This window comes from Aristolochia californica, unplaced genomic scaffold (assembly GCF_029961685.1).
Source record: "Aristolochia californica isolate CCGP_79_NKW_82.1479 unplaced genomic scaffold, dmAriCali1.0.hap1 SCAF_11, whole genome shotgun sequence".
NCBI classification, from domain to species: Eukaryota; Viridiplantae; Streptophyta; class Magnoliopsida; order Piperales; family Aristolochiaceae; genus Aristolochia; species Aristolochia californica.
The window spans coordinates 27,439,351-27,583,529 of NW_027181782.1; the positions used below are offsets into that span (position 1 = coordinate 27,439,351).

The following is a 144,179-nucleotide window of genomic DNA, read 5'->3' on the forward strand; positions in this document are numbered from 1 at the left end:
GTCCAGTCTTGTCTAATCCGGTCCGGTTCGGTTCAGTCTGGTCTAGTTCAGTTCGATCTAGTCCGGTTTGCCAGTGCTGGTCCGGTTTGGTTCAGTTATAGTCCGATGCTGGTCCGGTCCAGTTCAGGTTTAATCCGGTTCGGTTGACCCGCCAGTCGGGGTCAGTTCAGTCGACAGAAAAATAAAGGAACAGTAGTTCCTAAGTTTCAAAAAACAAATTACATGTCTTCTTCGGCAGCGGCAACGGAGCTTCGGCTTTGGCTTCGGCAATGACGGTGGTTGGCAGCGATAACGGGGTGGTGGTGCCATCGTTGGCGCTCATCAGCGATCGTCGGCACACGTCGGCGACATGATTTTGGCTACAGGACCGTCGTCGCAGAACTCTGTTCTCTTTCGGCAATTCGGCATCCCTTGGCGACAGTGGTGATCGTGTTAAGCACCTAGCCAATACTACCCAAAAGACCGACCTATTAGGAGCGGAAGACATAGGTACTTAACCCAGGACCCTAACAGATCGGTGGCAATAACGGGCAGGTGGAACGGTCGTCAGCAGTCGTCTTCGGTCTTCAGTGATCGTCGTCGGTCGTCGGCGACGTTCTTTTTGCTTCTGGACTACCGGAATACGGAGTAGCAGAAAAAAACAGAGTTCTGCAACTCTAACGATTTTTTCTTTGTTTCGGCTTCCTCCTTCGGCGATTACGGGAGCACTTAGCTCCGAATTTCGGCGATGGAAAAGAGAGGATAATTCTCCTGCTTTGATACCATGTAAAATAGAGAGAACCGAAAAATAATAACAGAGATTCAAAGAATGATTTTTTGATGATGTATTCTTCTCCGTATAGGAGGCAATTTATATACATACTGATTTTAGGATCAATTTAGATCCTAAAATCAAGGAATAAATTACAAGATCAAGGAAACAATCCGTTTCCTACAATCACGTTAATCAATTTACAACCAACTCATTACAGTCTTGCAAAAAAATCTGACCTTCGCTCATTCAAATATTGGTATCTCTCTGTAGCTAACTCCGATTGGAATAAATAGGATTTATTTGGAAATTAGACTCAAATATATTTCCATCAATATATAATTCAAACTATAAAAACCTATGTATTTAGTTAAAATACTCAAAGAAACCTACGAACCTATACTTAAGTTTTAGGGTTTAGAGAAAAGGATCACATTACCTCAATGAGTTGACCAAGTCAACTCATAGAACCTGCTCTGATACCATGTTGAATTCATGGAAGAGTAAAATACATCATTGACATCAATAACTTGTTGTAATCAGAGTACATGAACTTTTATATATAATAGAGGAAGGTAGTAGAGTCCAATTACAATAAAACTACCCTTGTCCCAATTACACCCAAACTCTAACACTTAAGGTAAGTCCTAACATAATTAGGTAACTCAATATTGATAAAAGACAAATATAACTTAAACTAAAACTTTTCTTGGTTGTGACCGTAAGATAAAGATACTTTTGTGAGTCCTTCTTGATCTTCCAACTGATGTGATAAGGATGTCCGCTCTTGGTAATCATTGTGGTGCAAACTTGGGGCTGATGTGATATTTAGGCAACATTTCTTGAAAATACTTTTGGCCTTCTGACATTAATCTTGGACGAACACAAGCACTTAACATACCCATAAAGTTAACTTCAGCGGTCAACCTTTTATCTTTTGATGTTGTCTTGGCACCCGTTTTGGTGCTGGAACCTTGTCCCACCATTTTTGCAACTAAAGTGAAACCATTTGCAGGACATCCATGAATACATTGTCCCAAAATCATTGCATTCCAAGACACGACATTTTTCTTTGGAAATTCTTCGAACAACTGCAATGCCTCATCCATTTTCCCTATCTTCCCAAAATATTGCAAGCAAAATATAGGACGTGTTCTAATTCCACAGCCTAATGAAGCAACCTGGTCCAAATAATATGCAAAAGGAAGAAAGACTACGCATACCACAAACAAAATAGTTAAAACTTCTTTGATCCGAATATCAATGTCATTCAGATCTCTCCAACGCATTCCAAAAATTCCAATAGAATTTCCAGTAAAGTCATACGGTGCAAACTTATATACACCTTGGTATAGAGAAAAACCAGGAAAGATCTCCATCACTAAAACCCAGTCTCTTGAGAAGCTTGTATCTTCAAAAACAAAAATGAAATAGAGAGCCTCCCAAGAGTCCTGATCCAAAGACCCACACATAGCCAATAACTGAAGCAGAATTTACATTTGAGAAAACATTCGCAGCCAAAAACCCAAGTGCAATTTGCAAATTTTTATGAATTAAGAAAAACACAAACTAGATGTTGTAGTCGTTCAAAGGGAAAATATTCAACCTGATTACGTTTTCATAAGCAACAACGTATCTGAAACACTCCGAAGGACTATAGAGAAAGTTTCTCATTATATGAACCTTAATTCGTTCACCACTATAAGCCCATTCAGGGGATACTTCTCGCATATGGAACCTTTGAACTTCTGCTTCTAAATTCATGAGTGTCTCATTAACAAAATAGACTTGTGAAGCCCATTCAACACAACTTTTAGAAGCATGCACAACATTAACTTCCAATGCGTGATTTGCCACAATTGCTTCACTAGTAAAACTACAAATGATGGAACCCAAAAAATTAAGCCCCACCATTTCAATTTGACAACTAACATACCCATAGGTAATGTGTATGTCAACAGAAAAAGAAAGCCCCCCATAATTTTTTTTAGAAGTCCCCATAAAAAAATTTCAATGAATCCCGGCATCCCTAGAAATATTTCATCCCAAAATTCAGACACCCCAGCCAGAATTCCAGCAATTGGGCACTGGTTCTCTGCTTCATGGAATAGAGAAGCTCCATCCCCAATTTCCAAGCAACATTGATGCTGCTCAGGCCCTTGGAACCACATCAACACCATGAAAGACTCATTTGACCTAAAACTCAACAGCAGTTTGGAAACTTACCCCAAAAGGCATTAAAATTTGTTTTCCGCTGGGCAGCAGAGGGATAGATTGTGGGGAAATTTTTTTGACGGAGCCAACGGAGTCTCCTCCTTCTCAGGTGGCGAACAACAACTCTTTGGGGTTTCACTGCTTGAAGATTTTTTGAGATAGAGGGCTCTCAGAAACATTTCCTGGTTGGACAAGTCACCAAAAAATTTCCCTTCTCCTATTTGGGATTGAGTGTTGCTTGTCGTGAGCCTCGTTGGTGTGATTTCTGAATTTCTGGGTCGCCTTGTCCTACTCGGCATTTTTGTGCATGACGTTCCTACTCGGAGATTTCCACTGTCCCCAATTTCGGATTTGAGGTCGCACCCAAATCGTCTAGTGCCAATAAGTTATTGGCAGAATACCACTCCGATTCGGATTTCCAAGGTCCCCACCGTCTGATTTCCATGATCGGGAAATTAAATTGGTATGGCCCGTCGTTAGACTTCCCTGCTCGAAAATGTTGAAATTTTTTTGCCCTTGGCCTTTCTGCCCGTCCAAGACAGCGTCTACTGCCTCTAGTCTTGTATGACTGTTCCGGTCCCGGGTCATGGATCGAGTAACACGGCATGGGATTTATGAATCCAGCACTCAGAATTTACTCACTTCACGTCAAGGGTCTGTGTATGAGTATTTCTCCTTAACCAATGCTTGGCCAGGAGGAAAGATCCTCTTTTGAGGGTCCTACCAAGTTGTTGTGCTAGGTAGAAGACCCCACAGCAATGCTAACCTTGCCAGAGCAAGGTGCTCTCTTTTCTTGGTCACGGCAAAGAGGGTTTGGCCCTCTTTGTTGCTGCTCTAGCTAAGAATGCAATCCTTCTTTCTTAAATAACTTGAAACACGAGTTTGGGATAGATTAATACCTCTTCTTTGATGCTATGATCAGCTCCCACGTTGCACCAGGAATTGCTCAAGATTTGAGGATAAAAATCCTCACTTTGCTGCTTGGTAAGGGAGGAATTGGGCCTCTCTTGCTGCTGCTGCCGAGGAGGAGGATAGACCTCCTCTTTGGGCTCGGAAAAGGGGCAAGAAGCTCCTTTTCTTAGTAGGGATGATGGTGGATGAATTTGGGTGAAGATGGATGGCAATGGAGGGTGAATGATAGGTTGGATTTTTTGAGTAAACCCTAAACTCGGGATCAAGAGGTGATCCCAACCTATTTAGACTAGGTTATTCTAAAATCTCAAAGCTTACCTATTTAATTCATACCTATCCCTTAAATAGGGAGTTTTAGGGTTAGGGTTACAATAATTCCCCATAATGCCCTTACATAAAAAGTAATTAGAAATAACTCCTACTTAAAACAATACAAGAAATAAATCCTACTTAAAACAATATTAGAAATAAATCCTACTCAAAGAAATATAAGAATTAAATTCTATTGAGTGAGTTGTTGTTGTCTTCTTCGTTGTGTGACTCGGTGTGCTATTGAGTCCACAACAGCTGCCTCCCCATGGAGAAAGAGCTTGTCCTCAAGCTCAAAAGCTGGGTAGACTTGTTTGAAGATGTCCACACATTCCCATGTTGCAGCGTCGGGGTCAGTGTCCGTCCACTGAACGAGAATCTCCCAATGATCATTGGTCAGTCGTGCACGTAACACCGCATTTGGGTTAAGAATAACCTCGCCATGATCAACTGGTGGTAGGAATGGAGTGGATGTAGGCTGTGCTCCGGAATGCGGCTTCAAAAGAGAGACATGAAACACATCGTGAATTTTGGCTATGTCCGGTAATTTGAGTTGATAGGCGACTGGTCCCACGCATCGAAGAATGGGAAACGGCCCAAAAAATCTGGGTGAGAGCTTATGACGTGGAGGTCCCGCGAGAGACTGCTGACGGTAGGGCTGGAGCCATAGCCACACATACTTTCCAACCTCAAAAGAGACCTCACGGTGGCCTCTGTCGTATACATCCTTCATCCGAGCTTGGGCACGTCGTAGCCGTTCTGTGATATTCTGTAGCAGTAGATCCCTGTCTATGAGTGCCTGATCAATCGTGTCCACGCGGGTGGACCCTGGGTTGTACGAGAGGAGGCGAGGTGGATCCCAACCATATATAACCCGAAAAGGAGTGAATTGCAATGCAGAGTGGAACGAAGTGTTGTAACAATATTCAGCCCACGGAAGCCATTGAACCCATTGCCGTGAACGATCCCCCACCAAGCACCGTAGATACATCTCGATGGTGCGGTTCACCACCTCAGTCTACCAGTCTGTTTGTGGATGATAGGCGGAGGAGAACTTGAATTTCGTCCCACTCAAGCGAAACAGTTCCCGCCAAAAGGTGCTCATGAAAACTGCATCTCTGTCACTCACAATGGATTCTGGAATGCCATGTAAGCGGACTATCTGCTCCAGGAAAGTCTGAGCAACCCATGTTGCTGTATACGGATGAGCCATTGGTATAAAATGCCCGTACTTGGAGAATCGATCAACCACTACGAAAAGTACGGATTTGCTGGCTGACAGGGGTAGGCCTTCCACAAAATCCATTGAAATGTCGGCCCAAACCTGCGTTGGAAAGGCCAGAGGCTGGAGAAGACCGGTTGGACTCAAGTGCTCGGCTTTGTTGCGCTGGCATACCTGACAGTCGCCATCATAAGTCGCAATAGAGGCTTTCATGGCTTGCCAATAAAAATCAGCTCGAATTCTGTGCAAGGTCTTCTGGATCCCCTCGTGTGTACTGTCGTGGTAGGCCGAGAGAATAGCTGGAATCAACTCGGACTCAGGTGGAAGGAAAATCCGATGCTTATAATAAATAAGTGAATCCTGGATGGACCACTTCACATTCATTGTCCCTTCTGAGATCTGCTGATGCAGTTCCTGCAGTGCAGGGTTAGTAGCATGTGCTTCTCGCACCAAGTCCATAATGAGAAATCTCGGCTGGCTGATAGAATAGACCAACTACTGATCTTCAAAACACCGTGACAAGGCATCTGCCGCCTTATTTAATCTCCCTGCACGATACTCCATCGAGAAGTCAAACCCCAGCAACTTACTGATCCAGTGTTGTTGTGGCGACGTCGTCAAACGCTGTTCTAGTAAGAATTTAAGGCTGTAGTGATCCGTGCGTATGAGAAAAGTCCGGCCCCAGAGATAAGGCCTCCAATGTTGGACCGCTTTGGCCAACCCAATCAATTCGCGCTCATAGGCTGCCAGTTTGTGATGGCGGACTGCCAACTGTCTGCTAAAATAAGCAATAGGATGGCCCAGCTGCTGTAAAACGGCCCCCATGCCCACGCCCGAAGCGTCGCACTCTACCACGAACAATTCGTCGAAGTTGGGAAGTTGTAATACTGACGCGGATGCGAGGGCAGCTTTGAGTGCCAAAAACGACGTGGTGGCCCCTTCATTCCAAATAAAGGAATTTTTCTTGAGTAAACTCGTCAATGGTGCTGCCACTGGCCCATAGTTGTGAATAAATTTACGGTAGTAGCCCGCAAGACCCAAAAAACCCCGTAATGCAAAACACGACTGTGGTTGCGGCCACTCGTGAATAGCTTGGATCTTCTCGGAATCCACCGTAACCCCTCATGTGAGATAATGTGTCCCAGATATCCCACGTGTGAAGCCGCAAAAGAACACTTGGAGTGTTTCAAATAGAGCTGATGTGCTCTTAACAAGTCGAAAACAATCCTCAAGTGTGCCAAGTGCTCCTCAATCGACTTGCTATATATCAAAATATCATCGAAAAATACAAGAACAAATTTTCGAAGATAGGGGCTAAATACCTCGTTCATCAAAGCTTGAAAAGTGGAGGGTGGATTGGATAACCCGAACGGCATGACGACGAACTCAAAGTGACCATGGTGCGTGCGGAACACCGTCTTCTCGATATCAGAGAGGTGCATCCGGACCTGATGGTATCCCGAACGGAGGTCGAGTTTAGTGAATAACCACGACCCATGTAACTCATCCAGAAGCTCATCCACTACTGGAATCGGGAACTTGTCTTTTACTGTCTGCATGTTCAACACCCGATAATCCACGCAGAACCTCCATGTCCCATCATGTTTCTTCACAAGTAAGAAGGGTGAAGAGAACGGGGAGCAGCTGGGACGAATAAGACCTTGTTTCAACATCTCATGGCACTGACGCTCTATCTCGTCCTTCTGAAGGTGTGGGTAATGGTATGGTCGCACGACCACTACCTCAGAACCTGGTTTCAAATAGATCCTGTGGTCACAGTGCCTCATGGGAGGCAACCCCGAAGGCTCCTGGAAGAGGTCATAGAACTCCTCAACCAGACCATCACTAGTACTGTCAGGCTGATCCTGTGTCTGTAAAGTGTGCATGTGGTGGGCCCTGTCCACCTGACAGCCCTGTAAGAGCACCCGACTTCCAGCCAAATCAAAGCTCATGGTTAAAGCCAAAAAGTCCCACAGAATGGGCCCCAATGTTTGTAACCATTTAATGCCTAAAACCATATCAAATCCCACTAGGGGAATAACAAAAAATTTCGCATTAAATGAAGTAAATCCAATGGAAAAAGTTACCGCCTTACTAATCCCATAGCAAGGGACCTTCTCGCCATTGGCCACTGAGACGGTGGGTGTCGGATGAGTGTGTATCTGGAGCTGGAGATGTTGTGCGGCTGTCAAACTCAAAAAATTGTGTGTACTCCCCGAGTCGACTAGTCCCACCAGTTATCGGTCGATGACATGAGCTCAGACTTGCATTGTAGTAGGCGATTTCTGCCCAGTAATAGCATGCAAGGATATCTCTGGTGGTTCCTCCTCGATAATATCCTCTGGTTCCTCTGGATCCTCTGAATCCTCCATCTCGAGCCAAAATAATCGTTTACATTGGTGTCCGACCCGATACTGCTCATCGCAATTATAACAGAGATTTTTGGACCGCCTTTCTACCATCTCCGCACTCGACAATTTTTTTATAAAGCTCGGTAGGGAATTACCAGGGCGAGGATCGGCTACCCGAGTCGTAGTCGGAGTGTGTCTGGATGGTGCTGCTGTAGATGCTCCCTGAGATGAATTATAGCGGCGCCCTTGCCACGTGGAGGAAGTGTTCCTCTCACTCGACCAACCCGGCTTACGTTGCTGCAACTGTTGTCGTTGTTCCATTGCTCGGGCCATATTCATGGCATGAGCTAGATCTGTGGGCATAAGGAGTTCTACCTCTAGCCATAAATACTCATTGAGACCTGTTGTGAATAAGGAGACTTGTTGGTCAACCAATACCCTCTCTCCAACACGAGCCAACTTTTCCTGGAAGAGTTTTTGATAGTGTTCCACCGAACCCGTTTGTCTCAATAGGACTAACTCTCCCAAGGGGTTGCTGTTGGCGGGAGGCCCAAATCTAACTGTGCATAGATTTTTAAATTCTCCCCAAGTCATTCCCGGTCTCTCTTTCTCTACTTGAGTCACCCATAACATGGCTTCATCTGTCATATGGAAAGAGGCTAGTTGCACATTATCCCATTCAGTAGTCCCTTGGTTCAAAAAAAAATTTCACATCTATGCAACCAAATTACGGGATCCACAGAACCATTGAAAGAGGGAAACTCTAACTTGGTGTACCTTGGGATTGTGCCTCCATGCTGAGGTGCTTGGACAGCAGTGCGCCTAGGCCACTGCTCCCCTCTTTTGTGATATGGTTGAGCAACCTCTCTCACCTCTGGACTCTGATGTCTCTCTGTCCTCAACTCCTGTAGCATGCTAATGATTCGGCTCATCTCTTCTTCCAAACCACAAACCTTTCCCAACACTGGTTGTGTTGTTTCAAGGCTATCTTCTATCTTTTGTATCCTGATTTGGATTTCTTCATTGCTGATATTATCCCCCATGTTACCCTGCTCTGATACCAAGTTGTTACGGTCCCGGGTCATGGATCGAGTAACACGGCGTGGGATTTGTGAATCCAGCACTCAGAATTTACTCACTTCACGTCAAGGGTCTGTGTACGAGTATTTCTCCTTAACCAATGCTTGGCCAGGAGGAAAGATCCTCTTTTGAGGGTCCTACCGAGTTGTTGTGCTAGGTAGAAGACCCCACAGCAATGCTGACCTTGCCAGAGCAAGGTGCTCTCTTTTCTTGGTCACGGCAAATAGGGTTTGGCCCTCTTTGTTGCTGCTCTAGCTAAGAATGCAATCCTTCTTTCTTAAATAACTTGAAACACGAGTTTGAGATAGATTAATACCTCTTCTTTGATGCTATGATCAGCTCCCACGTTGCACCAGGAATTGCTCAAGATTTGAGGATAAAAATCCTCACTTTGCTGCTTGGTAAGGGAGGAATTGGGCCTCTCTTGCTGCTGCTGCTGAGAAGGAGGATAGACCGCCTCTTTGGGCTTGGAAAAGGGGCAGGAAGCTCCTTTTCTTAGTAGGGATGATGGTGGATGAATTTGGGTGAAGATGGATGGCAATGGAGGGTGAATGATAGGTTGGATTTTTGGAGTAAACCTAAACTCGGGATCAAGAGGTGATCCCAACCTATTTAGACTAGGTTATTCTAAAATCTCAAAGCTTACCTATTTCATTCATACCTATCCTTTAAATAGGGAGTTTTAGGGTTAGGGTTACAATAATTCCCCATAATGCCCTTACATAAAAAGTAATTAGAAATAACTCCTACTTAAAAAAATATAAGAAATAAATCCTACTTAAAACAATATTAGAAATAAATCCTACTCAAAGAAATATAAGAATTAAATCCTATTGAGTGAGTTGTTGTTGTCTTCTTCGTTGTGTGACTCGGTGTGTTATTGAGTCCACAACAATGACCTTCTTTTCTATGGCATCGAGTTTCTCCATTTCAGAAATTTAAATGGAAGTTGTTAACGATGCGCGTATTTCTTCCAATTCCTTACGTATAACAATCCATTTTTCTTGGGATATAGAATAGCCCATTGTGTTCCCGCTCTGATACCAGGTGTTATGCTCCCAGATCTGACACATGGATTCGTAGGGAGGAAGAAGCGAAAGTCGAAGATCAAGCCAAAGGGAAGCTTGAAAACCATAGGTTCGTTAAGGAGAACGCACACCCTGAGGTCGTTGAGGAGAACTGAAAACCCTTGTTTAACCTAAATCAATGCTTGTGTTTCTCATTACTCTTACCCCTTATATAGGGTTCACCCTTACAAGGCTTAAGATAAAATATTACAAAAATTCCCCTATAAATAAAATCTTCCAAAATGCCCTTGTGGCACATTAATTCTTTAACTAAAATAAAATAAAGTAAATTAAAGAAAAAATATTAAAATAATAATATTATTACATGCATAACACAGCTTGGAGATTCAAGTGCAGCCAAGGCTTGCTCGGGTAGAAGGGAGGAGAATCTGAGCTTATCAAGTCTTTTGGAAAGGAGGTAACCCTCTTAGGCCAGTCAACTTGCTGGCTAAAATTTTCTATAATTAATTCTCTAGCCTTCCTTGTAGAGAATAGAAAAAATCAATCAATAAGCATAAGATAAAGTAATGTAAAGTTGCAATTCCAAATTCCAAGATCATTCCAAAAATATATTTTACTTCAGCTTGGGATAAACCAGTCTAGATTCAGTTACTCATGAATTAGGCAAGATATGATTGATCTAAAATTATACAAAATCAGGCCTAATCAAGAAGTTATTGTGAGATCTTCAAAAACAATAATCTTTCTCCTTGGCGTCAACTAGACTTTCAAAGGACTACTTCCTTTATTATTTTGTGCTTGATTCCTTTTATTTAAAACAAAATATTCTATACTTGATTTTCCAAGAACAATCAGCCAACTCGTGGCTCTAAAAATATTCTCCAAAAAATCACAAAATTGAGTAGAGTTATTCAAACAACTTGGTTAATAGAGAAGCTTAGCATAGAAGCTAAGTAATTAGATTTATGAAATCCAATTGATAAAAAACCACTCATAATAGGCTCAAGAACATTTTTATTCATCAGTAAAATTTTGTTCCCACAAAATTATAACTTTTTTTGCAGAAAATCTAAACATAAACCGATTTTTGGCCAAGAACATGAAAATTGACAAAACCGCCTTGGTAAACTTCTTCTAATCCGAGATGCATAAATCTCAATAATTTCATCAGATAAAGACAACAATAAAATAATCTCTGAACTATCTTCTAAAGATCCAAAAACCAAGAGCATGAAGTAATACTAACAAGAATGAAAAACTTATCACACAAGCTTCTATCTTGCTTCACAAGAGCTTTCTATGAGTAGCTTTGATCATAGCTTTGTAGAGCATTCTTTTGACGTGGGGATCCTAAATTTGATGCTCTGATAACATGTTGAATTTATGATCCCATGATTGAAATCTTGAGCAAGATGAGAGAGGGAGAAAAAATTAGCAAAGAGAGAGAGAGAGAGAGAGAGAGAGAGAGAGAGAGAGAGAGAGAGAGAGAGAGAGCAGAAGAGAAGAGAAAAGAGAGAACAAGACTTTATGCTAGAGAGAGATTCTTCCACGAGTTGATTGTTATGGACTCAATAGCACATCGAGTCACTCAGAGGAGGAGACAATGACTCACCAAGTCAGCTAATTTTACTTTTATTACTTATGTTGCTTTTAATTTCGAATTTGATTGATTATGTAATAAGACTTGAAGGTAGGGGTGTAGTTTGGATTTATAAACGTAACCCTAACCTATCTTGGTGTGAATGACCCTATTTAAAGGGTAAGGAATGAGAAATAAGGTAAGTTCGGATTTAGAGTAAAATAGAGTAATTAGGTTCTTGCTAGGTTCCCTATCCTAGGGTTCTTGGCGTGAACTATCCTTGGTGGTTTGCCGCATCCATTGGGGAGTCTTTGAGGAGATCTTGGAAGGAAAAGAAAGAGGAATCAGCCTTCTCTTCCAAGCTGCAATAGTCATCCATCTCTTCCATGAACTAGCAATGAGGGAAGGAGGATTTGTGTGAGCCTTAGCATCAAGAAAGGGGTTTTCAAGTTGCTGATTGAAGCAGGTCTTCAAGAGGTATTTTTATCTATCTTTTCTGACTTTAGAAGAGCTAGAGACTGCCCTCTTTACATTCAGCATTGGTAGTTGCATGAATTCAAAAACCCTACTCATTGACGTGAGGTATAAAGTGGGGTTTCATAATTGGATCCTTAAAGTCTCTTGATTGAATTGGTGCATCTATAATTGAGAAAAGGAAACTCATTTTCAATTATAACATGTGAGGGAAGTAAAAGAGAGTTTATTTTCAAAAAAACGTGTTAAGAAACCCTCTAACAGTGCTGGATCCTTATTTGACTCGCCGAGTAACTAGATCCATGGTTAGGGACCATAACATTGATAAGTGGAGAGATTGATTGAACCCTTCAACTAAGACCCCTATTTATACTATTTCCATTACATATTTAGGGAAACTTTAGAGATAAGTTAGGATCCCTAATATTCTTAATTACATCAATCATAATTATCCAAATCTACATAAATCAATTACATTAATCAAGGAAGATTGCCATTTTTCCAACTCATGTAATAAGGATTCCAGCTCATGTGATGTCTCATCATGCCAGCTCGTGTGGTCATGGTGGGTTTGGTCCCACCTTGTAACAAAGGTATTTGGTTGTACCTACAAAAAAGTAAGTTTGATCCGAGGGCTATTAAATGTATCTTCTTTGGTTACTCTCACACCCAAAAAGGATACATGTCTTAAAATCTCTCTCTTTGCCAATTGTTTGTATCTAGGTAAGTGACATTCTTTGAAGATACACTATTTTATTCCCCCACAAATGCTCCTTTGGGTCTCTCTTCGGTCCTTATAGCCCCTAAGCCTGTTTGCCCATTGATGCAGTCATCTCTCTTCACCCCCCCTAAAGCATCGGCCAATACTACACCTATGTTGTCTATGAATTTTTTCCAGGTAAGTCTTTCATCTCCTCCTATATTTTGTCAATCATTTGATACTAGTACCATTGCACTCCATAAGGAACCTAGTACTTGTATTGGGCCTTCTACATATCATCCTATATCTAATTTTGTTTCTCACCATCGTTTGTCTTTTTCTTATTGCCATTTTCTTGCATCGATTTCTTATGTGTCTATTCCTCAATCATATTAGGAGGCCCAAAAACATCCAGGATGGAATCTGGTAATGGAAGAGGAAATGCTTGCTTTATATGAATTTCAGACTTGGACTTTGGATTCACATCCTCTTGGTAAGAAACCTGTGGGCTTTAAATGGGTCTTTGCTATGAAGCATAATCCAAATTATTTTGTGGCGTGTCTCAAAGCCCCTCAGGTGGCAAAGGGGTACACATAGTGTTATGGAGTTGCTTACGAAGAGACTTTTGTCCCAGTGGCCAAGTTAAATTCTGTGTGTATCTTGCTATCACTCTTTGCAAATTGTTCTTGGTCAAATTTTCAATTGGATGTGAAAAATGCTTTCTTAAATGGTGACATTAAGGAGGAAATCTATGTGCATCAAGAACTTGGATTTATACTTGAGGGGGTGTCAATATGCAGATTGAAAAAATGTTGTATGGTTTAAAATAGTCTCCTCATGCTTGGTTTGACAATTTTAGCCAAGCAATACTTCAATTTGGTTTTAATAGGTGTTCGTTAGATCATTTCATCTCTGTAAAGAATACCTCCAAAGAAATCATATTACTGGTAGTTTATGTGGATGGTATTGTCTTGGAGAGGAGTGATACAAATAGTATAAAGGAAGTCAAATAGAAAATATGCATTGAATTTAAAACAAAAGATCTCAGACTTTTAGATTTCAAAGTCTTCCAATCAAAGCATGATATCGTCTTATCTTAAAGAAAATACGTTCTTAATCTACTTGAGGACACATGAATGATGGGATGTCGACCAACAGATACTCCTGTGGTTGCTAACACAAAGTTATGTGAAGACTCTAGTGAAGATGTTGATATGGGTAAATATCAGAGACTTGTGGGGGAACTCATTTATCTCATTATTATTAGACCTTACATATCATATGTAGTAAGTGCAGCTAGTCAATATATGCACAAACCACAACTTACACATTGGCAAGCTTTGGAGAGGATTTTTAGGTATTAAAAATGAGCTCCAGGCAAGGGACTCTTATATAAATGTCATGGTCATTTCAACAATGAATGATTTACAAATGCAGATTGGGTCTGATCACTTGATGAGAGAAAATATACTTCAAGGTATTACACTTTAGTTCGAGGAAACTTGGTCTCATGGAACAGTAAAAAATTAAATGTTGTTGCCAGGTCTAGTGTCGAGGCAGTATACCGAGCCATGACCCATGTAGTTAGTGAGCTTCTATGGATCAAATCCCTCACCATGAAGTTAGGGTTCCATAAAGGAGCATCCATCGAAGTACATTGTGATAATCAAGCAGTAAAAATTTTAAAGATTTGGGCAGATTGATGTTTTCTCTAAATTGGCTAAAAAATATATATTAAAAGCTTTGGTATTGTAATAAATGTCCATTCAATGCAATATAAAGACAAGATTGGGTCCCTATTTATGACTTTGTTGACAAAACTAGTCATTTTAGATTATTGTATGAAAAACATACACAAGAAGGTTGATTTGTCATACATTTTTATTGATTGACCAGTCCCCCATAACAACTATGTTTTTTAGTTCCTGTGGCATTATGATTGATTATACCAATGAATAAACAATTTTAAAATACTTTTTCACAGAAAAATTGATCAATCTTGCTTTATATAATTTATCTATCATGCTTCATATAATTGCATAGAAAGATTCTTGATGATTTACCATTCTTATAAATGATGACTGATCGTGCTTTATAACATCTGCCTAGAAACATTCTGTGTGATCGATCATGTCCATAAGGTTTGATCGATAAAGCAGTATAAGCCTTCATCTCATGACATCTGTATGATTGATCATGCCAAAAGGTTGATTGATCATGCCAAAAGGTTGATTGATCATGTTTTATGCTAAAGGTCTATTGTATTCCCGATGATTAATCTTGCGGTCAAGTGAATGATGGATCATGCATTTTGCAAGTGTATACCACTACACTGTAAGCATAATAAAAGCCATAACTAAACATTTAGTGGTCCTTATGCTCCAGAACATATTTTTTACCTATGAATTAGAATTTAATTGGCTATCCTTTCAAATCTAAAGTTCTTGAGAGTTTCTATCTAACGTAGACTCTAGGCCTTCAATTCTTCATTATTCCTTATAGGTGTTTCTTCAAGATAACTCAATCCTCATTTTGACTGAAGGATTTTTGTACGAATGTGCTAGTTCTTCCTCATAGACATTGTAATGGTGGTAATTGAAGTTAATGCATCCTAAAAGCTTGAATTGCAAAATGGGTTCACTAGCGTAAATTTTATTATCATAGAAATCAGGGACTAAGTAAACCTAGAACAACACATCTACTATATAATGGATCTACACAAAATTCTTAGGACTTGTGCTAGTGTGGATGAATGGGCACATCTTAAAATGATTTAGATTTTATTCACCAAAAGGTTGCTAATACTAGCTTTAATTGATGAATTTAGATCGTCGTTGACACTTTTGTTGTGAAAAAAAGTTTTTCTTGTATTAAAGGCACATATATGGCCTTAATCTCCATAAAAAATGAAGGTACTACATCCTACACAAATGGGTATTTGCTGTTAGATTAACTTTGCCAATGTCTTTTACTTCTCCTTCAAAACCAGTTTTTTTATTTTCTTTTAGTTCATAGTCTATTTGTGTACAAAGTCTTTTTGTTCAAAGTCTATTTTGTACAAAGGCTGTTTTATTTCAGAATTTGAAACCCACAATGAGTATTTTTTTTTGTTACTATAAAGAGTGTTGAATTTATGGAAAAGAGAAATAATCCATTGACTTGTTGTAATTTGAGTACAATGAACCCTTATTGATAATAGTGGAAAGAAGTAGAATCCAATTACAAATAAACTACCCTTGTCCCAGTTACACCCAAAGTTAAACACTAAAAGATGAGTCCTAGAAGAATTGAATAATTGAACATAAAAAGAAAACTAACATAAGTAAAATACATGTAACTAAGACTCTTCTCAAACACCTCCTCCTTTGAGACTCCTATAAGACCCCGCCATATTAATTATAGCTCCATGAGACTTCTTATTGTGAGAGTCATGTAAGACTATGCTCTTCAACACTCTCCCTCAAGTTGGAGTTTATAACTTCAGCGTGCAATAAAAAGGATTCTTGGGCTACAATTTTCTTTTGCTGAAAAAAAATTCTTCATAGATCCAATTTTGTGCTCCTCCTTTATTGAATATTTTTGTCACAAAAAAAATTACCAATACATGAGGAACAAAATACCTCTTTCTTGTGCTTCTTCTACTTCTCCCCCTCAAGCTAGGGTTAAAAAGGACATAAAGACCCAACTTAGAAAAAACACAATGTGGGAGAATAAAATCACTTATGGTCGTACGACAAAACTCCATAAACCAGTCAAAATGGTCACAGTCTAAAACACACTCTACTCAATTTTATAAGTGGAAAAGACCCAACTTTAGGGCTTAACAAAGAGACTACATACTTTTATGGGTAGCTCAAATACTGTTGGAAGATAGGCCCAAGCCCACACAACCAATGGAGGCCCACATATCTAAGAGTATTATAAGATGGGTCACACGACCAAGGAAGGGCCACAAGATGGGCCCAAGCACATAAGAAGTAGGACCCACCATGATTACCACGAGCTGGCATCCTTATCACATAAGTTGGAAGATCAGGAAGGACTCACAAAGACATCTTTATCCTATGGTCACGTCCTACTAGAGTTCTAGTTTGAGTTATTTTTTTTTTTATATATATTGAGTTATTTATTTATACTAGGACTTATCTTTAAGTGTTATAGTTTGAGTGTAATTGGGACAAAGGTAGTTTTATTGTAATTGGACTTTACTACCTTCCTATATTATAAATAGAGGTTCATGTACTCTGATTATAAGATGTTAATGAAGTCAATGAAGTATTTCTCTTTTCCATAAATTCAACAAATACAAATCACCTCTTAGGTAAAAAAAAAAATGACTTGACTCCAGATGGATGTTGGAACACTCTTATACTTTAAGGTAGTGGGTCTAGGCATTGGTCTGAAGTGATTAAAATACAAGATGATAAACTAAAGAAACACTAGAGAAAAATAAATTTAACTAGAATAAGGCGACTATCTAACACTCATACTTCCAAAATTACCCTTAAAAAAACTAGGGGAGACTATAATGGTAGAACTTAATAAACTTGACCAAAGGGTGATCACAATTTTTTGGAGTCAACTATAAAGAAGATACACAACCAAGTAACAAAAATGCAAAACTTGAAAACAGTATCGAAGCAAGATATTTTATACCTTGAATGAGCACATCATGGAGTGATCAAGTCTGGGCTAATAAACTCGGAATTTAGGAGAAAATGAAATTGAATTCACATCAATGCAGGGAAAGATAATAGGAGAGATTTTCGGCAAGACTGACCATTGGTACTTATGATATTGATATTTCCAAAAATATAGCTCAAAATCACAAACAGTTTCTTTCTCATGAAACTAAACTCAAATAGATTTAAACTAATACATAATTTGGCATAAAATATTATTGTTTGAATATTTTATGATCTCTTAATTTTCTTCATTATGTAGCTTAACCCTTGCCAACTTCAATGTGAATATCTCCTAAAATATAGATCACATTGACATGGAATTTTCTCCTTTTGAATGTTAACAATATAATTTATTTCTCAGATATATGTGTATCAGAAAATTCTTACATCTAAAATTAATTTGGTATTTTTTTCAGTTATATGGTTGGGCAATATTATATCTCCTAGTCACCTAGTGATTTTTGGAAACCCCATTTTAACAAGGTCACGAACTTGCTATAATGTTTTTCTAAAAGTGACCACTTATTTCAGGTAAGGCGAAAACAAAACCATCCACTGAAGCCATGTATGGGTCCATGTCTCCCAAAAATAGAGTCATGAGAGAGCACAAACACATGACTATAAATAAAGGTTTTTTGGTTCTTTCATCTTTATCATGTATTAGGGTTTTCTACCCAAATATATAAATAAAGACCCTACAGAGCACGAGTGCATGCCTTGAACTAAACTCCTCTCTTCCCACTCCGTGCTCATCTTGCACTTCTCCTTATCACTACTCTTAAACCCAAAACATCTCAAGTATGAAACCCTAGAATCTAACAAACTTAATTCCAAAATGCATATAGACTAGACACAGACTATATATGATGTCAAATGATGAAATTATCATTAAGCTAATTATCAAAACAAATTCTCATAAAAAAATATCTGAAATGATATCAACATCAAATTTGGACCTTGGTACACACAATTCATGCTCCACATGCTATTAAGATAATTTTCTTTGGGGATATAGGTTGGATCGAAGACTACATTCCTGACTTGGAGATCAAGTGACCTTGCATACCAAAATCTGTTTGAATCCCATAGTCCTATCATGTGAAGACAAATTTAGACTTCCATATTTGCTTCACCCCATTACTATTGTATATACTAGCTTATAAATCAAATGGATAATGGCCTTGGTATCCACTTTTATAACATGCATCATACAATGCCAATGTTGTTACCTGAGTTACATCTATTCTACAAAAGCTTCTAAATTTTATTTTCCTCCATGTCTCATATTTTTTGGTTCCAAGTTTTGCTCTTCTTACATTTCTTATTCCATAATCTGATTTATGATGAATAGTTAGTGTTTCTAAGGCATAGGATAAATCAAAGACTTTTCTATCAGCTAACCATTTGGGGGATTTTAATAGTTTGTTTTCCTCTTGAAGTTCTAAAACCCTATCACAAAGGTTGTCTTTTTAATTTCTAAACTCATGAATTTTGGAAGAATTTACTTTAAGCTTTCACAATGGGATGTCTTTCATTTTCTTCCTTACCTCTTCTAGTTTAGAGGAAGTATCGCCTGTAAGGATTCAATCATTTTCTCTAATTTCAAAACTTGCCAACTTAACTTCTTATTTTCTTTATCTTTTATTTTAAGGGAGGATATGGATTTAGCTAGTAGCAACAATAATTCTTCCTTATTCATTTCCGTAAAGTTATTACTCTCAAATGACTCATCTCTATCTGAGACGATTTCTCCAACAAATCATGGGCATCTACGTTTTCACTGTCTACATTATCTAAAAATTTAGTGCACATTGAGTGAGACAATATTTAGAGTTTCTAGAAAAATATTATTTGAGTTTTTCTATAAATCCTTGACAGATTTACAAGAAGAAAAAAAATCTACCATCTCATTACTTAAGGGACTAAACAAGAGTTCCATAACCTTACCATTGTCATCAACTTTTGCAATGTCTGAGTCATTCCAATCAAATATTAGTTTAGGTATAGTTCTTCATTTTATGTTTTGGAATAGGATGTATGTTCTATTTATGATTGCTTCCCACAATTCATAAATCAAATATTAGTTTAGGTATAGTTCTTCATTTTATGTTTTGGAATAGGATGAATGTTCTATTTATGATTGCTTCCCACAATTCATACCAAATGAATTGTGAGAAAACTTCCATCCTAACTTTCCACCATTGGAATTATGAACTATCAAATATGGGTGTGGAATTGAGAACAATTGTGTTATAATTTGGAAAATCTTAATTCAATTCTTTCTAGCCTGCTCTAATCCTAATTGTTGGCGGATTCGATGCCTTGAGAGGACAGTGAATTGAATATTAAAATAAAATTTCAAGTTCTTTGAGTGACAATAAAAGTAAAGAAGCAAAATCGAAAGCACATGCACACAACTATAAAGAGAAAATATTTTTTGTCTTTGATATTTTTATGGTGGTTATCACTACAACAAGAACCCTTGCTCGATAAAAATTCCCTTTTTTTCTCTAATAACAAAATAGATCTTACATAAGAAATTTTTGCTTCGTCTAAGGCAAATGTATTATCCAATTACTTTATCCTAATCTCTCTTAAAGAGATCTTCTTTCAAATAGATTTTGGCTCCACTCGGCATTCTCCTTCTAGATTAAAGGTTCTAGAAAGCCTCTAGAAAGAAAAATAGAAACTTACACCTTTTGGAGACATAGTCACTTCTAGTGCAATGAAGTATATGAAGCTTAAAGATTTGGGCAGATTGATGTTTTCTCTAATTTGGCTAAATATATATATATATATATATATATATATATATATATATATATATATATAAATCTTTGGTATTGCAATTAATGCTCATTCAATGCAATATAAGGACAAGGACAAGATTGAGTCCCTATTTATGAGTTTCTTGACAAAACTTGTCATTTTAGATTATTGTATGAAAAATTACACAATAAAGTTGATTTATAATACATTTTATTGATTGACCAGTCGCCCACAATGACTATATTTTTTTTATTTCCTATGATGTTATGATTGATTAAACCATCGATCAACCATGTTTTAAAATATTTTGGCAAAGACAAGATGATTGATCTTGCTTTATATAATTGATCTATCATGCTTTATATACACTACCTAGAAGGATTCTTCATAATTGAATTGTGTTAGGTAAGGCAAAAACTAGACCATCCACGTATGGGTCCATGTGTGCCTAACCAGAATTATGAGAGATGTGTGCCACTGTTATGGTCCCTAGTCATGGATCAAGTAACTCGGCATGGGATTTGTGAATCCAGCACTGTAATAGAGCAGCTGCTCTCGGTAAGGAAGGAGAAAGAGCCTTTCTTTGTCTTGATTTCGGATAGGATGAAAGCAGCCTCCTTTGTGAGTCTGTGCTGCTGGTTTGGGTAAGGGCAGAGAACCTTTACTGCTACTGCTCGGACAGGGGTGAAAAGACTCCCCTTTTGCTCGCGGAAAAGAGGTTTGGAACCCTCTTGGCTACTGCTCGTGTTAGGGGCTGAAAAGCCTCTAACTTGCATAACCTTTGGATCAAGGGTTAGGGTTTCCTGACCTTCTTCTTGCTGTCCTTGAGGTTGAGATGACTATTACTAGTGCTGCTTGTGATAAGAGGATTGAGAGACCTCAACCCTGTCTCGGAAAGGAGGGTAGAGTCCCCCTCTTGCTGCTGGTGATGGAAGGAAGGCTGAAGCCTCTGTTTTAAGTCAGGAAAGGGACATCAACTCCCCTCTCTTCTTTGGTATGGATCAATGGAAAACAACAATCAAAATAGGAGAGAAAGATATTCAGATTCAAGCGGGAACCTGAACCTACAACTCATCATGGAGACTTCCAAATCCTAGAGCTCGTCAAGGAGAACTCCAAACCCTATTTAACCTAATTCAAGACTTGCCTTTTTCTCATTCCCTAGCCCTCTAAGTAGGATTGATGTTCCCCCTAGTTTTAGTGTTAAATATTACAATTCTGCCCCTATGGCAATTTAACTTAAATAATGCATAAAAAACGAATTTAAAACAATACAGAAAGAAAGCTATTAACTCTGTAACTCAGTGCACCTCCGTTGTATAACTCAGTTAACTATTGAGTGCTCAATAGCCACTTTGTCCACAACTATGTCTATTGGTAGGGTTGGTGAGAACTGGAGTGTTATGGTCCCTAGTCATGGATCTTGTAACACGGCGTTGTGGGAAAGGATCCTGTGTTGAGTCCTTTGATTTAGAACAAGAAGAGAAGGAGATAGAGTAGATTCGTTGAAGGGAACTTGGACCTTTGAGTTTGTTGAGGAGAACTCCAATCCCTGGTTTTGGTAAATCAAGACTTTCCCATTTTCCATTCCATTTCCCCCCAAATAGTGTTCACGACACCAAGAGTTAAAAAGGAAGAAATTAAAAATATGCCCCTATGGCTACCCTACAAGTAAATTGACTTACAAAATAAATTCAAGGCAAATTACTCGATACTCGATGACTCAGCCACGACACCTCTAAATGACTCTGCTTGCTATGGACTCAATAGCAGGCCGAGTCATTTAGAGGCATTGTGGTTGAGTCATCGAGTATTGAGTTATTTTCCTTCAATTTATTTTGTAAGTCAATTTACTAGTAGGGTAGCCGTAGGGGCATATTTGTAATTTCTTCCTCTTTAACTCTTGGTGTCGTGAACCCTATTTGAAGGGAAATGGAATGGGAAAAGGGAAAGTCTTAATTTACCTAAACCAAGGATTGGACTTCTCCTCAACGAACCCTAAGATTGGAGTTCTCCTCAACGAACCCAAAGGTCTAGGTTCCCTTCAATGAATATGCTCTATCTCCCTCTCTTCTTGTTCTAAATCCTAGGACTCAAAACTGGATCATTTCCCACAATGCCGTGTTACAAGATCCATGACCAGGGACCATAACAACTTGGTATCAGAGTAGGGTAATATGGGGGATTCATCCAGTAGTTACGAGTTTACAACCATTGTCAGAGAGATGCAGGCAGATAATGAGGTGCGAATCAAAGAGATGAACGCATAGAATGCTGTGCGCATGGCAACATGGGAGACCGGATTTGGACAACAGATGGAACATATCACGAGCAGGGTTTTAGAGAGAGTGGTTGGAATAAATTTGCCACTTGATCGAAGGGGAAGACAACTCGTACAATAGATGGGGAGAGCAATCTGTAAGACGCACAAGTTTCCCTGCACAGGGTGGAGGTTTCGTGTCCATGTACACAAAATTAGATTTGTCCCACCTTCATTGGGTATGACGACCCCTTAATTTGGTTACATAGATGTGAAAAAAATTCCAATCAAGGAACAACAGACTGTGATAAGGTAGGCTTGGCCGCCATCCACATGCTTGATGAAGCGCAGCTATGGTTTCATCAAGTCGAATTGGAGAAACTGGTATTAGATTGGGAAGAACTTAAGAAGCTATACACTATACGGTTTGGGCCGCCCACATATAGCAAACCGTTGGGGGATTTGGTTTTACTAAGACAGATTGGAACCATGGAAATTTATCTAAAATAATTTCAAGAAAAATTAGCTCGAGCAAGCAGGATGTTTAGAGTCGACCAACATGTAAGTTTGTTTACAACATGCCTTAATGAATCTTTGAAGTTGGAGGTGGAGCTCCACACACTTGCTGATTTGGGCCGAGCAATGAATTCAGCTCTAGCACTGGAAACAAAACAGAAAATTCAAATTCAGAGGACTGGTTGGCAAGGGAGGAGGAACAATTTGCTTGGTTGGCAGGGGACAGGAACATTTCACCTCAAGTATCATTCCCAACAGTGCCGCCGCAAAAACATACTCTGATTAATGGTTTGGCAGGAGATACAAAGCCCAGCAATACAACATCCAAATATATACAAAAATTAAACAAATTTGAGAAGACTGATCGAAGGGCAAGGAACTTATGTTACAACTGGGAATAAAATGGTTGCAAACCTTGTGTCTAATTTTGTGGGATTTTACTGCCTTAACTATGAGTTTTGTGGCTGAAGGATGCCAAGTGATGTTATAGGGCAGACAAGCAAAGATGACCCATTGGATAAACCTACTCATCAAACAGGACCCTCCGAGCAGCACTTTAAAGAACTTATTGGACAAGTTTACCGACTTATTTTAGGAACCTTTCGGGCTACCTCCCTTGAGGCACTGCAATCATAGAATTTGTTTGAAACCTGGATCAGAGGTAGTGGTTGTCCAACCATATAAGTATCCACACCTCCAAAAGGATGAAATTGAACGCCAATGCAACCAAATGATGGAACAAGGCCTCATCCGACCCAGCCGGTCACCATCCACCTCTCCAGTCTTTCTCGTGAAGAAAAATGATGGCACCTAGAGATTTTGTGTGAACTACAGGGAGCTAAATGCAAAAATAGTCAAAGACAAGTTTTCCATCCCAGTGGTGGATGAACTATTGGACGAATTGCATGGTTCCCATATTTTTACCAAGTTGGACTTACAATCAGGTTATCATCAATTAAGAATGCATCCTCCCGATATTGAGAAAACATCATTTCGTACTCACCATGTACATTTCAAATTCGTGGTTATACCATTCGGATTATCGCATGCACCTTCCACGTTTCAATCATTGATGAATGAGGTATTCTGTGACTATCTCCGAAAGTTTGTGTTAGTCTTCTTTGATGATATTTTGATTTACAGCACATCGGGGGACCAGCATTTGGAAGACTTGCGTCTTGTTTTCCAACTTCTCCGACCACATCATCTCTACTTGAAGCACTCTAAATGTTAATTTGGAAAACCCCAAGTTGCCTATTTTGGCTACATCATCTCAGTAAAGGGTATAATAGTGGAGCCAAAAAAGATTATAGCTATCATCAACTGGCCACAACCGCACAACATAACCACCTTAAGGGGATTTTGGGGGTTGGCAGGACATTATGGGAAGTTCATAAAAAATTACGAGACGCTGGCCATACCCTTGACCAGTTTTCTTAAACGCAATGCCTTCAATTGGAGCATTGCAGCTACAAACTCCTTCAATGAACTCAAACAGGCATTAGCTTCTACTCCAGTCCTACAATTACTTGAATTTGAGGCCTTATTTGTGGTAGAGAGTGACACTTTCGGGGGAGGTATTGGGGCAGTTTTGCAGCAAAATCAGCATCCCATTGTGTTGGAAGACAGGGCCCAAGCCCGCACGACCAACAAAGGCTCACATATCAAAGTGCATTAGAAGATCAGCCCAAGCCCATAAGACCAAGGAAGACCCATGGATCCAAGAGATATAGAAGATGTGCTCAAGGCCCATAGATCAAGGAGAAGGCCCATAGGGCCACATACATTGATGGCAGGTTGATAATTAAAGGGTCATCTCAAAGGGATGACATTGATGTAATTAAGTTAAAGTTCCAGGGTTAAAACCCTAAACCCTAAACCCTAAGTTCAGGGGTATTATTGTAATATACTAGTTTTATAAATCTATAAATAGAGCTTCAGGGGGAGGGTAAGGAATAATCAATTACGTAACCCTTCTTCCTCCTGTTTTCTTCCAATGGTTTCTTTCCCTTTTCCTCCATGAGCTAAATTCATGGAGTCCTGAAAATCAACACATTGCATATTTTAGCCGCCAATTAGCAGCACATCATTAGAAACTACCCACTTATGAACGAGAGCTATTTGGATTGGCCAAGGTTGTTCAACATTGGCGGTCATACTTGTGGGGACGCACCTTTCTCATCCGCACTGATCATTACAACCTTAAATTTTTACTAGAGCAACGAATCTCAACTTCTCCATAGCAGCATTGGATCAACAAATTAATGGGCTTTGACTTTATGGTGGAACATAAAACAAAGAAATTGAATCAGGCGGTTGACGCCTTATCAAGACATCTGGATGAACAACAATGTTATGGTCTCTGACCATGGACCGAGTAATGCGACGGTGGGAGAGGTTTTTTAGAATTTTCGAGCCTGAATCTGGTTTCCGACTTCTCTTTGGATGACCTATGTTGACAGTTTAGGGTGAACTGACAGAATAGAAGGTGGGAAAGGGGAAAACGATGGAGGAGAAGGGAGATTAAGACTCGTCGAAGGGAGTCTTCACCTTAGGTTCCAGGGGAACGCCGACCCTGGTTCCTTTGGGAGAATGCAGATCCCGTGAATATTTCTTCTTACCTTTCCTTTCTTCTCGATGGCGTAATAAGCAAAGGCTCGAACAACGTTAGAGATTATTACAATACTGCCCTCGTGGACCCACCTACTTACCATTCATGAAATAAGAAATACATGAAACATATAATGCCTAATGTCCTACTCTGCTCCACTGAGTCAGCAACTCGCCCGCGATGCCACTGGATGACTTGTTGTGCTATCGAGTCCACAACATCACTCTCCTCCTCGAGAACGAGCTTGTCCGTGAGCTCGAAGGAATGGTATGCCCGAAACTGATATACATTATCCCACGTAGCCGGTTCTCCCCGGGAGCCCTAGGTACGACCTGCAAGGAGTAGTTTTTTTTTTTTTTGTAAGCTGTTGAGCAAAGAGATGATGCCCTCTGAGTTGGGTTGAATCCGATTACCAGGTCCATCCTATAGACCATCAACATGAGTCCCATAAGCATCTTCATTCAAGTAAGCCTTCTACAACCATGGCAAAAATTTTGGTGAGATCCTGTGCTGCAAGGAAATCCTCTCCGTCAGTGCAGCTGCTGGATAATCTGGACACTGTCCACACTGCTCTTGGGCAGGGCAGAGAACCAGGAGGGAAGCAGAGTGGCAGCAATTAGTCCAACAATGGCCGAGAACCCTTTTTTTTTTTGTGGGCTGCATCAATAGCATCTGGTCTGTTACGAATGTTGTGATCTGCCATCATAGACGTAGGTTCCAGAAGGTGGCCTATGGTTGAGCTGGCCAGTTGGCAGACTAGAGCGAGATGATCGCTGCTGCACTTTCCACTTGGAAGGCCGCCTGTGGTATGTAGTATATGTATTGGTAAGGTTTCATCCATTCCAATGGGACTGTGTGCTGGGACCTCTGGATATGCACTGTGAAGGTTGAGGTGGGGCCTGAAAGAAGTGCATCTTTTACTTCCAACAGCCAGTCTTAATTTTGCTGCACTGCACGTATATCTTAATGGCAGTGACCTGTCCATTGCCTGCCCAGGATTCCTTCTGCTGTCATGCATGAGAAGGTTCCACTCAGATGAAGCCAAAAGCTGATAAGGTGCACTCTGTGGCAGGCTATCTAGAGCAGCAGCAACTACAACAGGGATGCTGCCCCAATTTTTGATATTGCTTGTGTTCTCTGCAGAAATGTTCTAACCTGACCCATTGTGAGATCTCCACCCATATTGGGATACAGAGCATTTGGAACAAGTCCACTCCCACTGTCAGCAATAGCGTGTGGGTGCCAACACCCTTTGAATTCAAGGAAAGATCCTCCCCGCTCATGGCAAGAAACTGCAGAATTTGAACCATGTGAGAAAAGAACAGATCGACTTTGGGACCCCAGTGAAGAATTGGCAGTAACTGCAATTGACCTAAGCACATCAATACAACAATTCACATAGAGGATTTTAGAGGCTTGAGGAACTTTTCCATCGGACTCTTTCACCACATAGTCCTTGTGTGTGGTAAAATCACGATCCCCTACTACTTGCAGTTGAATAAGAACGTTAGCAAGGCCAGTGGCACCAGGAATCAAAGGAAGTCTTCCCCATTTTGTGGAGTGCAACACTTCATTAGGACTTATAATTTGAAGGGGCACGATAGGTACCCTAAACCCCACAGTGGTCTGAATCTTGCTGAGCAGTGCCCCATATGTCGTGGAGGTTACAGCAAAGCCAACTTGGAGTGGCGCTCTGCAGAACCCCGATGCTGCAAACCCAGCAGGTCTTTCGCTGGCTCCACTCTCGTTGTGGTCCAATGTGTCAAAAGGTGCATACCATGGTGTTCATTTGCCACTGTATTCAGAGGCATCAGTGCTGTTATGAATGCAAGATAATAAATTGGTGGAAGCGTAATTTCAGATGCTGAACGGGTATCACATCTCGTTGTGCACACTGCATTGAAGGCATAAAAAAATACAATGGACTGATGAAGAGCACCAGCCACCCTGAGAGCCGTTCTAGCCCATTTTGGGGCATCATCGAGATGTTTTTGAAGCAACTCAATACCAACCTCACTCAGTCCAGTGGCAGATGTGAAATTGGTCAATGCCTTTGGAAGTAAAGGTTGGCTAGTACCAGGCTATCCATAGATGATCACCTGCTGTGGAGGAGTAATTCGAAGGGCTGCTGTTTTCTGTTCAATGGAAGCCTTCGCAGTGGTAACTTCAGCCTTCCGCCCTTGGAACGTTAAGTGGTGGTTGGCTAGCTCAAAACTCATGGTTAAAGCGGCGAAATCCTACAAAATTGAGCCCAACGTGTGGAGCCATTTAATTCTAAGAACCATATCGAATTCCGCCAGAGAGGTAATAAGAAATTCGGCCTCAAACTGATGACCTTCAATGGAAAATATCGCATTCTTGCTGATTCCATAACTTGGAAGTTTTTCTCCATTAGCCACTGACACTAAATCGATTGGACGAGGCCGCACTTGAAGTTGTAACTGTTGGGCCGCCTTGAAGCTTATAAAATTATGGTTACTTCTTGAGTCAACCAAACTTAGGAGAGGTTGCTCATTGATGAGAGCACCAAGTTGCATGGTGTTAGTGGATTGGAGGTTAGTAATGGCATGGAGAGAGATTTCAGGTTCGTTTTCTGCCTCCACTGTCTCTGCGTTCTCTAGGGCTTCCTCTTCCTCATCATCGACTTCTAACCAAAACAACTTCTGACATTGATAGCCAAAGTTGTACTTTTCGTCACAATTATAACATAAGCCTCGGGACCTTCTGTCTTCCATCTCTGCCTTGGTCAATTTTTTTATGAGTGCCGGTTGAGACAAACTGAGTGCCATGTGGATGTGGTGCCAGCAGCGGGCCTGCTACTTTGCCAAGTCGGCCTACGGTTCTGAAAGTTTTGTTTGGCCTCTAGTATTCTGGCCAAGTTCATTGCTCTGGCTAAATTAGAGAGAACAAGTAGTTCCACCTCTAACAGGAGAGACTCTGTTAAGCCAGCAGTAAATAACCCCACTTGTTGATCTACGCGAACCACCTTGCTGGCTTTGACTAATTTCTCTTGAAAATTCTTCTGATATTGCTCAATCGTGTCGGTTTGGTGCAGTTAGACTAAATCCCCTAACGGATAGCTCTGAGCCGGCGGTCCAAACCGAATTGTGCACAAATCTTTAAATTCCTCCCAGTCTAGGTTCAGGTTCTCCATTTCTAACTGGTGTCCCCAAAGTTACGCTTCATCGAGCATGTGGAAGGCGGTCAACCCCACTTTGTCAATTTCAGCCATTCTTTGATGGGGAAAAAATTTCTCACACCTGTAGAGCCAAATCAAGGGGTCCTCAGATCCTTAAAAATTGGGAAGTCCAATTTGGTGAACCTCGGGATGGTCCCAGCACCTGAACCCGAGCTCATGCCATTCGTTGGCTGGGTTGTGCGTCCAACGAAATGGTCTCCCTGCGTAGTCGTAGGGCTCCTCCCTCCTTCACGGGGAGTGGGGTTCCTTACCCCCATTAATTCATCAATTTTAGAGGATAATTCTTGAATTTGAATATGCAGTTGAGAAGCTCTACTGTCGACCAACATACCCAGATGCCCCTCGGTTTCTTCCTATTCTGTCTGTATCATTCCTCTGACGATGGTTCTCCAATCTTCATTTTCTGTTGGCTCTCCCATATTGCCCTACTCTGATACCAAGATGTTATGGTCTTTGACCATGGACCAAGTAATGTGATGATGGGAGAGGTTTTCTGGAATTTTTGAGCCTGAATCTAGTTTCCGACTTCTCTCTGGACTACCTATGTTGACGGTTTAGGGTGAATCGGCAGAATAGAAGGTGGGAAAGGGGAAAACGATGGAGGAGAAGGGAGATTAAGACTCGTCAAAGGGATTCTTCACCTTGGGTTCCAGGGGATCGCCAACCTTGGTTCCTTTGGGAGAACGCAGATCCCATGAATATTTCTTCTTACCTTTCATTTTTTCTCGATGGCCTAATAAGCAAAGGCTCAAGCAACATTAGAGATTATTACAATACTGCCCTCGTGGGCCCACCTACTTACCATTCATGAAATAAGAAATACATGAAACATATAATGCCTAATGTCCTACTCTGCTCCACTGAGTTAGCAACTCATCCGCGACGCCACTGGATGACTTGTTGTGCTATCGAGTCCACAACAAATAACAATTATATTCGATTAGTCACCCCAAGTCTCTCTTGTTAGACTCTATTAAAGAGGAATATCCTAATACGCCAACACTCCAAGAGTTGTTTCATAAGATTACGGATGGGACAATGGACTCCAAGTAGGCTATCTGGGACACATCATACTGTATGACAATCGAATATACTTATCACACTCTTCTCCCTTGATTATACTAATTTTATCCACCTATCATGATAGCACCCATGAGGGCATTCACAAGACATTGCATTAGATTCAAGGCAATTTTTATTGGTAGGGTATGAAGTCAGCAATTGTAGGTTACGTGACCTCTTGTCATGTATGCCAATGCAATAACGGAGAACATTTATCTCCAGCTGGCATCCTTCAACCACTTGCCCTTCCCACACAAGTTTGGGCTGATCTTTCCATGGACTTTATTTATGGCCTCCCCAAAACTTCTGGAAAATCCGTTGTGGTGGTTGATAGATTGTCAATGTACTCTCACTTTATTCCATTGGCGCATCCTTATACGGCTTCCAGAGTAGCTCAAGTGTTCTTAGAAAACATTGTTCGTTTGCACGGTATTCTGAAGTCCATCGTGAGTGATCGTGATGCAGTTTTTACCACCCACATCTGAAGGGAGCTCTTCCGATTATGTGGTACCTAACTCAAATTTTCCTCATCTTATCATCCTCAATCAGATGGCCAAACTGAGTTTGTTAATCACATAGAGGAAATGTATTTACGATGCTTTGTGAGCGACCGCCCTAAATGATGGGTCGAATGGCTTCCATGGGCAAAATATTGCTACAATACATCTTTTCATACAGTTTTGTAAGCTACCCCCTTCCGGGTTCTATATGGAACGGACCCTCCACTGTTGCTTTCATATTTGCCAAGCTCCACCCGAGTTGAAGCTCTTGACCAGGCACTACTTGATCGTGATCAAGTGCTTCAAGATGCTACCCAACGTCTCAAAAAAGCTCAGGCTTGTATGAAGGAATACTATGACAGGGGGCACCAAGATGTTTCTTACAACCCATATGATTATGTGTGGCTCCACCTCCACCCCTACCATCAACAATCCCTTGCTGGCCCCCGCCACAAGCTCTCACTCAAATTTTTTGGGGCCTTCTCTATTCACCAGCTCATTGGCCAGGTGGCTTACCAGCTTCAGCTTCCACCAGACTCTCCAACTTCACAATGTCTTTCATGTATCCTTCCTCAAACCCTTCAAGGGTACAACGCCACTACCACCTCTGTTCTTACCTTCAACGGTAGAAGGGCGTGTTATACTCTCTCCAGCCACAATGTTGCAAGCTAGACAAATCAATAACAGGTGTGAGGTCCTCATCCAGTGGGCTGACACAGATGACGTGGGTGCCACATGAGAGGATGTGGAGACATTCCATCAGGCCTACCCTATCTTCGTTGAGGACAAGTTCTTTCTCTAGGGGGTGACGATATGCACTCAATAGCAGGCCGAGTCATTCAGAGGCGTCGTGGCTGAGTCATCGAGTATTGAGTTATTCACCTTCAATTTATTTTATAAGTCAATTTACTAGTAGGGAAGTCGTAGGGGCATATTTTTAATTTCTTCCTCTTTAACTCTTGGTGTCGTAAACCCTATTTTTTGGGAAATGGAATGGAAAAGGGCAAGCCTTGATTTACCTAAATCAGGGATTGGAGCTCTCCTCAATGAACCTAAAGGTTCAGTTCCCTTCAACAAATCTGCTCTATCTCCTTCTCTTCTTGTTCTAAATCGTAGGACTCAACACTAGATCCTTTCCCACAGCACCAGGTTACAAGATCCATGACCAGGGACCATAACACGGAGTGCACTGCAAATAGAAGAAGGATGTGCTCTATCATTGGCATCGACCCAACTTTTAGATAATATATGTTTCTTTTGTAGGTAAATTGCATAGTAAAATTTTTTACCAATGTTCTATATCACTTTGGATAATATTTATATAACATATTTATATATTTGTCTAGTAATTCGCACTATGTAAAAAACTTTAGACAACCATTAATATAATTTTACATAGTTTTTCTTATTAAAGGAAAAAATCACAAGTGCATACTCTTTATTGATTTATAATATGTTTGTGTTATTTATTCATTTACCAAAGTATTGACTTTGTTTGTTCTTATTGATTATATTAAGAATTTTTTTGTTGATTTTCAAGACTCCATAGCCTTTAAGGTTTTCAACTTTACATTAATGAGAGAGAAAGACGAAAGAAGGAGAAGAAGAGAGGAGAAGAGGAGTGAAGAGAGAAGGAGATGTCCAAGAGGAGGGAGAAAATAGTGGAGCACATCAATGAGAAAAGAGAAGGAAGAATTAGGATTGTAGATGTATGTCCTAACCCTCCCCCTTAAGCTTTATTTATAGATTCCATAAGTAAAAATATTATAAGTATACTCTTCACCCTAGTAGGAGTGAATAAGAGACAAGAGATCAAAGGATAATTACATCAGTTGTCCCCATGCTTGTCCATATCTTAACCACTCCTTCTCAAGCAGGGAGGTAATGGTAATGATCCCAACTCGAAATGAATAAAATAGTTGTAGTAATTATCTCCTTCATCAAAGTGTGTCCCAAGCATTAAGTACTCAACCAAATATAGACTCTCAAAAAGTAAAAAAATGGAAGAAAACATAAGTTGAAACCAACCTCAAAGGATTTCAAATGAAATAGTAATAATAATCACTAAAGAGGGAATTGCATGTAACTTTAAAAAATGACGATAAAACCCAAAGGTACCAATAAAAATGTCTAAGAGACTTAAAAACACATATATATATATAAAAAGGACCAACCAAAGCAAATGCACCAAAGGGTTTGACAAAGAGGGTTAACGAGAGTAAAAAAAGGATAGTAGGAGAAAGACAACCGAGTAAAAGGTTAATAGGGGATTAAAGTAAGAGAAGGTGAAGAGTCAAGACTATCATGTGCTTTATATTCTGAAGTAATTCTAATTCTTAATGAGGGAAGATGTCATCATATCCTTTATCTTCTAGAGTAATTCAAACTCCACTACATGAACAATCTTGTTGCCTTTGGGGTTCTTAAGAGCCATTATAGAACTGAACTCTTTGAACAAACCCAATCCTTTAAGTTAAATCAAACTGATAACAGTCAACAAATAATGAACCCAGGGTAATCAACCAAGGATTTTTTTCTTCAATAATAATGTCTCAATCAGAGAGCAACGACAGTAATAAACAAAAACTCAAATAGCACATAGCATATATTGTATTATAAATCAACATATAACATGTAAATAATAAAAGTTATCGGGTGTAATAAGGACGCATGAAATAGTCTACAACAAGTCCAACTTTGAGTAGGAAGCCGTGCACCAAGTAATAAGATGAAACTAAGTAATAAGCTACCAATAATAAGTTGAACATAGTGCCATAGGATCCCAGAACAGCTACAAGGACTTCTGAAAAAAAAAGAGAAGTGTAAAAACATAATAATGAATGTTACTTCTACACTTACTACATCAGTAATTAATTCAAACACAGCTAGCCATACCATAGAACCCAATAGTTAGCCAACCACATTAAACCAAGTGATTAGCAGCCAATGACTTACATTTCTATTTCTGAATATAGTACACCCTTAGAGATGTAATTACATAATGAAACCGATGCTAATGCAAGAGAAGCCTAGTAGATAGAGCAGAAAGAAAGGAAACTTCCCAAACGTCTTAGCAAAGGAAAGTGCATACGAATGAATTTTGTTTTAGTAAGTGCATATCTTAGAAGTAGGAAGTATCTTTAGTTTGATTAGGATATCAGTTTAGGAAACCAGTCCTAATCTAGGATATTATCTTGACAAATATAACTCATTCAATTCAATGAAGTTTTTGAAAATAAGAGTGATCTGTTCCCAAATATTGTTACTCAAAACTGGAAACTTTCCGATGATAGATCTTATGTGTAACATTCTAAGATAAACCACCACACACACTAACCCTTGGACTCAACCAGACCGTTCCTTTTATTAGCACAAACTCATGGGCAATAGTTGACTAAAATGTCCTTACATGCCTGTTGAATTTATGGAAAAGTGAAATACTTCATTGACATCAATAACTTGTTGTAATCAGAGTACATAAACCTCTATTTATAATAGAGGAAGGTAGTAGAGTCCAATTACAATAAAACTACCCTTGTCCCAATTACACCCAAACTCTAACACTTAAGGTAAGTCCTAACATAATTAGGTAACTCAATATTGATAAAAGACAAATATAACTTAAACTAAAACTCTTCTTGGTCGTGACCATAAGATAAAGATACTTTTGTGAGTCCTTCTTGATCTTCCAACTGATGTGATAAGTCAGCTCTTGGTAATCATTGTGGGTCCCACTTCTTATGGGTTTGGGCCCATCTTGTGGGCCTTCCTTGGTCATATGGTCCATCTTATAATAATCTTACATATGTGGGCCTTCCTTGGTCGTTTGGGCTTGATCTTATCTTCCAACAATGCCTACTAATTTAAAGTCTTCTAATAAAATATCAAAATAGATAGACATAATGCCAACACCATTAATTAAATGCTAACAAATATAATTGATTGATAAATATATATATATATATATATATATATATATATATATATATATATATAAGTGTAACATTCTAAGATAAACTACCACACACACAACCCTTGAGAGATCCTTGTCCTCAATGTTTTGACAATCTGGATATAGCTGATGTCATTCGTTGGACCTCTGATGTTGAATGGAATGGTGGAAGCTTCAAATGGACTCTTCCATCAGTTTGAACTCCCGTTCAATACAGTGCTTAGTGGTTTGCTATGTCCAACAAACCTGGTCCTTTGTCATCTCCTCTTACTTGGGTCCCTTAACTGAATGGAGATCAAGTCCCTCTATAAGTAACTAGAGAGCTTGTTTTGTTCCCCTTTCGATGACCTCTCAATACAACACTGTCTAGTCGTAGGGTTGGTGCGAACCGGAGTCCACTGTAAGTAGACGAAGGATATGTTCTATCAAGGGATAAGAAATCAACAATCCCATGTTTAATTCAGTAGTCAAGACGGCGGAAAAGCAAGAAAGCAGCGATAAGCAACTACGGCCCTACCTGCTCTCCTCCAGGCCCTATCGTGGTATGACCAGGACATGGAGTTGCATCCCAGCTAGCCCAGCAAGATTAAAGACCCAGCTATCCAGATTGGAGCCGATCGGTGCCTTTGGAATCCTTTTATAAATACATCACTTTCTCAAGGTTTTCATTCATCAATACACCACCCATTGGAATCCCAGATCGGTCTCTCTTTCCTCCGGAAAATCTTTCTGCAACTCTTCACTCGCGACAATGATGAGCCCCAAGAAGTTGGTGAAGAAACTAGCTGCGACCAGGACCAGATCCGTCGCCGAGAAAGGTCATTTTGTTGCATACACAACAGATTGTGAGCGCTTCGCCCTTCCTTTGACATTCCTCTGCAATCCCATTTTACAAGCTTTGTTGGCGGTCTCCGAAGAAGAATACGGACTGCCGGGAAATGGGCCAATTATGCTGCCATGTGATGGTGCCTCCATGGAATACTTAATCTCGTTGACGCAGAGATCGCTGAGTGAAGATTTACGGAAGGCTTTGCTTGTCTCAATAACCACATATCGGTGCTTAACATCTTCCTTGGTCCAACAACAACTAATCCAGCATACGTCCCTCTTTAGTTGTTAGTGAAATTTTTATCATGCGTTTTGTAGGACTTGGCTACAAATGTAAATATTAGTGCAATTTATGTTCTATACAATTTTCCCTATTTCATTTTTCATGCCTTGAAATGTCGAAAATTCAGCACCTTCCCGTCTTCCATAAAGTTAGCTTACGTTCCTGATCTGGTTTGAGGTTAGCTGAAAGCCTGAGTCATTCATGACGAGCAATTTTCTACAGCTTTATTAGTGAAGCAGGAAGAGGAACAACCCAACCTCTCCCCCCTCCCAATGTCAGCCATATACAAGTAGTGTCTCTTTGAGTCGACTCCCAGTTTGTTACTAAAGTCAGATTCTCAACAATGTAGGCCGTAGTCGACTCCTGAATTTCTCGAGTAGATATTTTGTGCTGACATGAAGCATGCCACCATGAAAAATTTTCCAGGTTTGACTTGTATCAACAGTTCACTTAGTGTAGTTCTGAAACAAAAATAGATTTGAGTTGACTCGGTATGAAGTATGATTAGTAGCAAAAGGGTGTACACAATCCTATGGCTAAACTCAAATTTGTACAAGTTCTTCTATCTATAGCTGTAAAATTTAAGTGGCCTAATTATCAACTAGATAAAAAAATTGTCTTTCTTAATGGTGATTTATCCAAAGAGGTTTAAAAGATTAAACCACCAAATTATGGGGTAGAAAGGGATAATCTATGTTAGTTAAATAAGGCAATTTATGGGCTAAAACAATCACCTCATGTAGGGTTTGATCAACTAGATGTAAAAAAATGTCCTTCTTAATGATGATTTATCCAAAGAGGTTTACATGATTAAACCACCAAGTTATGTGGTTGAGGGGCAGAAGGTATGCTGGCTAAATAAGACTTATGGGCTAAAACAATCGCCTCATGTAGGGTTTGATCAACTAGATATAAAAAACTGTCTTTCTTAATGGTGATTTATCCAAAGAGGTTTACATGATTAAATCACCAAGTTATGTGATTGAGAGAGAGGATGTATGTTGGTCAAATAAGGCAATTTATGGGCTAAAACAATCACCTCACTATGGTAGTTGTACAACTAGGTTTTAAGAGTTGTGAAAATGATCACTTAGTATTGACAAAAAACATTGTACATGTTATGATTCGTAGGGTAGTATATGTAGATGACATTATCATTGTAGGCAATAACACTATGGGGATTCAACAAGTTAAGAAGGATTTGAATAATGTGTTTTAGACAAAAGACTTTGGTCTACTTAAATAGTTTTGGGGGATAGAAATCCTTCAATACAACTATGATATAATTCTTTCTCAAATAAAGTATGCATTGATCTCCTACAGGAAACTAAAATATTTGGATGTAAACCTGAAGATACATCTAGGAATCAAATGTAAAGTTATATGCTGAATTTGGAGATAATATTCATATCAGTAGGTGCCAAAAATTGGTTGTAAGACTTATAAATCTCACATTCACAAGACCAGACATATCTTATGCTGTTAGTTTTATTAGTGAGTTTATGCATCATCCTAGATAGTCTCATTGACTTGTATCAACGATTCACTTTGTGTAGTTACGAAACAGGAGTAGACTTGACTTCTGGATTAGTTTGCTGAAAGCCTGAGTCATTCATGACCAGCAATTCTCTACAACTTTATTAGTAATAAAAATGGTTTCGGGGTTGAGAGAGTCTGTCGTGGCTTGCAGTAACATACTCCCGATTAGTGTTTCAACTTTGACCAAAAAATAATGTTAAATCTCACACTCACAAGACTAGACATATCTTACGCTATTAGTTTTTTTAGTGAGTTTATGCAGCATCCTAGATAGTCTCATTGACTTGGATCGACGGTTCACTTTGTTTAGTTCTGAAATAGGAGTAAACTTGACTTCGGGATTAGTTTGTTGAAAGCCCTAGTCATTCATGACCAGCAATTCTCTACAACTTTATTAGTAATAAAAATGGCTTAGTGGTTGAGAGAGTCTGTCATGGCTTGAAGTAGCATAGTCCCAGTCAGTGTTTCAACTTTGCCCAAAAAATAATGTCAACTCAATTACCAGAGGAACCCGCAAGGGGAATAATTTGCAATGTCGGCAGTCTAGTACCTTCTTCATTAGAAGGAAATAAAGAAAAACTATACCAGTCTATAATTGATTAGTAAAGTTTGGATGATACGATTAAGGACTTGATTACAAGTGTAAATATCCATACGATTTTGAATCTAATTCAATTTTTACATTTCATTTTTTGTGTCTTGGAATGCTACTATTACAACAACTTCCCAACTTTTACTTGTTCGTACATGTTCTACCAAAAATGAATTCACATGTGCATACTCCTTATTGATTTATAATATGCTTGTGTTATTTATTCATTTTCCAAAGTATTGACTTTGAGTGTGTTGAATTTATGGAAAAGAGAAAAATTTCATTGACTTTATTTACTTTGATTACAATGAGCCTCTATTTATAATAGAGGAAACAAGTAAAGAATCTAGCTATAATTAAACTACCCTTGTCCCAATTACACCCAAAGTTAAACAATAAAAGATAAAATCCTACAACAATTGAATTATTGAACATAAATAGAAGGCTAATATAACTAACATAACACCTTTAAATTGAGGCTCTTCTATAAGACATTCTTCTGTCAGATTCCTATAAGACTCCACCATATTAATTCTACCTCTGTGATACATATTATTGTGAGAGTCATATAAGACTCTTCCATATATGCTCTTCTACAAAGTGTTTTTATTGATTACATTACGAAATTTTTATTGCCATTAATACTTCTTCATCAATAGTCATAGGAGGTTGCTCAGGCCTAATTCTCTTCCTTTTTAGAGAATCAATTAAATCCTAAAGACTTTATGAAAATATCCATTTATTTTTTTGTAGGAACAAATTCAAATTTGATTTGGCCTGACTTGAAATAATTCTCCAGTAAAGTATTGTCCAATTTTAACGTGTTTGGATAGAGAATGAAGTGCCAGGTTTTTTCTTATGCTAATGGCACTCAAATTGTCACAATGGATAGCAATTTCATCTTTGATTCAATCCATAGCCATAGAATTGGTGTTTTATCCATAGGACCTGTACACGACAACTTTCAACCATTATGTAGTCAGCCATGGTAGTAGAAAAAGCTAACGAATGTTGTTTCTAGGAAAGCCAAGATACTGGCATATTTTCTAGCATTTGGTAACTACCACAAATAGTCTTCTATTAAATTTACTACTTACAAATTCATCTTGAGAGTACCCAATTAATTAAATGATTGAATTGTGAGCATCAAATACTTAAGTATTTGAAATAATATCTTTTCACAGCCACTAGGTGTGATTATCAAGGGTCATATTGAAATCTAAAGCATAAGCAAATTGTAAGCATATTGTACAATCTACTAGCTACCAAGTAAAACAGAGATCCTACCATATTTCTATATAATTTCTGATTATCTGGGTCTACAAGAGTTGTCCGAGTCAATTTGAAGGATGCACTCATGGGTGTGTTAATATGTTTAAAATTGTATTTCTTTAAAGAGTTATTTTATATACTCGAGCTGATTCATGAAGATTCTTCTTTCAGTTTGAACCACTTAAAGTCCAAAGAAGAATGAAAGATAACTCATCAACTTCATTCTTCATGACTTAAGCAAACTCTTTGCACAAAGAGGTGAAAATAGAGCCAAGAACAAAATCGTTCACATAGATTTGGTTAATAATCAAATCTTGTTCATGACACATAGTAAAGGTTTATCCACACTTCTTTTCTACCCATTTTGTTCCAAGAAATCACTAAGTCATGCGCTGTTAGAGCTCACTTCAATCCACACATAGCTTTATATAATTTATACACATGGTTTGGCTTCCTCGATTTATATTAAATGGGTCTCTAAGGATTAAATTTCTTATGGTGTAGGTACATCTCTGAGCCAAGGCACTAAAAAATGTTTGGATTTTGGATAACGGTTCCTCAAGGCACATGCTTGTGATAAAAGAAGTTTGTTGAACTCAACCCCAAAGATGGAGGTCTTGTAACTTTTTGAAGATAACGGTAAAGGTATCATTAAAGGAATTGGTAAAATCGGTACCTCAATCTCTTTCATATCCAATTTTTGTTTCGTTGAAGGGTCGATGCTTGATTTAATTAACATTAGTCAATTCTGTGATAAAGAAAATAAGGTTTCATTTGAAAATGACATATGCTGTTTTAGATAATGAAAATGATGAACTAGTTCTAGAAGGACATAGAAACAAAAATCTCTATGTTGCTAATATAGTCAATATACCCTCAACTAGTGCCATATGTTTGGGTGCAAAAATTGATGAATCTTGGTTATGGCATAAAAGATTACAACGGATAGGAATTGATTCCTTGAAAAAATTAGTGAAAAAAAAGGTAAGCCTGCTAACTTGTAAGAGAGAAACCTTGTGATGCTTGCCAACTTGGAAAGCTATACAAAACCTCTTTCAAGGCTAAAAAATTTAGTTTCAACCTCTCGTCCTCTTCAACTAATCCACATGGATTTAGTTGGACCTACACGAACTTTAAGCTTAAATGGAAAGCGCTTCACCCTATTGGTGATAGACGACTATTCAAGGTTGACTTGGGTAGATTTCGTATCCCATAAGGATGTTGATTTTCTAGCCTTTGTTAAATTATGTGAAAAATTTCAAAAGGAACAAGGTTATAGCATTATCAAAATTAGGAGAGACCATGGAGGAGAATTTAAAATTTCACATTTTGAAGAATATTGCACTAAGCACAGTGTTGATTTTCAGAACTCCATGAATTTAGCTCATGGAGAAAAAGGGAAAGAAACCCTTTGGGAGAAAACTAGAGGAAGAAGGGTTATGAACTTGATTCTTCCTTACCCTCCCCTTAAAACTCTATTTATAGATTTATAAAATTACTATATTACAATAATACCCCTGAACTTAGGGTTTAGGGTTTAGGGTTTTAACTCTGGAACTTTAACTTAATTACATCAATGCCATCTCTATGAGATGACTCTTTATTTACCATCCTGCCATCAATCTATATGGGCCTATGGGCCTTCTCTTTGATCTGTGGGCATTGGGCCCATCTTCTATATCTCTTGGATCCATGGGTCTTCCTTGGTCTTATGGGCTTGGGCCCATCTTCAATTACACTTTGATATGTGGGCCTTCCTTTGTCGTAGGGCTTGTGCCCTGTCTTCCAACACTCCCCCTCAAGCTGGGGGTGAGAGAACAATATGAACTCCTAGCTTGCTGCAAATAATGTGTTAATTTTTTTTGTATAATATGCCTTCATCTTCCAATACTCCCCCTTACGCTGGTGCTCTCTTTTATGAGGCCCAACTGGTATAACATCAGTGAGAGTAAATCACTCCTAGCCGCTAAGACATTGTTCTGAAGTGTCTATCTCCACCATCGTGTCCCTCCATAGGACAATGACTCTCAAGTGGTAGAGTAATATATGATATTAATGAGGGGGAGTAACATAAATATAATAATAAGTTCACTCGTCATGGAATTCAAACCAAAAATTTAATATTTTTAACAGGGATGAAGTTCCTCCGTCATGGACTCCCAACCACAAATAAATTTGATATTTTTTATGGGAATGAAGTTCCTTCGTCATGGACTCCCAACCACAAAAAATTGATATTTTTTATGGGGATGAAGTTCCTCCGTCATGGACTCCCAACCACAAATAAATTTGATATTTTTGATGGGGATGAAGTTCCTCCGTTATGGACTCCCAACTACAAATAAATTTGATATTTTTTACGGGGATGAAGTTCCTCCGTCATGGACTCCCAACCACAAATAAATTTGATATTTTTGATAGGGATGAAGTTCCACTGTCATGGACTCCCAACCACAAAAATTTGATATTTTTGACGGGGATGAAGTTCCTTTATCATGGACTCCCAACTACAAATAAATTTTATTTTTTTATGGGGATGAAATTCCTCCGTCATGGACTTCCAACCACAAAAAATTGATATTTTTGACGGGGATGAAGTTCCTCTGTCATGGACTACCAACAAAAAAAAATTGATATTTTTACGGGGACATGAATAAATAATGGTATGAGGCTACCACTTCTTCAATAATTATGTCCCATCAAAAGAGACACAATAGCAACAGCTTAAATGGGCTTGGCTTGGGCCCATTTAACACGACCCAAAATAATCCTTGTAAAATAACCCATGAAATAGTCCAATGAACATATCTAGACCAAATAATATGTTGACCAAGTAATAATCTGTCAATTCTTCAAAAATAATAATCCAGTCAGAAATTTTTTTTACTGAGTCGCGCCAAAATCTTGGGCATATTTACCGAGGTAGAAAATAAGTAGCCCGAGTCAAGTTGACACGGACCAAGTTGACTAGACCGAGTTGACTCGGTCCGAGTTGGTCTGGGTTGACTCAGTCTGGCTGGTGCACTCGGTCGGCTAGGAACTCGGCTTGTTGGTGTTATGGTCCTGGGGTTAAGTACCTATGCCTTCCGGTCCTAATAGGCCAGTCTTTTGGGTAGTATTGGCTAGGTGCTTAACATTTGGTATCAGAGCAAGCGCTACGTCCCGACTTCGAGTCCCTGAGTGCGTAGGTGGACCGCACACCCCTGGCGGGGCACCGTAAGGGAGTATCGGCTCCTGACCCGGTCCCCATTGCTGTTTTAAGTCATCCGTGGTCGTCGGCTCGGGAGGGCGGGGTGTACTGTTATGGTCCTCGGGTTAAGTACCTATGCTTTCTGGTCATAATAGGCCGGTTTTTTGGGTAGTATTGGCTAGGTGCTTAACAGCTGGTCCGGGTTGACTTGGGCGCGTTGAACAGGCTCTGACCAGCTTTAATAAATCATGTTTCCTAAGTTAGGAAACACGAAATATTTGGAACAGTGTCGTCTGCCTCCCCGACTCTTGGCGAAAACAGCACAGCGAGAGGAAACTTTCCCAAGCGAAGATAGAAAACTTGGAAACTTTCCTTCGTTGGCAGATTTTCCAAGAACCAGTTACTCGAGAGATAACTTGACTAAGCCGAGCACAACGGGGCTCACCAGAGACGTTTTTTTTTCACAAGTTGTTGTTGTCTTTGGCCAGTGCAGATTTGTCTTCTCCGGCGAGGGTGGGTCGTCTTTCCCACGCAGAGCCACTGAGCACACACTGGCCATTAGCGAGAGACTTCCAAAAATAATCAGCAGTAATATTTTGTATGTCTCGAAGTAGTGGTTGTCGCAACTCAATTCAGACTCCAAAGTTCTTACAATGGCTTCTCTTCCGTCCATCTTGCAGTAGAACATCGACGACGTCACTTTTTGCCCCACAGTGAAGCCTCCTGGATCGAACAACACCCTGTTTCTTGGGGGAGTCAAAGGCAAGCTCATCAAGTTCATGGCTATTGGTATCTATCTCGATGGGGTAGTGTTGACTCATCTCGTCCGAAGACGGAAGGGAAAGACGGCGGAAGACCTCAACTCCAATGAGGACTTCTTCTGAGACATCGTTACTGAGCCATTCAAGAAATTTATGAGAGTGACGATGATCCTCACTCACTGGTGAATAGTACTCCGAAAGAGTCACAGAGAGTTGTGTGGCGTACTGGAAAGCCGGGGGCATCTACAACAAGGTGGGAGCCATGGCTGTAGAGAAATTCAAACAAGTTTTCAAGGATGGTAAGCTGGATTGGTGGAGGCGAAGCTGGAGTCAGAGTCAAACTCTACTCGGAAATGAACCAGGCGGGTGTTGGGCCCACAGTCTTAGTTTCTTTCTTCGGCCCACAACATCATGCCATGAAAACTATTTTTTTTTCAGTTCTCCAACACTGCTCATCACCACAAAATTTCAATGCCCAAACATTGGCAAGTAGAGTGATCATGGAATCACCACTCCAGGGAAAAAAGGATGAACTTGGAAAAATAAAAAATAGAAATTTTGATGTAACATGTAATTGGAAGAGAAAAAATATGGGTGAAAACTAACAAAAAATCTAAAAACTAATATTCAGCAACTATGGGAAAAACCAGAGGAGAGAGAAACCTGAAAAACCATAGTCGGAGTCCTGAAAATCAAAAAATCTGATACCATGTTGATTTTTAGGACTCCATGAATTTAGCTCATGGAGAAAAAGGGAAAGAAACCCATTGGGAAAAAACTGGTGGAAGAAGGGTTATGGACTTGATTCTTCCTTACCCTCCCCCCTTGAAGCTCTATTTATAGATTTATGAAACTACTATATTATAATAATACCCCTGAACTCTGGTTTTAACCCTGGAACTTTAGCTTAATTACACCAATGCCATCTCTATGAGATGACTCTTTATTTACCATCCTGCCATCAATGTATATGGGCCTTCTTTTTGATATATGGGCATTGAGCCCGTCTTCTATATCTCTTGGATTCATGGGTCTTCCTTGGTCTTATGGGGTTGGGCCCATCTTGGAGTACAATTTGATATGTGGGCCTTCCTTTGTCGTATAGGTTTGGGCCCTATCTTCCAACACACGGTATAGAGCATACATTCTCTGCTCCTCGAACTCCTCAGTAAAATCATGAAGTTGAGAGAAGAAATCGAGCCTTAATTGAAATGACTAGAGCTATGCTTCATACATACAACATGCCACATAAGTTTTGGGCCAAAGTTGTGAACATTGCATGCTATATCATTATTTGAGTAAGCATAAGGCCACTTCTCAACAAAACTCCGTATGAGTTTGTTGGAAGATATAATGTAATTAGGGTGACACTACTATAATTAGCTTAAGTTTTAGTGGTATTATTGTAATATTATAAACCCATTTATCTATAAATTGAGCTTCAGGGGATGGTTAGGACACAAGTCCATAACCCTTTTCTTCCACCTGTTTTCTCCCAACATGCTGTCTCCCTTTTTCTCCATGAGCTAAATTCATGGAGTCCTAAAAATTAACATGGCATCAGAGTAGGGAAAGATCTGAGATGGAAAAGGAGAAGAAGAACAAAAAGTAGTCTCTCGTTTTCCCTTTATAGTGTCTTTCCCAATTTATGTTTTTATTGGATTTTTAACTCTCTTATCCTATTTTTCATATAGCAAATTACATAATGATAGAAAAATATTTGAGTCTAGTTTCCAACTCAAAAAGAATCGTTGAAATAAGATTTTTCTAGAAAGAGAAATCGACATCTAAAGTAGTAAAGGTCAAGCACCAAAATGTAGCAAGAGAATGCTTCAAATTTTGAGCCATTTTATGCCATAAAAAATGAGACTTTATATGGAAAATTATATATAAAATTTTTTTTGAGTATCTATATAAGGAGATTTTGATCTAGGATCATATTAAAAATGTGTGTTTCTTATTTTGTTATGAGAAATCTTTGCAGCATATTAACATGTTGTAGCAACACTCGTTGTACTTATCCCCTTATGATGTGAGTAGCCTAGCTCAACCTATCACTCGATGAAATCTTTTTAAGCTATAACTGGTCTTGCCTGAAGACTTGCCTTTGGTTTTTCACCTTGCCTTTTAGAATCGGTTTCATTCTGTAATTACATCTCTAAGTGTGGACTATATTCAGAAAGACGGCACTTATGTCATTGGCTACTAATTACTTGGTTTAATATGGCTAGCACTCATTTTGGTGTCTAAATTAATCACTGATGCAATAAGCATAAAAGCAACATCCATTTCTATTTTATTCACTCTTCTCTGTTTTTTTAGAAGACCTTGCAGATACTCTCGGAACCACCAACACCCAGTTCAGTTATTCGTTTTTAGAAGATTAGCAACACTTGGTTCAACTTATTGGTAGTTTATTACTCGATTAAAGCTTATTATTTGGTGCACATAATCCTTATTCAAGGATGGACTTGCTGCAAATTATCTCAAGTGTCTTTATTACTCTTAAAGACTTTTACTATTTATTGGTTATCTGCTGCTAGATAACAACATATTTGGTATGTGTAATTTGTACAATGGCTCATTACTACAACTACTATTGTCTCTCTTTGATTGTGATATTTTTATTGAACAAGAACTCGGTTGCTTACTTTGGGTTCATTATTTACTGACTGTTGGCGGCATTGGTTCATATGATGAAGAATTTGAATTTCTTAGGAAAATAAAGCACATGGTGGCCCCAACATATTATCTTTCAGTGATTCTCCATTATCCTATTATTATTTGACAGACTTTCTCCTACTGTCCTTTTTTGACTCTCACTTACCCTTTGGCCAACCCTTTTGGAGTGTTGCTTTGGTTGGTCCTTTTATTTATATGGGTGTTTCAAAACCTTTGAGACATTTTTATTGGTATCCTTGGGTCTTTTATCAACGTCTTGTGAAGGACAATCATTACCCATTTAGTGATTATTATCACTATATTTTGTTGAAATCCTTTGAGGTTGATTTCAACTTATATTTTATCACTCATTTCTACCCTTTGAGAGCCGATGCTCGGTGTTGGGACACTATGATGAAGAAGTTTATTACTACATTTATGATATTTGGTTCAAGCTTGGATCATTGGCATTACCTCCCATCTTGAGGGAGAATATTGGAAGATATGATGTAATTAGGGTGACATTGATGTAATTAGTTTATATTTTTTGTCTCTTATCCACTCTTACTAGGGTGAAGGTATAATTGTAATATTGGTACTTTTATCATTTATAAATGGAACTTAAGGGGGAGGGGTTGGACAAGTCCATTACCCTCTTCTGCTTCACCTTTTCTCCAAATTCGTCACTCTTTCTCTTCTCCTCCTAAAACCTTATCTCCGTAACTTTTTTTTTTCTTCCCACTCCTTAATCCTCTTTTACTGTGATTATACATCATGAAATTCTAAGTTTCAACAGATCGTTGATTTTCAGGACTCGTAACAATGGTTTTTTTTTAGAATTCTAATTTTTTTCTTAATCTTTCTTCCTCGTGCCCTTGTTTTTGCTTGTAGTAAGAAGTTTATAGTAAGAAATTGTTTTTTGCTCGTTTGTGCCTCATGCCCTAGCAGAGAAAGTACATCTCCAAAGTGAAGAATCCACTGTTATGCCTACTGCTACTGTTCGTTGATGAAGCTGCAGACAAAATATCAGTAGCTGCTCTGGCAGGATCAGAGAATACAGCCATTGCATTCCTATCATCCAGCCAATAATCGGCTGATTGGCTGATTACAGCATAATACAAGTTGAATTCTGGACGTGGCTGATAATCAGCTGGCTGCTGGGATTCTGCTGGCATATTGTCCATGGGGATTGCCTCTTGCAGCTTTGGGTGAAGGAGATGCATTCACAGCCACATCGGCGATTGGTAGGCAGCATAAAAAATCAGAGCATCGATGATTGATATTATCCAGAGTGTCTTACCTTCTGTCGGTCATTGTTTCCATAACTTGCTCTGTATAGCCTGGTATCATCGTAACTTCTGTAAGATTGCTTCGACATGTGGTGGTATTTTGTTCGCTTGCAAGGTAGGGCAGAGACCACTGCATGTAGTCAAAGGATGTGTTCTATCAATGGCACCGGCCCAATTTGTAGACAATATGTGATGGGATAAGAATTTAACCATTCCTTTTGTAGGTTCATGTGTTTGATTGAGTGGAGTTAGGCTGGTCAGGAGTCAAGATAGCGGACAAGAAAAAAGCAGCGATAACCAACTATGGCCCTACCTGCTCTCACCTCTAGGCCCTATTGTGGTATGATCAGCACATGGGATTGCATCCCATCTGACACGGCAAGAGTAGAGAGACCCAGCTGATAACGAACTACGGTTGTATATATATGTCACCTTCGCTGGCTTTTCATTCATCAATACAAAGCGCATTGGAGTCTAGATCAGTCTCTCTCTTACCTCCGGGAGCTCTTTCTGCAACTCTTCACCCGCGGCAGTGATGAGCCCTAAGAAGTTGGTGAAGAAACTGGCTGCGACAAGGACCAGATCCGTCGCTGAGAAAGGTCATTTTGTTGCATACACAACAGATTGTGAGCGCTTCGTCCTTCCTTTGACATTCCTCTGCAATCCCATTTTACAAGCTTTGTTGGCGGTCTCCGAAGAAGAATACGGACTGCCGGGAAATGGGCCAATTATGCTGCCATGTGATGGTGCATGCATGGAATACTTAATCTCGTTGACGCAGAGATCGCTGAGTGAAGATTTACAGAAGGCTTTGCTTGTCTCAATAACGACAGATGGGTGCTTAACATCTTCCTTGGTCCAACAACAACTAATCCAGCATACGTCCGTCTTTAGTTGTTAGTGAAATTTTTACCATGCGGTTTGTAGGACTTGGCTACAAATGTAAATATTTGTGCAATTTTGGTTCGATACGATTTTCCCTATACTACTTTCATGCCTTGAAATGTTGATAACTACTGAGTCATTCATGGTGATCGATTTTCTACAGCTTTTTTAATAATTGTAAGAAAGCCCCGGCACTCATTCATGGTGGTGGATAGGTTGGCTATCAATAAAAATGTCTTTGGGACAAGAAAATTCTAAAAACTGTTTTGGTTGATCAAACGTCGGGTTGTGAAAGGTACAGATCATGTGATCATTAATTAGTGATCCATGATGGAGCATAGTTCGCCTCCATCCAAGCAATGCTTGAGATAACGGAAAGTTGGAACTTCAGATTTTCGCTTAGAAAATGTGAACAGAATGACACAAATATTTGCGTTTTTTATCACGTGTTATACGTAGTAGTTGCCTAAAAATTGAGGCAAACCTTTATGTCCCTGCAACTATTGTGAAGACACAGCTCACAAGACCAGTTAGACATCCTTTTGCATGCAAAGAAGGGTGTCCAAATCCATGTAAAAATATGAGAAAAAATTGATTTTATTGAGAAGGCCGTTTAAGAGAGAGGCACCTACGTCGTATTCTTCAAATCTATGAGAAAAACTGATTTTATTGATCATCATTGAACGGTCACATTAAAAAGTTTGAAGGCACTTGTGATGCTTTAGCAGGCATCCAAAGTGCAGTTTTTGAAGAAGACAAGGCCTTTTTGTTAGTAGTTATTGTTTTTACAAGGATAAACCCTTGTCCCTTTGAGAGATAGCAGTTCCTCCTTTTCAGGGATAACCCTTACCCCTTTAAGAGATGACCCATTATCCTTTAGATGTAGATAAGATAGGCATTGTGAAACCTCTATCTTTTGATGGAAAAAGATGTATTTGAGAACAACAAATCTAGTCTAACAGAGTACTTATGACACTTCCATCGAGGAGCCTTTGAATAAATGAGACGATCTTCTGCTTTGGGAATTTGATCGACATGACTGGAGCTAAACATTCTTTCATGCATTCGTTTAATTCTATTTCATGAATTACATAATGCTTAGATTTGTTATCAGAGTGATACATCTAGCCTACCTTAAATTCTATTATGAAAGGTTGAGCAAGCTCTCAGGCTTATTGGAATGACATTGAAAGCCTGTCCACGACGCTATATGCGCCGTCGTTGAATTATCGATTGAACCACAGTCCAGACATCCGAATCAGCGGCCACCCATTTGATCTCGTTGGCCTCTCGACGCTGTTTGCAAACGAGAGGTGGCTGCGTAGGAACATAGGGAGATCGGCAATTGGTGCACCGTGTTGAGACTAGCATTGTGTGTGTCGTCGTTTCAGTGAACTGATGACCAGTGTGGGGTGCACAGTCGAGTATTACGATGTCCATTTGGTATCGGCGCGTGGAGCTATGGGTGGCACGAGATACGTTGACATCCTGCCTCAGAGGTAGATGGCACACGGGATATGCAACCACTGGAAATCTTTCCTATGGATAGTAAGAGATGTGGCCAGGAATGACCTGTTGAAGAGGCTTGAAGAGGAGAGCCCAAGCTCTGGCATCCCCATCATCACCATCCCACAATGAGGAGACCAAACAACCGACGCCAAGTTCCTAGTCGTCGTCTCGGTATGCTCTCGGTGGAGTGATGGCTGGGGTGGGGTGCGCTGGCACTCCCTCTTTGTGCGAGGCTGGAGATTGAAGATGACCTGTAAAGTGCAGAAAAAAATTGAAATTATATGGTAACTTGATTTAATTTTTGAGTCGGATCTAATGGGTTAAGTCAGCCCGACTCACCCATTCCAACACACCTCTCTTGGATGTTTGGGCCTTCTTTCGTCATGTGGACTTGATCCTATCTTCCAACACCTATACCTTGAGGTGGCTAAATCACAACTTCATCCTTCCACTGCACTTTCATCCTTTGATAATATAAGTGCCACATTGTTTCGGATCCAAGACCCCTCTACCATTACTCCGATTGAAATATCCTCAGCTTTGTACTCTAGTAACAGAGGTACAACTTCAATCAATAGAGGCCGCGGTGGGAAAGCTAAAGGAGGTAAGGGGAGAGGTGGTAGAATTGGTTCCAGCTCCTCGAGGACTGACACACAGCTTATGCACTTATTGTGGAGGATTGAATCATCTAATTGATACTTGTTAGAAACTTGATGGTAAGCCGGATTGGGCTATTGTTAATCAGACCTCAGTAAATAATACTCAAAAGAATGAACAAAAATCCGAGTCATAGAAAGGAAAGAAGAAAATCTCAAATGATGACTTTGAGCTATTGCAGAGGCTGAAAACCTTGATGGTACCTACATCCAGTTGCTCCTCCACTATTGTTGCGGCTATTACGGTCTCAGGTATGATTTTTGCCTCTTCCTCTTCTTCAGGTAATAAAAGTCTTTTACATTCTTTGTCTCCATTATTACCAGATAAATTTTTTTACCATAGCAGATGGATCTCAAACCAAGGTCCTTGGGATGGGCTCGTCCTTTGCTACTCCTACACTTTGGCTTTATGATGTTTTATTTGTTCCTACGTTTTTGTTAAATTTATTGTTTGTTGTTACAATGTGGGATCCACCATGAGAACATGAGATGACATGATGAGTCATCACATGAGCTGGCATGATTTGGAAGATGTGAAGCACGAGCTGGAATGAGGATGAAGATGTGAAGCACTAGCGGGAATGAGTTGGAAGATTTGAAGATCAAGTGAGACTCACAAAGATAACCACGAGCTTGTATCTTTTTCACATGACTTGGAAGATCAAAAGGGACCCATAATGATAACCATGAGCTGCCATTTTTATCAGATGATCACGTCCTCATGGAAGAGTTTTAGTGTGAGTTATGTTAGTCTTCTAATTATGTTGAGTTATTTTATTATGATAGACTTATCTTTAAGAGTTATAGTTTGGATGTAATTAGGAGAATGATAGTTTAATTGTACTTGGACTCTACTACTTTCCTTTACTATAAATAGAGGTGCTTGTACTTGAATTAATAATGAGAAAGTGAAGTAGTTCTCCACTTCTCTCTTGTGAAGACTTCCTTTCTAGCCTAAACTCTTTTTCTTTTCTTTTTTTTGCCTCTTTTCTCTCCTCTCTACCCAAAAGCTCTCTCTCTCTCTCTTTCTTTTTCTTTCTCCCTTTCTCACCTTGCTCAAGCAGTAAAGGGGTCCTAAATTCAACATGGTATCAAAGCATCAAATTTAGGTTTCCCACATCAAAAGGAATGCTCTAAGAAGTTACGATCAAAGCTACTCATAAAAGGCTCTTTGTGAAGCAAGATTGAAGATCATGAGATAAGTTTTGTTATTGTTCTTATTATTAATTCATGCTATTGGTTTTTGGATTTAGAAGATGGTTTAGAGATGATTTTATGGTTGTCTTCATCTTATGAGATTATTGAGATTGATGCATCTCGGATTAGAAGAAGTTACCAAGGCAGTTTTGTCGGTTTGGAATGTTTTTGATTGAAAACTAGTTTATGTTGAGATTTTATGCATAAAAAGTTATAATTTTGTGGGAGCAAGATTTAATGGTAAAGAAGATTGGTATTGAGCCTATTATGAGTTGTTATTTATTCATTGGATTTCAGAAATATGATTACTTAGCTTCTATGCTAAGCCTCTCCATTCACCAAGTTTGTTGAAGAACTCTACTTTATTTTTTTATTATTATTTTTTGGAGAATTTTTTTACATTGAATTGCCTATTATGGCTGAAGAAAACATGGAGAACAAGAGTGATATACTCAGAATTACTATTATACCCTTGAGAGGGGTATCAAATTTCATGAGCTAGTCCATATTGGTTCGTAGGTTTCTTACAACAAAGGACCTACTTGGTCACTTCACCGAACTTGTACCACCTATTGATGAAGAAAATATTTCTTATAATAAGTGGTTAAAAATGATACTTTGGTTATTAGTTGGCTCATCTATAGCATGGAAGAACATGTCTCCAACAATGTTATTCATCTTGGTATCGCTAAAAAAATTTTGGAGACATGTGCTAATTTGAACTCTAGCTCTGACAACTTACATAGGCTATATGATATTCTCCAAAGTTGTTCAACACTAAACAAGGAGAAAATATCCTTGAATATTTGGCTCGTTTTAGAGGCCTTCTTCAATAATGGAAAATAACTCAGCCTACCTCCACGGATGTCTCTATCAAAGACAAGCAGAAAGAAGCCTTAGTCATTGCCATTTGCCTTGCAAACATTAAGCCATTTCTCGAAGTTGATAAAATTCAACTTCTTAGCGCTTTGCTATTCCAACTTTTGATGATGTAGGTGCCACATTACTCTGTATTCCAGATGCTTCTTCTTCTATTACTGAAGTATCATCTGCTATGTACTCTGGGCATAACAAAATATCATCCGACTGTGGCCTAGGCCATGGAAGAAATTATAGAGGAGGACAAGGAAGAGATGGAAGGAATGGTTCTGTCAGAATAGATGGCAAGGAATGCACTTAGTGTAGAAGATATGACCACACCATAGATACGTGCTATTATAGGGAATGCACTGATTGTGAAAAATATGGCCACACTATAGAGACATGTGATAGAGTCCATGGCAAACCGGATTGAATGAAGGTAAATTTAGCCTTAGTAAGTGATACAAAGGAGGACCAGTCTACCACATCAACAAAAAAGAAAACCCTTGTCGATTATGAGTATGACTGATTCCAGAAAATGAAAACACTGATGGTTATTTCTCTTTAAAGAACTTTCTGAAATACATCCATATTTAAATCCTTTTATGCTATGATACTCACTCAATTTTATCAGAAAATAAAAGTACTTCGATATGATAATGTGTTACGGTCTCGGAGATGACACAAGGATTTTTTGGGAGGATCTAGGATCTGCCACGGGTTACTGGTCTTCCATGCATTACTGTAGGGATAGTAGGAAGACATGGGGAAGACGAAGATCAATGGAGGATGAGAGAATACGTGGGTTTTTTAGGAAAACCCTAACCTCGAGATCACGAAGGTGATCTCAAGCCTATTTACGCTAGATTTAACCTAATTCTTAATACTTCAATCCCCCTTTTTCTCATTATTCTTACCCCTTAAATAGGGTTCACCCTATTAGGGTTTAATATAAAATATAATACCCCTATAAATAAAATATTCCAAAAATTCCCATGTGGCCTAAATTGAAATAAAATAAAGTAAATTAAAGAAAAACAATAAAATATTAATGTTATTGTGTTCATAACATTACACCCCCTGGAAGAATGAACTTGTCTTCAAGGTCGAAGTTAGGTCTGCGTGCCCATGCCGATGTCTCCATCCCTTCTCAAGCGTCAACCGCAGTATCTGTGGCAGCCCTCTGGACTAGAAAACTAAAACATCCACCTAGAGAAGCATGTTTTTTTTTTTTGTTTTTTTTAGTTTTACATTTGGATCTCCCACTCGCAGTTTTATGTTTCTCTGCTAGAGCTCCTCATCCCCAATTGGTAGTAATTTTCAAAATACCTAGGGCGACCATTGACTAAGAGCACAACTGTCCTATAGTTGGAGAGTGGTCCAGCCCATATCGCAAGATCTCCCTCCATGCGAACCTTCTTAGCTTGAACACCAAGATAATCTTGGTTCACTGCTACCACTTCCTTATTCCCAATAATTTTCAAGGTTTCCTTGGTGGCATTCCGCACATCACATCCGATTAGGAGAGGTGCCTTAGAGATAGCCCATAAACTGAAGTGTGTGATGTATTCATCATTGGTCATACCTCTATTTCCTACCTCAAGCATTTCTGGATCATTCCAACCACCAGGCCGTGCAAGCTCACCATACACTTCCTTCATATCAGCACTGGAGACCATGCCTCTTCAAGTTTTCTAGCAGTCCGCAAAGCACTCAACCCCGGTTCTTTTGGCCTCTCCAAATCCTTAGCATAGCCCCCCGGATCATGAGTAGCAATACCAAGGAAGTGCCCAAGACCATGAAGCATGAAAACAACACCCAATCTCTCAGCCATCATATCATCAACATCACCATTAATTAAGCCACCAGCCACCAATGACCAGAGAATAACTTTCTCTGCTAGCTTGTACATGTCCATCCAGCTTACTCTAGGTCTCATTATAGAGACAACGTCATTATGGGCCTTAATGACTGCATTATAGATAAGATGTTGATCACTCATAAATTTACCATTCACAGGAAAAGAACAAGTTATGTCAAAACCATAAAAATGGTATTCAGCTCCCATATCTAGAAGTGCCATGTCACCATCGTGTAAAATCCTATCATTTGGAGCAGTAGCATGCCCATAATGAAGAATAGAGCTACTTTCACCAGTAGCACATATGCATGTGTATGAACAATCTCTACAACCTCCATACATGTACACAGGATGGAGAAACATGCTCTCCAACTGATACTCTTTCATGCCCATTTTTGTTTTGCGCATAACCTCAATATGAGCCTCCAAACTTATATCATTACCATACTGTATGAGTTCAAGCTCCATTCCTGACTTAAATATACGACATTCAGTCAAGATAGGATGCAATGTACTACGGTCTATTTCAAACTTCTCCATTTCCTCAAGCTCTGCAGGTTTGGAAAATTTGTTGCTATTAGTATTAAGCCCGTACAAGAGAAACAAGAATGGCTTTCCCAATCCTTGGTAGTAATGTCAAGCACCTAGCCAATACTACCCAAAAGACCGGCCTGTTAGGAGCGTAAGACTTAGGTACTTAACCCAGGACCATGGGTCAATGTGGGCCATAACACCACACCCCCCTTTGTGAGCTGACGACCACTATGGCTTAACAGATAGCGATGGGTACCGTATGGAGACCGCATCCATGACCTGTGGAATTCCTGCGTCCGCTAGGAATCGAACTCGCGACCTAGCCAAAGCTCTGATACCAAATGTCAAGCACCTAGCCAATACTACCCAAAAGACTGGCCTGTTAGGAGCGTAAGACATAGGTACTTAACCCAGGATGAGGGGTCAATGTGGGCCACAACATAATGCCAAAGAATATACTTCCAGAGACCTTGACTTTTTTTGTCAAAAGAATAGCATTATCCATCAAACATTGTATGCCTACTGATGTGAAATTTAATTACATCGGCTTTTATACCTCGCAAGCGTACGAATCATTCATGTAATCTAGCAGGAACCGAGGGTCATATCTATAGGGAGGACTGAATTTTGTGTATTCTTCAGTCAACTAGCCTCACCAAATATGATGAATTAATCTGAACTAAACACTAATTATATCCTAAATTATCAAGCAATCATCTGGTTAACTACTTGCACAACAGGAAACATCAACTCTGGATTTTAGCATGATACGTGCCTCTCTCGAGCGCCACGTAACCATGAATCCGGATTCTCAATCCTTGCGTCTAGCCCCTCTCGGGCGCCTAGAGTTAATGTCGGATTACAATAAAATGCAGAGAATCAATTTCCTATTGTGATGATGCTAAAATTATCGACTCTGGATTTTACTGTGATTTGTGCCTCTCTCGAGCGCCATGTAACCACGGATCCGATTTCTCAATCCTTGCGTCTAGCCCCTCTCGGGCGCATAGAGTAAAAGACAGAAATCGGATTAAAATACCAAAATCCAACCTAAATTATAATCCTACCCTAACTAGCTAATTTAAACAAATATCCGGAAAACAAATATTCAATAAACATTAATTATCAAATCACATTTAATAAACATTCAAAACCTAAGTTCAAACTATAGAAAAATTAAATTCCAAAATGACGGATTACTCCCCTTCTCCTTCCTCTCGCTCGGACAGCAGACTCATTCTCACGGGTGCTGCAATTTCCCGAAATTGATGGTTTCGGGTAGCAAGAGCGAGTGGCCGGAGGTAGAGACGACGTCGGCGAAGAAGGATAGAAGCCCACGGACGGAGGTGACGACCGACGAAGAATGGAACGAAGCTGAAGTCCTCTAACCGGCTCTCATCGAGTCTCAGTCGGAGTCGGAATGGCATCGGAGATGGTCGGAAATGGGTAATTGACGCCGGGAGATGGTCGGAATGCAAAATCGGCACCGGAGGAGCCCTCTTGGGTCACCTCTCGGCCTGGCGAGCAGAAACTGGCACTGTCGAACTCGTCGCGACGGAGACTCTCTCGAGCTCTCCTCGGGTCTATTCTCGGTTGTCGGACGGCGGTGGACGACAATGGCGCGGCGAATGATGGTGGCAAAATCCTCTCTGGTCTTCCCCTGTTTTGGTTGACGGTCCTCTGTTTTGGTCGACATGGCTCTGTTTCATCGACCGTCACCTTGTTTTAATATGATTTTCCCTAAAAAATCACCTCCCTTTCACTAAGGGTATTTTGGTAAATATCTCATTCTCCACCAAAATTCTCCTAAAATTCCATAATTGAATCCATAAAAAGTATTTCAGGAAGAAATAAACCCTAAAAGCAATGAAATATAATTCAGGAGAGAAAAATATGCAATATAGACAGTGATTAATGCCAAATTCAATAAATGCACGTTTCATTTGAAAATCGATAAATAACCACCTATAACACAATTATAAGGGTTATTCTATTATAATTAACCTAGTTCTCATGTCAGAATATGGCATCTATTACACCCCCAAACCTAAATCTTTGTTAGTCCCTAAAAAACAACAATCGAACCAAAATTAAGCCTACGAAAACAAAATACCACTTTCGTAGGGAGCACAAATGCATTTAGCGCATGCAACAAGCCGTTAAACCCCTACTTTGCAGTAGTGGATGAGTTATCTCTCGTGAGGGTTTGCATGGAATTTACCCACAAAATTCATCTAAATCAATAATACAAAAAGAAAAGTGAAGAAAATTTACTCCTCATTAGCATATGACCAACACTTAGTATCGTAAAATATCTGAAAATCATTTGAAACCCTGCTCAGTTTGAAAACCTGTGTAAAATATAGCACATTATCAATCCAAATACACTCATTGTTACTCCACCTAAACCAATGTGACCCAGAAGCAATTACTTCAACAGAACAAAGAGGCAACAAATAACAATAAAATCTTGGTCACATCACAATTAAGAGAAAATAGTAGAGTAAGCCTGTTGTCTGACAATCACAAAAGAAGTATACCAATTTCAATCTTGACCTGCAACTTCTTTCACTTTACCATTCATCATCAAAGTTAAGGAAGCACATTGCTTCCAGATTTAAACCCATTTTACGCTATTACCAGCGCATTTTTTCTATTACCAACGTAATTGATCTTTCATTGAATACTTTTGGTATTACCACCATTTTGTATTCGTCTTCACTGCACATGCACTTATTTTTAAGTAACCGACTATTCCGGTGCATGTGTTGTGGACTCAATAGTACACCGAGTCACACAACGAAGAAGACAACAACAACTCACTCAATAGGATTTAATTCTTATATTTCTTTGAGTAGGATTTATTTCTAATATTGTTTTAAGTAGGATTTATTTCTTATATTGTTTTAAGTAGGAGTTATTTCTAATTACTTTTTATGTAAGGGCATTATGGGGAATTATTGTAACCCTAACCCTAAAACTCCCTATTTAAGGGATAGGTATGAATGAAATAGGTAAGCTTTGAGATTTTAGAATAACCTAGTCTAAATAGGTTGGGATCACCTCTTGATCCCGAGTTTAGGGTTTACTCCAAAAATCCAACCTATCATTCACCCTCCATTGCCATCCATCTTCACCCAAATTCATCCACCATCATCCCTACTAAGAAAAGGAGCTTCCTGCCCCTTTTCCAAGCCCAAAGAGGAGGTCTATCCTCCTTCTCGGCAGCAGCAGTAAGAGAGGCCCAATTCCTCCCTTACCAAGCAGCAAAGTGAGGATTTTTATCCTCAAATCTTGACCAATTCCTGGTGCAACGTGGGAGCTGATCATAGCATCAAAGAAGATGTATTAATCTATCCCAAACTCGTGTTTCATGTTATTTAAGAAAGAAGGATTGTATTCTTAGCTAGAGCAGCAACAAAGAGGGCCAAACCTTCTTTGCCGTGACCAAGAAAAGAGAGCACCTTCCTCTAGCAAGGTCAGCATTGCTGTGGGGTCTTCTACCTAGCACAACAACTCGGTAGGACCCTCAAAAGAGGATCTTTCCTCCTGGCCAAGCATTGGTTAAGCAGAAATACTCATACACAGACCCTTGACGTGAAGTGAGTAAATTCTGAGTGCTGGATTCACAAATCCCACGCCGTGTTACTCGATCCATGACCCGGGACCGTAACAACTTGGTATCAGAGCAGGGTAACATGGGGGATAATATCAGCAATGAAGAAATCCAAATCAGTATACAAAAGATAGAACATAGCCTTGAAACAGCACAACCAGTGTTGGGAAAGGTTTGTGGTTTGGAAGAAGAGATGAGCCGAATCATTAGCATGCTACAGGAGTTGAGGACAGAGAGACATCAGAGTCCAGAGGTGAGAGAGGTTGCTCAATCATATCACAGAAGAGGGGAGCAGTGGCCTGGGCGCACTGCTATCCAAGCACCTCAGCATGGAGGCACAATCCCAAGGTACACCAAGTTAGAGTTTCCCTCTTTCAATGGTTCTGTGGATCCCGTAATTTGGTTGCATAGATGTGAAATTTTTTTTTTGAACCAAGGGACTACTGAATGGGATAAGGTGCAACTAGCCTCTTTCCATATGATAGATGAAGCCATGTTATGGGTGACTCAAGTAGAGAAAGAGAGACCGGGAATGACTTGGGGAGAATTTAAAAATCTATGCACAGTTAGATTTGGGCCTCCCGCCAACAGCAACCCCTTGGGAGAGTTAGTCCTATTGAGACAAACGGGTTCGGTGGAACACTATCAAAAACTCTTCCAGGAAAAGTTGGCTCGTGCTGGAGAGAGGGTATTGGTTGACCAACAGGTCTCCTTATTCACAACAGGTCTCAATGAGTATTTACGGCTAGAGGTAGAACTCCTTATGCCCACGGATCTAGCTCATGCCATGAATATGGCCCGAGTAATGGAACAACGACAACAGTTGCAGCAACGTAAGCCGGGTTGGTCGAGTGAGAGGAACACTTCCTCCACGTGGCAAGGGCGCCGCTATAATTCATCTCAGGGAGCATCTACAGCAGCACCATCCAGACACACTCCGACTACGACTCGGGTAGCCGATCCCCGCCCTGGTAATTCCCTACCGAGCTTTATAAAAAAATTGTCGAGTGCGGAGATGGCAGAAAGGCGGTCCAAAAATCTCTGTTATAACTGCGATGAGCAGTATCGGGTCGGACACCAATGTAAATGATTATTTTGGCTCGAGATGGAGGATTCAGAGGATCCAGAGGAACCAGAGGATATTATCGAGGAGGAACCACCAGAGATATCTTTGCATGCTATTACTGGGCAGAAATCGCCTACTACAATGCAAGTCCGAGCTCATGTCATCGACCGAGAACCGGTGGGACTAGTCGACTCGGGAAGTACACACAATTTTTTGAGTTTGACAGCCGCACAACATCTCCAACTCCAGATACACACTCATCCGACAGCCACCGTCTCAGTGGCCAATGGCGAGAAGGTCCCTAGCTATGGGATTAGTAAGGTGGTAACTTTTTCCATTGGATTTACTTCATTTAACGAGGAATTTTTTGTTATTCCCCTAGCGGGATTTGATATGGTTTTAGGCATTAAATGGTTACAAACATTGGGGCCCATTCTGTGGGACTTTTCGGCTTTAACCATGAGCTTTGATTTGGCCGAAAGTCGGGTGCTCTTACAGGGCTGTCAGGTGGACAGGGCCCACCGTATACACACTTTGCTGACACAGGATCAGCCTGACAGTACTAGTGATGGTCTGGTTGAGGAGTTCTATGACCTCTTCCAGGAGCCTTCGGGGTTGCCTCCCATGAGGCACTGTGACCACAGGATCTGTCTGAAACAAGGTCCTGAGGTAGTGGTCGTGCGACCATACCATTACCCACACCTTCAGAAGGACGAGATAGAGCGTCAGTGCCATGAGATGTTGAAACAAGGTCTTATTCATCCTAGCCACTCCCGTTCTCTTCACCCGTCTTACTTGTGAAGAAACATGATGGGACATGGAGGTTCTGCGTGGATTATCGGGAGTTGAGCGTGCAGACAGTAAAAGACAAGTTCCCGATTCCGGTAGTGGATGAGTTACATGGGTTGTGGTTATTCACTAAACTCGACCTCCGTTCGGGATACCATCAGGTCTGGATGCACCCCTCTGATATCGAGAAGACGGCGTTCCGCACGCACCATGGCCACTTTGAGTTTATCGTCATGCCGTTTGGGTTATCCAATGCACCCTCCACTTTTCAAGTTTTGATGAACGAGGTATTTAGCCCCTATCTTCAAAAATTTGTTCTTGTATTTTTCGATGATATTTTGATATATAGCAAGTCGGTTGAGGAGCACTTGGCACACTTGAGGATTGTTTTCGACTTGTTAAGAGCACATCAGCTCTATTTGAAACACTCCAAGTGTTCTTTTGCGGCTTCACACGTGGGATATCTGGGACACATTATCTCACATGAGGGGGTTACGGTGGATCCCGAGAAGATCCGAGCTATTCACGAGTGGCCGCAACCACAGTCGTGTTCTGCATTACGGGGTTTTCTGGGTCTTGCGGGCTACTACCGTAAATTTATTCAGAACTATGGGCCAGTGGCAGTACCATTGACGAGTTTACTCAAGAAAAATTCCTTTATTTGGAATGAGGGGGCCACCACGTCGTTTGTGGCACTCAAAGCTGCCCTCGTATACGCGCCAATATTACAACTTCCCAACTTTGACGAATTGTTCATGGTAGAGTGTGACGCTTCGGGTGTGGGCATGGGGGCCGTTTTACAGCAGCTGGGCCATCCTATTGCTTATTTTAGCAGACAGTTGGCAGTCCGCCATCACAAACTGGCAGCCTATGAGCGCGAATTGATTGGGTTGGCCAAAGCGGTCCAACATTGGAGGCCTTATCTCTGGGGCTGGGCTTTTCTCATACGCACGGATCACTACAGCCTTAAATTCTTACTAGAACAGCGTTTGACGACGTCGCCACAACAACACTGGATCAGTAAGTTGTTGGGGTTTGACTTCTCGGTGGAGTACCGTGCGGGGAGATTAAATAAGGCGGCAGATGCCTTGTCACGGTGTTTTGAAGATCAGCAGTCGGTCTATTCTATTAGCCAGCCGAGATTTCTCATTATGGACTTGGTGCGAGCAGCACATGCTACTAACCCTGCACTACAGGAACTGCATCAGCAGATCTCAGAAGGGACAATGAATGTGAAGTGGTCCATCTAGGATTCACTTATTTATTATAAGCATCGAATTTTCCTTCCACCTAAGTCCGAGTTGATTCCAGCTATTCTCTCGGCCTACCACGACAGTACACACGAGGGGATCCAGAAGACCTTGCACAGAATTCGAGCTGATTTTTATTGGCAAGCCATGAAAGCCTCTATTGCGACTTATGTTGGTGACTGTCAGGTATGCCAGCGCAACAAAGCCGAGCACTTGAGTCCAGCCGGTCTTCTCCAGCCTCTGGCCCTTCCAACGCAGGTTTGGGCCGACATTTCAATGGATTTTGTGGAAGGCCTACCCCTGTCAGCCGACAAATCTGTACTTTTCGTAGTGGTTGATCGATTCTCCAAGTACGGGCATTTTATACCGATGGCTCATCCGTATACAGTAACACGGGTTGCTCAGACTTTCCTGGAGCAGATAGTCCGCTTACATGGCATTCCAGAATCCATTGTGAGTGACAGAGATGCAGTTTTCATGAGCACCTTTTGGCGGGAACTGTTTCGCTTGAGTGGGACTAAATTGAAGTTCTCCTCCGCCTATCATCCACAGACAGACGGGCAGACTGAGGTGGTGAACCGCACCATCGAGATGTATCTACGGTGCTTGGTGGGGGATCGTCCGCGGCAATGGGTTCAATGGCTTCCGTGGGCCGAATATTGTTACAACACTTCGTTCCACTCTGCATTGCAATCCACTCCTTTTCAGGTTATATATGGCCGGGATCCACCTCGCCTCCTCTCGTATAACCCAGGGTCCACCCACGTGGACACGATTGATCACGCACTCATAGATAGGGATCTACTGCTACAGAATATCACAGAACGGCTACGACGTGCCCAAGCTCGGATGAAGGATGTATACGACAGAGGCCACCGTGAGGTCTCTTTTGAGGTTGAAAAGTATGTGTGGCTACGGCTCCAGCCCTACCGTCAGCAGTCTCTACCGGGACCTTCACGTCATAAGCTCTCACCCAAATTTTTTGGGCCGTTTCCCATTCTTCGACGCGTGGGACCAGTCGCCTATCAACTCAAATTACCGCAGTCGCCTATCAACTCAAATTACCGGACACAACCAAAATTCATGATGTGTTTCATGTCTCTCTTTTGAAGCCGCATTCCGAAGTACAGCCTACATCCACTCCATTCCTACCACCAGTTGATCATGGCGAGGTTATTCTTAACCCAGTTGCGGTATTACATGCACGGCTGACCAATGATCATTGGGAGATTCTCGTTCAGTGGACGGACACTGATCCCGACGCTGCAACATTGGAACGTGTGGACATCTTCAAACAAGTCTACCCAGCTTTTAAGCTTGAGGACAAGCTCTTTCTCCATGGGGAGGCAGATGTTGTGGACTCAATAGCACACCGAGTCACACAACGAAGAAGACAACAACAACTCACTCAATAGGATTTAATTCTTATATTTCTTTGAGTAGGATTTATTTCTAATATTGTTTTAAGTAGGATTTATTTCTTATATTGTTTTAAGTAGAAGTTATTTCTAATTACTTTTTATGTAAGGGAATTATGGGGAATTATTGTAACCCTAACCCTAAAACTCCCTATTTAAGGGATAGGTATGAATGAAATAGGTAAGCTTTGAGATTTTAGAATAACCTAGTCTAAATAGGTTGGGATCACCTCTTGATCCCGAGTTTAGGGTTTACTCCAAAAATCCAACCTATCATTCACCCTCCATTGCCATCCATCTTCACCCAAATTCATCCACCATCATCCCTACTAAGAAAAGGAGGTTCTTGCCCCTTTTCTGAGCCCAAAGAGGAGGTCTATCCTCCTTCTCGGCAGCAGCAGCAAGAGAGGCCCAATTCCTCCCTTACCAAGCAGCAAAGGGAGGATTTTTATCCTCAAATCTTGAGCAATTCCTGTTGCAACGTGGGAGCTGATCGTAGCATCAAAGAAGAGGTATTAATCTATCCCAAACTCGTGTTTCAAGTTATTTAAGAAAGAAGAATTGCATTTTTAGCTAGAGCAGCAACAAAGAGGGCCAAACCCTCTTTGCCGTGACCAAGAAAAGAGAGCACCTTGCTCTAGCAAGGTTAGCATTGCTGTGGGGTCTTCTACCTAGCACAACAACTCAGTAGGACCCTCAAAAGAGGATCTTTGCTCCTGGCCAAGCATTGGTTAAGGAGAAATACTCATACATAGACCCTTGACGTGAAGTGAGTAAATTCTGAGTGCTGGATTCACAAATCCCATGCCGTGTTACTCGATCCATGACCCGGGACCGTAACAACTTGGTATCAGAGTAGGGTAACATGGGGGATAATATCAGCAATGAAGAAATCCAAATTAGGATACAAAAGATAGAACATAGCCTTGAAACAGCACAACCAGTGTTGGGAAAGGTTTGTGGTTTGGAAGAAGAGATGAGCTGAATCATTAGCATGCTACAGGAGTTGAGGACAGAGAGACATCAGAGTCCAGAGGTGAGAGAGGTTGCTCAACCATATCATAGAAGAGGGGAGCAGTGGCCTGGGCGCACTGTTGTCCAAGCACCTCATCATGGAGGCACAATCCCAAGGTACACCATGTTAGAGTTTCCTTCTTTCAATGGTTCTGTGGATCCCGTAATTTGGTTGCATAGATGTGAAAATTTTTTTTTGAACCAAGGGACTACTGAATGGGATAAGGTGCAACTAGCCTCTTTCCATATGACAGATGAAACCATGTTATGGGTGACTCAAGTAGAGAAAGAGAGACCGGGAATGACTTGGGGAGAATTTAAAAATCTATGCACAGTTAGATTTGGGCCTCCCGCCAACAGCAACCCCTTGGGAGAGTTAGTCCTATTGAGACAAACGGGTTCGGTGGAACACTATCAAAAACTCTTCCAGGAAAAGTTGGCTCGTGTTGGAGAGAGGGTATTGGTTGACCAACAGGTCTCCTTATTCATAGCAAGTCTCAATGAGTATTTACGGCTAGAGGTAGAACTCCTTATGCCCACGGATCTAGCTCATGCCATGAATATGGCCCGAGCAATGGAACAACGACAACAGTTGCAGCAACGTAAGCCGGGTTGGTCGAGTGAGAGGAACACTTCCTCCACATGGCAAGGGCGCCGCTATAATTCATCTCAGGGAGCATCTACAGCAGCACCATCCAGACACACTCCGACTACGACTCGGGTAGCCGATCCTCGCCCTGGTAATTCCCTACCGAGCTTTATAAAAAAATTGTCGAGTGCGGAGATGGCAGAAAGGCGGTCCAAAAATCTCTGTTATAACTGCGATGAGCAGTATCGGGTCGGACACCAATGTAAACGATTATTTTGGCTCGAGATGGAGGATTCAGAGGATCCAGAGGAACCAGAGGATATTATCGAGGAGGAACCACCAGAGATATCCTTGCATGCTATTACTGGGCAGAAATCGCCTACTACAATGCAAGTCCGAGCTCATGTCATCGACCGATAACTGGTGGGACTAGTCGACTCGGGGAGTACACACAATTTTCTGAGTTTGACAGCCGCACAACATCTCCAGCTCCAGATACACACTCATCCAACAGCCACCGTCTCAGTGGCCAATGGCGAGAAGGTCCCTAGCTATGGGATTAGTAAGGCGGTAACTTTTTCCATTGGATTTACTTCATTTACTTCATTTAATGTCCCTGGGTTTGCCCAAGCTGTTTCTGAAGTTATTTGTCTTTTGCAAGCAAGAGCATTTCCATTTGCATTCATACATTACAACAAGGAATTTCACTGAGGTATAAAAAGGAATGAGTTCAAACAGGCATACAAGACTATTCAGACTAACATAGATCAACACTAGATTTACATGTTCTCTTTTGTAACTAAGTTCCAAGTCTAATGCAATAGTAAGTTATCCCACTGAATTCGCATGGATCACAATAAATGATATCAGATTTCTAATAGGCATATTCTACACAGTTTTATGAAAAAAATTGAATCACATTTGAGCAACTTATTTTAACTCTACTAACGTTAACCACATACTAAGAGGAGTAATTTGAAAACCACAAACAGAAATCAAAAGAAAATTATTACTAAGACATAAAAGAGTCTTCCAACCACCCCCCCCCCCCCCCCCCCCCCCCCCCTCCAAACCTAAACCTGACATTGTCCTCAATGGGGAAAAGTTAAAACACCAGAATGACTACAAAAAGAAATAACATCTAAAGAATAATAAAATTCATGGAAACCACATGCTCCATTGGCACACAAGAAGTAAAGCTAAACCAAAACAGTGCAAGGAAAAAAGATATTAGCAAACACCCCCAAACCTAAAGCATGACACATCATCAAATAAACCAACTAACAATCACTAAAATATCTGATTTACTATACGATTTATTGCTGGCCTTAACGTCTGTTCTGGTGCCAGTCTTCTCGTCTAGCAGCTACTACTCCATTTGACTCACAACCTAGCTAGTTATACTCCAACAGAGTAAGGGTTAAGCTCCCGCAGGGCTCCTAAATCCATAGGTGGGACCATATGTGTTTGGTCATCAACAATAATACCGAAGAGTCAATAAAGACCCCCAGGAATGATACATAGTCTCCCTCGAAGAAGGTTTACTCATATCAGCCGTACCCGTAGGTAATCATCCGTAGATGAAACCGCTATCCCACATCAAACTTTGAAGAAATCTCCGTGTGACTGCCCACTGAAGGCAGCATGAATCACGCACTGAACACAAGTCCTTAAGTTACTCACCATAAGGTTTTCATTCAATACTTCAAGATCGAATTGGTCAATCCTAGAACGGTTGCTTGAGTACAGACCTCTCAAACTAGGGACCAAAAGTCTGGTCATTGACTACCAGAACCATTTATGCTCTCAACCGGCAAGAGAGTACCCAGTGCCCATGATGGGGCCGGCATCGTCGGGGGACCTCCAATCAATCAAGACCAGAGTACACCAAAGGTTATCCCAAATAAGAATGAATAAACCAAAAATAAAACTGTAATGTACAAAGGGATAGAAACGTGGGGATTGCCCACAATGTGCTAAGTTTATAGTCGTAAGCAAGATTCTGAACTGCATTCAAGTCCTCAATGAGCTCCGGGTAGGATGAACTAGATGGACACATTTGTGTGGGATGAGATGAACCAGAGCATATGGCACAGACAGTAGATGGGTTAGGAGCAGGTGAACTCTTGGACACCATAAGGGCATCAATTTTTCTAGTCAACCCCTCAATCTTGGCCATGAGCATGGGTGTTTCACTAACCTCGTAGAGACCCCCTCTTTTGGCTTTGTGGGATCTCTTATCAACATTAAATGACCAACCCCATTGCTGAGATTGATCACTCAACGTTTCAAAGAAGTCCCACGCCTCACTAGCACTCTTACCCATCAAACTCCCACCACTCGTTGCATCGACCATGGATCTAACCTGGGGTGTAAGACCTTGATAAAAGTATTGCACTAAATGCCATTTATTAAACCCATGATGCGGACACCTACGAATTCTTTAAAAAATGTTTGATGTGGGAAAAAAATTTCAACCGATCTTGTTTACTCCAATAATCAGGAATCTTATGAGTTACAAGATAGTTGACTATGTCAGCAAACCAAGGCAACTGGGATACTTGGAGAAGTTGTTCATCAGGGAAGGAATCATTTAAAGGAAGGAATCCTTCCTGAGGTGCTACACAAATCCTAGATAGATGATCAGCAACAACATTCTCACAACCCTTCTTATCTCGAATCTCAAGGTCAAATTCTTGCAATTGCAAAATCCATCTAATCAAGCGAGGTTTAGTGTCCTTGATGGATAATAAGTACTTCAAAGCAGAATGATCAGTGAACACTATAACCTTTGACCCTAACAGATATGATCTGAATTTGTTCAACGCAAACACAACAGCTAGCAACTCTTTCTTAGTGGTAGTGTAATTCAATTGAGCATCATGAAGAGTGCGGCTAGCATACTGAATGACACAGGGAATTTTATCCGTCTTTTGCCCCAAAACAGCCCCCAATGCATAATCAGAGGCATCACACATCAACTCAAAAGGCAAAGACCAAGTAGGGGGTTGGACAATGGGTGCAGTGGACAAACATTTCTTCAGTGTCTCAAAAGCATGAATACAAGCATCATCAAAGGCAAAAGCAACATCTTGAGCAAGCAAATTCGTCAAAGGACGAGAAATTTTGCTAAAGTCCTTAATGAAGCGCCTATAGAACCCAACATGGGCAAGGAAAGAACGCACCCCCTTCACATAGGTAGGTGGTGGTAGATTGGCAATTAGGTCAACCTTGGCTTTGTCCACTTCTACACCCCGCTCAGACACTACATGTCCTAAAACAATTCCTTCTTTTACCATGAAGTGGCATTTCTCCCAATTCAAGACTAAATAGGACTTAATGCAACGGGACAATACGAGTGAAAGATTGTGCAGACATGTATCAAAACTAGAGCCAAACACAGAAAAGTCATCCATAAAGACCTCTAAAATGTCACCAATCATGTCAGAAAAGATACTCATCATGCACAGTTGGAAAGTGGCGGGCGCATTACATAAACCAAAAGGCATGTGTCTGTAAGCATAGGTGCCAAACGGACATGTGAATGTGGTCTTTTCCTGGTCTTCTGGAGCAATGGGAATTTGATTGTAGCCGGAGTATCCATCTAAGAAGCAATAAAAATTATGGCCGGCCAATCGCTCTAGCACCTGATCAATGAAAGGTAGTGGGAAGTGATCCTTCCTAGTGGCGGAATTAAGTTTGCTATAGTCAATGCAGACACGCCACTTGGTGGTAGTTCTTGTGGGAATCAATTCACCACTCTCATTTTTCATTATCATTATCCCCCCTTTCTTAGGGACAACTTGAATTGGACTCACCCAGGTGCTATCGAAAATAGGGTAAATGATTCCTGTCACAAGCAACCTGATGACTTCTTCTCTCACAACCTCCAGCATATTGGGATTTAACCTACGTTGCAAGAACTCTTACCCATCAAAATCCCACCACTCGTTGCATCGACCATGGATCTAACCTGGGTGTAAGACCTTGATAAAAGTATTACACTAAATGTCATTTATCAAACCCATGATGCAAACACCTATGGATCAAATCCTTCCATTTCTCCCAAGCCTCATAAAAGTGTTCACCCTCCTACTGCATAAAGTTGGAGATTTCTCTCCTGAGGGTTGTAGTTTTCTGAATGGGAAAGTACTTGGATAAAAATTTTGTGACTAATGTGTCCCATGAAGTAATGCTGCCCACCTCCAAGGAATTAAGCCAAGACTTGGCCTTATCCTTAAGTAAAAATGGAAAAAGTCTTAACCGAATAGAGTCATCTGAGAAATTATAGAATTTGAAAGTTGCACAGATATCTAAGAATTCCTTGATGTGGTAATAAGGGTCCTCCTTCTCCAACCTATAGAATGTAGGGAGGAGTTGGATCACACCCGGTTTCAACTCATAACTGGCGGTAGTAGTGGGTGGCAATATAATGCAAGAAGGTGATGTGAAGTGGGATGGGATAGAATAATCCCTCAAGGCTCTATGATCACCGGCTGTAGGTAACTGTAATGGTTCCCCTTTGGCCATGGTAGCTCCTAACTTGACTTCTGGTGTTTTCCTACAAATATGTTCTACTTCTTCAACAAAGGGAGCTAATTGTTCACCTAAGGAGCGGCACCCGTGCATAAAAACACAAAAAGAAACAAAACGAACTATCAAATTAAGCTAACAAACTCACTACTGAAAATACGAACTAACTAGAAGAAATAAAAATAATTCCATACAAAATCACCAAGATAAAATTATGAAAGCAAAAAATAAAATAAAATAAAATAAAAATAAATCTAACCTAAGACCATGGAGAACAAAGAAATACACTTAATATGTGCCATATTCTGTTGATAAAAGTATTGCACTAAATGCCATTTCTCAAACCCATGATGCGGACACCTACGGATCAAATCCTTCCATTTCTCCCAAGCCTCATAAAAGTGTTCACCCTCCTACTGCATAAAGTTGGAGATTTCTCTCCTGAGGGCTGTAGTTCTCTGAATGGGAAAATACTTGGATAAAAATTTTGTGACTAATGTGTCCCATGAAGTAATGCTGCCCACCTCCAAGGAATTAAGCCAAGACTTGGCCTTATCCTTAAGTGAAAATGGAAAAAGTCTTAACCAGATAGAATCATCTGAGAAATTCTGGAATTTGAAAGTCGCACGGATATTTAAGAATTCCTTGATGTGGTAATAAGGGTCCTCCTTCTCCAACCCATAGAATGTAGGGAGGAGTTGGATCACACCTAGTTTCAACTCATAACTGGCGGCAATAGTGGGTGGCAATATAATGCAAGAAGGTGATGTGAAGTGGGATGGGATAGAATAATCCCTCAGGGCTCTACGGTCACCGGCTGCAGGTAACTGTAATGGTTCACCCTGATTGGCCATGGTAGCTCCTAACTTGACTTCTGGTGTTTTCCTACAAATATGTTCTACTTCTTCAACAAAGGGAGCTAATGGTTCACTTAGGGAGCAGCCCCGTGCATAAAAACACAAAAAGAAACAAAACGAACTATCAAATTAAGGTAACAAACTCACTACTGAAAATACGAACTCACTAGAAGAAATAAAAATAATTCCATACAAAATCACCAAGATAAAATTATGAAACCAAAAAATAAGATAAAATAAAATAAAAATAAATCTAACCTAAGACCATTGAGAACAAAGAAATACACTTAATACGTGCCTCCCCGGCAACGACGCCAAAAAACTTGATGTGAAATTTAATTACATAGGCTTTTATACCTCGCAAGTGTATGAATCATTCATGTAATCTAGCGGGAAGCGAGGGTTATATCCACAGGGAGGACTGAATTTTGTGTATTCTTCAGTCAACTAGCCTAACCAAATATGATGAATTAATCTGAACTAAACACTAATTATATCCTAAACTATCAAGCAATCATCTGGTTAACTACTTGCACAACAGGAAACGTCAACTCTGGATTTTACTGTGCTACGTGCCTATTGCGATATTTGAAAGGAGCTCTAGGAAGAGGGCTTCTCTATAAGAACCATGGTCACTTCAACATAGAAGGATTCTCAGATGTAGACTAGGTTGGATCCTCGGATGACAAAAAATCTACTTCGGGATATTGTACAATGGTTGGAGGGCACTTGGTTACATGGAAAAGGAAGAAGTAGAATGTTTTTGCAAGGTCTAGTGCAGAAGTAGAATTCAGAGCCATGGCACACACAGTTAGTGAGCTTCTATGGACCAAATTCCTTCTCACTAAACTGGGAATCTATAAAGAAGCTCCTATGGATCTATATTGTGATAATCAGGCAACAATACATATCACATCAAATCCAATCTTCCATGAGATAAAAAAACACAATGAAGTAGACTGCCATTTCATATGAAAAAATTTCTAAACCAGCATATTATCTCTCAAACATATATCTTCACAAAACCAAGTTGCAAACATTCTCACCAAACAAGTCACTCAAAAGATCTTGTCCACCATCTGCAGCAAGCTGGGAGTTTATGATATTTTCTCACCCCCAACTTGAGGGGGAGTATTACATTGTGGAACCCACCATGGTTGCATGAGCTGGTCACCATGAGAATGTGAGATGACATCTTTATCATATGAGTCATCACATGAGCTGGCATGAGTTGGAAGATGTGAATCACGAGCTAGAATGAGTTGGAAGATTTGAAGATCAAGTGGGACCCAAAAAGATAACCACGAGCTGGTATCTTTATCACATGAGTTAGAAGATCAAGTGGGACCCATAATGATAACCACGAGCAGACATCTTTATCATATGATCTCGTCCTCATAAAAGAGTTTTAGTTTGAGTTATGTTAGTCTTCTAATTATGCTGAGCTATTTTATTATGATAGATTTATGTTTAAGAGTAATAGTTTGGATGTAATTAGGAGAATGGTAGTTTAATTGTACTTGAGCTCTACTATGTTGGGATCTTCCCAGGCCATGGATCTCGTCACCCTTCTTTCCTCTCTTCCCTCCTCCAGATTGATTGTTGACGCTGGAAGAGAACTCTTGTTCTTTGAACGTGTAATGGTGGAATCGGAATGGAATGGATTGAGCTTTTAAGGAAGCTCAAGCTAGACCTCTGAGGGAGAATCCGACCTGGATAAAATTAATTTACCCAATGCTTACCTTCATTCAGCTTTTCCGTCCCAATAAATATGTTTGGGGTCGAAAATACAACTTAGACCCATGGGTCAATTGGTTCATGCCAAATTACATCCAAACCAAACCAAACAAAATTTAACATACATGGAAAGGGAAATAATTTAATTCTTACGCTTGTTGATAACTCGGGATGCTATGGAGTCCATAACATCACCCCCCCTCTTGGAGAAAGAGCTTGTCCTCAAGCTCGAAAGAGGGGTGGAGAGCCCTGAAAGCAACTAAGGGCTCCCATGTAGTGTCACTGGGGTCAACATCAGCCCATTGCACTAGAACCTCCCAATCGCTCTGAATGCGGCGAGCCTGCAACACCTGCACTGAAGTAGAAAAGACCCGACCTTCATGTAGCGGTGGCAGAGGCGTGTGTAGCAATGGGGAGTCTCCATGGAAGGCCTTCAATTGGGAGACATGAAACACATTGTGGATATTGGCTTCTGGTGGAAGCTGCAAGTGGTAGGTGGCTGTGCCAATGTGGTCCAGCACCTGAAAGCGACCATAATATTTCGGGGAGGGTTTGTGACATTTGGGCAGTCAGTGAAAGCTGCCTGTAATGTTGGAGATGTAGCCACACATAATCTCCAGGAGAGAAGAACACTTCCCGGTGCTTCTTATCATAATATAGTTTCATTACATGTTGGGACTCCTGGAGATGAGTGCACACCTCACTGAGCATGGCGTCCCTTTCTGCTCAAGCCTGGTCCAAGGTGGCGACCATGGATATACCTGGTTCATATGACAAAAGTCGAGAAGGATCTCTGCCATATACTACCTTGAATGGAGTAGTGCGGAGGGCGCTGTGGTATGATGTATTATAACAGAACTCTACCCATACCAGCCACTTAACCCACCTTGTAGGTGAGTCACCCACAAAACAACGAAGATACATCTCAATCGTCCTGTTAACTACCTCGATCTGTCCATTAGTCTACGGATGGTAGGCGGAAGAGAACGCCAATTTTGTGCCTTGCAGCTTGAATAGTTATTTCCAGAACGTACTGGTAAATATGGCGTCCCTATCACTGGTAATGGATGCAGGCATCCCATGTAACCGGACAATGTTATCCATGAAGATCTGAGCCACGTGAGCGACTGTGTAGGGATGCACCAAAGGGAGGAAATGGCCATACTTGGAGAAGCAGTCAACCACAACAAATATCACGGATTTAGCGGAAGAGGGGGGAAGACCATCAATGAAGTCCATGGAAATATTTGACCATACCAGTGATGGTAGCTGAAGTGGTTGGAGCAACCACGCTAGACTTAATGATTTGTTTTTGTTCCGTTGACAAATCTCCTCATAATTTTTTACACTGCTTTTCATACCTTTCCAATAAAAATCTCTACTAAGGTGGAAATATGTTTTCTGTCTGGCCTCATGTGTACTGTCATGGAAAGAGGCTAAGATACTAGGAATAAGTGGCGAGGTGTGGTGCAGAAAAATCCTATTCTTGAACAAGATAAGACAATCCTGGATCGTCCAATGCATATCCGATGTCCCCTGCTGAATATCATGATATAATGCAATGAGTTTCGGATGCTGATGTGTCTCTTCCTGTATAGAATCTAGCAAAAGAACTCTGAGCTAACTGATAGCATGTAAGTGAGGCTCTGGAATGTCCCGACGAGCAAGGCATTGGCCCCCACATTCAAACTTCCAGGTTTATACTCAACTGTAAAGTCAAACCCCATTAGCTTACTCAACCAGTGTTGCTGAGGGGAGGTGGTGAGACGTTGCTCAAGAAGATACTTCAAGCTGCAATGATCGGTTCGAATAAGAAATGGGCGCCCCCAGAGATATGGTCGCCAATGCTAGATTGGTTTAGCTAAAATGATTAATTCCCTTTCATAAGCCGCTAGTTTGTGATGGTGTTGGCCAAGCTGTCGACTGAAATAAGTGATCGGGTGGCCTTGTTGCTGTAACACTGCACCTATATCGCCGCTTGAAGCATCACATTCCACTACAAATAACTCATCAAAATCTGGGAGCTGCAAAACTAGTGTTGAAGATAATGATTCCTTCAACTGCTGAAAGGAATGTTCCGTTGTCTCGGACTAGGTGAAAGCATTTTTCTTGAGTAGATTGTGGAGCGGCGCTGCAATCTGGCATTACCTGCAGATAAATTTTCTATAATACCCATCGAGGCCCAAAACTCCCCTTAATGCTGATGGAGGTGGGAGGAGGCCAGTCTGTGACGGCCTGAATCTTGCTTTGGTCAACCTTCACCCCCAACTGCTGAAATAACGTGGCCCAAGTATGCCACCTCGGAGGTACCCATAGAACATTTGGACTTGTTTAAAACCAAATGATGGGAGCAGAGAAGAGTAAATACCTAGTGAAGGTGTTGAAGGTGCTCGTCCCAGTGTTTTCTATACACCAATATATCATAAAGAAAAGAACATATTTCCACAAGAGAGAGCTAAATACCTCATTCATGTGGGCCTGGAATGTGGATGGCGCATTGGAGAGACCAAAGGGCATGATGAGGAACTCGAAATGACCATGGTGCGTGCAGAACGCGGTCTTCTCCACATCTGAAGGATGAACTCAAATCTGATGATAACCTGACTTCAAGTCTAACTTGGTAAATATAGTGGTGCCATGTAACTCATCTAACAGCTCCACCACTGGAATGGGAAATTTGTCTTTGATTGTATGAGCATTGAGCTGCCTGTAGTCCACACAAAACCTCCGCGACTTGTCATGATTTTTTACCAGTAACACCAGGGATGAGAAAGGAGACCTGTTGGGCTGAATAATTCCCTGGATAACCATATTTTGGCACTGGCGCTCAATTTCATCCTTCTGTAAGTGGGGGTAATGGTAAGGCCGAACCACCACAGGTTCAGTCCCCATGTGCAATCTGATGCGGTGATCACAGTGGCGAATAGGCGGAAGAGCAGAAGGTGCCTGAAATAAATCTTCAAAGTCTGTAAGTTATTGAGATAACTTATAGAGCTCGGTGCTCTGGACCTGAACAGCTTGAAGTGTGCTGGGCACAGTAGCATGTGTGCCATGCAAGGTTATCTGGCGCTAGGCCTCTATGAAGGTCATGGTCAAGGCCTGAAAATCCCATAAAATAGGCCCCAACATTTGCAGCCATTTAACTCCAAGTACCAAATCAAATCCTGCCAGAAGAATCACCAAGAAATCGAAAAATCAAGAGTGACCCTCAATAGAAAAGAGGGTGGCTTTAGAGATACCCACAGTGGCAATTTTGGCCCCATTGGTTACTGAAACTGAGAGGCATGTATTCTTCTGGATGACTAACCCAAGTTGTTCTGCTGCAGGCTAACTGATGAAGTTATGCGTGCTGCCCGAGTCAACTAAGGCTAGTAACTGTAGAAGGTGCAACTGTGCCCGAACTTGCATTGTGTTGGAACTGTGCAGGCCAGTCATGGCATGGAGTGAAATAGTTGGGGCCTCTTGGTCTGTCTCAACAATGTCCTCCTCGGGTAGTATGTCCTCAGAATCCGCATAGAGAATTACACTGAACAATTTTTTGCATATGTGACCCTGGACATACTGGTCATCACAATTAAAACAAAGGCCTTTGGCCCTCCTCTGTTCCTTCTCTTGTCTATTTAATTTTTTTATGTAAGGGGCTGGTGGTGTGGAGGAAGAACTCTCTGCATGCTGGGCTAAAGTAGGACCTGTACGTGGAGGCCCTGAATAGGGTGATGGCGCAGTGGTATTTGTCCTGCTTGGCCAAGCTGGTTTTTTTATTAGGATTCCTTTAGAACACGCTATTTAGTATCAATTGTTCTGGCCAGATTCATAGCGTGGTCCAAATCTCTAGGGCCATGTAATTCAACCTCTAGATGCAGAGCCTTAGTCAATCCAGTAGTAAAGATTTGAACATTCTGGGAGGGCCTGACAAAATTACTAGCTCTGGCCAAACGTTCCTGGAAGGTCGTTTGGTACACATCAAGTGGGCCTGTCTGTTTAAAATTTATCAATTTGCCTAACGGATTGCTACTGGCTGGAGGACCAAACCTTATCATGAAAGATTGTCTAAATGTCTCCCAATCCTGAACCAAATGTTCATTTCGGAATTGTTGGAACCATAGGAGCACTTCATCGAGCATATGGTATGCGGCCAACTGGACCCGGTCATCCGTCGATGTTTTTTTATGGTAAAAGAATTGGTCACATTTGTGTAACCATATCATGGGGTCCTTAGACCCATCAAATGCCGGAAAGTGTAGTTTCACATACTTGGGAACCGAATTTGGTCTCAGGGTGTGAGGTGCCATAGGTGGATGGGGGTGGCGCAACAGTGGTGGAGGAGGTGGTGGTGGCTGGTGGAGCTCGGTCGGTAGAGAATAGGCTGCTGGCGGCGGTGGTCCTCGACCCCCACCTTCATCAAGTTGCCGGAGAATGAGCTCTAGTGTCGTATTCATGGTCTCCATTGAAGTGTGAAGATCATCAATACCTGCATCTGATCTTTGACGATTTGCATCAATAAGTTGATGCAAATCCTCGGGGGAAGTGGAATCCCCAAGGGTGTACCTGTTTGATACCAAGATGTTGGGATCTTCCTAGGCCATGGATCTCGTCACCCTTCTTCCCTCTCTTCCCTCCAGATTGACTGTTGACGCTGGTAGAGAACTCCTGTTCTTTGAACGTGTAATGGTGGAATTAGAATGGAATGGATTGAGCTTTGAAGGAAGCTCAATCTAAACCGCTGAGGGAGAATCCGACTTGGACCTCCGAGGCAGAATCTGACTTGGCTAAAATTAATTTACCAATGCTTGCCTTCATTCTGCTTTTCCATCCCAATAAATATGTTTGGGGATGAAAATACAACTTAGACCCATGGGTCAATTGGTTCACGCCAAATTACATCCAAACCAAACCAAACCAAATTTAACATACATGGAAAGGGAGATAATTTAATACCTACACCTGTTGATAACTCGGGGTGCTATGGAGTCTATAACATACTACTTTCCTCTACTATAAATAGAGGTACTTGTACTCGGATTAATAATAAGAAAGTGAAGTCGTTATTCACTTCTCTCTCATGAAGACTTCCTCTCTAGCCTAAACTCTTTTTCTTTTTTTCTCTCTTATCTCCTCTCTACCCGAGAACTCTCTCTCTCTCTTTTTTTTCCTCTCTCACATTGCTCGAGACTTCAATAAAGGGGTCCTAAATTCAACATCTGTAAGCTAGTTAACCAAATATTTAATCCTTCTATCACTTTTTCTCCTTCTTCTTGTGTTTTTCAAGATCTAGGGACGAAATAGGTTATTGGTAGAGGCTTCAATTTGCTTCAAGTTACTACGGCTTCTATTTCTCAATGACACAACAGATTAGGGTATCCATCATTGTCATCACTTCAACACCTGTTTCCTTATTTAAAGTCTATTTTCTGCTTAAATTGTGAGGTGTGTGAATTAAGTAAACACCACTGAACTACTTATTCTCCTGAAGCTGAAGTTAAAGGTGTTGCTCTTTTTTCTTTGGTCCATTTTGATGTATGGGGACCTTTTGAGTATTTCAAATGTTTATCACATTAGGTACTTTTTTATTTTTATTGATGAATTTATTTTAGTAACATGGTTTTTTCTATTTAATTATAGATCTGAAATTTTTTGCCTATTTAAATCCTTCAATGTCATGGTCTCAACTCAATTTAGTCACAAATTATAAGTACTTCCCTCTAATAATGCCAAGGAATATATGTTGGGAAAATTTCATACCCTTTTGTACGGATAATGGCTGCATTCCTCAACATAAGGGAGGATATGGATGTCGGCTTAACTTCTTATTTTATTTTTATTTTATTTTAAAGGAGGATATGGATTAACCTAGTAGCAACAATAATTATTTTTTATCCATTTCCTTAAAATTATTACTCTCAAATGTCTCATCTCTATCTAAGACAATTTCTCCAACAAATCACGAGCATATACATTTTTCATTGTCTACATTATCTCAAAATTAAGTGCACAGAGAGTGAGACAATATTTTGAGTTTCTAAAAAAGTTTGATTTGAGTTTTTCTATAAATCCTTTGCATATTTACAAGAAGAAAAAGAATCTACCATCTCATTACTTGAGGAACTAAGCAATAGTTCCATGACCTTTCCATTGTCATCTATCTTTGCAATGTATGAATCATTCCAATCAAATACTAGTTTAGGTGTAGTCTTTCATTTTATGTTTTGAAATAGGATGAAGGGTCTATTTATGATTGCTTCCCACAATTCATACCCAATGGATTGTGAGAAAATTTTCATCCTAAATTTCCACCATTGGTATTATGAACTATAAAATATGGGTGTAGAATTGAGATCATGACCCTCTTGGAAGATAATGTCTTCTTGAGATGTCATGAAATCAATTGTGTTATAATTTGGAAAATCTTAACACAACTCTTTCAAGCCTGCTGTGACATTAATTGTTTGCCTAGTTGGCTGTTATGGTCCCTAGCCATGGATCTAGTAACTCGGCGAGGTAATTGTGAATCCAGCACTGTATTAGGGTTTTGAGTCACGAATTTGCAGAAAAGAACCTCCTTTGCTTGGCTGTTCTCGACAGGATTGAAAAGGAGTTTCCTTTTCTTAATATTCTAAGTAAATAAAAGACTTCTCTTGCTGTTCTTGGCCAAGAAGGGCTAAACCCTTTTTTCTGCTCACGTCCAAGAGGGTAGTGACCCTCTAGAATGGTTTCTGCTGCCCATGAAGGAGAGATTAGGACTCCCTAACCCTCCCTTACTCGGTTAGAAGCTAAAGCTGCCTCTTTTAGTGGTGCTGCTTGATTAGGGAATCAAGACTTCCCTTTTCTTGATAGGATGGAAGGTAAATTCGTACCTCTTGCTGCTGTAACCGTGGAGGAGGCTAAATCCCCTCATTGAACTCGGAAAACAGTAATCAAACCCCTCTTCCTTTGCCTTGGACACTCTCAATGCAAAGCAGAATTCAAAGAGAGAAGAAATAAAGCTCAAATCAAGAGAACCATACCTTGGAGCTCGTCAAGGAGACCTCCCAACCCTAGAGCTTGTCAAGGAGAACTCTAAACCTTTTTTAACCTAATTCAATACTTGCCTTTTTTCTATTTCTTTACCCTTTAAATAGGGTTTGACGTCATAAGTGTTTTAGGGCTAAAAATGAGAATTCTACCGCTACATCCTTACACATTACATAATTAATGAAAAATTATACTTAAAGAAATATAAACTACAAAATTTAAACTAATAAACTCAGTGAGTCATTGCCTCCTCCTTTGTGTGACTCATTGTGCTCTTGAGTCCACAACATTCCCCTAATCTCCCCTCCCCCCCCCCCCCCCCCCCCCCCCCCCCCCTCCACCATGGAGAAAGAGCTTGTCCTGAAACACATAAGAAGGGTAGACCTGTTGGAAGGTGGCTAGCTGCTCCCACGTCGCATCTTGTTTTTTGGTGTCTTTCCATTGTACAAGAATCTCCCATTGGTTATCAATCTGACGGGGGCCTAAATACCGTAGCTGGATTAAGAATAACCTGGCCATTGTCCACCGGAGGAAGAGACGGAATTGTCGACAGAGGTGGACCCTTAAAGGGTTTAAGTAAAGACACATGGATCACATCATGCAGTTTAGCTGTTGCAGGAATTTGCAATTGATAAGCTACTGGCCCGATATGTTGAATAATAGTGCAAGGCCCAAAGTATTTTGGGAAGAGTTTATGACGTTGTTGGCCAGCTAGTGATTGTTGACGGTATTGATGGAGTCGTAACTAGACATAATCACCTTCCTTGTATTTGATATCCTTGTGTCCCTTGTCATAGAAGTCCTTCATACGAACTTGTGCTTTGCGGAGGCGATCCGAAATATTCTGTAACACCTGGTCCCATTCCATGAGTGCATGATCGATAGAGTCCACGCGGGTGGATCCCCGAGTATACGATAACAGCCAAGGTAGATCTCTGCCATATAGAATGCTGAAGGGAGTAGATTGTAATGTTGTGTGGAAGGAAGTGTTGTAACAATATTCCGCCCACGATAGCCATTGCACCCAAGTTTTAGCACGTCTCCCACAAAATATCGAAGGTACATTTCCACAGTGCGGTTCACGACCTCTATTTGTCCATCTGTTTGAGGATGATATGCTGATGAGAATTTCAACTTGGTGCCGCAGAGGTGAAGCAGTTCATGCCAAAAGGTGCTGGTAAAAACCGCATCCCGATCATTGACAATCAATTCTGGAATACCATGTAAACAAACAATATGCTTTAGAAATATTTGTGCCACTCTGAATGCTGTATATGGGTGAGCCAAAGGTATGAAGTGAGCATACTTAGTGAATCGATCCACCACCACAAATAATATCGACTTGCTGGAAGATAGTGGAAGACCTTCGACGAAGTCCATAGAAATATCGGCTCTTACCTGTGTAGGAAGTGCCAAAGGCTGCAGAAGACCCGCTGGACTTAAGTGATCGGCCTTGTTATGTTGACAAACCTGACAAGATGATACATATGTTGCAATAGAGGTTTTCATACCCTGCCAATAAAAATCCGCTCGAATGTGATGCAAGGTTTTCTGGATACCTTCATGAGTACTATCATGGTATGCTGAAATGATGGCAGAAACAAAATATGAATTGTGTAGGATATATAAGAGCAAGAGATAATAAATAAGAGAGTTCTGAATGGTCCATCTCGAGTCCATGGCCCCCTCTGTGATTTTTTGAGCAAATCAAGAAGAACCGGATTGCTGCCATGTTCCTTCATTACCAAGTCTAACAAGATATAACGAGGCTGGTTGATAGCATAGAGAAGTGGCGGGGTCTCCAAACATCAGGATAAGGGATCGGCTGCCTTGTTTAGCCTACCAATGCAATATTCCACCGTGAAGTCGAATCCCAACAATTTATGAAGTCCAGCACTCTATGAAGCTCTATTATGATAAGAAGCACCGTGAGGTCTATTATTCCCCCGGAGATTATGTGTGGTTAAAGCTTCAACACTACCGCCAGCTGTCCCTAACTGCCTCCAAGCGCCATAAGCTTTCTCCAAAATATTATGGTCCATTTTAGGTGTTGGACCAAATTGGCCCGTGGCCTACCGCTTGTAGCTACCAACCGAGGCAAAGATACCTAATGTATTTCATGTATCCCAACTAAAGCCATTCCAGGGCGACTCACCCTTACTGCACACACCTCTGCCACCACTCCATGAAGGCAGAGTCCTTTCTACTCCAACTCAGGTATTGAAAGCATGCCACATTCAAGGCGATTGGGAAATTCTCGTCCAGTGGGCAGATGCAGACCCCAATGACACGACATGGGAGCCATTATCAGCATTTCGAATTTTGTACCCTTCCTTCGAGCTTGAGGACAAGCTCTTTCTCCAGGAGGAGGGTGATGTTATGGACTCAATAGCATCACGAGTTACCAGCAGGCGTAGGAATTACTTAATGTGGTTTTCAATTTTCATGTAATTGATTTTGGTTTGGTTTGATTTAGAATTTATTTGGCTTGAACCATTGACCCAAGGGTCTGAATTGTATGGCTAGGTTAATGAAAGTTAGCAATTGAGTTATAATTTAGCCTAGAGTAATTTAGTTAACAGGTCGAGAGCTCCTTCAAGCTCTCCCCGATTTTTCCCCAACTCCCCTTTCCAAAATTCTTCCTCATCACTCCATCAATCTACCTCAAAGTCAAGCAAGTAATGGAAGGAAGAGAAGAGAGGAGGGTAACAAGATCCATGGCTCGTGAGGATCCTAATAATTTACTTATCCAGTGTTGTTGAGGAGAACCCGTGAGGCGCTACTCCAACAAATATTTAAGGTTGTAATGATCGGTCGGAAAAGAAATGCACGACCCCATAAATACGGGCACCAATGCTGTACAACTTTGGCCAACCCTATTAACTAACGTTCATATGCGGGAAATTTGTGATGTCGTACTGCCAGCTAGCAGCTGAAATATGCAATTGGGTGCAATTGTTGTTGTAGAACAGCCCCAATGCCCCCACCTGAGGTGTCAAAATTGGGAAGTTGCAGAACAGGTGCAGATGCAAGAGCTGATTTGAGATTTGAAAAAGATTGAGTAGCCTGCTCATTTTCTTGAGAAGGTTGTCAATGGTGCAGTAATCGATCCATAGTTTCTGATAAATTTTCCATAATAACCTGCCAATCCCAAGAACCCACGCAAAGCCGAGGTACTCTTCAATTGCGGCCAATCTAAAATAGCCTGAATTTTCTCTGAATCCACTGTGACTCCATCATGTGAAACAATATGGCTGAGATAGACCACATGTGATGTTGCAAATGAGCATTTTGATTTCTTTATATATAATTGATGGACATGTAATAGTTCAAATACTAATCGTAAATGCTGAGGTCTAGATGGGCTGCAAATGAGTATGTCATCAAAGAAAATGAGTACAAATTTACGAAGATAGTTGCGGAATACCTCATTCATTAATGCCTGGAATGTGGATGGTGCGTTTGATAACCCAAATGGCATGACAACAAATTCAAAGTGGCCATGATGAGTGCAAAAGGATGTTTTTTCAATGTCATCTGGGTGCATGCGAACTTGATGATATACCAGTCGTTGGTCCAATTTGGTGAATATATGAGACCCGTTCAATTCATCTAACAACTCCTCCACCACCGGAATAGGGAACTTATCTTTCATCTTTTGGGTATTCAATTCCCGATAATCAACACAGAAACGCCATGTACCATCATGGTTTTTTATGAGAAGGACTGGTGATGAGAATGGGGAACGACTGTTGTGAATAAGGCCTTGTTGTTGCATTGTTTGGCACTGTCATTCAATTTCATCTTTCTGGAGATGTGGGTACCGATAAGGTCGAACAACCACCACTTTGGATCCCTGTTTTAAACATATCTGATGGTCATAATGCCTCAAGGGAGGCAGCCCCAAGGGCTCTTGGAACAAATCTGAGAACTCATCTAAAATCTTATCTATATTGTTGTCTGGATTGTCCTGTGAGTGAATCGTATGAATATGATGGGGCTTGTCCACATGACTACCCTGTAATAATACTTGTTGTCTGCCCATTGCAAAACTCATAGTTAAAGTAGTAAAATCCCATAAAATAGGGCCGAGTGTTTGCAGCCATTTAATATCCAAAACCATATTGAACCCAACTAGAGGGATGACAAAAAATTCAAAATGATAGAAAGTCGTATCGATTGAGAGCTTAACTTTTTTTTTGTCGTCGTAGCTAGGAACTTTCTCTCCCTTGGCAACTGAAAGTGTTGCTATCGAGTGTGGAAGTATCTGGAGTTGCAGGTGTTGGGCAGTGGTCCAACTGAGAAAATTATGTGTACTTCCTAAATCCACTAGGCTGACAAGGTCCTGGTCCATCACTCGAGCGCGGACTTGCATCATTTTTGTAGATTTATGTCCAATAATGGCATGTAGAGAGATTTCTTGTGGGTCCTCCTTAGTCATATCAATATGTAGTGGTTCTGTGATATCTTTTGGAAATTCATCTAATTCTAACCAGAACAACCGTTTACACTGATGGTACGCCATGTACATTTCATCACAATTGTAACATAAGTTCTTTGCTCTGTGCTCCGCCATCTCCCCAATAGTTAATTTTTGAATATAATGGTGGGTGGGTTGCTGGGCCATGTATTTGTTGTAAGGTTAATACTGGAAGAATTTCTGACTTGCTGCCCTTCCTGAGGAGTTAGTGGAGTTTTGTTATTGCACCTCCCTTGCCAGCTAGTGGAAGAGTTCTGGTCCCCTTGCCAAGCTGGCCTCTTGTTTTGAACTTTTTGTCGAAGTTCCAGTGCGCGAGCTAGATTCATTGCTCGAGCTAAGTCAGCAGGTGCATATAGCTTCACCTCTAGCCGTAATGACTCATTAAGGCCCGCTGTAAATAAATTGACCTTCTGGTCTATGCGAACCATCCGGCTAGCTCTTGCCAATTTTTCCTGGAACTGTTTTTGATAGAGTTCCACTGGATCCGTTTGCCGTAATAGCACCAAATCCCCCAAGGGGTTGTTGTGGGCTGGAGGAACGAATCGTATAGTGCATAATTCTTTTAACTCTTCCCAATCTAGCACTAATATATTTGACTCAACTTAATGAAACCAAAGTTGAGCTTCCTCAAGTAATTGGAAAGTGGGCAAGCTTACCATATCATCCGTTGTTGTTCTTTGATGGAAATTTTTTTTCGCACTTATGCAACAAAATCAAAGGGTCCTCGCTGGTTGAAGCTTCCAAGCTGGCCAAGAAAACTAGTGTGCCCATCAAACTCATCTCCCCCTCTATTATGCGAGTTGTCCTCTCCTATTTGTTCTGGAATTGAGTTCCTTCATGTCGTCATATTTCCCATCATCCCAGAAAGTCTCTCAATTTGAAGATTGATATTAGGAAATAGCTCCATGATTTGAGCTATTTTTCTGTCAGTTTTTGCTTGACCTCTGAGCACCAACTACCTTAATTCATTAACGTTGTTCTCCGTCGGGTTACCCGACTCTGATACCAAGTTTTTATCGTCCCTAGCCATGGATCTAGTAACTCGGCGAGGTAATTGTGAATCCAGCACTGTATTAGGGTTCTAAGTCACGAATTTGCAGAAAAGAACCTCCTTTCCTTGGCTATTTTCGGTAAGATTGAAAAGGAGTTTCCTTTTCTTAATCTTCTACGTAAATAAAAGATTTCCCTTGCTGTTCTTAGCCAAGAAGGGCTAAACCCTTTTTGATGCTCACGTCCAAGAGGGTAGTGACCCTCTAGAATGGTTGCTGCTGCCCACAAAGGAGAGATTAGGACTCCCTAACCCTCCCTTACTCGGTTAGAGGCTAAAGTTATCTCTTTTAGTGGTGCTGCTCAATTAGGGAATCAAGACTTCCCTTTTCTTACTAGGATGGAAGGTAAATTCGTCCCTCTTGCTGCTGTAACCATGGGGGAGGCTAAATCCCCTCCTTTAAATCGGAAAACAGTAATCAAACCCCTCTTCCTTTGCCTTGGACACTCTCAATACAAAGCAGAATTCAAAGAGAGACTAAATAAAACTCAAATCACGAGAATCATACCTTGGAGCTCGTCAAGGAGACCTCCCAACACTAAATATCATAAAGAAGAACTCCAAATCCTGTTTAACCTAATTCAATACTTGCCTTTTCTCTATTTTTTTACCATTTAAATAGGGTTTGACATCATAAGTGTTTTAGAGCTAAAAATGACAATTCTGCCCCTACGTCCTTACTCATTACATAATTAATGAAAAATTATACTTAAAGCAATATAAACTAAAAAATTTAAATTAATAAACTCAGTGAGTCATTTCCTTCTCCTTTGTGTGACTCGTTGTGCTAATTAGTCCACAACATTGGTGTCTTGTGGGGGCGGTGAATTGAACATAAAACTATAATTTCAAGAGCTTCGAGTGCAATTAAAAGTAAACAAAGAAGCAAAATTGAAAACACATGCACACAACTACAAAAAGGAAAAAGTTTTTGTCCTTGATGTTATTCTGGTGGCAATCACTACACCAACAACCATTGCTAGATAGAAATTTTATATTTTTCTCTAATAACAAAAGTTATAAAAGAGATTTCGGCTCTATTTAAGGCAAGTGTATAACCCAATTAATTTATCCCAATCTCTCCTAAAGAGTTTTTCTTTCAAATAGATTCTGGCTCCACTTGTTGTCTCCTTCTAGATTAAAGGTTTTAGAAAGCCTATAGAAAGAAACTAGACACACGAAAAAAGAGTTGAAACTTACACTTCTTTTGGAGACAGTAACTTCTAGTACAATAAAGTATGTGGATCTTAAAGGAACAAAGACTGCCAAGAAAATGCATAAGGAGTTGAAAGATTTGGGCAGATTGATGTTTTCCTTCATTTGTCTCAAAAATATATATTCAAAGCTCTGGTATTAATGTAAATGCTCATTCAATGCAATATAGGGACAAGATTGGGTCCCTATTTATGGGTTTCTTGACAGAACTAGTCATTTTACATTATTATACAAAAAACTTACACAAGAAGGTCAATTCATCGTACATTTTTATTGATTAACCAGTCCCCCACAACGACTATGCTTTTTTTAGTTCCTATGGCATTATGATTGATTATACCATCGATCAACAAATTTTAAAATATTTTTCAAAGACAAGATGATCAATCTTGCTTTATATAATTGATCTACCATGCTTTATATACTTGCCTAGAAGGATACTTGATGATTTACTTATAATGGATGAATGATCCTGTTTTATAACATCAACCTAGCAACATTCTACATGATTGATCATGCCCATAAGGTTTCACCGATAAAGCATTAGAAGCCCTTCCTCTCATGACACTATATGATTGATCATGCCAAAAAGGTTGATTGATCATGTTTTATGCTAAAGGTCTATTGCATTCCGGACGATTAATCTTGCAGCTAAATGAACAATGGATCATGCATTTTGCAAGTGTATGCCACTAAGATCTAAGCATGATATAAGCCATAACTAAATGGTTTAGTGGTCCCAAAACATTTATATAAGCTTGAAAAACATGGTTTTAGAAAACATTGCATGCCCTCATGCTCCAAAAAATATTTTTACCTAGGAATTAGAATTTAATTGGCTATCATTTCAAAGCTAAAGTTCTTGAGATTTTCTATCTAACATAGACTCTAGGTCTTCAATTCTACATTCTTCCTCATAGGCGCTTCTTCAAGATAATTCATTCCTCATTTTGGCTCAAGGAATTTTTTGTGAATGTGCCAGTTAGGCATTGTAATTGGGGTAATTGAAGGCAGTACATCCTAAAAGGCTTGAATTGCATAATAAGTTTACTAGCTTAAGTTTCGTTATCATCAAAATTATGGACTAAGTAAACCTAGTTCAACATATCTAATATATAATGTATCAACACAAAATTCTTAGGACTTGTGCTAATGTTGGTGAATGGACACATCTTAAAATGATTTAGATTTTGTTCACCAAAAGTTTGCTAATAATATCTTTAATTGATGAATTTAGGTTGTTGTTGACACTTTTGTTGTGAAAAAAAGTTTTTCTTGTATTAAAGGCACATATATGGCCTTAATCTCTTTAAAAATTGAAGGTACTACATCCAATGGTAATGGGTAATTACTTTTAGATTAATTTAACCAATGTCTTTTGCTTTTCTTTCAAAACCAGTTTTGTAATTTTCATTTTGTGCAAAGACTATTTTCTTTCAAAATTTGAAACACATAGTGAGTACTTTATTTTGTTACTATTCAAAGTGTTGCATTTCTGGAAAAGAGAAATAATTCACTTGTAGTGATTTGAGTACAATGAGCCTCTATTTATTATAGAGAAACAACTAAAATCCAATTACAATTAAACTACCTTTTTCACAGTTACAGCTAAAGTTAAACACTAAAAGATAAGTCCTAGAACAATTGAATAATTGAACATATAAAGAATACTAACATAACTAAAACACTTGTAACTGAGAGACTTCTAAGACACTTCCTCCTATGAGACTCCTATAAGACTTCACCATATGAATTTTGGCTTTGTGAGACTTGTTACTATGAGAGTAATGTAAGACTCTTTCATATATGTTCTTCAACACTTCTCCCTCAAGCAGGAGTTTATAACTTCAACTTGCAATCAAAAGGATTTTTGGTCTTCAATTTTTTTTGTTGAAATTTTTTTTCATATATGCAAAAACATCATATTTTGTGCTCCCTCTTTCTTGAATATTTTGGCCACATAAAAATTACCACAACACATGGAACAGAAAACCTCTTTCTTTCGCTTCTTATTCTACTTCTCCCCCTCAATTGGCGCATAAAAAAGACATATAGAGCCAACTTGGACAAAACACAATGTGGGAGAAGAAAATTACTTCTGGCCATATGACAAAGCTCCATAAACCAATCAAAATGTTCATAGTCAAAAACAAACTCTACTCAATTTTAAAGGCAGAAAAACGACCCAAGTTTAGGGCTTATCAAAGTGACTAATCACTTTTTAAGGGTAGTTCAAACACAAATCACCTCTTGGGTGAAGAAAAAAAGACTTGATTCAAGATAGATGTTGGACAGACTTATACTTTTTAGGTAGTGGCTTTAGGCAATGGTCTGAAGTGATAAAAATACAAGATGATAAACTAAAGAAACAGTAATGGAAAATAAATTTAACCGTAAGGTGGCAACTATGCAATACACAAAGTTCCAAAGTTACCCTTTAAAAAAACTAAGGGAAACTATGATGGTTGAATTATCTTGCTAATGGAGAACCTTTGGGGAGATCACGGGAATGAGTATCTTGCTGATGGAGAACCTTTGGGGAGATCACGGGAATGTGTATCTTGCTGATGGAGAACCTTTGGGGAGATCATGGGAATGTGTATCTTGCTGATGGAGAACCTTTGGATATTGTCAGTATTGGTAATGTCAGTTTGAGGATATCAAACGGGTCAATGTAAAAAATTCACAAGGTGAGACATGTACGAAAACTTATGCGTAGTCAGATCTCAGTAGGGCAGCTTGATGATGAAGGTCATAATGTGACTTGTAATGGTGCTGCCTAGAAAATCACTAAGGGAGCCTATGTTGTTGCACGAGGAGTTAAAACTGGAACTTTGTACATCTCAGTTATAGAGACACAACTGCAGTTGCTGATTCTGATTTGTGGCATTATAGGCTCGGTCACATGAGTGAGAAGGGAATGAAAGTGCTTTAGTCCAAAGGGAAGTTACCAGGGTTGAAAAATGTAAACAACAATTTATGTGAAGGTTGTATTTTTAGCAAGCAGAAAAGGGTTAACTTTTCTAAGGCTGGAAAGGAGCAAAAGACAACAAAATTGGAGTTGGTTCACACAGATGTGTGGGGGCCTTCAACTGTTACTTCCTGTTGATTTTCAAGACTCCATGGATTTAGCTCATGGAGAAAAAGAGAGGGATATCGATTGGGAGAAAACAGGAGGAAGAAGAGAGGTTATGGACTTGTTGTCCTAACCCTTCCCCTAAGCCCATTTAATAGATTAATGATCCTACAATATTACAATTATGCCCCTGGAACTTAACCTAATTACATCAATGCCATCTATATGAGATGACTCTTTATTTACCATCCTGCCATCATTGTATGGGCTCGTGGGCCTTCTCCTTGGTCTATGAGCCTTGAGCCCATATTCTATATCTATTGGATGTTTTGGCGTTCGTTGGTCTCATGGGCTTGGGCCCATTTTCCAACACTCCACTTCAAGCTGGGGGTGAGAGAACATCATGAACTCCCAGCTTGCTACAAATGATGTATAGGATATTCTCGTATAAAATGGCAATCCTCCATATCTTCCAACACTCCCCCTCACGCTAGTGGCCCCTTCTATAAGGCCCAATTGGCATAAGATAAGCAAAAGTAAAATCACTCCAAGCCATATGACATCGCTTCATACTCTAGTCATAACCCATGTTGGATGTAGGGCACACTCCTATCTTTTGTAGGTTGTGGGTCTATACGCAGTGCTTAGAAGTGTAATAACACTCGTCCATCACCATGTCCCTCCATAGGACACCGACTCTCAAATGGTAGGAGTAATAAATATCAATTTAGGGGGGTAAAGGGTAATTACCTAGAAGATAATATTCTGGAGCCACCTTAGTTTTCTTCATCATCAGAATAGCCAATGCTGATAAAAATAAGCAAGTGAGCCAATTTTGCTTGGAACTATTTTTGATAGCTGAACAGACGTGATTTGTCTCAACAACACCAAATCTCGCAAGGGGTTGCTGTGGTCAGGAGGGCCAAATCTAATTGTACATAAATCTTTAAATTCCTCCCTATCCAGCACTAATATTTTTAGTTCTAGTTGATGAAACCATAGTTGTGCCTCATCTAGCATGTGGAAGGCGGCTAGTCCCACCTTGTCAAAGTCACTAGTATCTTGATTTGAAAACAATTCCTCACATCTATGCAACCTAATTAAGGGGTTGACTTACCCAGTAAATGCAGGAAAATCTAATTTTGTATTCTTGAGTATTGTGCCTCCATGCTACGGTGCATGGACAGTGGTGCGCCTGACAAACTGCTTCTCCCTTCGGCTGTGCGAATTATTCTCCCCCATTTTGTCTGGGGTAGTGTGTCTCTCTGACATGATATTAGACATCATGCTAGAGAGTCATTGGAGTTGCAAGTTAATGCCAAGAAGTTGTTCCAATAGCGGGCCATAACTATCCAATCTCTCCCGTTGTTTAGCCTGTGCATCCTGCATCTCTCTGATTATGCTTATCAATTCTTGATTACTGGATGTATCCCCCATGTTACCCTGCTCCCATACCATGTTGTTATGGTCCCTTGTCATGGATTGATTAATTCGGCGTGGGATTGGTGAATCCAGCGTTGTAAGAGAGCTGCAACTCTCAGTTAGGAGGAAAAGAGTCTCCTTTTGCAGCTATGTTGCTGCTCTCGGTAAGGGGCTGGGAAGCCCTTGCTGCTCTCGGACAGGAGGAGGATGGCCCCTTTCTGCCAACGGCTGAGAGGGGTTAGGACCCTTCCACTTGCTATCTGGGTTAGGGGTTGAAAGGCCTCTAACTTGGGCAGTCAACGGATTGGAGGTTATGAGTCCCTAACCCTGCTGCTCGCTGGTTTAGAGGCTGAAGAACCTCTGGCCTTTGCTGCTCTCGGTATAGGGGCTTGAAAGCCTCTATGTTTGCTCAAAAGAGAGAGAGAGAGAGAGAGAGAGAGAGAGAGAGAGAGAGAGATCCGCTCTTGCTGTTTTGCACGGATTAGAGGCTAAAGTCCTCTTGTTGTGCTCGGAAAAGAGGAAGAAATCCCTCTTTGTTTTCGGTGAAGAGCAAGGTAAAACAAAAAATCAAAGAGAAGAAAGAAATTCAGATTCAAGAAGGAACTTGCACCTAGAGCTTGTCAGGGAGAAATCTGAATCCTCTTTAACCTAATTCAAGACTTGCCTTTTCTCATTCTCCTTCCCCTCTAAGTAGGGTTGATGCCAACATAGTTTTAGGGTTTAATGTTACAATTCTACCCCTGCGGTAATTTAACTTAAATAATGCATAAAAACGAATTTAAACAATATGGAAATAAAGCAATTAACTCAGTGACTTAGTGCGCCTCCTTTGGATGACTCGGTTAGCTATTGAGTCCTCAACACATTGAATCGGTGCTCAATTATAGTTTCCTAACTTAGGAAACATGAATTTGGCAAGTCATCGTCTTCCTCCATGCTTCCAAATAGAGCAGAAAACTAGAGACAAACATAGTAGGAGATCTCGTAGTAGAAGCTGGAGAAAGGAAACAACAGTGAAGAGACAATAACTCCTTAAACCGCAACGGAATCATTGTCGAGAAAGGCAACACATTCCTTCTTCCCTGTGGCATCGAACAACTCCATAAACCAGCCAGAGAAAAAGGAATGGACAACAATGCAGTGATGGAATGAAATCCCGTCAATTTGGCCGAGATAGTTTCGGTTTGCCAGCGGAGAAGAAATTCCAGCAAGAGACAAGGAAACCAGACTTTCTGAGAAAAAAGATAACAACAACAAATATATTCTAGGATGGCAATCATGGCAGGAACTCTCAACGACTTCCTTGCCGTGAGAAGTCTTCGTCATCGGCGCAAACAATGTCTCTGGTTTTTCTAGCGAGAATGTCTCTGGGAGATAAGGCCAGATAAGATGAAACAAAGCATGTTCTTCTCCAGTGATGCGAGAAATTTTTGAGCAAGCAGAAGGTTGGCTGGCAAAATATTCAGAGGATAACTTACAGCAGATTTCTCGGAAGAGGAGATGCAGCAACAAAAATATTTCTGGTTGCTGGCTTGATGACAGAGATATTGGGGCGAGCTGGGGATGCACTCATCAAAGATTTTTTCATCACACAAGACACTGGAGAGGTACCAGAAATATGTCTTCTGCCACTTCTTCAAATTATGCAGTTAAGACTACCCAAAGTGCTGAAGCAATTCTGTGTTTAGAGTTTTGTTCGGTTTCACTTACAAAGATAAGAACTTCTCTTTTATTTTATTTTTTCTACAACTCCGTATTGGGCCTTCGGGGATCATTGACCTAAGTAATCATTCCCTCACATTCTGCTATAGCAGAAAACCCACGTATCTAGAGCCACTTGGCGTTCCAACCCAGTTCCAACAATACACTTCTTTCACCAAGAAAGCAGAAGTGATTGGCGCTGCATATTGGATAGAAGTTATGACGTAGAGTGCTAACAAGCCGATGAGTGTGATTACCATGATGATGCAGAAGAAATAGTGAGACCCAAATACCAGCTTCCATGATTGATAAATACTGGTAGCAGAGAACCAGGGTCTAGAGATAGATATTCATAAACAATCAACTTCCAATGAAGCAGAAGGAACAACAACAATGCGCTTCGTTCAATTAAAAAGCCAACAGAGAGCTCTCCTCCATCAGCAATGACATCAGCTCATTGTCAAACAAATGGTGAAGTAGAATGCTTCATAGTTTAACGGGTGGTAGAAAAAAATGACTAACAAAATCAAACCGAATTCCAGCAACTATAAAAAAAACATTAATAATAAAAAAGAAAAACAATGGGTTTAACCATACTAAGAGTCCTAAATATCAATGCTCTGGTACCATGTTGATTTTTGGGACTCCATGGATTTAGGTCATGGAGAAAAAGAGAGGGACACCCATTGGGAGAAAACATGGAGGAAGAAGAGAGGTTATGGACTTGTTGTCCTAACCCTTCCCCTAAGCTTAATTTATAGATTAATGAACCTATAATATTATAATTATGCCCTGGAACTTAACCTAATTACATCAATGCCATCTCTATGAGATGAATCTTTATTTACTATCTTGCCATCATTGTATGGGCTTGTGGGCCTTGAACCCATCTTCTACATCTCTTGGATGTGTGGGCCTTCCAACGTCTTATGGGCTTGGACTCATCTTCCAACACACTTGAATATGTGGGCCTTCCTTGGTTGTGTGGGCTTGGGCCCATCTTCCACACCTCCCTCGGTGGTTCTAATTACTATGTGTCATTTATTGATGATGCAAGTAGAAATGTATGGGTTTATTTCCTAGAAATAAAATGTGATGTATTTGATACCTTCAAGAGATGGAGAGCAATGGTTGGGAATGAGATAAATTTGAAGGTGAAGTTCTTGTAGTCATATAATGGGGGAGAATACATATATGATGATTTCAAGCGGTACTGTGTTGATAATGGAATCAAGATGAAGAAGACCATTCTTGGAAAACCTCAACAAAATGGTGTGGCTGAGAGAATGAATAGGACTTTTAACGATCATGCTAGGAGCATGAGATTGCATGCATGATTGCCAAAGATGTTTAGTTATGAGGCTATTAGCACCGCAGCCTATTTGATCAATAGAAACCCCTCAACACCATTAGATTGTAAAATACTGGAAGAGGTCTGCAGTGGCAAAGAGGTAAACCTTTCTTTCATGAAAGTTTCTTATATTCATATTGATTCTGTTCTTAGAAATAAATTTGATGCAAAATCTAAGATATGTTTCTTTATTGGCTATGTGGTACTAAGTTTGGTTATCACTTCTGGGATGGCCAAAGTCGTGAGGCTATCAGGAGCAAGGAAGTGATCTTCAATGAAGGTGCCTTGTATAAAGACAGGTTGAGAACAGAGTCCAAGAGCACAAGTGATGACACCAAGAAGTTTGAAGTGATTCACTTGAGAGATTTTCCATTTATTGAGATGGAGAATATTGCTCAGGAAATCCAGGAAAATATACCCCCAGAAGTAAATCAGAACATTTTTGTGACTGAACTCAAAAGATTTACCAGAACTAGCACATCACCATAGAGATACTCCCCTACATTGAATTATATTTTGTTGATTGATAAAGGTGAACCAGAGAGTTATGGGGAAGTTGTGCAAGTTGATGAATCAACCAAGTGGGAGTTGGCCATGAAGGATGAAATGGATTCATTGTTATACATTCAGACAAGGTAGTTGATTGAGTTAAGAAAAGGGAAGAAGGCCTTGTAGAATAAATGGGTATACCAAATTAAAGATGAACATGATGGCAACAACCAGTACAAGGCAAGATTGGTGGTAAAGGGCTTTCAACAAAAAGAAGGCATTGACTACATTGAGATTTTCTCTCTAATAGTAAAATTGACGATTATTAGAACAAAGCTAAGACTTGTGGCAAATGAAGACTTGTACTTAGAGCATTTGGATGTAAAGATAACCTTTCACCATGGTGATTTGGAGGAAGAAATTTACATGATGCACCCACATAGTTTCAAAGCACATGAAAAGATGAAAATGGTGTGCAAAATTCAAAAGAGCTTGTATGGTCTTAAACAGGCTCCAAGACAATGTATAAGAAGTTTGACGCCTTTATGAGTAGTAATGATTTCTTGAGATGCAGATCATTGCTTTTATGTGAAGAAGTTTGATGACTCCTACATCATTCTATTGCTATCTGTTGATGACATGTTGATAGTAGGTGCATGCAAACAGGAAATACATAAGTTGAAAAGGGATTTGTCCAAGATGTTTTTAATGAAAGATTTGGGAGCTGAAAAATAAATCCTTGGGATGAGGATTACTAGGGATACTGATGTCTTGAAAATGCACAAGAAGAATATGTGAAGAAGGTGCTGAGCAAATTCAACATGAATTATACAAAACCAGTGAGTACTCCTTTGGCTAGTCACTTTAGGCTATCTAAGGAGAAGGAGCGGACCCACACGGCCGATGTACTGTATACTTCTGCTATTGGCAGTCTCATGTATGTTATGGTGTGCACTAAACCAAACATAGCAATGGGAGTTGTGACCAGAGATATACTCCGAGTAGACAACATTGGGAAGTAGAGAAGTGGATTCTCAAGTATTTGAATGTTATGCACACAATAAATTATTATTTTTATTTTTTCTTTAATTTAATTTATTTATTTCAGTTTTAGGCCACAGGGGTATTTTTGGAATATTTTATTTATAGGGGTATTTTTGTAATATTTTATATTAAACCCTAACAGGGTGAACCCTATTTAAGGGGTAAGAGTAATGAGAAAGAAAAGAATTAATTTTAGGTTAATTTTAGGTTAAACGGGCTTATAGTTCTCCTCAACGAGCTCTAGGGTTTTCGTCTTCCTCCTCCCTACGAATCATTGTGTCAGATCTGGGACCATAACAACTAGTATTAGAGCGGGAACACAATGAGAGATTCCTTAAATGAATGGATTGCCGTATGCAAAGAATTATCCCTAAAAGAATGGATGTTGATGCAGAGCACAGAAGCGGAAATATTACGTCAATGGAGTGCAGCTGCCATTAAAAACTTTTATGCAAGGAGGCAACTAGCTGCCGCAGAAAATTTCACCGTCTCTGAGCATGAATTAAGCACCGAATAAGAGGCAGGAGAAGTTGTATCGGACGGGAAAACAGGTTACCAACAGGAGCAATCTTCCATTAATAAAGTGATAGAAGTATTGTATGTTCGTGTTGCCGCCGAAAAGGTCATACGACCTCCAATCTCCGAGCACACCATACACACCGAACGATAGGCAGTCGATCGAGACGCTGTCTCGGACGGGCAGGAGTTGACAAAAATGAGAGCGCACTTTGTCACACCAGTGGCGGCGACATTCAAAATCGGGGACTCCGATATTTCGAAATCGGAAGGGTATTTAGCACACCCTTCGTCGAAAAATCCAAAATGGGGTTTGGCATCAAATCCTTTCCCAATGGACGCCATACGTCTTCCCAAACCGAAGATGCAGGGAAATCCAAAGCTGAATAGTGGGGAGGTAATACAAATCCAAACAGGGGAAATTTCGAAATCATCGGCACTGGACGATTTGGGGGCGACTTCAATTCTAAAGTTGGGGACAAGGGACATCTCCGAGCAGCACTGTCCTGCGCAAAAATCCCGAGCAGGGCAAGGGGTACCAGAAATTTTGAACTCAAACCACTTCTGCTCACGACTAGCAAATCTTCTGGCGGCTGTTCCGACCAGGTCACAAGCGGCGAAGCCCCAAAGGGCTGCCCTATGCCACCGAACACGGAGGAGGCTCCGTCGGCAACAAGTCCGGTGGGATTGGTCTTCTGGCCACCACCTCTCCTTCACAATCTCTCTCTCGGCAATCCAACAGGGAACCATCTTCATCACAATTGGGGGTAAGCTTTGGAAACTCCCTCGATTTTTAGATCAAAACGAGTCTTTCAGGGCGTTGATGTGGCTCAAAGGGGCTGAGCAGCTGCAACGTTGCTAAAAAATTAGAGACGAAGGTTCTCCGGATCGTAAAGCATAGCATCGATGGCCAATTGATGGAATTTCAGATTGGGGGTATGCATTTCGAGATGATATTTTTCTGGGGATGTCGGGATTCATAGAAGAAATTTTATGGGGACTGCTGAAATTTTTTTTTGGGGGCTATATTTTCCTGTTGATGATATTTTTTTGCTTCTTGTCATGCAATGCCTTGCCGACACTGAACTATGGGAGTAGTCGGCCCGGCTGGACACGGGAGGACTCAGTGAAACGAGTTTTCCTAAAGGTCTCATCTTCGGGACGGCTGCATCGGCCTACCAGGTTGAAGGAATGGCGAAGATGAACTTTGATGCCTATAGTTTCTTGATATCGTGGTCCAGAATTTTCCCAAATGGAGTTGGAATAGTGAATTGGAAGGGAGTGGCTTACTACAACAGGTTGATCAATCACCTACTTGAAAGAGGAATCACTTCTTATGCAAATTTGTATCACTATGATCTTCCTGAAGTCTTGGAGAAGACATACCAAGGCCTGTTGAGCCAAAACGTTGTACAAGATTTTGCAGATTTCTGTTTCAAGACAAATGGTGACAGAGTGAAGAACCTGATGACCTTCAATGAACCAAGAGTTGTGGCAGCACTTGGATATGATAATGAATTCTTCACTCCTGGAAGATGTTCGGAAGCTTTTGGAAATTATACAGAAGGGAATTCTACTACTTAGCCTTATATTGTTGCTCACCACTTGATTTTAGCTCATGCAGCAGCAGTTCCGAGATACCGCGAGAAATATCAAACAGAACAGAAAGGACGGATAGGGATTCTCCTGGATTTTGTTTGGTATGAACCTCTTACCAGATCAAAGGCAGACCAACTTCCAGCACAAAGAGCGAGGGACTTCCATGTTGGATGGTTTCACCATCCGATCATGTAACCAGTACACATCCTACTATATGTATGCTCCTAACAGGCCAAAGCAGGCAGTTATTGGCTTTCAGATGGACTGGCATGTTGGATTCGCTTATGTGCGCAACGGTGTACCCGTTGGACCAAGGGCTTACTCCTACTGGCTTTACATGGTTCCATGGGGCATGTACAAAGCTGTGACCTACGTGAAAGAACATCCCTCTCATGGCAGCCACGATGACCACTTTCTCTATGGAGAAAAAACGGGTTCTTCATGTCCAAAAAGAACAAGTCTGGCGAGAGCAGAATCAGCACCTTCTTCAATTCAGATTCGAAATGGAAACAAGCTTTCTCGATTCTCTGTTAGGAGAAGGTTGTTCGAAGATTTGACTAGGGAATTGGGTGAGGCAGAGGCCGTTTCTGGAATTGTTGGTGGCCCAGTTATGTTGAGCCATGGGAACAGCATCATAGACTTGTCTTCCAACAACTGGTCTTACAAGTTTGGTCTGGCTGGTGAAGACAAGGCGCTCTACTCAGACATTGCTCCCCTTGATAAATCATGGCACTCAGAGGATCTTCCCACTTATAGGTTGATGGTTTGGTATAAAGCTGCCTTCACAGCTCCCTTGGGCACAGCGACAGTCGTTGTAGATTTGGGTAGCATGGGCAAGGGTGCCGCATGGATCAACGGCTACAACATCGGACGATATTGGGCCCACTTCTCTGCCCAAATCGATGGCTGCCCTGCCTGTGATTACAAGGGCAACTATGCAGCATGGAAATGCTCAACTGGTTGTGGTGCTTCTTCTCAGCAATGGTACCACGTCCCTCATTCCTTCTTCAAAATAATTCCAACGTCATTTCATTGTTTGCAGAATTGGGAGGCAATCCTGCAGAAGTGTCCTTCCATGCCGTCACTGGTGGCACTGCTTGTGCCTCTGTCCCTGAAGGGGAGACATCAGAGCTGTCATGCACAGGAGGCCGCACCTTCTCTGAGATTGAGCTAGCCAGGTACAGGGATGCTGCTGGTTCATGTGGGTCATTCAGTGAAGTCACTTGCGGGTCGGAGACTGCTTGCTCATATTGCTGCTGCTATTGCAGTGAAGTTAAGGGCACCCCATCAGTAGCTACAAACTGCAAAATATTCTGCCGCACTATATTATGCAAAACAGGTCCATGGAGTAGACAGGGCATTGGATATGAAATTGATAGTTTCATGCACACCTGCCATGAAAAGAGGCTTGCAAGTATACATAGATCTGCCTTTTCGTACTACCTTCGAGTTTAAGGATAAACTTGTTCTTCCAGGGGGTGTAATATTATGCACACAATAATATTTTTATTTTTATTTTTTGTTTTCATTTACTTTATTTATTTCAGTTTTAGGCCACAGGAGAATTTTTAGAATATTTTATTTATAGGGGTATTTTTTTAATATTTTATATTAAACTCTAACAAGGTGTACCCTATTTAAGGAGTAAGAGTAATGAGAAAGGAAAACATTGATTTTAGGTTAATTTTAGGTTAAACAGACTTAGAGTTCTCCTCAACGAGCTCTAGGGTTTTTGTCTTCTTCCTCCCTACGAATCCTTGTGTCAGATCTGGGACCATAGCATTGAGAGGTACTACAGACTTAGCCTTATGTTTCAGAAAGTTAGACTTGGGATTACAAGATTATTGTTACAATGTGGGACCCACCATGAGGACGTGGGACACCAAGAAGAGTCCTCTCCCAAGCAAGTACGAGTTAAGGAATCAAGAAGCACAAGCTGAATTAAGTTAGAAGTCTTGAAGATCAAGTGGGACCCACAAATATCTTACGAGTTGTCAACCTTATCAAGATGAGCTGGAAGATCATGAGGGACCCGCAAGGATAAGGCTACGAGCTATCCTTCTCCCTTATATTCACGTGAATGAAGAAAGAGTCCTAGTTCAACTCATGTTAGTCTTCTGGTAGATTGGTTTGAATAGACTTATCTTAGAGAGTTAGAGTTGGAATTTAATTAGACTTGAAAGGCTAATTGTATAAGGACTCTACCTCCTCCTCTACTCTAAATTGAGGTTTTTTAATTCGGAATTCATTAAGTTACACATCTAATTCTCGAGTTACTCTCTCTCTCTCTCTCTCTCTCTCTCTTTGCTTGGCGCAACCTCTCTATGCTCTTTTATTTTTTCTTCTCGCTACCCGAGAGCTCTTCTTCCCTTTTTTTCTTTTTCTTTCTTCTTTCTCTTGTTCGAAATTATGGAAAAAGGGATCCTAAATTCAACATGGTATCAGAACATTATATTTAGGATCTCTCATCAAAGGAATGCTCTAGAGAAGTGATGATCAACACCACTCAAAGAAGGCTCTTTTATGAAGGAAGAGAACAAGCCGAGAGATAAGTGTTCAATTTTTTTTTTCTTTTCATGTTATTGGTTTCAGAATTTAGAAGATGATTCAAGGATGAATATGTGAATGCTTTCATCTTATTATATTATGGATATGCATGCCTCTCTTTCTAGAAGAAGCAATCAAAACAGTTTTGTCTGTTTGGAAATTTTGTTTACTAAGACTAGTCCATGATCAGATTATTGGAATTTTTTTTAGTGGGATAAGAGTTCCCTGATATAGAAAATTGTTATTGAGTCTCTTATGAGTGGTATTAGAGATAAAAAATCATAATAATAATTTAGTATCAATGATAAAATTCCCCATACATCGAGTTGATCAAAGAAGTACTACTTGGGGTTATTATTAAAATTTTTTTTTTTAAGAAGGGCCTACCATGGCTGAAGAAAATATGAATATCAAAGGTGATATACAGAGAATCACCGGCATACCCTTACGTGGGGTATCAAATTTTATGAGTCGGTCCACATTGGTTCGGAGGTTCCTTATAACAAAAGACCTACTTGATCACCTCACCACCTGAGGACCACCATTGATGAAGATGATATTTTTTATATGAAATGGTTGAAAAATGATACTTTGGTAATTAGTTGGCTAATAAATAGCATAGAAGAATATGTCTCCAATAATGTTATTCATCTTGACACTTCTAAACAAATTTGGGAGACGTGCTAAACTGTACTCATGCCCGAATACTCTACATAGACCTTATGATATTCTCCAACGAATGTTGAATACTAAACAAGGAGAAAATATCCCTGAGTACTTGGCCCTCTTTAGAGGTTTTCTTTGTTGGAAGATGGGCTCAAGCTCACAAGCTCAAGGCAAGAAACTCACATATCAAAGGAGTTGCATATGTGTGAAATATGACACTTCACTTAAAGATGGCATAGAGGTGTAAATATGAGTTCTTTTTATGTCTTTTATTTCATCAAGTTGTAGCCCTAAGGGCATTGTAAAGACAATAAATAAAGGCACTGGCTAAGAGGTAGAGAATTGAAGCACTCTCCTCTCTTTTCACAAATTCATCCAGCCCTCATTTTCTCTTTGACGTAAACCTCTTCTCCCTTAATGCAAACTCTCTCCTTCCATGTCCTTCTTCTTCTCATCTCCTTCTCTCTTCTTCTTCTTCTTCTACATGGTATCAGAGCAAGGAGTTTAGGATCCCTCTTGATGAAGTTATTATGGAATCTGTTCAAGAAGTTGTAAAATGAGTCCAGTCATGAAGAGATAAGTTCATTCTCTTCTTATTTACATTTTATTTCCTTTCCTTATTTACATACACCTAATTACTATTTTTATACTTCTTGAACTTTGAATCACATCAAGTCAAGATAAATCTTTATATGTTGTGAAGATTTATTTTTATGACTAAATGGATGTTATAATCTTGATCTTCTTGTAAATCAATTACAAGCGTGATCAAGATCATTTGTTGTTTGTGTCTAATTAAGATTGATGGTTGAGATTCAATAACCTTTATGTAACTTGGATCAATCTCATTTGAAGTAGAATTCCAGCACATGTTGTTGTAACTTCTTCTACTTAATGTTGCTCATGGGTTTGTGTTATATTGTTGGATGCCCATTATATGTCCGGTGAAATTCTAGCAGTCATTTACCCTTTGTAGTTTCTTTTGAATTTTAACATTGAATTTTTTTTTACGTTGAAGTATCCCATGAGTTGAAGATAAATTTCTTCCAAGTATCTTGATTTGCCTTTAAATCTTCTCTAAATATTTTTTTCTCACTCTCGATTTGTGTTGGAGTTTGGATTAAGGCCTAATCGGTTGCATCTACCTTCTCCTATTTGTTTTTAAGAATACAAGAGGAATTGAGTGATGGCTGGAATTTATTCTCACTTGCTAAAGGCACAAATTTGTTGATAATTTGGTGCTTGCTCTCGTGAAGGAAATTGGTTTCTTGTTCAATTTTTTGGTGACTAATTTGGTCCACGGGTTCTTCAAATTATATTGAGTAATTATTATTTGAAGAAGGCCCCTTCTCTTGACCTCCACATTTGACTTGCCTCATCATGGAGAGTGGACACAATAGTACTAAGAGTGATATACTCCATATTACTACGATTCCACTAAAAGGTCTCGCCAATTACATGAGCTGGTCACAATCGGTCCGAAGGGTTCTTATTACTCGTGTCCTCTTAAGCCACGTTATTGAATTTGGGAAAAAAATTCAAATCATTAGATTTGATAATGCTCTCTTCCTTTGAAAGTGTTTGGATGTACATGTTTTGTTCATGTTACATCCCCACATGAAAATAAACTTGATCTTCGGTCTATGAAGTGCATTTTTTTTGGGTACTCTCGCACCCAGAAAGGTTATGTCGGTTACAATCCTACCATTCGGAGGATGCTTATCTCTAGGGATGTGACTTGCTTTGAGAACACCTCCTTCTACTTCTCCCATGATGCTCCTCCAGGATGAACTTTTCCTTCTACCACTCCTTGTTTGCTTGTGCCTTTCAATCTTGAAGTTAACCCAACCCTTGATGCACCGACCGTACCTTCACCAGTGGACTTGTCGGATCCACCAGAGGTAAGTCCTTATCCTCCTATGTATGGGCCTCAATTTGATACTCGGCCTATTGCTTTAAGAAAGGAGCGTTGTTCTTGTACTACTTCTCATCCTATCTCAAATTTTATGTCTCACCATCGCTTGTCTTCCGAGTGTTTTCAATTACTTGTGTCTCTTTCTTCTACTTCCATTTCACAGTAGTATCTGGAGGCTCTGAGGCATCCAAGATGGAAGGCCACTATGGATGAAGAAATGCACGCCTTATACAAAAATCAAACCTGGTCCTTAACGTCACTCCCAAAAGGTAAAAGACATGTTGGTTGTAGATGGGTTTTTTGGGTCAAACATAATCCTGATGGATCAGTTGCTCATCTTAAAGCTTGACTCATTGCTAAGGGCTATACTTAGTACTATGGGATAGATTATGAGGAGACCTTCTCTCCTATTGCAAAATTGAATTCGATACACATCATCTTATCTATTGCTGCTAACTCATCATGGCCCATCTATCAATTGGATGTAAAATGCTTTTTTAAACGGTGATATAAGTGAGGAAATTTATATGGTTCAACCACCTGATTATGTGGTTGAGGGGGGCTCAGTATGCCGATTAAAAAAATCTTTACATGGGCTTAAGCAGTCCCCTCAGTCCTAGTTTGATAAATTTAGTCAAACAATTCTACGATTTGGTTTTCATTGGTGCTCGGTTGATCATTTCATATATTATAAAGATACTAACAAAGGGAAATATTATTCACCGTATATGTTGATGATATTATCTTAACCGGTGATGATGCTCTGAGCATACAAGAGGTGAAGAAGATGATATGTCGGGAATTCAAGACTAAAGATCTTGGTATGCTTAAATATTTTCTGGGTATAGAAGTTCTTCAATCCAAACTGTTGAATTTTATGGAAAAATGAAATACTTCATTGACATCAATAACTTGTTATAATTACATGAACCTCTATTTATAATAGAGGAAGGTAGTAGAATCCAATTACAATAAAACTACCCTTGTCCCATTTACACCCAAACTCTAACACTTAAAGATGAGTCCTAACATCATTAAATAACTCAATATAGATAAAAGAAAAACAAAACTCAAACTATAACCCTTCTTTGATGTGACCATAAGATAAGATACTTTTGTGAGTCCTTCTTGATCTTTCGACTGATGTGATAAGGATGTCAGCTCATGGTAATCATTGTGGGTCCTACTTCTTATGGGCTTGGGCCCATCTTGTGGACTTTCCTTGGTCGTGTGGCCCATATTATAATAATCTTAGATATGTGGGTCTTCCTTGGTCGCGTGGGCTTGAGTTTATCTTCCAACACTCCCCCTCAAGTTGGGGGTGAGGGAACAACATGAACTCCCAGTTTGTTGCAAATGATGTATAGAATATTTTTGTATAAAATGGCACATCTTCCAATATGCCTTCATCTTCCAACACTCCCCCTCACGCTGTTGCGCCATTCTATGAGGCCCTGTTGGCATAATATATGTGAGAGTTAAAATCACTTCAAGTGAGATAACACTGCTCTTTATTCCAGTTAGTTAATTCATGTTGGATGTTCGGCACACTCCTATCTTCTATAGGTAGTGGGTCTATACGTTGTTCAAAAGTTTAATAATAAAAAAAAACTCCTCCATCACCGTGTCCCTCCACAAGACAACGACTCTCATGGTATCCCAACCGTGATTTTTTTGAGAGTTAAATTTATCATGGTGTCCCAATCCGGGCACCGACTCTCATGGTGTCCCAACCGTGATATTTTTGAAAGTCAAATAAATTATGGTATGAGAAAAGGTACTGAGGCCACCTTTTATTCAATAATAATGTCTCATCCAAAGAGACATAATAGTCGCAACTGTAATGTGACACAACCATCTTCCAATATATATAACTCGAACCAAAATAATAAACCTTGTAGAAGGACCCATGAAATAATCTGATATAAAAATTTCTTCATAGATTCACAAGTTTCATCTTTTGGCTCCGCCTTTCTTGAATATTTTGGTATCATAAACTTATCCACAACATAAGGAATAAAATACCCCTTTCTTGTACTTCTTGTACTTCTCTCCCTCAAGCTGGGAGGTAATGGTAGTGATCCCAGCTTGAACCAAATATCATATATGTAGAAATAAGCCCAAATAACAGAGATGTATAAATATGCCCTCAAACCAGGGAGCAGTGAGATATTTTCCAGATATATCAACTCAAAAAGTGACACAAAAACAATCAGCTTAAATTCGGATTTTTCAATGTAACAGGATATCAACATGACCTTTGATTCTTCCAATTCGAATATATCTTTCAATATAGATCAGATTGACATGAAATTTTTTCCTTCTAGAAGTATAATTAAATACCTTTCATAAAATTATAACTTAACTTTATAAAATATAATTATCAGAAGATAAATAATCTGATATATTTCGGTCTCTGTCATCTGGCCAAACTAAGTACTGTTTCTCCTATTTTTCCAAAATAACCATTGGCTCTTCCAAGAACATTATCACCTTATAAAAAAACTATACTGAGTATTGGTTGAATATTTAAGAAAATAGACTTACATATATTTATTTTGATATATAATTCTTCATATAAAGTCTCTTTCTTGATAGCATAAAATACCTCAGAAGTTGTGGTTTTCTGCTGCCTCTCGAACCTCTTTTTCAATCTGACCTTTGCTACTTCAAATATCGATTTTTCTTTGTAGATAACTCAGATAAAAAATTGGTTGAATAGGAAAAATAATAGACTTAAAAATATTTATTTATATATATATTTGTCATATAAATTCTAGATCTTGATATAAAAAAATACCTTGGAATCTGAAGATTGATGCTGCTACTTGTACCTTTTTGCAATCTGACCTTCGCTCATTCAAATATCGATATCTCTCTGTAGATAACTCCGATTGGAACAAATAATTTTTATTTGAAAAGTAGACTCAAATATATTTCTTTCAATATATAATTTTAAATATTTAAAACTCCTTATAAAAGTAAAAAACTCAAATACAACTACGAGTATAGGGACTGTAAAAAAAATAACTACGAACCTAGACTTAGGGTTTAGGGTTTAGAGAAAATGATCACATTACCTCAGTGAGTTGACCAAGTCAACTCACTAAACCTGTTCTGATACCATGTTAAATTTATGGAAAATTTAAATACTTCATTGACATCAATAACTTGTTGTAATCAGAGTACATGAACCTCAATTAATAATAGAGGAAGGTAGTAGAGTCCAATTACAATAAAACTACCCTTTTCTCAATTACACCAAAACTTTAACATTTAAAGATAAATCCTAGCATCATTAAACAACTCAATATAGATAAAAGACAAACATAACTCAAGCTAAAAACTCTTCTTTGACATGACCATAAGATGAGATACTTTTGTGAGTCCTTCTTGATCTTCCAACTGATGTGATAAGGATACTAGCTCATGGTAATCATTGTGGGTCATACTTCTTATGGGTTTGGGCCCATCTTGTGGGCTTTCCTTTGTCGTATGGCCCATCTTATAATAATCTTAGATATGTGGGTCTTCCTTGGTCGTGTGGGCTTGAGCTTATCTTCCGACACAAACATGGGATAATATTGTCTCAGAGGAAATGTCTTGGATCTCCTTGAAGAAACATGAATGAAGGGTTGTCGACCAGTCGACACACCTATGGATACAAATGTAAAATTATATGCCACAAATGAAGAAGATATTGATATTGGCAAATATCAAAGACTTGTGGGAAAACTGATTTATCATATGGTAACTAGGCCAGACATATCATATGTTGTAATTATGGTGAGTCAATTCATGCACAAACCACAAATTACCCATTGGCAGGTTTTAGAGAGAATATTATGATACCTAAAAGGAGCTCCAGGAAGACGATTGTTGTATAAAAAATATGGGCACTTCAACATAGAAGGCTTCCCAGATGCAGATTAGGCTGGATCACTTGATGATAGAAAATCTACATCAGGATATTGTACTCTGGTTGGAGGAAACTTAGTTACATAGAAAAGTAAGAAGCAAAATGTGGTTGCAAGATCTAGCGCCAAATCAGAATACGGAGCTATGGCCCATACCGTTAGTGAACTCTTATGGGTTAGGACTCTTCTTACCAAATTAGGTTTTTATAAAAAAGGGTCCATGGGTCTGCATTGTGATAATCAAGTAGTCATTCATATTACTTCAAATCCAGTTTTTCATGAAAGAACTAAAAATATTGAGGTGGATTGTCATTTTATACGGGAGAAGTTTCAAGTAGGAATAAGCTCTCTCAAACATGTGTCATCTCAAGAGCAAGTAGCTGATATTCTCTAAACCCATTACATCTAAAATTCTATCGTTTATATGTGGCAAGTTGGGTATTTATGATGTCTTTTCTCCTCTAGCTTGAGGGGGAGTATTGGAAGATGGGCTCAATCCCACAAGCTCAAGACAAGAAACTCACACGTCAAAGGAGTTTCATATGTGTGAAATATGATACTTCACTTAAAGATGGCATAGAAGTGTAAATGTGTTCTTTTTAAGTCTTTTATTTCATCAAGTTGTAGCCCTAAGGGCATTGTAAAGACTATAAATAAAGGCATTGGCTAAGAGGTAGAGAATTGAAGCACTCTCCTCTCTTTCCAAAAATTTGTCCAACCCTCATTTTCTCTTTGATGCAAACCTCTTCTCCCTTAATCTGAACTCTCTCCTTCCACATCCTTCTTCTTCTCCTCTCCTTCTCTCTTCTTCTTCTTCTTCTTCCTCGTTGATCTATAGTTCCTTTCATGAGATCCTAAATTCTATATTCTTCAAGAGTGGAAGTTAGCTTAGCCTTCAAAAACTGATATTTCTATCCAAGACAAATAGAAGGAAGCCTTAATTACTGCTATTTGTCTTGCAAATGTTAAACCTCATCTTGAGATTGCCAAGAGTCAACTTTTGAGTGCTTCTTCTGTCCCAAATTTTGATGATGTGTGCGCAACACTACTTTGTCTTCTAGACACTTCTTCCTCCACTACTGACGTATCATCAGCTATGTATTCCGATCATAGAGGTTCATCATCTGACTGCAGTCGATGTTGAGGTAGAGGTTATAGAGGAGGCAGAGGAAGAGGTGGAAGGATTAGTGCTGGTAGAACAAATGGGAAATAATGTACACATTGTAAAAAATTTGGCCACACTATAGATTAGTGCCGTTATAGGGCATGCACTTATTGTGGACAATATGGCCATTATAAAAAAAATATGCTATAAAGCCAATGAACAGTCAGAATTGACAAGGGCTAATCAAACATTTGTAAGTAATACAAAAGAAGAACATTTCACAAAATCAGCAGCACAGAAAAATATTACTAATGAAGTGTATGAGCTATTTCAAAAAATGAAGATAATGCTAGGTTCTTCTCCTAGTTCCTCCGCAACTTTTGCTGCCACTACCGATTCAGGTATGCTATCTGCCTCATCTTCATCTTGGATAATTGAGTCAGGAGCCTCCGAGCATCTTATAGGTAACAAAAATTTAGTACATTCTCTATCACCAAGTTTTTCACAAAAGTTGTTACCATAGCTGACGGTTTTCAAACCAAAGTCCAAGGGAAAGGTTCCATTTCTGTCACCCCATCACTTCCACTCACTGATATTCTTTTCGTTTCTACTTTCCCTTTGAATCTATTATCTGATAGTTATTGACAACATATTTTAAGTGCTTGGTTACCTTCTCACCCACTTCGTGTGTCTTTCAGGATCTTAAAACGAAGTATGTGATTGGTGGAGGCCATGAACAAAGGGGGTTTTACTACTTGGACGTGCCAAAAATAAATATGGTTTCTACTATTGAAAATAAGACACGGTTGTGGCACAATCGATTGGGACATCCATTTGCACAGTCTCTTCATTATGTGTTTCCATCTCGTAAATTAAGGTCAAAATTTCATTATGAGGTTTGTCAATTGTGTAAACATCAAAGGAGTACATACTCTCCTCGTCCAGAAGTAAAAAGTGTCACTCCATTTTCATTAATTCAAACTGATGTTTGAGTTTCTCTAATATTTCTCAAGTAATATATTTTCTTAAATTTAGTGATGATTTCACTCGTACAGCTTGGATGTTTATATTTAAGCAGCGTTGTGGGATATCATTCATTTTAAAGTCATTTCATGCTATGGTACTCACACAATTTGGTCAGAAAATAAAAATTCTTCAAGTCTGATAATGCCAAAGAATGTGTTTCCAAAGACCTTGACTCTCTTTGTCAAGAACATGACATTATCCATCAAACATCATGCGCCTACACTTTTCAACAAAACAGTGTAGCCGAATGGAAAAATCGTCATATTCTTGAGGTAGCTCAAAGTTTATTATATGCCATGAAAGTTTCATACTTTTATTGGCCTCATGCCATCCTTATGGCTTGCTTTCTTATAAATCATCTACCATCTACCATTCTTGGTAATAAATCTCCTTACTCTAGATTATTACCGAATGACGATCCATTTTCATTACCTTTGAAAGTTTTTGGATGTCAATGTTTTGTTCATAATTCATTACCTAGACACAACAAACTTGATCCTAAATCTATCAAGTGTATCTTTTTGGGATACTCTCGCACAAAAAAAGGTTATGTTTGTTATAGTCCTACTCTTTAATGTTTATTTGTGTCCAGGGATGTAACATTTTTTTAAAACTCCTCATTTTATTTTGATAGCACTCCTCCTGGTTTGTCCTCAGTACCAGGTTCCCCTCGACCGGTTGTGCTCGTGATACAAAGATTATTCAACCCTCAGAGCAAGTGGCCGTCACCACACCTACCGAGTTAACAGATCCACCAGAGGTAAGTCCTTCATCACTAGTTATTTTTGGTCCTCAATATGATACTCGTCCTATTGCTATAAGGAAAAAACCTCGATCATGCACTAAACCTTCTACTTCTCATCCCATTTCAAATTTTGTGTTGCATCATCACCTCTCATCTTTATGTTGTCATTTTCTTTCTTCTATTTCCTCCATATATGTTCCACAGTCATATCTGGAGGTCCTACAACATCCAGGGTGGAAGGCAGCAATGGATGAAGAAATGAAGGTGCTTAATGATAATCATACATGGTCACTGGTTCCTCTTCCCACAGGAAAAAAGCCCATTGGTTGCAAGTGAGTTTATACTCTCAAACGTAATCCGGATGGGTGAATTGCACGACTGAAGGCTCGACTGGTTGCCAAAGGTTATACTCAGTGCTATGAAATTGATTATGAAGAAACCTTCTCTCCAGTGGCAAAAATGAACTCGGTACGTATATTATTATCTCTGGCGGACAATTTATCATGGCTGATATATCAACTTGATGTAAAAAACGCATTTCTTAATGGTGATAATAAAGAAGAAATTTACATGCAACAACCACCTGGGTATGTGGTTGAGGGGGAATTAGTATGCCGCCTTAAAAAATCTCTATATGGTCTAAAGTTGTCCACTTGGGCATGGTTTGAGAAATTTAGTCAAGCCAGCATACGGGCCGGCTTTCACAGATGCTATGCAGATCACTCAGTATTCATTGAAAATACACCAAGAGGTAAGGTGATTCTGGCTATATATGTTGATGATATTATTTTAACTAGGAGTGATTCCGAGGGCAGTCAGGAAACAAAGGATAAAATATGTGCTGAATTCAAGATTAAGGATCTTGAATTACTCAAATATTTTTTGGGTACTGAAGTATTACAATCCATACATGGGATTGTGCTATCCCAAACGAAGTATGCCCTTGATCTACTAGAAGAGACATGAATGATGGGATGCAAACTAGTAGACACTCCTATGGATGCAAATACAAAATTATGTGGAGGCATTGAAGAAGTTGTAGATATTGGGAAATATCAAAGACTAGTGGGACGACTTATTTACCAATGTGTAACAAGGCTGGATATTTCATATGCAGTAAGTGTGGTAAGTCAATACATGCACAAGTGACAACTTAATCATTGGCAAGCACTTGAAAGAATAATACGATATCTAAAAGGAGCTCCTGGAAGGGGGCTTCTCTATAAAAACCATGGTCATTTCAACATTGAAGGATTCTCAGATGCAGACTGGGCCGGATCCCCGGATGACAGAAAATCTACTTCAGGATTTTGTACGATGGTTGGAGGGAATTTGGTTACATGGAAAAGCAAAATGAAAAATGTAGTAGCATGGTCTAGTGCAGAAGCAGAATACAGGGCCATGACACACACTATTAGTGAACTCATATGGATAAGATCACTTCTCACTGAATTGGGATTTTACAAAGAAGCTCCAATAGATCTATACCGTGACAATCAAGCAGCAATACACATTACATCGAATCCAGTATTCCTTGAAAGAACAAAGCATATTGAAGTAAATTGCCAATTTATACAAGAAAAGTTCCAAGCTGGTTTCTTATCTCTGAAGCATATATCATCTCAAAGTCAAGTTGAAGATATTCTCACCAAGCCGGTCACTCACAAGGTTATGTCTACCATATGCAACAAGCTAGGCATTTATGATGTCTTCTCACCCCCAGCTTGAGGGGGAGTGTTACAATGTGGGAACCATCATGGTGCTCAAGTTGGTGGGCCCCACCATGAGGACATGGGACACCAAGAAGAGTCCTCACCCAAGCAAGCACGAGTTAAGGAATCAAGAAGCACAAGCTAAATTGAGTTAGAAGACTTGAAGATCAAGTGGGACCCACAAATATCTCACGAGTTGTCAACCTTTTCAAGATGAACTGGAAGATCATAAGGGACCCACAAGGATAAGGCTACGAGCTGGCCTTCTCCCTTATATTCACGTGAATGATGAAAGAGTCCTAGTTCAACTCATGTTAGTCTTCTAGTAGATTGGTTTGAATAGACTTATCTTAGAAATTTAGAGTTGGAATGTAATTAGGATTGGAAGGTTAATTGTATAAGGACTCTACCTCCTCCTCTACTATAAATATAGGTGTTGTAATTTGGAATTCATCAAGTTACACATTTCATTCTCGAATTACTCTCTATCTCTCTCTCTCTCTCTTTGCTTGGCGCGACCTCTCTTTGCTCTTTTAGTTTTTCTTCTCTCTACTCGAGAGCTCTGCTTCCCTTTTTTTCTTTTTCTTTCTTCTTTTTCTTGCTCTAAATTATGAAAAAAGGATTCTAAATTCAACAGTTATGTAGATGCTAACATGGCTGGAGACATTGATGACAGGAAAAGTACCACTGGATATGCATACACATTGGGTAGTACAACAGTTAACTAGGTCTCTAAGTTGCTAAAGATAGTTACTCTTTCCAGTAGTGAGGCAGAATATGTCGCTGTGACCTAAGCCAGCAAAGGGATGGTATGGTTGTAGTTTTTTTTTAAAGAATTAGGACCTCAAGTATGGGAAGAATGTGTTGTATTGTGACAGTAAGAGTGTTATTCATTTAGCAAAGAATCCTTTTTATCATGCCAGGACAAAGCACATACAGGTGTGTTACCACTTCATTAGATGGCTCTTGAGGATGGAGTATTGGCACTTGAGAAGATTCAAGGGAGTCAGAATCATGCAGATATGTTGACAAAGACTATTACGATTGAGAAACTAAAGTTGTGTGCAACTTCAGTTGGGCTTTTATCTGAGGATTGAGAGGTTGTTGTTACTGCGAATGAGATATTGATGATGGATTAGTCTCCAAGTGGGAGATTTTTAAGTTGTGGAGTCTAATTAATTCCTTACGTAGAGTCGACAAGTGGATCGACTCGCGAAAGGTCCACAATATATTGACTGTTGTTTCATTAAGGGTAGTTTGGGGGTTTCATACTTGTATTTTGATGGCCCTAGTTTTCTCATTATATTTGGGGGTGATGCTATTAGGATTATCATCGAGGATCATTAGTTGATGTAGAGAGGGGTTAGAGAAAAACACTTGAGTGTGTGCGATTTCTCTTATAAAATACTTCATCATCATAGTGAATTATTTTAGCGACAGAAGATAGGACATAGTCTCACCTTGAGGCGAACCTGTATAAATCTTGTGTTTTCGTGCTTGATTATCTTCTTCTGCGATTATTATTGCTATCATTAGTATTGAATTAGAGTATCTAATTCCTAAAAATCTATTCAACTGGAGAAGCAAAAAACAAAATGTAGTGGTTAGATTAAGTGTGGAAGCGGAATATTGAGCTATGACACTTGCAATAAGTGAATTGTTATGGTTAAAATCATTCATGATTGATATTGGGTTCCAGATAACCAAACCTATAAAGTGTCACTATAACAATAATGCAACTATCCATATTATGACTAATCTAGTCTTTCATGAGAGAACCAAGCAATCGAGATACACTGTCATTTCATATGAGAAAAAAATTCAAGCAGGAATAATATCTACACAATATATTCCTTCAAAGAATCAATTGGTGGACATCTTCATAAAGGCTATTGCTACAAATGTCACTCACATATACTTGCTCCAAGCTGGGAATATTTGATGTTTTCTCCCCAACTTGAGGGGGAGTGTTGAAGTAGTTTGAGTAGTATTCTATGTAATTATGAGAGTAAGTGGCATAAGCTATAATTAGTAGTTAGTTTAAGTGTTCTTTTTAATTCTTATGTATTTGGGTATTTGTTGATTTTTAGGACTACATGAATTTAGCTCATGGAGAAAAATAAGAGGCCCATTGGGAGAAAACAAGAGAAAGAAAAGGGTTATGGACTTGTCAAATCCCTCCCCCTTAAGTTGTATTTATAGATATCAAAAGTACTAATATTATAAGAATACCCTTCACCCTAGTAAGAGTGAATAAGAGACATAAATCATCAACTAATTACATCAGTGCCATCTTTATGAGATGACTCTTTATTTACCATCATGCCACCACTATGTGGGCCTGTGAGCCTTCTCCTTGATCTGTAGGCTTGAGCCCATCTTCCATACACTTGAACAAGTGGCCTTCCTTGGTCGTGTGGGCTCGGGTCCATCTTCCAACACTTCCCCTAAAGTTTGGGGGGGGGGGGGGGGAGGGGAGAGGGGGTGAAAAACCATCATAAACGCCCATCTTTCTGCAAATGGTGTATAGGATCATCTCGTATAAAATGGCAGTCCACCATCTCTTCCAACACTTCCCCTCAAGCTAGTGGTATCTTTTTTATTTTCCAAGAGTCCCATACGACATAATATAAGAGAGAGTAAAATCACTTGTAGCATAAGACAAAGCTCCATACTCCAGTCAAATGGTCAAAGTCAAAAATATATTTCATTCAATTTCACAGGCAGAAAAGTAGCCCTATTGTGGGGCACAAAGTCTACCCACTTTCTCAGGATGGCTAAAAAAATACCTATTTGGTGAATAATAGATTTGACTCACATTGGATGTTGGGCACACTTCTATCCTCCATAGTTAGTGGGTCTATAGGCATTGTTCAGAAGTGTAGTAATAATCTCTTCCATCACGATGTCCCAATACAGGCCATCGACTCTCAAATGGTACTCCTTGCTCAAATATCATGTGACCTTGGGTCTATTGACTGAGCATTAACTCCCATCTTTATATTGATGATAACAAAGCTTAAATAATCTAACATTGGTAATTCTTGCATTTTATATGCAATTCCTTCAAAAAGCACAAAAGTCAAGGTATATTGCAAAGAATTAACAAAAGCTTCTCAAAAACCTCAAGTTAAACTACCGTGTCAAAGTCATCTTGAAGAAACATCCTCAAAGTGAAGAAGCAAAGAATTCAACACTAGAGTTTAAGAAGTCTTGGAAAATCACAAAAACTTTGTCTATGTAAAAGAGCAGCCCCAAACCTTCAAACTTGAGGTCAACGACAGTTTTTGGAGCCTTAGGACAAAATTTCATACTCTACATGTTTTAACGATGCATATACTGTTTTAAACATGTAAGAATCACTAAGGATCAACTTCAATCATGCATTGAAAATACACTTAGAGATCTAGCTATGGATTGATCGGTTAACATCTGCTCATGATCAATCAACTAGAATATGCACAAACCAAAAATATAAACCATGATCGATCAATCAAGGGTGATTGGTTGATCAACATGAGCATGGGCAAACTGAGTTATAAAGCATGATCATTCTTTTTGGATGGATCGATCAATGATGTCATGCAATGTAAAGTTATGAAGAATGATCGATCAACCACTTGACATTGATCAATCATTCAGAAGTTTGCCAACCAGGGACACTAAGCATGATCGATCGTGGGAGCACCAATGATCGATCATACTTGTCATGCACTCCTAGTATAAATTTTGATTGACCGATTAGTCCTTGGACATTGATCGATCAACTTAACTTATCAGAACCAACGGTAGGATATCGATCTATCATACCATCGATCAATAAGCCATTTCTTAACAAAAATATAGCCATTACACTCAATTTATCGATCAACACCTTGCACTGATCAATCAATGTAAAGTCACATTTTTTCAAACGGGCAAATAATGGCTAGTTTTCCTTGGGAAACTTATAAATACCACACCAAACGTTCTTCAGAGAAATAAATGAGAATTTATTGGCATACCTACTATAATCTTATCATTGAATCTTGAATTTCCCTCATAAGTTCATTTTTGAGAAAAACAGAGGACCAACTTGCAAATATTTCAACTATTCTCATTTCTAACTCCGACCATTCATTTAGTCAAGCTCCAATATCATTTGAAAGTGTGCATCAAGCCTGGTGGCTTGGACAAATCAAAGGAGAAGGTTGTCTCTCAAATGTTCAAAGGGTGTAAGCTTTTCTTTTTCCCTTGTAGCTTTTTATTTTATTTGAGAGGTTCATTTAGAACCTTGTGTTGTAAAAAGTAATCTACTTATAGTGATATTGATATAAAATATCTTATTTTATTTCCCTTTTCCACCCTTGTTAGGGTAAAGGGTATTGATGTAATTAGTTAATTTTTTACTATTATGAATAAATGATTATGGGAAGGTTTAGGGACGTCACTCAAGACCCTAAATCCTCCTTCCTCTTATCTATCTCTCTCACCTAGTCGTCCACTTTCTCTTCTCCTATTCTCCTTCTTCTCTCTTCCTCTGCGGCTCCTTCTTCCCTTAATCTAGTTCTTCTTTGTTTAACATCATGAGATACTAAATCCAACATGTTAAGAATTAAATGTTCTAATTCTAAACTATCGATAACAATAATAATAAGTATGGAATAAGGGAAAAACAAACATATAAAAGAACAACAAGATTTATACAGGTTCGCCTCAAGATGAGACTACGTCCTGTCTTCTGACATTGCAGTAATCCACTATGATGATGAAATGCTTTACAAGAGAAAGCGCACACTTATAGGTGTTTCTCTCTAACCTTTTGGGCTGCAACTTGAGATGCTTCTCGGATTAAGATTATCAAACCCTAATGGCGGCGCCCCTCAATTATAAAGAGAAAAATTAGGGCAATTATGATACAAGAGTAAAATTTTCAAACTGCACTTAATGAAATAATAGTTAATATATCATGAACCGGGCGGGGGCGGAACACCCCCGGCAGGGGGGTTTCCTGCCCCCCCTCCCAACCCCTATGACGACCTGACCACGCAGGTTGATTCGCGACTAACTCATTGTAGGGCGTTAATTAGGCTCCACAACTTAACACAACATGGTAGTAGAGGATAAAGAAGATGGAATCAAATGAATTTGAAATTAGCTTGGTGCCAATTTGAAAAGGAACTAAATTTCCATAAATTTGGAAATATACTATTTGGAGTCAATTCTAGTTTGCCTTATACTCAACCAGACTGTTCCTTTTATTAGCATAAACTCATGGGAAATAATAGATTAAACTGTCCTCATGCCTACTAATTTAAAGTTTTCTAAGAAAACATGAAAATAGATAGACATACCCCCAACTCCATAAGTAATGCTAAAAAATATAATTGATTGCTAAGATATTTGTAAGTGTAACATTCTAAGATAAACCACGACACAAGAGAACTTTGTCCTCAATGTTTTGACAATCTGGATATAGCTGATGTCATTCGTAGGACTTCTGATGTTGAATGGAATGGTGGAAGCTTTAAATAGACACTTCAACCAGTTTGGAACGTTCAATACAATGCTTAGTATTTTGCTACGTCCCTTAATTGACTAGAGAGCTTGAATTGTTCCCCTTTGGACGGCCTCTCAATACAACTCTGTCGATTGGAAGGGTTGGTGCGAAGCAGTCCACTGCAAGTAGACGAAGGATGTGTTCTATCATTGGCACCGGCCCAACTTGTAGATAATATGTGATGGGATAAGAAATCAACCATTCCTTTTGCAAGTTCCAGTGTTTAATTGAGTGGATTCAGTGGAGTTAGGCGGGTCAGTAGTCAAGACGGCGGACAAGAAAGAAAGCAGCGATAAGGAACTACGGCCCTACCTGCTCTCCTCCAGGCCCTATCGTGGTATGACCAGCACATGGAGTTGCTTCCCAGCTGACCCGGCAAGATTAAAGAACCAGCTATCCAGATTGGAGCCGATCAGTGCCTTTGGAATCCTTTTATATATACACAACCTTCTCGAGTTTTTCATTCATCAATACACCACCCATTGGAATCCCAGATCGGTCTCCCTTTCCTCCGGGAACCTTTTTCTGCAATTCTTCACTCGCGACAATGATGAGCCCCAAGAAGTTGGTGAAGAAACTAGCTGCGACCAGGATCAGATCCGTCGCTGAGAAAGGTCATTTTGTTGCATACACAACAGATTGTGAGCGCTTCGTCCTTCCTTTAACATTCCTCTGCAATCCCATTTTTCAAGCTTTGTTAGCGGTGTCCGAAGAAGAATACGGACTGCCTGGAAATGGGCCAATTATGCTGCCATGTGATGGAGCCTCCATGAAATACTTAATCTCGTTGACGCAGAGATCGCTGAGTGAAAATTTTCAGAAGGCTTTGCTTGTCTCAATAACCACAAATCAGTGCTTAACATCTTCCTTGGTCCAACAAGAACTAATCCAGCATATCTCCGTCTTTAGTTGTTAGTGAATTTTTTACCATGCCGTTAGTAGGACTTGGCTACAAATGTAAATATTAGTGCAATTTTGGTTCTATACAATTTTTCCTATTTCATTTTTCTTGCCTTGAATTGTTGAAAATTCAGCACCACCCTGTCTTCGATAAACTTAGCTTATGTTCCTGATCCGGTTTGTGTTAGCTGAAAGCCTGAGTCATTCATGACGAGCAATTCCCTACAGCTTTATTAGTAATTGTAAGAAAACCTCAGCACTCATTCATGAAGCTGCATGGCTTGGTTAGCAATAAAAATGGATTCTGACGTGGCTTGCAGCTATTGACGATATTAAAGAGAAGAAGAAACTAATAAGCATTGTATATTTCATTGTTGAAGAGATAACTATTTATAGCATCACAACAAGTTCCGTACCATGTACAACTCTTCAACTACGTGTCGTAATTGGATACAAATTACAGGTTGAGTTCATCTTTATCTGGTATCTCTGTTATCCTTTATCTTTATCATGCCCCCTCAAAATGGATCTTTGAGAGGAGAGTCCAATCTTGGTCAACAATAAGAAGAAGTGTGGCAGTGAAAGTGGCTTGTGAGAGCATCAGACAACTGATCACCAGAGGAGATATGAGTAAACGAAAGAATGCCACTTTGAACTTGTTCGTGAAATAAGTCGTAATCCAAAACAACATATTTCAAGCAAGAGTGAAATACTGGATTAGAACACAGATTTGTAGCACCAATATTGTCACAATAAAGCACCAGAAAATGTGGAAGAAAAACACCTAGTTCAATGAGAAGAAAGCAGATCCATCGGATTTCAACTACAGTGGTTGCAACAGATCGATATTCCGCCCCAGAAGATGAGTGAGTCATTGTCCATTGCTTCTTAGAACTTCAAGAGATAGGATTGCAACCTAGGTAAACAAGATAGACACATGTGGAAGTGAAATCATCCTTGTTTTCTGCCCAATTAGCATCAGACAATACATGGAGAAAGGAGATTGTCGGTGTAGTACAATACCATGATCCAAAGTTCCATGAAGTTAACACAAGAATCGTTTGACAACATCCCAGTGGTCAGTAGTATGACAATGCATAAACTGAGATAACTAATTCACCACATAAGCAATGACAAGACGAGTAAGAGACTAGTATTGTAGACTATCAACAACAATCCGATATTTAGAAGGATCAGAGAGTGTCGTGTCAGACTGAAGTGTGAGTATAGATGATGTGGCAAGAGGCATTCGTACAGGCTTTGCATTTGTTATGCATGTGTGAGCAAGTAGATCAGAGATATAGTGGTGTTGGGATAGAAGTAATCCTTGAGAATGAGGAACATATTCTATGCTGAGAAAGTAAGTCAAGGAGCCAAGATCCTTGAGTGAAAATCACTGAGCCAAAAGGTCGAAGAACATTGTCATAGGTTGATTGTTGTCTCTGTAATAATTATGTCATCCAAATAGACTATAATATACAACACAGTAGTACCTATGTGAGAGATAAATAGAAAGGAGTTTACATAAGAGTTGGTGAAGCCATATGTGATGAAAAGCTGGTGCATCTCATGATACCACTGTTATGGTCTTGGGTTAAGTGCTTAGCTTTCTGCTACCTACCAAGCCGGTCTTTTGGGTAGTATTGACTATGTACTTAACATTTGGTATTAGAGCCACTACTTACGTGTTATGCACACAATAACATTATTATTTTAGTGTTTTCTTTAATTTACTGTATTTTATTTCAGTTTTAGGTCACAGGGGTATTTTTGAAATTATTTAATAGGGATATTCTTAGAATATTTTATTCATAGGGATATTTTTGTAATATTTTATTAAACCCTAACAGGGTGAACCCTATTTAAGGGGTAAGAGTAATGAGAAAAGAAAAGCATTGAAATATTAAGAATTAGGTTAAATCTAGCATAGAGAGGCTTAGAGTTCTCCTCAACGAACTCTAGGGTTATCAAGCTTCCCTTAAGCTTGATCTTCATTTTCGTCTTCCCCATGTCTTCCTACTACCCCTACGGTAATGCTTGGAATACCCCAGATCCTCCCAAAGAATCCTTGTGTCAGATCTGGGACCATATCAACTGGTATCAGAGCGGGAACACAATTGGTTATTCTATATCCCAAGAAAGATGGATTGCAATGGGTAAGGAATTGGAGGAAATACGAGCGCGGTTAGATGCTTCAATTGAACGTTCGGCAAGGGAGCCATGTGCTCCCACAAAAAAGGTCATACGACCTGAAATCTTTGATTACGGCATATGCGTAGAAGAGGCAGCTGCTGCCTCAGACGAGCAGAAAGGCCAAGGGCCAGGAACTCCAGCGGCGACGACATCGGAATTTGGGGATTCCGAAATTCCAAAAACGGCTGCACTGGAAATTTCGACGGCACTCGAAATCTCCGAGCAAGCGCAAAACTCCCGAAATGCCTCCAAGGGCTACGATTCGCCTCCAAGTGGTGCGATTCGCCACCGGAGTAGTAGGCGACTCAGTCGCGTCCCTCGGGTCCATCGGGAAACTACCCGAGAGCCCTCAGTCTTAGAAAAATTCCAAGCGACGACGCCTTAGCGGGCATCTCGTCGCCACCGACGAAGTAGGATAGTTCGTCGGCGCCGTAAGCAACTTTTCCGCAAGGGATCTCGATTCCGGGGGGCTGAGCAACGACGATTCACAAGTTTTCGAGACCCCTCTGTCTCAGAAACAATCCAGGTGGTGAAGCCTCGATGGGCTGCGATTCTCCACCAAAAAATCAGGCTATTCCGTCGGTGCCGGGAGAGAGGAAGGAGACGCCCGTTGCTAGACTTCGTCGGTGCCGGGAGAGAGGAAGGAGACGCCCATCGCTGGACTTCGTCGGTGCCGTGAGGAACGGAACCGCCGGCCGCAGAGTTCGAGAGCTGCCGAAGGAAGAAGACGACTCCCGATTAAATTTTCCTAACTTAGGAAAATTTAATCGGCCTGGTCCACTGAGTAGCACGCCGGACCGGGTTCCTGAACCGAGTCAACCCAGGTTAACTCGGACCGGCCCAAAAAAAAAAAAAAAAAAAAAAAAAAGAGGAAGTGGGCAAACAGAGTGGGCGTCATAGCTATCGCGGACGCTACTTCAGCACCGGTGAAGACGTTGGCATACAGACACTACTTTCGAGCTTGAGGACAAGCTCGTCTTCCAAGGGGGGTATAATGTTATGCACGCAATAACATTATTATTTTAGTGTTTTCTTCAATTTACTTTATTTTATTTCAGTTTTAGGTTACAAGGATATTTTTGGAATTATTTATATTAATAGGGATATTCTTAGAATATTTTATTCATAGGGATATTTTTGTAATATTTTATTAAACCCTAACAGGGTGAACCCTATTTAAGGGGTAAGAGTAATGAGAAAAGAAAAGCATTGAAGTATTAAGAATTAGGTTAAATCTAGCATAGAGAGGCTTAGAGTTCTCCTCAACGAGCTCTAGGGTTTTCAAGCTTCCCTTTGGCTTGATCTTTCGTTTTCATCTTCCCTATGTCTTCCTACTACCCCTACGGTAATGCCTGGAAGACCCGTAACCCGTGGCAGACCCCAGATCCTCCCAAAGAATCCTTGTGTCAGATCCGGGACCGTAACATTACGTTGCGTGTTTGAATCCCGGAGGGGGCAACCTAGCGGTGTCACTAAAATGGGTCATCGTGGACGTTTTCTCATAATGAAGGAGTTTGTTGAGCGTCGGCTCATAAGAGCTTGAGGGAAAACTCTTTCTCCAATGGGTGTGTGATGTCATGATCCTGGGTTAAGTGTTTGGCTTTCCGCTACCTACCAGGTCTTCTGGGTAGTATTAGCTAGGTACTTGACATAATGTGACTTTTAATGGTGCTGCCTAGAAAGTCACTAAGGGAGTCATGAGTTTTGCACAAGGAGTTAAAACTAGAACTCTTTACATCACTTCCAATTGCAAAGACACGATTGCAGTTGCTGACGTTGTTACTGATTCTGATTTGTGGCATTGCATTATAGGCTCAGTTACATGAGTGAGAAGGGAATGAAAGTGCTTTAGTCCAAAGGGAAGCTACCAGGGTTGAAAATTATAAAAAACAATCTGTGTGAAGGTCATATTTTTGGCAAGCAGAAAAGGGTTAGCTTTTCTAAGGTTATAAAGGAGCAAAAGACAGCAAAATTGGAGTTGGTTCACACAGATGTGTGAGGACCTTCAACTATGACCTCTCTTGGTGGTTCTAACTACTATGTGACATTTATTAATGATGCAAGTAGAAAGGTATGGGTTTATTTCATGAAAAAGAAATCTGATGTCTTTGATACATTCAAGAGATGGAGAGCAATGGTTGAGAATGAAATAGATTGAAGGTGAAGTGCATTCAGTCAGAAAATGGGGGAGAATTCATAGATGATGATTTCATGAGGTAACGTGCTGATAATGAAATCAAGACGAAGAAGACTATTCCTGGAAAACCTCAACAGAATGGTGCGGTAGAGGATGAATAGGACTTTGAACGAGCGTGCTACGAGCATGAGATTGCATGCGGGATTGCCAAAGATGTTCTGGTATGAGGCTATTAACACCATTGCCTATTTGATCAACATAGGTTCCTCAACATGATTGGATTGCAAAATACCATAAGAGGTCTGGAGCGGCAAGGAGTTTGGTTATCACTTCTGGGATGACCAAAGTCGTAAGTTTATCAGGAGCAAGGACAGGATCTTCAATGAAGGTGTCATGTTTAAAGACATGTTGAGAACAAAGTCTGAGAGCACAAGTGATGAATTCAAGAAGTCAAAAGTGATTAAGCTAAGAGATCTTCTGATTATTGAGATAGAGAATATTGCTCAGGAAGACCAAGAAAACATACCCCCATAAGTAAATCAGAACATTCCTGTGACTGAATTCAAGAGATCTGCCATAACTAGTAGACCACCATAGAAGTACTCCCCTGCACTATATTATATTTTGTTGACTGATAAAGGTCAACCAAGTGGGAGTTCGCCATGAGGGATGAGATGGAACTCACTGTTATCCAAACAAAAAAGGCAGTTGATCGAGTTACCAAAAGAGAAGAAGGCCTTACAAAACAAATGGGTGTACCGAATAAAAGATGAACATGATGGCAACAAGTGGTAAAAGGCAAGACTTGTTGTAAAGGGCTCTCAACAAAAAGAAGACATTGACTACACTGATATTTTTTCTCCAGTAGTGAAATTGAGTACTATTAGAACACTGCTTGGACTAGTGGCAAATGAAGAATCGCACATAGAGCAGTTGGATGTAAAGACATCATTTCTTCATGATTATTTGGAGGAGGAAATTTACATGATGCAACCACAAGATTTCAAAGCACAAGGAAAGGAGAAAATGGTGTGAAATTTTCAAAAGAGCTTGTGTGGTCTTAAACAAGTTCCAAGACAAAGATATAAGAAGTTTGACACCTATAAGAGTAGTAATGGTTTTTGGACGTGCCAGGTGGATCATTGTAGTTATGTGAAGAACTTTGATGATTCCTACATCATACTACTGCTATATGTTGATGACATGTTGATAGAAAGTGTTTGAAAAAAGTAAATAGATAATTTGAAAAGGGAGTTGTTCAAGAAGTTTGCAATGAAGGATTTGGGTACTTCAAGACAAATCCTTGGGATGAGGATTACTAGGGACATTGATGTCTTAAAACTGTCACAAGAAGAATATGTTAAGAAGGTGTTGAGCAAATTCAACACAAATGATGCAAAACCAGTGAGTACTCCTTTGGCTAGTCACTTTAAGCTATCTAAGGAGCAGTCACCTACTTCTACAGAGCAGAAGCAAGCCAACATGGCCAATGTACCTTATGCTACTACTGTTGGTAGTTTCATGTATGCCATGGTGTAGACTAGACTACACATAGCTCATTCAGTGGGAGTTTTGAGCAGATATATGAGTAAAACTGGGAAAAACAATGGGAAACAATGAAGTGGATTCTCAGGTATTTGAGAGGTACTACAGACTTAGCCTTATATTTCAAAAAATCAGACTTGGGATAGATGCAGACATGGCTGGAGACATTGATGCTAGGAAGAGTACCATTGGATATGTATACACATTGGGTGGTACAGTAGTTAGTTGGTATGGTTGTAGAAGATAGTTCCTCTTTCTACTACTGAAGCAAAATATGTTGTCGTGACTAAAACCAACAAAAAGATGGTATGGCTGCAGTCTTTTTGGGAAGAATTAGGTCTCAAGCATGGGAAGAATGTGTTGTATTGTGACAGTCATAGTGCTATTCATTTAGCAAAGAACTCTATTTATCATGCCACAACAAAACACATACAGGTGCGTTACACTTCATTAGATCGGCTTTTAAAAATAAATTATTAGCACTTGAGAAGATTCAAGGGAGTTTGAATCTGGCTAATATGTTGACAAAGACTATTACGATTGAGAAACTGAAGTTGTATGCAACTTCAGTTGGATTTCTCTCTAAGGATTGAGAAGTTGTTGTTATTGCAGAGGAGATATTGATGATGGATTACCCTCCAAGTGGGAGATTGTTAAGTTGTGGAGCCTAATTATTATCGGAGGAGCATCACTAGTTGCAGCCCAAGAGAGAGGTTAGAGAAAAACACTTGTAAATGTGTGTGCTTTCTCTTGTGACCTATTTCATCTTCATATTGGATTATTGCAGCGGCAAAAGAAAGGATGTATCTTTGCCTTGAGGTGAACCTATATAAATCTTGATGTTATTTTTTGTTGGTTGATTTTCCTTCTTCCATGATTATTATTATTGCTCTCATTAGTTTGGAATGAGAGTGTCTAATTCCTAACAATCAACTCAGACTCGTCAGCTTGACTCGGCCGACTTGCTCTTTGCCTCTATTATACTGATCTGAGTCCCAAGTACTCTACCGATTCCTCCAATGACTCGACTATATTAGTATGACACCAACTTAGGATAACTTCGATTTTTAACTTGGGCTCACTCTGGACTCTTAAGGACTTTAATTATTTATCGGTTATCCATTGCTATATAACTGCATGTTAGGTAAGAGCTCATGAATTGAGATAATTTCCCGAAGCAAATAGTGCCTAGAAGATGTGGCAATCAAAGAGCTGATTGTCCAAACCACTCTTAATATAAGGCCACCATTGGTAGAGAAGGATTTAGGTATATTTCCATTGTCCTCCCCACCATTACAGAGAGCTTGTTCGGTGTTGAGAGATTTGGAAACAAAACAGGAGCCTTGAGGAAGAACAACCATGAGGAAAGTGCTTAGATTTAGAAGCAGCATCAGAAGAATTCAATCAAAAGACAAATATGCACTTGATTGCGCACGAGGATGAAGGTATGCACTTACCAAAAACAAGATTCATTGGAATACACTTTTTTTTTCTAAGACATCTAGAAAGTTTCCTTTTCTGCTGCTAGAGATGAGGAAAGTATCTAACATGCTTCTCTTGATTTTTTCCCTTGCCTTAGACCGGTTTCATTATGTAATAACATCTCTAAGTGTGGACTATATTCAGAAATAGGAATGTTGTGTTATTGGCTACTAATCGGTTGGTTTAATGTGGCTGGCTAGCTCTCGGGTTCTATGGTATGGCTATCTCTCAATTTGGTGTCTAAATTAATCCCTGATGTTGTAAGCGTAGATGCAGCATTCATTGTTATTTTATTCACACTTCTCTATTTTTTGAGAAGTCCTTCTAGTTACTCTCAAATCTAGCTGGACTCGGTTCAACTTATTATTGGCAGCTTATTTCACGGTTCTAGCTTATTACTTGGTGTAGAGTTTCCTTACTCACGGTTGGACTTACTGCAAATTATTTCTTGTGTCCTTATTACACTTAATGACTTTCATTATTTACATGTTCTCTACTGCTATATAACAACATATATGCTATGTACTATTTGGGCCTTGGTTCAGTACTGTTAGGAATTAGACGCCCTAATTCCAAACTAACGAGACCAATAATAATAAATACGGAAGAAGGGAAAAAATAACCACGAAAAAGCAGAACAAGATTTATATAGGTTCACCTCAAGGTGAGAATAGGTCCAGTCTTCTGCTGCTGTAGTAATCCACTATAAAGATGAAATATTTTACAAGAGAAATCGCACACTTATAAGTGTTTCTCTCTAACTTCTCAGGCTGCAACTCGAGATGCTCCTCGGTATAAGATGATTAAATCCGTAATAGTGGTGCCCCTCAATTATAAAGACAAAATTAGGGCAACCGTATTACAAGAGTGAAATTCCCAAACTACCCTTAATGGAATAACAATTAATATATCGTGGACCAAGCGGTGGCTTCACCCCCTAGACCCCTGGGAGGGGGACTTTTCACCCTCTTCCAACCCCCACGATGACGCGATTGCACAGATCGATACATGACCAACTCAGCGTAGGGCATTAATTAGGCTCCACAGCTTAACAATCTCCCACTTGGAGACTAATATATCATCAATATCTCCTCTACAGTGGAAACACTTCTCCATACTCAGAGAGAAGTCCAACTGAAGTTAAACACAACTTCAATTTCTCGATCGTACTAGTCTTTGTCAACATATCAGTCAGATTCTGACTTCCTTGAATCTTCTCAAGAGCTAAGACTCCATCCTCCAAAGCTACTTTGATGAAGTGATAACGCACCTGTATGTGCATTGTTGTGGCATGATAAATAGGTTTCTTAGCTAAATGAGTAACACTTTGATTATCATAATACAACACATTCTTCCCATGCCTGAGTCCTAATTCTTCAAAGAAAAACTTGGCTTCGGTCACGACAACATATTTTGCCTCAGTAGTGGAAAGAGAATCTATCTTCTAAAACTTAGAGACCCAACTAACTATTGTACCACCCAACATGTGTACATATCTAGTGGTACTCTTCCTACCATCAATGTCTCTAGCCATTTCAGCATTTACATGACCATGTAATCCCAAGTTTGACTTTCTGAAACATAAGGTTGAGTCTGTAATGCCTCTCTAATTCCTAAAAATCCACTTCACTGCTTCCGAATGTTGTTTACCCGGATTTCTCATATATCTGTTCACAACTCCCATTGCATGAGCTATGTCTGGTCTAGTACACACCATGACATACATGAGATAGCCAATAGCAGAAGCATAAGGCACATTGGGCATGTTGGCTCTCTCCAGCTCTGTAGAAGGTGGTTGCTCCTTAGATAGCCTGAAGTGACTAGCCATAGGAGTACTCACTGGTTTTGCATCATTCATGTTGAATCTACTCAGCACCTTCTTCACATATCCCCGACCAACTCAGCGTAAGGCGTTAATTAGACTCTACAACTTAACAAGTACAACAACTGCTATTGATTTTATCTGATTGGGACATTATTATTGAAGAAAGAAATCCTTGGTTGATTACCCTAGGTGCATTATTTGCTGACTGTTGTCAACTTGATTTAACTTAAAGAATTGGGTTGGTTAAAAGAGTCATTTCTACAATGGCTCTTAAGAATGACAAAGCCAACAAGGCTGTCCCTATAGAGGAGTTGAACAACTCCAAAAGATAAAGCATATAATGATGTCTACCCTCATGAAGAATTTGAATTACTTCAGAAGATAAAACACATGATGGCTCAACTTCTTCACCTTCTCTTACTTTAATCCCCCATTAACCTTTTACTCTATTGCCTTTCTCCTACAATCCTTTTTTTATTATTGTTTACCCTCTTTGGCCAACCCGTTGGTGCGTTTGCTTTGGTTGATCCTCTTTTTGATTTATGGGTGTTTTTAAGTCCACTGAGACTTTTTTATTGGTGCCTTTGGGTTTTAATCACCATTTTAAGTAACAAACATTGCCCTCTTTAGTGATTATTAGCACTATATCATTTGAAAGCATTTGATCTTGGTTTCAACTTAAGTTTTATTCCCTGGATTTATACTTTTTGAGAGTTTGTGTCTGGTTGAGTACTTATCCTTGGGGACCCTTGATGAAGGAGATAATTATTACAACTATTTTATTTTTTTTGAATTTATGGAAAAGATAAATACTTCATTGACTTCATTAACTTATCATAATCAGAGTACATGAACCTCTATTTATAATAGAGGAAGGTAGTAGAGTCCAATTACAATAAAACTACATTTGTCCCAATTACACCCAAACTCTAACACTTACAGATAAGTCCTAGCATAATTAAATAACTCAATATAGATAAAAGACAAACATAACTCAAACTAGAACTCTTCTAGGGCATGACCATAAGATAAATATGTCTTTGTGAGTCCTTCTTGATCTTCCAACTTATGTGGTAAGGATGCCAACTCATGGTAATCATGGTGGGTCCTACTTCTTATGGGTTGGGCCCATCTTGTGGGCCTTTTTTGGTCATGTGACCCATCTTATATTACTCTTAGATATGTGGGCCTTCCTTGGTCCTATGGGCTTGGGCCCTATCTTCCAACAGTTTCGAGCTGGGATCATTACCATTACCTCTTAGCTTGAGGAGTTTTGAATATATGTACAAGCCTAGGTGTCATTGATGTAGTCATCCTTTGATCTTTTGTACCTTATTAAATCCTACTATGTCAAAGGGTATAATTGTAATATTTTTACTTTTGGAATCTATAAACAAAGCTAAAGGGGGAGGGTTAGGAAAGACATCCATAATCCTAATTCTTCCTCCTCTTTTCTCATTGACGAGCTTCACTCTTTTCTCCCTCCTCTGGGAGATCTTCTTCTGGGGGGGTTAGTCAACAAAATGAAAATTTGATCTTCATCTTCATCTTCATCTTATGTATCTACATGATCTTCATCTTCGAAATGGGTGTTAGTCAAGACAACTTCATCTTCGAAATCTTTGAAATAGGGTGTTAGTATGGACAACTTCATCTTCATCTTCATCTTATAGAAATTTAAAATTATTGATTTTAATGATTATAAAAATGAACTAATTCAACCAAAGTGTTTGAGTTAACAATATTTTAATTACCACTATTAAATCACTAATACAATAGAGTGAATAAAAAAAATTTTGATTAATGAATAAAAAATATTATATTAATAACATAAGATAGATTTGCATTGTATTAATTAATAATATATTTTGACATAATTAATGATGATATATTAATCAAATTCATACTTTAATTATATTTTATTCACCAGAGAAAATCTTGTTCTAAAAGCAAGAAATCTTGCAAGACAGAAATCAAATTATTATGCAAATGAAAACGTTATGAACAAAAAAATAATAATATGAGATTTGAAGCTGCATGAACTGGATGTTACTATTCACAACAAATCTGATTAAACCAGCAATATTTAAATCCAAAATGAAGAAAGAGCAAATTCATCACAAACACTAGGTAATGTTACATTGAGCGAGAGAGGACAGTTGTGCAATTGATCAACAGAGAAAGAGACGGGGGGAAGGTGCTGGTTACAGCAATGTAAGCCGAAACTTGGACATGAATAGGCGATCTTGCTCTGACCAAGTAGAGAGATAAGGTTTTAGGGGAATAAAAATATGAGTTCCACAATATTCAGGGATTAAAATCCAACTCGTGAAATTTACTACATCCACCAAAATTTCTGTCATTGAAGGAGGATTTTGTGGGAGGTGAAAATAAAGTTCACAGTTGAAAAGATTGGATAAAAATAATCATATTTAAAATAATTGGCAGAAGGATTTTCTGAGGAGTGAAAATAAAGTTTATAGTTGAAAAGATTGGATAAAAATAATCACATTTCAAATAATTGGTTCTTATAGCACATAGTCCAATCTGAATCACCAGATGAAACCAGTCCACCACCATTAGTGCTTATGGACTCTGCACATCCAGGCAGTTCAAGAGGAACTCTCAATTTGCATTTCCCATCTCTTCTTTGGTCATCCACATATTCAGGTGATCCAAACCCATTAGTTAGTTGTAGGTCATTCTCTTCAGTTAAAGACGAACTTCTTAGATCAGGACTAATACCAAGATGGAAATCAGCTTTGAGAAGATCATAATCGTCGTCTTCTGATTGCCAGCGGTCCAATTTATCCATCTCAAAGATCCTACTAACAAGTCCTTCCCTACATGATATCCTCACATCCGATGCCTTATCAAATTTTGTCCTTTGAAGGTGAGTTCCATTAGTTGAGTTAGATGGTGTGGCTGGATAAGACAACTGAAAACTCAAATCAGGCACTAACAAAGCTTTACTTGTGTCACATGTCACATGCAAGATTTGAGTTGATGAGCTCACTGTTTTAAGAGCCTCCACCATTGACCTCAATTCAATATCATTATCCAAGTAATCTTCCATACTCATCCAAGAGAAGGCAATGTGCTTTTCTGAATGTGAACCAGAGTCAAGCGTACAAATAACATTTTGACTGCCCCAAGATTCAGCTGAATATGGAGAATCCTCTACACGATTGTATCGATATCCCCTTGCTTCTGATAAACAGCTCTTGTTAGCAGCAGTTATAGCTGATGTGGTAGTTGAGGTCCTGTGAAGATCAAGATCACATTGTGATGCTTCTCGTATAAATATGGCACGGGTGAAGCCGAAGGGTGAAATCGAAGGGGGAAATCTGAAGCCGAAGGGTGAAATCGAAGGGGGAAATCCGAAGCCGAAGGGTGAAATCGAAGGGGGAAATTGGAAGCCGAAGGGTGAAATCGATGCCTAATCGAGACTAGCCAGAGAGAGAAGGGAGTGGGAGGCCGAAAGGGAGAAGAGAGGGAGAAGACAGAGAAGAAAGGGAGGTCGGGAGGGAATAGAGAGAGAGAAGCGAGAGAGAGCTTGTTCAAGAGAAGAGAGGGAGTCACGGAGACGAGAGAGGGGGTGCGACAGAGAGGGCGAGGCCGAGAGAAGATCGAGAGTTGAGGCTGGAGACGAGAGGGAACTGAGATGGTGGCCGAGATCAACGTCAGGGACGCAGGGAGACGAAGGACGAGATCAATGTCGGGGGCGCAGGGAGACGAGAGAGGGAAGGGAGTGCGGGAGAGAGGAAGAAAAAAGAAAAAGACTACGCGCGATGGGGGGGTACGAGGAGAGAGAGCGAGGCCGAGAGCGTCGCCCGTCCTTCAATTCGAAGAAGATCAAAAAGGGCCTTCTTCCACATGATTGAAATTAAACCGTGGAGATGAAGGGCCCCTTCATCCCCTGCATCGAGATGAAGCTTCATCTGCGCTCCCCTAACGACTTCAATTGTTGAAGGGCGTTATGTGGTTGAAGATCATCTTGTCCTTCAAGTTGACTAACCCCCCCTCTCTCTTCTTTCCTCTTCTCCTCTCTTATTCTCCTTATTTCTTATTTCTTTAGTTTATTTAAATTTGAAGACCTTAAAGGCAATGGAATCCTGAAAATCTACAAAAAATTTCGTAATGTAATCAATAAAAACACTCAAAGCAGTACTTTGGTAAATGAATAAATAACACAAGCATCTTTGATGTTTAGTGTTTTCAAAATGTCTTCTTAAACATAACTCTTAGAAGTTCTATGATTGAATTATGTCAAAGTACAAGAAAAGAAGTGCATGTCACAAATCAACAATAAGATTACAAGAGCAAAGAGAAAAAATAAATGAAAAAAATATTCCACTTAAATGGTGTCACTTATTTTTTTTAATATTGAACCAGACAATCCCATCACTAGAACATGTAATCCGTAGCCCCTATTATATAGTAAATAAATATAAATCAAAGTAAAAAGAAAAGACTGAAAATAATTTAACATGGTCTGTAGTCAAAGTTGTGAAGCTGCTGTAATAGCAGTATTCCTAAGACACAAAAATGAACTGTAAAAAATTGCTTTAATTCTAGTCTTTACATGACCTCAGCTCCATGAATGAGTGCTGAGGTTTATTTTCCCATCAAAAATTTCTTAAAAGATGTATGAATAATGCACCAAAACAGAATGAACTTGTCCATGAATTACTAATGAAGCTAAAGAGGCTTTATATGGAGAATTATATATCAAAAGAAATATATGTAATTAGATTTTCTTACCTATTCAACCAATTTTCGATATGAGATTTTTCATAATGAGATATTGATCTTGGAAGAATCAATGGTCATGCAGGAAAAAAAGGAGAAACAGTACTTAGTTCAGCCAGATGATAGAGACCGAAATCTATCAGATTATTTATCTTCTGATAATTATATTTTATGAAGTGATATTATACTTGGATGAAAGGTATTTAATTATAGTTCATAAGGAGAAAATTTCATGTCAATCTGATCTATATTTTAAGATACATTGAAATTGGAAGAATCAAAGGTCATGTTGGTATATTCTGTTGCATGGGAAAATCCGAATTTAAGCCCACTATTTTGTGGCACTTTTTGAGTTTCTATATCAGAAAAATAGCACACTTCTCCCTGGTTTGAGGGCTTATTTATGCATCTCTATAATTTGGGCTTATTGCTACATCTATGATATTTGGTTCAAGCTGGGATCACTGTCATTACCTCCCAGCTTGAAGGGGAGAAGTAGAAGAAGCACAAGAAAGAGGTATTTTATTCCATATTTTGTGGATAAGTTTATCTAACCAAAATATTTAAGAAAGTATGAGCACAAAAGATGAAGCTTCTGCATCTATGAAAAAATATTTATATCGGATTATGATTATTTCATGGGTCCTTCTACAAAGTTTATTATTTTGGTTCATGTTATATGAGTTGGAAGATGGTCGTGTTATATTCAGTTGCAGCTATTTTGTCTCTTTGGGGACATTATTATTGAAGAAGAGGTGGCCTCAGTACCTTTTCTCATACCATAATTTATTTGACTCTCAAAAATATCATGGTTGGGACACCATGAGAGTCGGTGCCTGGATTGGGACAACATGATAAATTTAACTCTAAAAAATTCACGATTGGGATACCATGAGAGTCGGTGTCCGGATTGGGACACCATTATAAATAAACCCACTACACCCCCCCACCCCCCTCTTCCCCTGTAATGGATTTTATTACTCCTACCACTTGAGAGTCGTTGGCCTATGGCTTGACATAGTGGTGGACTCTTCAGAGCAATGCCGATAGACACATTACCTACAGAAGACAAAGTGTGCCCTACATCCAGCATTAGGACTGAAGTATGGAGCGATGTCTTACCAAATAGGAGTGATTTTTACTCTCACTTATATTATGCCAGCAGGGCCTCATGGAACGATACAACAGCATGAGGGGGAGTGTTGGAAGATGTGCCATTTTATACACAAAGATTATATACATCATATTCAACAAGCTGGGAGTTCATGTTGTTCTTTCACCCCCAGCTTGAGGGAGAGTGTTGGAAGATAGGCCCAATTCCACACGACCAATGAAGGCCCACATATCTAAGAGTATTATAAGATGGGCCACATGACCAAGGAAGGCCCACAAGATGGGCTCAAGAACATAAGAAGTAGGACCCACCATGATTACCACGAGCTGGTATCCTTATCACATAAGTTGGAACATCAGTCACGTCCTAGAAGAGTTCTAGTTTGAGTTATGTTTTTCTTTTATCTATATTGAGTTATTTTTAGGACTTATCTTTAAGTGTTAGAGTTTGGGTGTAATTGAGACAAAGGTAGTTTTATTGTATTTGGACTCTACAACCTTCCTCTATTATAAATAGAGGTTCATGTATTTTGATTATAATAAGTCAATGAAGTATTTCTCTTTTCCATAAATTGAACAATATATACATATAAAGCAACCGTAGTTCATTATCAATTGGGTCTCTCTACTCTTGTCGTGTCAGCTGGGATGCAATCTCATGTGTCTGTCATACCACAATAGGGCCTAGACGTGAGAGCAGGTAGGGCCATAGTTGGTTATCGCTGGTTTTTTCTTGTCCTTTGTGTCGACTACTGACCAGCCTAACTCCACTCAATTAAACACATGAACCCTACAAAAGAAATGGTTAAATTCTTATCCCATCACATATTGTCTACAAATTGGGCCGTGCCAATGATAGAACATATCCTTCGTCTACTTCCAGAGGACTCTGTTTCACACCAACCTACAATCTACAAAGTTGAGGGAGACAAATGCCATAGACGGGGATGCATACACGGCATCAATGGTGACAAAAATATGTCTCTATGGGATCTAACATTGCCTTACCTTGTAATCTAGCAAAATCCCAATTTATTTTTAGATGTGGAATTTTTTTTGGATACATTTATATATCTTAGAAACCAATCATAAGTGTTATTCTATCAGTTATATGTCTTAACATTTAATTTCTTGTGTTAGGGGATATTTTTTAATTTATATTTTTATTAGAAGACTTTAAATTAATAGGTGTATAAGGGCATTTTAACCAATTGTTGTCAACAATTGATAATAATAAAAGGAACAATCTAGCTAAGATAAGGTAGACTAAATTTCACACTAAAGACTTTGTATTTTCAGAGCTAAAGACTTTGTCTTTTCAGAGCTTAAAGAGATCTAGAACCAAGTCATTTTCAAATCCATTTGACTCCACCTTCTTGAATTAGAACCAAGTCATTTTCAAATCCATTTGATTCCACCTTTTTTTTTATCTTCCACACTACATGTTTTCCCTTGATTCAAGGCTACAATGATATTTGTTGGACCTATCTACCTCCGTGATATTTGACCAATGGTAAAATCATATTGATCTCCATTATTTTGATAATAAAAAAACCAATAGCTTAAAATTGTGTTGCTAATGGTGTTATTAGTTTATTTTGAACAAATGCCTTTGACACACAAATATTATGAGGCCTATGACAAAATCTCACGACAAAAGAATGATCGATCAAGTTAGTGAAGACCTGAAGTACAAATTTTTTGAAGATTATTGCTGAAGAACTTACACAAAGAAGAAAATTGAAGATTTTAAGATTAGAGTCCATGCAATCATTAGAAAAATCTCATGAAATCTAGCTACGTAACTAGATAGCCAACCAAATTTTGATTCTCAAGCATGAACTTTCATTATAGCATTAGAACAAGAAATGATTTCCAAAATTGTGTGTTACCAAAGCATATAAACATTTTGGAACCTTTAAATCAATACTTTATGGTTTAAACTACAAATCAGCATGATCAATCAACCACTTTATGGCATGATCGATCATACCTTGGCAGAAACCTGTTATGGTCCTAGGGTTAAGTGCCTATGCCTTCCACTCCTAATAAGCCGATCTTTTGGGTAGTATTGGCTAGGTGCTTAACATTTGGTATTAGAGCGGTCTCCCACGTCGCGCGTTCAAATCACGGAGGGGGCGACCTAGTGGAAGAGGCGACTTAGTGAAGGGGGCGGCCAGATTAAAATTACTGGTAGGCCATAGGAATTTAACCTAGGTCCGACCAGTGTCGCTAGAGTGGGCCATCGCTAGAGTAGGCCATCACTAGAGTGGGCCGTCGTGGACGTCGGCTCGCGAAGGTGGGGTGTGTTGTTATGGTCCTGGGGTTAAGTAGTTATGCCTTCCGCTCCTAACAGGTCGGTCTTTTAGGTAGTATTGGCTAGGTGCTTAACAAAACCATTTGTATAACAATCAATCAACCAATTTTCAGTTAGGCAGGTTTCTAAAGCGTAATCAATAAACCCCCTTGGGTATGATCAATCAACCAGATTATTATAGGCAAAAGTCATAAAACATGATTGAATAGCTTATCCAGGCATGACCAATCAATCTTAATGTTTCTAGACTGGTGTATAAAGTATGATTGATCATAACGCTAAAAATCTAGCAATGGGGGCTTGATTGATCGATTATACCTTTTCATTGATCGATTAACCCATTGTGTAGTTTTTTTTTTCTAAATGGTCTGATAACGACTATTTTGGCTAGGAAACTTATATATAAGCTCTCAAACTTGTAGAGGAACATGGATTGGGCTTTCATTGGCATATCTATGTTGTGAAGAAAGATTTTCAAGTTCAAACTACCTATTTTATCCCTTTACAAGAGAAAAAACTCATTTCCACCAAATCTCTTCAATCTACTTGCATTTCTCATCATTCCTAGTTCCATCAAGCACCACTTGTCTTATTGAATGTGCTTAAAGATTTGGAATCTTGGATCTCATATGGAGATGGACTCTCCAAAGGAAAGTTGTAAGTTTCATTTATATCTAGTGTATTTTCAATTTCTTTGTAAAAGATTCTCTTGTACCTTCAAAGCTAGACTATTGCCATTGTGGAGCCTTGAATCCAGAAAGAGACTACCCACTAGATCCATAATCTAGTTGTACTAGATCTCTTTGGGAGAGATTCGATATTGAGTAATTGTGGATTACACTTGCTTAACGAGAGCAGGACCTTCTTTGTATTTACGCTATTAGAGCAAGATTGTTAAAGTTTTTTTTTAGAAAGTGCTTATTGGGCGGTAATTACCACTAGGAAGCATCAAAAGAGATTAAATTTTTATTTATTTTTATCTCATTTCACCTCTCACTTCAAACGCCACCTTGGCCAACATTGGTATCGAAACAGGCCTTAACGATATGAAATCTAAAATTTGACTTGAGTCGATTCAATATATTTCATGGTGTCTCAAGAAGATATTTTGTTCCAAGAGGGTTATAATCCCTATTTCATACCCTTGCTTAATAGTTCACAATGAAAATTGTGAAAAATTAGAAAGAAAAATTTTCTTACAACCCAATGGATTTGAATTATAGGAAGCCAATCATTAATGGTCCCTTCCTCCCATTCCAAAAAATCAAAGGAAGGATCACTCTTAAACAAGTATGTGATGAGATGACATAAACATTTCAAAAGTTGATGACATTGCTAAGGTTATAGAACTTGTTACAATGTGGGACTCACCATGGTGCACGAGCTAGTGGGACCCACCATGAGGACGTGGGATGCTTAAGAGATAGGAAGCACAAGCTGAAATGAGTTAGAAGACTTGAAGATCAAGTGGGACCCCTAAACATACCACAAGCTGATAATCTTATCAATATGAGCAGGAAGATCATGTGGGGCCCACAAAGATAATCACGAGCTAGCCTCCTCTCTTATGTCCACGTTATTGAACAAGAGTTATAGTTCAACTTATATTAGACCTCTAGTAGATTGTGTTATTTTTTTATGATAGACTTATCTTAGAGAGTTTGAGTTGGAATGTAATTAGGAGATTTAAAGGTTAATTGTGTAAGGACTCTAACACTTCCTTTACTATAAATAGAGGTGTTGTAATTCAGAATTAATCAAGTTCTACAATTATTTCTTGAGTAAATCTCTCTCTCTGTGCTTGGTGCACACCTTTATTCTCTTCTTCTCTTCTCTCTACTCGAGAGCTTTCTTCTCCTTTTCTTCTTCTTCTTTCTGTCTTCTCTAGCTCGGAACATTGGAAAAGAGATCCTAAATTCAACAAAACACATTCTTAGTTCCTTGAGTGATGAATTGTTAGATTTTTTTCCTATTATTAATAAGCTAAGTATTTATGTGATAAACTAGAATCTAATCTTATTAAGAGCATAAAATATGACTCTTCATACTCCAAGTGCATGGCAAATAGTCACATTATAGGCATAGAAGATTGTATATACTCATGCTTAGTTGGAAACATCATCTTTGATGGAGATGAGACTTCAAAAAAATGATACTTCTCAGAATTCAAAAAAGGAAGAACTTATAAGACAACTATACAAATCCATGTCCTCCCTTTAAAAGAAAAGAAAAAGAAATTATGAAGTTAAGTAGGCAATTTTTAAAATTAGAAAAGGAGATTGAATCCATTACATTAACTGGATTGTAAGTCCAAGCTAGAAGAGGTTAGAAAAGAAAATGAAAGGCTCATCTGAGAATGTGAGAGACTTGAACTCCATTCTTCAAATATTCATGAGTTGAGAAATAAAATGGTAACCTTTGCACTAGGGCTTTAGAATTTCAAGAAGAAAACCAATTATTAAAGTCCCACAAATGGGTAACTGAAAGAAAAGCCTCCAACTTGTCAAAATCTTTAGATAAGTTAACTTTAGGAAAACAAACTCCTTTGGATAAATCAAAATATTAAACACAAAATGTGAGAAAAAAAAATGGAGATAAGGTCCATGAGAGTAGAAAATAAAGAAAACCTTAATTTTTTTCACAAGATGAATGTTACAAAGGTCACAACATCACATATGCATGATAATGCATGTTGTAAATGCGAACCATTGGCTACAATGCATTTAATTGCTCAGCTAGATTAAAGATAAATGGGGTGAAGACACTTTGGATTCCTATGTGAAGCAAAAATTTGTCATCAAATTTTGAGATGGTGGGAGCTAAACAAATTTGGGTGTCAAATGTCTTTTAATCATCAAGGAAGGTGTTATGAACTCGATAGTGAGCCACAATGGCTGAGTCACTGGATATTGAGTATTTTAGTTATATTTCTGTTTTTATTTATGTCAGTATTAAATATGCCTCAAGGGCATTTTTTTAATTTTTGCTCTACACTATGGTTGGCGTGAAGTATTTGTAGGAGGGAAGATTGGAATATGAAGGGACAAGTTTATTTTGGCCAAAAATATGATTTGAGTTCTCTTCATGAGTCAGGGTTGGAGTTCCCCTTTGAGCTCTAGTTATCCCTTAAATCTCTTCCTCTTCACCTCTGTCTCTCCCCATTTTTATAGATCTTATCCCGCAACAGCAGCACAAACCATCTCTGGTCTCAGGTGTTGTTGTTCGTTGTGTTTTACAGCAGAGCCAAGAGTCCTTGCAGACGGAACAGCACCTAGGGGTGTTGTTGCTTGGTTTGGTCGGAAGAACAGCGGGGAGGTTGTAGCCTTCCTACAGCAGAGCAGGGACAGCAGAAGGGGTTCTGAGTGAGCCAGCATAGAAGGGAGGTGCTGCCGAAATCCCATAAAGATCAGCAGGGAACTGCTGCTCAGACCTCGACCAGCCAACAGTTCCTGTTGTTCTGCCTCCGAGCACAACAGGGTGGCTACCCAGTCCACCAAGAGCAGCAGAGAGCTACGGTTTCAATATGGCCAACTTCCAGCTGTCCACGGCTGCCATCAGTGACGACAGTACCAGTGGTTTGATAACCACTTCAGCTGAAGAACAGCAGTGAACTGTGTTCAGGCCGGGTTCGGTAACCCTGGAAGGGTTCTGCCCTGAACCAGACCAGAACAACTTGGAGGGTCCACTACCTCTCAGCACTGGATCCATCCGTCCCACACCGTGTTACAATATCCATGACTAGGGATCCTAACAAAAGGAGTGCAATCTTCAAGTTGAGCTATAAACTAAATGAAAATAATCTTGATAGCCTATGGACATGAATGGTGCAAATAGCTCTCAATAATTGATATTTATATCATATTGGTTCGTAGATGGGACTTGGTTTTATGAATTGATTTAGTGATAATTTCATCATTTAACCTCATAGACCAATGCTGTTAAATTGAGTGGTTATCGCTCAAGTGATTGACTTATGTCAACATCGACATTCTGAACTCATATTTTGAACTCATATCTTAGGTGCGTGACAATTGCTATTCAACTTAATGCCGAAACGAGACATTGTAGTTAGTGGACCGCCACCTGGCCTCTATCTATCATTATTGGCTGTGGGGATGAAACCAAAAAATTAAAGAGCCCATAAAATCAATGGCGCACCTGTATCTTCTTCCCTACAAATGCCTAGAACACAGTGCATATACGTGAAGACTTTTGGGTGTTCCCATAATCAGAGTGACAGTGAATATATGGCTGGTCAGCTTTCAGCAATCGAATATGTGATGCATGATAATCCAAAGGAGGCAGATCCTTGGTTCACTAATACGTGTACTATGAAATCTCGTAGTCCATCGGCCATGGAAACTTTAAATTCAAAATGTGAAAAGGATGGTATGTCCCTTGTAGTGACTGGATGTGTGTCTCAAGGAAGTAGATACTTGAAGGAGGTTGGAGGGGTTAGTATAAGTGAAGTGTGTATATGGTTCCGGAATGCTCTTGGTGCATGCCAGATATATGTAGAAATGCTAAGATGTGTTAAGACAAGAGCTGGGTATAGGGTTGAAATCATGCAAATTGACAAGGAAGGTGCAACGGCAATTTTTCACTCTACATCAATGGGAAGGCTTCCACTTGTTGAAGTAATGAATGCCAATTTATTTTCTGCTTCTACAACAATTCGCCAGAAAGCACTAATTGCTCTTCATGAGTCAACTCAGAAGAATTAGAGTGATGTTCCTGCTGCCAAATCAGACCTAAACTATATTGATCTGCGGATAGAGAAAATACTTCAACTGAAGAATTATATTATTGTTCGTGAGAACATAATCAGGTATGGAATCTTAGTTAAAAAAATTATTTGAGTCACACGACATGATAAAAATGTGTGTTCGGAAGCGTGACCCAAATATGGCAGTGTTGAATTTATGGAAAGATAAATAATTCATTGACTTATTATAATCAAAGTACATGAACCTCTATTTTTAATAGAGGAAAGTAGTAGAGTCCAATTACAATAAAACTACCTTTGTCCCAATTACACCCAAACTATAACACTTAAAGATAAGTCCTAGCATAATTAAATAACTCAATATAGATACATGACAAACATAACTCAAACTAAAACTCCTCTAGGATGTGACCATAGGATAAATATGGCTTTGCAAGTCCTTCTTGATCTTCCAACTTATGTGACAAGGATGTCAGCTTGAGGTAATCATGGTGGGTCCTACTTCTTATGGGCTTGGGCCCATCTTGTGGGTCTGCTTTGATCGTGTGGCCCATCTTATAATACTCTTAGATATGTGGGTCTTCCTTGGTTGTGTGGGTTTGGACCCCATCTTCCAACACTCTCCCTCAAGCTGGGGGTGAGAGAACATCAAGAACTCCCAGCTTGCTGGAAATGATGTATAAAATCTTTTTGTATAAAATGGCACATCTTCCAACATTCCCCCTCACGTTGTTGCATCCTTCCATGAGGCCATGCTGGCATAATATAAGTGAGAGTAAAAATTACTTCTAGTTGTATGACATTGCTCTTTAAACCAGTCAATTAACTCATGTTGGATGTTCGACACACTTTTATCTTCTATAGGTAGTGTCACCCCTATCTTCTATAGATAGTGGGTCTATACGATGTTCAGAAGTGTAATAATAACGAACTCCTCCATCACCATGTCCCTCAATAGGACAACGACTCTGAAGTGGTAGGAATAATAAAAGCCATTATAGTGGGGGGGGGTAGTAGTGGGTTTATTTATAATGGTGTCCCAATCCGGACACCAACTCTCATGGTATCCCAACCGTGATATTTTTTAGAGTTAAATTTATCATGGTGTCCCAATTCGGGCACTGACTCTCATGGTGTCCCAACTGTGATTATTTTTTAGAGTCAAATAAATTGTGATATGAGAAAAGGTATTGAGCCCACCTCTTCTTAAATAATAATGTCCTCAAAGAGACATAATAATTGCAGTTGAATATAACATGACCACCTTCCAACTCATATAACACGAACCAAAATAATAAACCTTGTAGAAGGACCCATGAAATAATCATAATCCGATATAAATATTTTTTTCTTAGATGCAGAAGCTTCATCTTTTGTGCACCCCCTTTCTTGAATATTTTGGTCATATAAACTTATCCACAACATATGGAATACAATACCTCTTTCTTGTATTTCTTCTACTTCTCCCCCTCAAGGAGGGAAGTAATGGCAGTGATCCCAGCTTGAACCAAATATCATAGATGTAGCCATAAGCTCATATAACATAGATGTATAGATAAACCCTCAAACCAGGGAGAAGTGAGATATTTTTCTGATATATCAACTCAAACAGTGACGCAAAACAATGGGCATAAATTCTGATTTTTCAATACAATAGAATACCAACATTAACTTTTATTCTTTTAATGCAAATATATCTTTAAATATAGATCAGATTGACCTGAAATTTTCTCCTTATGAAACTAGACTTAAATACCTTTCCTCAAAGTACAATTTTTTTTCATAAAATATAGTTATCAGAAGATAAATAATCTGATAGATTTTGGTTTCTGTTATCTAGCCGAACTAAGCATTGTTTCTCTTTTTTCCAACATGACTATTGACTATTCCAAGATCAATATCTCATTATATAAAACTCATACCGAGAATTATTTGAATATTTTAGAAAATATACTTACATATCTTTCTTTTGATATATAATTCTCTATATAAAGTTTCTTCATTGATAGCATAAAATACTTGGAAGTTGAAGCTTTCTGTTGCTGCTCAAACCTCATTTTCAATCTGTTCTTTGCTAATTCCAATATAGATTTCTCTTTATAGATAACTTAGATGAAAAATAGATTGAATAGGTAAAAGAATATACTTGCAGATCTTTCTTTTGATATATATTTCTCCATATAAAGTTTAGTTCTTGATAGCATAAAATACCTCGGAATCGGAAGTTTTCTACTGTTGTTCGAACCTTTTTGTAATCTTACTTTTGCTCGTTCAAATATCAATATCTCCTTGTAGATAACTCTGATTGGAAATATTCATTTTCCTTGGAAATTATACTCACATATCTTTCCATCAATATATAATTTGAAATATGAAAATCTCAATATAGAGGTGGAAAACGCAAAGAAAACTACGACTGTAGGGATTGAAAAAAATAACTACGAACCTAGACTTAGATTTAGGGTTTATAGAAAAGAATCTCATTATCTTTGTGGGTTGACCAAGTCAATTCAAAGAACCTGCTCTGATACCATGTTGAATTTATGGAAAAGAGAACTAATTCATTGACTTATTATAGTTAGAGTACATGAACCTCTATTTATAATAGAGGAAGGTAGTAGAGTCCATTTATAATAAAACTACCTTTATCCCAATTACACCCAAACTCTAACACTTAAACATAAGTCCTAGCATAATTAAATAACTCAATATAGATAAAATAAAAACATAACTCAAACTAAAACACATATAGGACGTGACCATAAGATAAATATGGTTTTGTGAGTCCTTCTTGATCTTCCGACTTATGTGATAAGGATGCCATCTCGTGGTAATCATGGTGGGTCCTACTTCTTATGGGCTAGGGCCCATCTTGTGGGCCTTCTTTGGTCGTATGACCCATCTTATAATACTCTTAGATATGTGGGCCTTCCTTGGTCGTGTGGGTTTGGGCCCTATCTTCAAACAGGCAGTTAGCCTCATGAATGTGAATGGCCACCATTTGAGTTATACATTGCATTTCTACAAGAAAATGCAAATATTACATGTCCTTGCTGATCTGGTGACATATACCATACTCCTAAATGCCTATTGTCTAGAAGGGAGTGTAGAGAGGGCACATGACATTTACGAGAAAGTAAGACATATGGCATCAGTTGAGGCTTGCAAATGGCATGTCACCACCTACATCACAATTATAAAGGTTTTTACAGATGCCAAAATTTGGCAATTGGCATGCAAAATAAAAGAAGAGATGGTCTCAGATGGTGTTAGTCCTAATGTTGTCACCTAGTCATCATTGATTAGTGCCTTTGCCAAAGCAAGTCTAGTGGAGCGTTCAATTCACACATTTGAAGAAATGCTCCTCTCTGGCTATGAACCTTCATTGATGTGGCAACTTCTAATCTCCACCCTTTTTAAGATTTTTTGGATTGCAATTGTCTGCTACATTGCTCTGCCAACCAACCTCATCCTCTATGATTTTGCAGTTGCGAAACTAGTTAAGAATTGGCACTTCTTCTTCTATGGTTCTATTGGATTGTGGGTTGGACTCATTATTGGATAATCAACAAAGTATTATACTAGCAATGCTTATAGTCCTACGTAGGATGTTGTTGCTTCTTGCAAAACAAGGGCAGCAAAAAATGTCATTTGTGGCCTCACATTGGATTACAAGTCTGTCATAATTCCAATTTGTACCATTGCAATAGCCATCGACATAGGTTTCAATCTTGCTGCCATATATGGACTTTCTGTGGCAGTTTTGGGAATGCTTAGCACACTTACAACCCAGCTTGCACTTGACACCTATGGACTTAAGGTGGAGGAAGATCATGTAACTTGCATGGTTGACCTGATTGGCCGTGGTGGATACCCTACAACAGCAACCAAAGTGATGGAGGATTACACTCTGTTGTGACTAGGTACTGGCCCATCATATCATCCACGGTTTTTACTACTGCCTACAAACCAATGATGCACATATCATCAATTCTAGATCAATTTACTGTATTGGGTTTACTCACAACTAGCACCAATCTGGGTGCATTACATCAAGGGAAACTCTTGTAGACTTACATCAAGAGTGATTTTAACCGCCCCCATTCATGCTGCTTTTCAGAAGCCGAGGTTCTCACTGAAATTTGTGCACGACTGTTGATGGTTTACTTGCATGAATATGCTTGTGAAGCTCATGTTGCTGCTCTCTATTATGGGATAAACAATACAGGAAGTGGAAAATAGATGCAAATGATTGCAGGCCAACTATTTTTAGTACCAATTGAACTTGATTTGGGTCCAAGCCTTGGAGTTGCTCGTGTCCTAGGAATTGGACTTATTACATAGAATTAGTCGGATCCTTAACTCTTACTACTGTGGCTGCTTGTGGATTTCACAAGGATATGCAGAATGATCTGAGGGCAGTACTTTATGCCAAGAAAAGAGATGGTACACTGAAAGAACTTGGGTGGATAGCAAATCAATACATTTCAGTCCTCCATTTTGTTCACTTTTCTCATTGGTCGGTTCATTGTCACATTGGTTTCCGAAGATTATGGTGGAACGTCTTGTTGGCTAGTCATGGTCTTGCCAGAATGGAGCAGGTGGTAGTTCATATTGTTTTTTGGTTGGTTAACTATTTGGTGGTCTGCTATAGCGAGTGATGTTGTAAGGGTTGGATTATCACCCCCAAAAAAAAACTTTTGCTTTCCAGGTGGAACATACGGCCAATGGGGGGACTCAGAGGAGTGTTTAGGATACCGTAAACTCTCTGTCCATGGTGCTACAATGGAATGCTTACACCAATTGTGTCATCCAGTGGGCTGACATAGATGCCACTACTGCTGCTTGGGATGATGTGGAGGTGTTTTGGCACGCATCCCTACCTTCGAGCTTGAAGACAAGCTCTTTCTCCAAGGGAGGGGGAGTGTAATGTTATAAACTCAATAGCAAGCCGAGTCATACAGAGGCGTCATGTCTGAGTCATTTAGTTATTAAGTTAATTGAATTTTTTTCAATATGCTTTTCCTTCATTTTATTTCAATTGTTGAGTTAGTATGCCATAGGGGCATTATTGTAATTATTCCTTTTCAACTCTGGTTGGCACCAACCCTACTTAAGGGGGAAAGTGGAATAGGAAAGGAAGTCTTGATTTTATGTTAAACAAGGGATTTGGAGTTCTCCGCAACAATCTCTAGGGTGTGTGTTCTCCTCAACGAACCGAAGGATGTGTGTTCTCCTCAATGAACCTAGTGTTTCAAGTTCCCCTTTGGCTTGATTTCTTCTCTTCTCTTCTTCTTCCCTACGAATCACGGTGTTAGATCCGGGACTGTAACACTTAGTCACTACTAGGGATTCATGTGAATCCAGCCATGCCCAAGTAGAACAACTAGCCTAAGGGGATACGACCTACTAACTAAGATAATAATGAGAAACATTTTAAAATGAGTAGTTTTCCTTGCTCATATGTTGATGCATTCCCTACCTTTTAATAGGTTCATATTAGAATTCACAATTGGAAAAAGATTATGCATCTTGTCTTTTGGAGTGTTTAGAGAGCATAGCAAGTCACTCTTAGATATTAGATGCTATTTAAATTATGACATTAGTGGTCAAATTTGGCCCTTAATTTCAAGCATCCACTTTCATCCATTGGACACATAGTATTTTAACAAGTCCTATAGGGTAAATCAACAAGGTGTTTTTATTTGAGACATATTATTATCCACACTCCATGATAGTTGCTTTAATTTCGCTAGCTAGCTTAAAAATAAATTGGATTGAATTTTTCACCACTTGTGCGAAGACATATGAAATAAAGCAATTTTTTTATTATCCAAGGGTTTAGGTTAAATGTTACATAATTGAGACCTTGGAAACTAGATGTGTCCAAACTCAAAATAGCATAAAATTTTTGAACCCTTGTAGTTTGAGAAGTTTGACCAAAATTTATGATTGGATTGATGGAGACTAATCAATGCAAGATGGTTACGAGTATTAAAAGCTTGAATCAACCTTACCTCATCAACTAAGCTTGATATTGGTTCCTGTGGAATTAAACATTTCACATTAGCTAAATTTTGTATAGCACTTGGTTTCTAGTCAAT

The 144,179-nt window shown here is 39.5% G+C and overlaps 4 protein-coding genes, 2 non-coding genes and 1 pseudogene across 6 annotated transcripts; 4 read left to right on the forward strand and 3 right to left on the reverse strand.

Moving 5' to 3' along the window:
• Positions 1-34,925: 34,925 nt before the first annotated feature.
• LOC137943706 (auxin-responsive protein SAUR62-like) lies at positions 34,926-35,461 on the forward strand. Its single transcript, XM_068789145.1, has 2 exons — positions 34,926-35,210; positions 35,321-35,461. The coding sequence occupies exons 1-2, from the start codon at positions 34,926-34,928 to the stop codon at positions 35,459-35,461; spliced, it is 426 nt and encodes a 141-aa protein (XP_068645246.1).
• An 11,663-nt stretch (positions 35,462-47,124) lies between these two features.
• On the forward strand, positions 47,125-47,490 carry LOC137943707 (auxin-responsive protein SAUR67-like). Its single transcript, XM_068789146.1, has one exon. The coding sequence runs from the start codon at positions 47,125-47,127 to the stop codon at positions 47,488-47,490; it is 366 nt and encodes a 121-aa protein (XP_068645247.1).
• A 5,481-nt stretch (positions 47,491-52,971) lies between these two features.
• Positions 52,972-53,358, reverse strand: LOC137943708 (alpha-galactosidase 1-like). The gene has a single exon (XM_068789148.1). It carries the CDS (start codon positions 53,356-53,358, stop codon positions 52,972-52,974), a length of 387 nt encoding a protein of 128 aa, XP_068645249.1.
• Positions 53,355-54,185, reverse strand: LOC137943709 (uncharacterized; annotated as a pseudogene).
• A 13,670-nt stretch (positions 54,186-67,855) lies between these two features.
• On the forward strand, positions 67,856-67,962 carry LOC137945100 (small nucleolar RNA R71). Its single transcript, XR_011110917.1, has one exon. It is a non-coding gene; the product is annotated as a small nucleolar RNA R71 (small nucleolar RNA).
• Positions 67,963-68,709: 747 nt separating this feature from the next.
• Positions 68,710-68,816, forward strand: LOC137945091 (small nucleolar RNA R71). Its single transcript, XR_011110909.1, has one exon. It is a non-coding gene; the product is annotated as a small nucleolar RNA R71 (small nucleolar RNA).
• A 5,927-nt stretch (positions 68,817-74,743) lies between these two features.
• On the reverse strand, positions 74,744-75,409 carry LOC137943710 (uncharacterized). The gene has a single exon (XM_068789149.1). It carries the CDS (start codon positions 75,407-75,409, stop codon positions 74,744-74,746), a length of 666 nt encoding a protein of 221 aa, XP_068645250.1.
• Between the last annotated feature and the right edge of the window lie 68,770 nt (positions 75,410-144,179).

Excerpts from the sequence above, each read along its gene's own strand:
- LOC137943708 (XM_068789148.1), bottom strand. The coding sequence starts at position 53,358 with ATGAAGGAAGTGTATGGTGAGCTTGCACGGCCTGGTGGTTGGAATGAT.
- LOC137943706 (XM_068789145.1), top strand. The coding sequence starts at position 34,926 with ATGATGAGCCCCAAGAAGTTGGTGAAGAAACTAGCTGCGACCAGGACC. Across the intron at positions 35,211-35,320 it reads ATTTACGGAAGGCTTTGCTT|GACTTGGCTACAAATGTAAA; the intron begins GTCTCAATAACC and ends TGCGTTTTGTAG.
- LOC137943707 (XM_068789146.1), top strand. The coding sequence starts at position 47,125 with ATGAGCCCTAAGAAGTTGGTGAAGAAACTGGCTGCGACAAGGACCAGA.
- LOC137943710 (XM_068789149.1), bottom strand. The coding sequence starts at position 75,409 with ATGGAGACCATGAATACGACACTAGAGCTCATTCTCCGGCAACTTGAT.